The following is a 144179-nucleotide window of genomic DNA, read 5'->3' on the forward strand; positions in this document are numbered from 1 at the left end:
CACGATACCGTAATCTGATATAGGATGCAAAAGAAGGCATTAAACCAACAGTGGTGTGGTGCACCATTAATTCAACAACAAACCACTACAACCGATAAGATTAAGAAATTAACGAAACACCGATCAACACTAATAACATCAATCATCCAATGCAAAATACAACACAACCACCACAAATATATTACAATGAAAGTTAACTTGACAAAACCGACCCATGGACATACAGGGCCGGCTAGACAGCAATCACACCACATTACATATTACATTACCCCCGATACAACACAAACACAAACAAATACAATACACAACCCCACCATCCTTATTGAACAACACTAATTAAAGAAGCCAAATCCACCAACAAAGGAAATCACTCCTTATTGCTTCTCTTAACACCCTTGACAACACGTTTGGCAAGTGGAGTGACAACACCATATCCTTCATCGAGAAAGCATCAAACTCCTCACCAAATTCCTCCTAACACTTTTGAGTGAACGTTTTTTCCGTGAAGCCTCAACACTGTGCACACCATCGTGATCAACACGCTTAAAATCATCACCCAAATGAACGGGGCCACCACCAAGACCAGGGGGTGCAACTCGATGCAACAGACACAAAGAACAATTGAGAAGAAATCACACACCCACCAAACAATAAGCACAAGTAAAAAAAGACATATCTCAGCAAAGACAACCGCATCATACTACATCATAGGAACAACAACCTCAACTTCGGCAAAGCATCATGCTTAAACTCGACATGACTTAATCCAGAGACGGAGTCTCGGGCAACAACGTTGGCAAAGAACAACATCACATTGCGTCTCCTCAACAACCTCAACGTCTTCACCCAAATCACCAACACCATCAACATCGGCCAACCCATCCTAACCGGACAGAGAGTGAATCCGAGACTATTAAAATCCAATCATGGAGAATGCCAACACAAAAAAAAAAAAACAAGCCGGAAGGAAAATCTAGCACCTAGCACACACAACAAAATACACACATACAAACCTTCTCGGGTGGGCAATCCTCCACAGCCTTTGCAAATTCGTAAATAATTTCGGGATCAACGCAAACCCTTTTAACCCTAAATGATCCATCATACACCACACTAACAGATGCATTCCTCTCGACCCTAAACAACATACTCTTGCCCTTTAGCTTTGCCATTTCATTGGATAGAATCCACCATTCTCACTGGTAGACACTCAATATAATCAAAAGAATCATCGTAAAAACATCAAATAGACCAGCACACAACATAAAAAAAGCCAAAAACAATCCACTTCAAATACCTTCGTCTGTACACCAATGCACTACACTCCACACCAAGAAGGACCGCATGTCACCATCAAACATAACAAACACGGCGTCACCGGTTCCATCCGCCACAATAACCTTAGCCTTATACCTATCACATTACACACCAACAGATAAAATTCAACAAAACATAAATGTCGCTACAAACACGTGGATAAAGAGACATCACACCTTGGCACCATATGGAAAACATGCTTCACACATCCTTTGCAGTAGTATGCACCGAATCGTCGTAACCCCCTATGACACCTACAGTCGGATACCACCAATCCTCCCCTTCGACCAAACCTTCAATGGTCGCAAAAACAACAAAAGTCCCATCATCCTCAAGCTCATGAAGACCGGATATTGTTTTCCTTGGATACGAGCCGCAAGAAATCCTCCCGGAAAGAAGGCCTAATACGCGGACCAAGCGCAGCACGGGAGCGGATGACTCCACACCATGTAGAGCAACACTACAACCAAGAACAAAGTGATCAAAGGTAAAAACAAAAAAATACAAAAAAAAAGGAATGGGAGGCTTAAAACTCTTTCAAACAAGGAAACCATGTCTTTGTTTCACAAAGAATAATATAGGAAATAATTGCTTTCATTGCCGCAAGTTCTAACATAGAATGCATCACCAAATAAGATGCTTAACTATAAAAATGGAAACTAAATCAATTGAGATGCAAGTGGCTGCCAACAAATATTGTTTTATTTTATGACAAATATACCTCTAGAAATAACCAATGCTAATATTAAAACATAACAATAATATAACAATTTCATACAACCGATGCTATGAAATTAGTCACGTCTTATACTATTTCAACATACCCCTCCCCGAATCTCACAAACTCTTCCATAGGAGGATTAAGCCAAATCTTGGTAGTATTCATCACATTACGGATTGACACCCTATCGCAATTAAAAACATTAAAAAACACAATGATTATTGCAAATGCAAAATTACACAACCTATCCAAATCACACAACAGACAAACCTCGAAAATCTTAATCTTGGCAACCGAACAACAACCACAGCAACCCCTCAACGGACTTTTCCATCATCTTCCGAAGGGATTCAACATAACTACCAAACAAAGCACACTCAACCTTACCGCCGCATAAAACAAAAACAAAACGACCAAAAAAATACCTTAACTAAATATCAAAGGTGAATGGAACAAACCCAAAAAAATCATCACATGGAGCAAAGAGATAACCTATCATCAGCTAGCTCAAAAACAATCATCTTGGTCACCTTGCCATCCCTAACATACTCTCGCTCCGCATATTCCAATCATAAAACCAATAACATCTACACGACGTACAACCGCATTCACAAAGGATTCAAAACAATACCACAAAAAAAAATCATCACTCACCAACCAAATAATCATGATCGACAGATTGAGCACAAACATCACCGATCTTGGTAATTGATGACCCATACCGCGGGATCATTGAACTCTCACCCCTCTCAACCTTTGTCTTCATCCGGAAGATCAGCTTATAAGGATGAACCTGTGGTACGGTATGAACCGTATCCCGGAGCAACAAAAGTATGACATCCTATAAACTCCCCCTCGGCAAGCTTCTTCGGGAACACATACAAGAACAAGCTTCCTAACTATGGCGTGAATCTTGGCACCCTAGAACAACAAACCATACAGTTTATGAGTTAAATTGCAAATCGGGAATGAAAGCAACACACCAATTCAAACAACCAACAAAACATCGAACTCGACCAATCAATATAAACAAAATACCTTTTGATCGATCAACACCATCTCCAGGAGTTAGTCTCGTCAGCTTCAAAAACGATGGAACCTCCCACATCCCGAGGACACGCACCTTGATCCTCCAGTCTCTACCGGAACAATGTCGGCGAGACAATCCAAACCCTTCTCCATCTCGGTAATGCGAGAATCCCTAATCCCACAATCCCACAATGAATACAAACCCGCATTCGAAAAAATTCAAACTCAAAGCAAATTCAAACTCAAAGCAAAACAGAAAAACAACCGGAGATGTGGTGGAAAGCCTTCGCAAACACGCGTATATATAACAACCAAGGGATGGGGGCAAAACGGGTACATGAACAAAATCAAAAACACTAAGAGACAAAATCCAAGCAAAGATATCAAAAAATATTTGTATACGGACCCATATACGACAACAAAATGGTGCCAACATCACGTACAAACAAAATAATTTGAATCTTCCAAAGGGTGAAGACAAAAAACAACATGAATCCAAACAAACCCTCGTACATTCTCTGCACAAACCACAAGTCAAAGCCCTAAATTGTCGGAGAATGAGACAAATTAGGAATAAGGGAACACGACAAAATCCGGCCAAGAAATCAAAGAATTTGAATCTTCGAAAGGGTGAGGACAAAAAAATACGAATGATGCCAAACCCTCGTACATTCTCTCGCACGAACCACATTCAACCCCCGAATTGTCACAAATTGAGACAAATTGAGACAAATTCGGGATCCAGGAACACGACAAATTCGGCCAAGAAATTGGAGGAAAAAACATTACCACTAAGAATGGAGATGAACAGCTAGCAGAGAGACTATCTTCTCTTGTAAGGGTTATTGATTCTGTGATTATGCTTCTTTTTACTATTTTTTTTTTTTTTTTGCTTTTTCTTTTCACTTTTTTCTTCTTTCTAGAAGTACAGTAAAAGTAGGAAATAGAAGTTGATGAAGGACCCACCACAAAAACATAGTTGCAGTTATTACCTCTATTCTGTTAGAGAAATGATATTTTGACAACCACTTTTTCGACAACTTTTCGACAACTTTCTCTCTCATATTCACATGTTGTTATCCTCTCTCTTCCTTTTTCTCTTTCCATTGTTTTTGACCAATAAGAAGTGAGAAAACCAAGGTTGTCAACAAAGTTGTCATTAAATAGATGTCAAAATATCATTACTCATTCTGTTAAGGTGAATTAGGATCTGTCTTTTGATAATTTTGTTCATAGTTTTAGGTTAATCTTGTTCATATTTTTTAGGGTAATTTTGTTATGTTGGTATTTTTCGTCTCTTCATAACTCTAATAAAGGAAATTATGCGGTCAATCCAATGTTCAAATTTTAGTTCGGTTGTGATTGTAATTTGTGACATGTAAATGCCAAAATAATATAGTAGATCTTGAATGAAAATACCAAGTTGTTGTTTTTTACTATTTTATTTTAATTTATATGATGAGGTCAATTTTCATGACGTATTGACACAGAAAACTGTTGTTTGCTTGCTGTTAACTTTAATGAAGTGAATTGTAAAGATAGAGAATCATGTCAATTGGGTTAGAAGTAGGGGTTAAATTGTCAATTTACAACATGGTATGTGCTTTTTCTTCCTTGAGACATTAATACCTTCTGAATTTTGAAGCTGTAATGTGAACATGGCCATGTGCAAAGGGGGAGTTACCTTTTTCAATGGGTAAACCGTGTATGAACCCAGCTAGATAGTTAAATGAAGAATAGACATTGACCTAACCTCACAAACGTTACTCAACCCAACTCATACTTTAGGCTATATTTATATTTAGGATCAACCTAAGTTATCCATTTTCTCCCCTAATTTGTAAGAGGGATTGTCTACCAAACACACAAATTGTGACCCAATTCAGCCCCCCTCACCAAAACCCTCAATGAGAAACCTAATTAGGCCAATTTTGAACCTCAATTAAACTCCAATTTGATTCTTTTTTAAGTGGATAGGTAAATTGGTTATTGAAATTGTGAGTCGGTCAAAATAGCTTCTAAATTTTACGAATTCGCAAGTACATTCATAAAACTATAACGTAGTTGATAAAATGGTCTCTCGGTTAGCTTATGTCGTAGGAGACTATGACATGTCATTAATTGAACACGTGATCTTTCATCGAAATATCTCATCAATGTCAAATCACCAAAAAAATTAAATTGCATATATTTAGTTAAGCATAAATTTAATATGCAACTTAGTTCCAAGTATGCGACAACAACGTTGTTCTCTCGAATAGAATAAGCTAATTGATGTTCATTTTGACTGAAATGTTACAATTTAAAAATGTAATATTCTTAAAATTTAGAAACTATTTTTCTGATTCACAAAATACTGATGATTAACTTGTATATTCACTCTCTTTTTTCATAAGCGCTCTCCACCGGTTTCCCATGTTGTGGGAAAACACTCTCTTCGACTTGACCCAATTCACTCTTTTTTCATAAGCACTCTCCCTTGGTCTCCCATGTCGTGGGAGTTTACTCTCTTCGACTTGACTCAATATTAGTTTGATATTCTCTCCTTTTTTTATTAAAAATAAAGGAAAATATTGATAAAATAAAAAATATTGTATCATATCCTCTTTGTTTTGATCTTCGAAATCATCTAGAGTAGGGCACTTAACCAATGGATGTTGTCTTCAAAAAGACTACAAACATAGGCAACTGAAAAATTTGTTGGGTAATCTGGGTCGTGTTATAGTGGAACAGAATCTTTATATCAGCCAATTTGTCCCATTAGGCCAATTTGTCCAAACCCTTGCCTCTATGTGAAAGCAAAATTAGGAGTAGCAGCGTGTGGGGCTCTTACCCTATGTGTGCCTCCCATATTTTTTGTATACTAGTATTCAATTCAAGTTTATTAGTATAGCATTATGTTATTCAGTGTTGGTGGCGTGAAAGCAGTTGCATGTTCCAAAGAGTCGGTTACCCAACCAACACATCTTGAGTGTTTGACTAATTATCTCAACCAATGAGAAACCAAAGAGACTTGAAATGGTACCACCATGTTTACATCCCCTTCGTCACTCAACATGCTTGCCCAATTATTGGACTATACATACCCATGTGAAGTCTCAGGGTACAAGTTAGACTTTGAACCAATCAAATTCACCCCAAGGGAGGGTGTGATAAAATACTCCATCCGTCCCTTAACGTAACCCCCTTACTTTTTAAATTGGATGCTTAGATATAGGGACGGAGGGAAAGACTACTTAAAAGATAAATTATGAGACAAAATTTTAATTTACTCAGTCAAGTTCATTTTTTTAAATTATTCTTATTTACTTGTTATTTTTAAAATTCAATACAACATCGATTATTATTTTGTATATAATACTCTTAGTTATTTATTGTATTTATTGAAGTGAAGAAAATAATTTGATTAAGATAATAAATTATTAATGATTTTAAATAAAATAAATAAATAAATATTTTTATCAAAAGTAACATTATTTTTTTAGTATATGAAAAAACAACTAGTAACAAGAAACGAAGGGATTTCTCCATGTAATTCGAAGAGTCATCATGGAGTTTGGTTTTCCTACATTTATTTCGTTTGTTGTCTATCTATAAGAGAGATAGACACAAGAAATATATTATTTTCATTTAGTTGATTCCGTTAGTAGATTTCATTAAACTATCGCATGTTTCTATCCTATTTACAAATAATAAATGGAACAAAGTAAATCGAGCAGAGTCGAACTTGTCCCTTAATCTGTAGCAGATGTAGATGATATATTTTTCAATCATTCATTCACACAGAATAGAAAATGTAGGCAAAACCATGTGATTTGTGAGATAAACTACTCCCTCCGTCTCTTAATATTAGTCGTTTAAGGTTTATGCACGATTATTAAGGAAATGATTATTTGTGTTGATTTTGATGGTAAAATTAGTATCATTTACTAAAACACCCTTATTAATTGTAGTTAGTGGAGTAGTTAAGTTGGATGAAATTCAATAAATAAGGGTATAATAATGGAAAAACATAATAAATGCCGTATCGATATTCTAAATTGACAATTATTTTGAGAAAAATAAAAACGGTAAAGACACAATTATTGTGAGACAGAGGGAGTATTTTCGAATTGTAATTTGGCTATTCAAATTAGCGAAAAGATTCCAATGTTGCATTATTACTCCCTCCGGTCATATATATAAGCAAAAAAGTACTTTTTTAGGTTCATGAATACATAATGTATTTGGTCTATATATAGTCCAAATATATTAAAAGTATTGAATGAATCTAAAAGACTTTTCTTATATATTGACCTAGGAGTATACAAGACTATTGATTAAATTCTTGCATTGTCAGGGATCTTTTGATTAGATAATACGGTCGGGAAAATCACTGCAATTATGGAAGTCTCTCAATTTAATTTGTAGTTTTAATTAATTTTCTTAAACCAGATAAGATTAAAAAATAAAACCCGTACGTTATCCATGTTACGTATACTTGGGAATAAAAGTTGATAATGAATGGCCAATATTGAAATCATATGCTTGAAAAGAACCAAAATCTTCAAGTTAAAGTATTGATTGGCAAGGATATGATCTGCTGCCACATTTTCCTCTCAAACTTTATTCTTGTCGTGTATTTGTAACAAAAACATAGTTACTTTCAATCAACACATAGCTATACACGAATTGACATTCAACCTGTCTGTGATTCCTTATCTGATGATCACTATATATTGAAGCAAGCATATTTTTAGTCCAAGAACCTGGTCCGAGTTTTCCAAGCAAATCAATCAATATGTGAATACAATTTAAAAAAAAAGAAATAACAACACTTTGTTGTACTTGTAGTGGGGTTGGGGTCCGTGGACCGCGTGGATATAGTTTTTTAAAATCCTAGGAGCTATGAAGCAACACTGGTCACTGCTATAATTTGACAGCTAGATTTGGAAGAAATACCTTCAACATGAAGGTTTTATTTTTTATAATTCTATAACTATAAAAAATAGTATTTTCATGAACATTTGACAACCGGTTTGGTTCCCATCCTAAAAACTAAAGCTCAAATGGTGAAGATGTTCAAACATATTTATACACTTGACAAACTTTAGAACTTTAGCAATGTGAGACCAGGAACAAATTACAAACAACTTTAAATCCAACTTCAACACCTTTCTTAAGAAGAAATAGTGTTTGTTGTGTTCTTAATCAAACTAACTTTATGACCTTAAATTTCATATTAGTCCATTGATCAAAGCTCTATTGCTAATCAGGGTGGAAAATGTCGACACACACCCCATTTCCAACGGCAACTACAGAGTAAAATAAATTTTCTAAGATGACATATTCAAATCTCACCTATGCATATTGGGTTCACTTTCCCCATGACGGGAAGCACTTCAGTGCCATGGTGTCATTGTGCCATTGCCCCATTCAGATTTTGACACGTGGCAATGCTAATTAAAATAATAAAAAAAACAGAAAAGGCAAGTTTAAATGAAATAAAAAAAAACTGCCGGTTTTCTTCAACCCCAAAGGTCCTTCATTCATTCATTATTTCAACCCCGAAGCTAAGACGCAAACAAACTATGTTGCTTGCCGGAATTTTGTTCATTGTTGGCCTTGTCTTAAGTGCCTCGGCGAAGGAAACTTATCCTCCTCATTTTTGGCGAGAATCTTACTTGGTTGTGGAGTTGGTTTTGCCAATCGGGTCCTTATATATACAAAAATATATATTCCATATTTTCATCGTAAAATTAGACATGCATTGTCACATTAAAAATTTAATGTTGCCGATTCTAAATCAATTGCAATTGTGACAAAACGAGTTGTGCCGGTTTTCTATACGAAATAGCACCAACAAGAATACGTGGAGCACTTAACATTATGTTTCAAATTGAATATTACCATGGGAATTTTCATAGCAAACCTTGTCAATCGGTTTACATCAAAGCAAGTTAAATTTGATTAATAATATTCGTAATAACCCGGATTCAAAAATGAATGAAGGACCTATTTACATCAAAGCAAGTTAAATCGGTTTTCTTCAACCCCAAAGGTCCTATTTACATCACCATAACAACAAACCCAAAAGAAAAAGAAGTGATAATAAGTGATATTTCCATCTCCGGCGAAACAAAACGAGTCACGAATACTTCATGCAACCCGAAAGAAAAACCCCCAAATCGAATCCGGCAACGAATCGAAACAAAACCCGGTTACGTCTCGGAATCGTCGAACTTGAATCCACCAACGAACTCGGAGATATGCTTGTGTTGACGTTGTGGCGGATATGTCATTTTAGATTACTCGATCGGTGTTTATGCTTGCTTTTTTAGGCCGTTTATGAAGGCTTTAGAGGTGGATCGGGGTGTAAATGTGCGGATCGGAGAGCAATTTTCTCTTGAGCGTTTATGGCGGTTGGGTTTTTGAGCAATTTTCTTCTTGTTCTTGTTGAATTTGTGAAAGAGAAGAAGGAAGTTAGAAGTAAAAATGTGTCGGCGAAAAAAGGGCTGTAAGAGGGAAGAAGAAATGGAAAATTTGGAGGAAGAGAAGATGTTACGAACAAGGGCTCACATTTTTTTTTATTATTTTAATTAGCATTGCCAGTGTCGAAATCTGAATGGGGCAATGGCACAATGGCACCATGGTACTATGGCACCGAAGTGCTTCCCTATGACTTCATCGGGAAGCACTTCGGTGCCATAGTACCATGGTGCCATTGTGCCATTGCCCCATCTCGGATTTTGACACGTGGCAATGCTAATTAAAATAATAAAAAAAAACGAGCCCTTGTTCGTAACATCTTCTCTTCCCTCCAAATTTTCCATTTCTTCTCCCCTCTTACAGAGCCCTTTTTCGGCGACACATTTTTACTTCTAACTTCCTTCTTCTCTTTCACAAATTCAACAAGAACAGAAGAAAATTGCTCAAAAACCCAACCGCCATAAACGCAACCAAGAGAAAATTGCTCTCCGATCCGCACATTTACACCCCGATCCACCTCTAAAGCCTTCATAAACGGCCTAAAAACGCAAGCATAAACACCGATCGAGTAATCTAAAATGACATATCCGCCACAACGTCAACACAAGCATATCTCCGAGTTCGTTGGTGGATTCAAGTTCGACGATTCCGAGACGTAACCGGGTTTTGTTTCGATTCGTTGGATTCGATTTGGGGTTTTTCTTTCCGGGTTGCATGAAGTATTCGTGACTCCGTTTTGTTTCGCCGGAGATGGAAATATCACTTATTATCACTTCTTTTTCTTTTGGGTTTGTTGTTATGGTGATGTAAATAGGACCTTTGGGGTTGAAGAAAACCGATTTAACTTGCTTTGATGTAAATAGGTCCTTCATTCATTTTTGAATCCGGGTTATTACGAATATTATTAATCAAATTTAACTTGCTTTGATGTAAACCAAGGTTGACAAGGTTTGCTATGAAAATTCCCATGGTAATATTCAAATTTGAAACATAATGTTAAGTGCTCCACGTATTCTTGTTGGTGCTATTTCGTATAGAAAACTGCACAACCTGTTTTGTCACAATTGCAACCTGATTTAGAATCGGCAACATTAAATTTTTAATGTGACAATGCATGTCTAATTTTCTCGATGAAAATATGGAATATATATTTTTGTATATATAAGGACCCGATTGGCAAAACCAACTCCACAACCAAGTAAGATTCTGCCAAAAATGAGGAGGATAAGTTTCCTGAGGCACTTAAGACAAGTGCCAACAATGAACAAAATTCCAGCAAGTAACATAGTTTGTTTGCGTCCTAGCTTTCTGGGTTGAAATAATGAATGAATGAAGGACCATTGGGGTTGAAGAAAACCGGCGGTTTTTTTTATTTCATTTAAACTTGCCTTTTCTATTTTTTTATTATTTTAATTAGCATTGCCACATGTCAAAATCTGAATGGAGCAATGGCACAATGACACCATGGCACTATGACACTGAAGTGCTTCCCGACTTCATCAACTTTATGTATTTGTTTTTGGGTAATATTATTGAACGAAAAGGAAGTTTCTAGGAAATTAACTTGGTTCTTTTCATGTGGACCACACACTACATACGTGCTTCTCCACCTTGTCAAAAAGATCCCATGCTTTTTGGCCTAAAGAGTAAACGTGGGCTCTTAACCAGCCATTTTAGGGAGAGGATCCTCTCCATAGCTTTTGTCCCATGAGATCTCAACCCCATATTTTCCTCAGTAATCAATCAGTTTTAATAATTAAAAATAAATTAATGGTGTGGATGTACACTGGACATACTCCAGTGAAAACTTCACAGGAGAGAATCCATGCCCGCCATTTTATAATAATAAATAAAGACTCACCAATAATTCTTTCTCCTTTTACGTCATTCTTATCTATGATTAAGGCTGTATATTATATTATTGTATTATTATCTGCTAAATAATAAATTGTTTTCATTTGATTAAGAATTATTAATACTAATTAATTATTCCCATTGTTTGTTTATTAGTAGAAAGCAACAAAAGACGACGTTCCAAGTTGTGAAATGGGTGACAGAGAGTGCCCAGCCCTTACTATACAAGGCAAGCAGAATTGTTATTTACCATGTTCTACTTAAGTAGCAGGTACCATGAGTAGATGGTAAACAAGGGTGGCTTGAGGTGAGATAAGGTTTAAAATTATTACTCCTATATTTTATTTGGATAAGAGGTTTAAAATTAATTTGGAATATGCTTGCACTTTAACGTAATTCATTTTTTTACTCAATTAGATGCCATTCATATTAATACAAAAAAAAAAAGATGCCATTCATATTAATTAATTAGTTCGTTTGATATGCTTTTATTATATATATAGTTGCTAACCATGACCTGTCATTTTAAATTTGCAATATGCAATTACAAATAGTTCAGAATTTATACTATTAGGGTGCGTTTGATGGTCGGGATAGGGAGACGGGATATGATACATTAATCATATCCTCGCTTAAATCTAATGTTTGATGCACCAAAGGGATAGGATAAAATAAACCATTTTCCTATCCTATCCCGACTTTCCTTTGTAATTTCTATCCCGAGTATAGGTGAGTTAGAAATTATCCCGATGGGATTAGAAGATCATTCATTATTTATTATCCCGATATTCTGCCATTTTTAAAATATTGTCATTTTTAAAATAATGATAGCAGGTTTTTTCTATTATAATTAATAACATTCCATTTTTATAATATTTAATTAATTATAAGAGCAATTTTTCTTTTAATTATAATGATATCATGTTTGTTAACATGTGCGCATCAAACACATGATAGGATTAATGTTTATCATGTCCTTATCAAATCCTATTTCTATCCAAATTTTATATCATATCTTGCCTCTATCCTATCCCGACCATCAAACGGTGTCATTATTGTTGAGACACTCACACACAACAGAATGATATTAGAGTATTTTTTATGACAAATATTTTTTTACAAATAAGTCACTTGTTATAGGACGGAGAAAGTAGCACTAATTAATTTGTTAATGCTTGCTTGGTTAGAAGCTAAAAGAAAAAATAATTGAATAATATGATTAAATTTTTTTTCATTTATTTTTCTTCATTTTATGTGAATGTGTTTAAACATTTTTTATTTGTAAATCCTTAAATAATACTTGCTCATGAGTACGAGTGTTGCTCCTTACCCACCTCAAACTAGTAGATGATTGAGGTGGGTTTTCCACAACGGTATTGGCAAATGGGAGCCGCTGATTTACTAAGCAATAATAAAGTTCAACTTGTTGAGTTTTGATTGCAAAATGGTCCACATGATAGTTGCTCAATTTACTGTTAACATGGGTGTTCCGATAACTCTGCCACAACACTAATTAAAAATAGATTGAACTTCCTCCGAAATGAAATATAAGTAAACATGATAGTTGAAAGGTCAATGTATGTGGTTAAACATTTAGTCACATACATCAATTTTTTAACTATTATTTTTACTTAGATTTCATTCCGAACGAAAGTATAAGTAAAGTTTGCTTATGCAACCGGTAGATGTTGTAACATATGCTACTTTTACACTTTGTTGAATTCAAGCTGCATTCAAGAAAGTTTAATTATTCTTTAGGTTGTGTTAACAAATGTCTTAAGAACATTGATTAAGGAATTCATAAAATTAAATTTCAATTTGAAAATACAAAACAAACATTTGTTTCTTTCAAAAATAAATTGTTAAACTAATAAATAGACATTTTTATATACAATTTTTTTTATTGCATAAACAATACCATATAAACATTTTTAAAAAAAATATGTTAGCATTTTTCTTATTTTAAAATTGTATATTAGAACAACAATCAAAAACCTACTTATATTTATAAGAAAAAATAAATAACATGACTGATTTCTTTTTCAAACAAAAAAAAACAAGACTGATTTCTTATCCACCTTTATTAGCTTTTCCTACAACACTTTGAATTATATAATTTGGATCGGTGTGGAGGGTGGTAAAAGAAATGGCAAGAAATCAAAGATGAGATTCTAATCCCAAAAGGCCCAATCCAGTTCATTTTTTGAAGAGGCCCGTTTTACCCTTCTTGCCGTTGTATCATCACAAACCAGCTGAATTCGCCTCACCCACAACTCCACTTCCCGGAAAACGCCGCCGGATTTCGTCGTCGTAGAAACGAACACCGCCAGAAACAGCATCCACAGGTTTTCCTTTCTTCAAAATTCTCCTTTTCATTCAATTTAATTCTTTTCTATTCATATGAAATGTGATTTGCGATGTAATATGATTAATGAGGATATATGTATTTATATTTATACAATTGATTGTTGATTTTACTTGTTCAGAAATCATGAAGGTGCGTTCATCTGTGAAGAAAATGTGTGAGTATTGTAGGACCATTAAGCGTAAAGGACGAGTTTATATCATGTGTACTGCTAACCCTAAGCATAAACAAAGACAAGGCATGTCAACTTTTGCATATGAAGCTCCGTCGCATCAGCCGTATGTTTTCTTTCTTTTATTGTTTTATGCTGCTTGTGGTTTTGATTAATTGTAGATTCTTTCTAAGAATGTAGTTTAGATTCAAGCCGATAGGTTCTAAATATGAAGCATCATCGATACAGACACGACACAATAATAATTTGAGAAAGTTGAAGTTATTGAATGTAATCGCATGTGTCGGTGTCATGTCGGCACCTGACTTCGATATGAAGTGTTGGTCGTACAAAGTTCTATTGTTTGTTTGAGTCCACCAAATTCCATTTGCCATGTGTACACACTTGTGTGAATGTTATTGGATTTATTTTGAAAAAGTAGAAGATTAGTTAATGATAGTAGATAAACTAGCCCTGGTGGTAATTGAATAATCTTGTAGTCTATAGCTTATAATCGATAAGTCAGTTGATTGAATTTGAAGTGTTTGGTGAATTAGTTGTTGAACTGGTTTTTAAATATCGGTGGATTCTAGGGCGAGGGCTCTATTAAGTCCCTCACCCGTGTACCACTTAAATTGGCCGTTAGATGAAAAAAGTATACATGATATCTTTAGTCACAAACCACACATGATTATGCCTTTTCTCTCCCCCTTTACAATACCACTCACTCTCTCTGCGGCTGCACTTTTTTCTTTCACTTGACACAATCTACACTTTTTGTCTCTTAATATAATCTTTTGTGCCTCTTTCACCGTATTCCTCCCCTATTAAAAATGTCGGAAACAACCATAATAAAGGTTAGCAGGGCTTTTGATTGTCTTAGCACCACCAACATAATTCATTGTATCCATGGTCACAAAACTTCACATCAAAATCAGTTTCAGACTGAATTTCTCAAAATTCATTGTACCCATAACAAAATTTTAAAACTTTGACAAGATATATTCAAAAAGAAGAAGCCTACAAGACGGACGAGTAATGGAAGATAAGAGTGGTAAAACGAAATTTATTGAATCCAAGTCTTCAATCAACATTTTTTCATCTTTCTAAAAGTCAATGTCATAACTGAGAATCATATAAAATTAGAATTTCAAGGAAAACAAAATGAAAGAAAAAGGATTAAATTTTTGTGATTTGAGAGAAGATGGTGAGTTGGAATCGGTGGTGGTGGTTTGGAGCGTGAGAGAAATGGAGAGAGAAAAGGCATAATCCAGTGTGATTTGTGACTAAAGATATCATATACAGTTACACTTTTTTCATCTAACGGCCAATTTAAATGGTCCACGGGTGAGGGACTTAATAGAGCCCTCACCCTAGAATCCACCATAAAATAACATAAAAATATGTTTATATACATTTTATCATGGGGCAGAGTATTAGTGTAGAAGTTATCATGGGCAGCATGGTGTACACTGTCCACCATTCGAGGTGGTTTATGCCTTTATGGTAGTGCTTCACCTTCCCTATCTAAGCACATATCTAGGGAAGTTTTGGTGGATGCTGTTGTGCAAGACCTAATTGAAATGCATGGAGTGTTGCAATAACTTAAACATCATTTGGCAAATGCGTAAGAGCATATGAATCATTAGACTACAGACAGGTAAGGGTCAGTGCGAGGGCAGGTTGACCGCAAATTGGCAGCATGGTATTATGGGCCTTAATAAGTTATCAAATAATAGATTCTGTTACTTTCAATTTACAGATTCTAGAGCAGTCTTGTACTCACCCTATATCTCTCATCTAAAGAAAAGAAGGATGTGGCGTACGAGGAGGTGGAAGCACACTTACCTACTGACTCGCACCCGTTAGCTAGACTGTTGACTGCCAGATATATTCGCAGACATGGTTTTCTGGTAGACCAGATTCTGGCTCAGTGGAATTGCTGGCTAGGTTACATTGGATGATGAGAAGTTAATGCAGGGGCAGTTTCCCCATTTCGGCTTTGACAACAAGGTGGATCTTGCAGACGAAAGTAATGTTAGCTATGGGAGTGGCGGGTCCAGAAATATTTGTTACCGGGGGCAATAAAATATACAATTTTATGCACGAAACCCCCCAAAATAATCTTAATATGTAGGAGTAGGATAATATTTTCTTTTGAAAATATGATATATTTTTTGTTTCAGCGTGTTTATTGTTAAAAAAGTGATAAAAATTAGTACTAATTTATTTTATTTTAACTCGTACATAACTGTCCACGTTTGTTTTCTTAAAAACTCTTTTCATATGAGAAACTACTATTTTTTATAGGAACAAAAAACAACATATTAGACATTTTTAAGCAATTTTTTTCCCTTTTGGGGGCTAGAGGTCCCTTGATGATATACATGAATCCGCTCCTGGCTATGGCCAGCAGTCATGAGGGGAGATCTTGATGGGGTATACAAGTAGGAAGAAGTAGTGGGAAGTGGCTCAGCTAGTTAATACAGTCCAGGGCGTTTCACGAACAACAATTATTTTAGTGAATAGGATACTGTTGTTGTTTAAGTACTTAGGAGATTTTTAAAAGGTAAACTATAACGTACCCAAGAAATAACTTGTTGGGTGCATGCAGTCATATACCCAAATTACTTGGCCTAAGTTAAACGGTATAGCTGATAAACACTGTCCAAGTAACAATTAAGCCAACCGTATAAAGTAGAACCTAAAGTTATGAGTAATTATTACGAGGTCCCAAGAACAATTTCACAAAATTTGTAAAGACTTTTGCTATTCTCCTCAAGTTTAAGCTGTATAGTCTTTGAAGTTGATGTTTGAGTTTGACCAACGTTCGAAAGTGACAAAACCAGTTTCTTTTAAGTGTTTTCAAGCATGGTATACCAGTTTGTTTTAGTGTTTGAGGCAGAGGAAGATTTTTATTGAGTTCATTGGTATTGCTTATTATTTAAAGCTTTGAGGTAAATGAATTTGTATCTTTAGATTGTTCTAATATTGAAATCTAAGATATCTACAACTTTAGATTGTTCTAACCTTGATATTTAAGATTCTTATCTACAACCCAAAAAAATCTGCTGATTTTCAGCTTATATTGAGATTTTCATAGGGAGTTTAAAGCTTTAGGCATGGTTGCAGCTGTGTGTCTTATTGTTTCTTTTATTCAACTGTCACTAGGAGTCTTGACTTGTGGGATTCTGTCTGTCTTCGGTAAAATGTATGATGTCGGAATGGGTATAAATGTTTTTGAAGCAATTGTGTTTTATCACGGTTTCCATTCATTTCCACTTTCCAGTCCTACCTTCTCTTTTAATCATGCCTTCAGTCGTGGTCTTTCCGTACGTTCCTCCCCTTTCTTATCTAACTCATTTTCTTGCAACCTATAATAAAAAACATAAGAACTGAAATGAAATTTTGAAAAGAAAAAATACACTGAGGAGAGGTGTTATTTACCTTTGAAAGTCAAAAACATACACATAGGAGAGAAACTATACGAAGAAAAGAAACGGTGAAATGAAGTAGAAGAAGAGATAGTAGAAGGAATACAAAGAGTCACTTTGGGCATTTTGTAACCTTAATTTGACAGGGAGACATCTGCAAATTGAAAGCCAAGTGTATATTTTACAAAATATAAGTTCTTCTGATGACATAGTGAGACACAAGTGGTTGTTTGTTATTCATCCAACTAATTGGGTACTCATGTCCAACAAGTATAATGGGCACCCTAGAGCTCACCTTGTTAGAATTCATTAGGGTGTAGCCGTCATAGCAGCAAGGTAGTAAAATTAGGATATAAAAAGGAATAAAAGAGAGAACAAAGAGGCCTCGTGACAGTAAATTAGAATTCATTAGGGTGTAGCTGGCAAAGCAGCAAGGTAGTAAAATTAGGATATAAAAAGGAATAAGGGAGAAAACAAAGAGGCATCAGGACAGTAATAAAGAAAAACTGTTTTTTGTTGACAAAATGGTAGGGAAATGAAAAACTGTTCTTCAGCGAGATAAGGAGATTCTCCTTTGGAAGGTCGTGGACCTTTTCTCACGAATGGATAATATCCTTCTTTATAACATTTTCTTGGGTTCATAACATATTCAAGTATTTTTTGAAAAAATGCTACTATAAGCTAATGAAAATGAGATAAATTTGTTGATTAAAAGCTTCGACTTTGGTCAAACAAGCTTATAAACTATTCAAAGACTCTATAAGCTAGTGGATGAGACTTGCCAACGTCATAGTTGATTGGCGTCAATTTTCTTCTACTTGGCTCATTTACACTAGATTTTTTTTGACATGTTACGTTAATGACTTGTGAATATCCAAATGATGCTCTACTCGTTTCTGTTTCATGCACTCTTAATGCGCACTGAATTCTAGTTATGTGGTTGCTAAATTTTTAAAATCAATTCAGGTCTGTGGAGATAAGTTCAAGTTGTGCTGCGCAGGAGATTAAGCCAATCCATACTTCACGAACAGGTCTGGCTTCTATAATTCCTCAAAGGCACAGCTTGTCTATGTTGTATGGATGGAGAGTTGGCCTGGCCTCTATTCTGTCTAAGAAGTAGGGAAGTAATTATCAAAGAATAAATATGAAGATATTGTTAGTCAATCATACTGGATTTGGGCCTCTAGCTCTCTCTCTTCGTTGTATTTGTTAATGAAGTTATCTCCTTATACTTGTTTTGTTTTGCGCCGTATTTGATATGCCTCACTCTTGGCTTTTGTTTCTTCGTCAATATGGTCAACAGAAGGTACTATCGTTGCATTATGTTTCAATGTTCACTGGATCAGTGGGGCACAATTAATAGGTGCCCACCTCCATTAAACCTTATAACTCGTGCTAATGATGAGAATTATTTGCAATATATTGTTATCTGTATATCTCGCTTTTCTGTGCTCTCGGATGCATCACTCTCAGTCACGTGTGGCACTGTGTGTTTTAGTCATAGTGATCTGATTTGTATGATATGGATAGATATGGGTTGTGAAGCTGTAAAATACAGAAACAGAGACTTGTTGGTAGGACTTTTCCTAACATGAATTGTGTGACCTGGAGAATGGAAGAAAATCTGTTATTCCTGTAATACCAACTCCTTTAAAATCATGACCCTTAACATGAGTTGCGTCTTTGGATTTTTTAAATAAATTAATTTTCATTTAAAGTTTTTTTATTTAGCTATATCAATTTAAAGATAATCATATTTTTGGAAATTGGGTACTGCACGATGATTGAAAGATAGAAATACACAAAAACTTACCAAATTTTAGTTGAGAATGACGACGTAGATCAAACTTAAGGCAGAATTTGAGTTCAAATCCCGACATTTATTTTGACGTTTCTATCAATTGAGTTAAGCTCAAAGGTTGACAAAATATCATTTTTAGTACTCAACTAAAGTTCCAAAGACAATGATCAATATTCAACCTATATATAATAATTCGTGAATTATTATGAAAGTCCACTTACTAAATATGTTGATTCAGGAGACAGTTGGCAATGTTATGATCTTAGGTATTTGACAGACTAAGAACCAATAAAGAGAATATTAATTATTGGCATTAGCATTGCAATGTTTTTTTTTTTTTTTTTTTTTTTTTTTTTTTTTTATGAAAATCGATTGGGCAGCAAAACCTCCCTAACTTGCTTCTTTATTATTTTATTTTTGGTAGATAAGCCTTACTTTATGTAACAAAAGTCCCCTAAAAAAAAACTTTATGTCACAAAGGCAGTAAAACAAAAAACTTCTACGTTAAAAAAGTAAAGGTTATCCCCTCAAAAAAAAAAAAAAAAGATTATAATAGTTTTGTTTGGATACAAGTGTACATTTTGTTTCACTTACAAATGAGTCAATATTGATTATAGATATGTAGAATTAACTTGACATGCTTAATTTCTCTATAGTAAAATTAGTTTTGTTTTTAGAATTGATTCAATTTAAAGTTAAAAATTCAGCTTCTGATTCTATAATTAATTTTACACTAAAATTTATTGTTCAACTAACTCTTACATGAATGTATCCAAAGTCCAAACATAAATCAATATATTTTCAACTTAATAATATCCAATTTTATCTTTTAATTAATATTATTTTCACCATTCACAAGTAAATATTTGTCACTTTATCTTTTTAAAAAAGTCAACATTTTCCACTTTATATTTAAGTTAACAATGAATACAACAATAACCAAAGTAATTTATACTAAAACTTATAAATGAAGATTACAATAAGAGACATAAATACTATCCGAATCAGGTAAAACCGCAAGGGATAACACACATCTCGTTAAGGTAAAGATATATTTTACCATTTTATTCAAGTGTTCTTTGATATATAGATATACTTTAAAATTATTTTTCTTTTGATAATGTGGAAAAAATATTAATAATAATAATTTTTTTTATGAAGATATTAATAATCAATAAGATTAATAGAAAAGAGTCTTGTGAGAATAGTTGATAGGACAACGCATTATTATATGTAGGGGTCGGGGTTCGAACGCCGAATACTCCACTTATTCACGCGAATTCTAATACTTAATTAAAAGTAATGACAAAAAAAAAAAAAAATTAATAGAAAAGAAGAAAGTGTTTTGTTTGAGGGAATGAGGGAGCGTTAGTTAAACGACAGATAGTGACAGTAGTGCAGCAGCAGACACGTTAATATCCAAGCAAGCGAGCAAGTACCCGCACCCACAACACAACCGTGTGTCTTTCATTCGCTCGCTCTCTCGCTCCGAAGAAACTTCTTGTTTGCACCTTCCTTCTATAATCTATATGTATGTGGTTCTGTTGATAGCAAATTAACAATAGATAGATGGTGATGATGATTACTGCTTGGATCACTGACCTCTTCGCTTGCATGGGGTGAGTCACTCTCACTCACTCCCTCCCTATTCCCCCTTCTTCTTTATTTTATTATTATTATTATTATTATTATTTTCTATTGCTATATACTACTCACATAGCCATAGGATTGGGTTCTGTTTCCAATCATTTTGCTTCATTCAATTCAATTCAATTCAATTATTCACTTTCCACTTCTGCCTAAATGGTTGGTTGTTTCTCTTGTTTGTGCCAATTCAATAACCTAACATTTTAGGCCCTCATTTTTATCCATCATCTTTCAATTCTTTGTATTGTATCAGAAAAGGGCTTTCAGGATCAAAATTAGGTTTTTACTGTTTACTATTCAAACCAAACCAAACCAATTTGGTGTGTGATAAACAAACTCACCAATCGAGTGTCTGACACTGAATTTTCATCCTTTTGGATGCATTTGTGGGGAGTTCCCTTGTGGTTTTTTATTGATATGCTTTCTCTTCTATTTTCGGTGTGCCAGTCTCACCAATGTTGAAGAGCTAATTTTCAACAAAATGACTTATGAAGAAACCTGCATTTATTGATATGCTTTATCAATAAGAAATGAACCAAAATTCCTTAGTTACAAGTTGGCTCAATAAGAAACCTGCATTTATAAACTCTTTTGCTTCTCGGTAAATGAAGGTCCTGTTTGGACAAATGGCTTAATTTGTAGCTTATAGCATAAGTGTTTATCACATATGTATAAGATATTTCTATAAGAAAAGATGTAATAAAATTCAATTGTTTTCGTATAAGCTACAAGTTGTTTTCATAAACTGTCTTGAAGAGCTTATGAAAAATAAGGTGAAAACAACTTATGAACATAGGTTTCCCAAGCAGTCTCATAAGTGCTTATGCCAGTAGATAAGTTCAAATAAGTCAATCCAAACAGGCCTAAATTAGGGTGTGAAGATAAGAAAATGCTTTTATTTATTAGGAGGTATTGAACATTGGATGCACTTATATAGTTGTTATGAGCGGTTCAAGAATTAGTGGATAAGATGTTTTTTTTTTGGCTTAATTGCAGTTTTGGTCGCCCTATTTTCACCATTTTGAAGAATTGGTCCCCCTATTTTAAAATTCGACAATTTTGGTCCCTCCATCATATGTTTGAACTATAAAAATGTGATGTGATAAATTTTAAATGTCGTGGAATATGATCTAAAGATGGAAAAAGATCAACATTGATGAAATTGTAACAAAATTCCTTTGAAAACTTCATTTAAAACATATCATATCACAATATTTTAAACTAAATATTTGGTAGAGGAACCAAAATTGTCGAATTTTAAAATAGGGGGACCAATTTCGCAATATGATGAAAATAGGGGGACCAAAACTACCATTAAGAAGAAAGAAAAAGCGAGAAAATGATGGTGTTGGGCCAAAAGTCAAATAAGCTTTTAAATAGCTACAAAAGCAGAAATTCTGCTATTAAAGTGAAGCGAGGAACTGGTGCTTATATTTTAACGGTGTTAAAGAGCCTAGCAGCAAATTTCACACACTAAGTGTGAAGAAGAGGGTTATTGTTGATTTTAACCCATGCCCCACTTATCAAATGTTCCCGCAGCCTTTTACCATCCGAGTTGCATTTAGGGGACAAAAACTGGTGCTTCTCCTAGGAAATAAGCGAAAAATTAAAAAAAAGTTTATTATTGCCAATGAATAATGATGTTTTACACAATAGCCTTTTTAAGGAAACAATTCTGGAAAAATAAATCACAGAACGGGCGACATGGGCTTGAAGACTTTTTACACTGGTCTTTGTTTTGTTGTTATTTAACTTGTTTTATAACAGTGCAGTGGTTGTTTTGGATGCTGTGTGAAACCTACACCAATTATTGCTGTCGATGAGCCGGCCAAAGGACTAAGAATTCAGGGGCAGACAATGAGAAAACCAACCACATCAGATGGATTCTGGAGTTCAAGCCCTTGTGATCTGGACAACAGCACCATTCAATCTCAACGAAGTATATCGTCTGTCAGTACATTAAATCAAATTCTATATCAAAGCAATGGAGCTTCTACGCCAGGCACCGATCCTGAATTTGTAAACCAAGGCAAGTCCTATTTCGGTTTTTGTTTTCTTCCTACTAATCAATTTTGGAATGCTGATCTATATTTTTAGCAGAACACGTGAGGCTTTTATTTTTGTGTATAACAAACCTTTAGAACTAAGATAGGGAGGGGGAAACTTAACAAGTGTGGGATCAGACCCCATCCCATCAGGTCGAGTCATGTCAACAAAGTTTTCTCCACAAAGCTGTTGCCACTTGACACATGGCATGGCATATGCTATTTTTTGCTTGTTTTGTTTTTGTTTACTACTTGGATACATGACTCTAAACATTTTATTATAGTTTACCTGTAGATTATTCCCTATGGTGTCGAATATAAGCAACAAAACAAAAAAATTGATGTTCTTGAATATAAGCAAATGTAAACTACTTCTATCTTATTCAATGCTACTATTCCTGTATTACCCTTCAATTAATGTGATTTTTTTTTATTTTTCTCATGGAACAAGTTCACATGAAGGGTAGTTTAGTAATTACAATTGCATTCTTCATAACTTTGAGGGAAATAAATGACTCCGACTAATTTTCTTAAAGGGTGTATTTTTTTTTGTTGGTTATATATAAGACTAAAGGGAGTCTCTAGTAAGGAGAGTAAATCAGATTGAGAGTAGTCAGATCACTTGAGGAGGCAGAGTAAGACCTAGAAAAATTATAGAAGAAACTATTAAGAAAGGTCTAGAGATTAACGAGTTGGATAGAGATATAATATATGATAGAACATTATGGCATTGTTTGATCTATGTAACTGTCCCCATTTAGTGGGATAAGGTCCGGTTGTTATTGTTAACTTGTTGTACTTGTATACTGTTGTACACTTTTTTGTGAAATTCACTTTCTTTGCTTTTAAGGAAAAATAAAGGTTAAGGTTAATATCTATCACATATATTCTGTTCTTCATTGCAGGTCTTCTTCTTTGGAATGAAAGCAGGCTTCAGTGGGTTGGACGTGGCTTATCCGAGAAACAAAACCAACAAAAACAAGAATCCCGACTAAAGTATGTTAACTGCATTACATTTGGCTCAATTAATTAAATATTACTCTTTATCCAACTGTAAATATAAATAGGGGCTTGATTTACAAACCTCATTCTACAACCATATCGAAGATATATCCTGATTCACCACTCAACTGCACATGAAAACTGCGCTTTTAGCTCATATTTTGATGTTCTATATTTCATTTTGTTTTTCTTTTTTCCTTTTGTGCCTTTGCAATTTTGTCATGGTTGAAAGCGCAAGACATATGTTTAAGCTCTCAAAGCTCTTAGTTTTTTCAAATTAAAGTATTTTATTGATATGTGTTCTGTTTATTTGGCTTGATGCTAGCTCATCTCGACTGTTTGTGCTTTCCTGTCTTTCTGAGTTTCTTAAAGGGTGTGAATGGCTTATCAATCATTGTGTTTGTTGTAGTCGGAATGCAACTTATGAAAGTTTGCTTGGGACTAGACAACCTTTCCCGAAATCCGTACCTTTATCTGTAAGTGTCTCGTGTATATTTATTATATATAGTTAGATCCTTGCTGGGACTGTTGAGGTGATAATGCAAAATTACTAATTGGCAATCTGTTTTTCAATAAATAGGAAATGGTTGAATTCCTAGTGGATGTTTGGGAGCGTGAAGGAATGTATGGTTGAGACTTGACAGGTTAAAATGCTGAAGCTGTATTTTAAGTTAGTTAATACTTCAAATGCTGTATTTAACTCATGAAAGGCTTTAATTTATAGTCTTGCTGAGAAGATTAAAAGATCAAACACAAGTTTGTTCTTCCATTGTAATTTGAATCGCTAAGGCAATCCTTTTGTTTTTGCCCTCCTGTAAATGACTGTATACCGTTTTCCAAACTAAAACCAGCATTGCTGGATGCAGAAGTTGTTACTGTCACCTGTAATTATGCATTTACATGAGTCAGGCTCTTGTTTGCTGCCATGCCCCTTCTGTCATTTCTCCAGCCCTTTCCATGGTGATTGAGGTAACATTGTAATAAGATGTCTCTATTCTTTAATCCTTATGAATATGATTTTAGAAGTATTACACAGTGCTTAGATTTAACAGTTGCATATTTTTTTTTTATCAGTTTATCTATACTACTTTTCTTATTGGAAAAATTGGCTTCGTACCATATTGCTTGCATGCATAATTCTTTATTACTCCATCCGTTTCAAAATGAGTGTCGTTTTAGGTGTTTACACACATATTAAGAAATGCAATGATTAAGAGAAAGAAAATGGTTATTTTACCAAATTATCCTTATTAACTATTGGTTAGTTTTAAAAGTAATACTTTGAAAGTAGTGTGCGGAATATTAATTGGAGGGTACAATTGAAAAGAAAAAGTTATTATTGCATTGGAAACTGAAAGCGACACTCATTTTGAAACAATTTTTTTTGCTAAAGCGACACTCATTTTGAAACGGAGAGAGTAGTTAGTACTTGTTAGTATGCGCATGCACTAATCAACTTTTTTGAGGGATTATGGTTTGCAAGAACATAAACAAAAACTATATTTGTATGGCTTACGAATTTGCTAGCTTTGTCTTGGTTATTGATTGAACACGCCAGTATGTTGGCATCAATTTCATAAATTTTCTGGAATTTTCAAATAAAACTTTTTTAGCGAAGACAAAGCTAGTTCATTTCATTCAATAATAATGGGTAAAAACATGACGGTACATACATGCTAGGATGGGGGTAACGAAGCTCTAACTATACTATGAGCAATCTTATCTGCTTGCTCCTTACAAAACGCTCAGAAAAGTTGAAAAGGTGCTTACGGCATAAAACAATATCATGAGTTCATTATGAGGGGTAGTGTTGGAATTCAAATCACCAGTTCGTTACGAGGGGTAGTTTTAGAATTCAAATAAACATGCTATATAAGGATTACAACATAAAACAATATACAAGTTCATTATCTTTCAAAAAATAATAATATACGGAGTTCATTATGAAGGGTGCTGTTAGAATTCAAATAAACATGCTATATAATAATAATATAAGGCACAATAATCAATTGAGTCAACGGTACACGTTGATCAATTGATGAATGTACCATAGAAATCTTCAATTTATACAAAAAAATATATAGTCATTTGACAGCATTTTTACTTTAAAAATAAAATACAAAGACTTACATATCCTCGGATTATGGTAGTGGTGAGCGGCAACAAAATGGAAATATCGGTTTGAAATAATCTTCTAAAGTTAATTTGATGATGACTCGGATTTAATTATATATTCTGCACATTTTGATTAAACAATTGCATAATTATCACTTCTTCAAAAAAAAAATTGCATAATTATCACATAAGAAATAGTAAGACTTTGCATGTCATGGGGTCCATCAATTTATTTGCATGTCCGTGGAGAACAAGTTATAGACCATTTACATCCCCTCAAAAAAGACCATTTAAATTTCCCAAGTAGGATGTATCTTTAGACCATTCCTCAAGATTTGTGGAAGAGATGCCATACTGCGTGAGAAAAATATGCTCAAGGAGAGTCTAGAACTAGAAGTTTCCCAAAATTGATAAATCTTTTGCAATCACAATTTTCTAAGATTGACCGGTTTCGTGACTCAACCCTTAATGTATCTTTGGTTTTGCGTTGTTGAAATTTTTGGTAAATTGATTTTATGAAATTGATAATGAGTTAGATATAAAATGATTTACGTAAAAATAAGTTAAACAATGAATTTAATGTTAAACCCTTAAAAAAATGATGTTGAAATTAATTATATTGGAAAGTAACTAAACATGTCGTAATCAATTTTAACCTCTTTAAAAATGAAACCAAACATACACTTACATTATGTATTCGCCTTGAAGATTCACAACACAATTCAAGAAATCAAGCTCGCCAAATGAATCTTGATAAAACCCTATTTTTTTTCTTTTTTGAACAAAAAAACCAAAATTATTTTGTAATGGTCGTCAACACAGTTCGATCAACGCATTTTTCGTATCAACTTTTAAACAACTGTGAGGGATGATATTGCATATTATTCTCTTTATATTATTTCTATTGCTAAAAACAATTGGCAACTTCTTTAAAAAAAAAAAAAAATTGGCAACTAGGAACAATGGATCTTGCCTAGAAGCTAATCCCATGCAAGAAAAGTTAGACTGATATTTTCCCATTTCAACTAAACAAAGCCAAAACAAATTCCTTTCAAAAAAAAAAACCAACAAAAAATTAATTTGCTAATGATCGCGTAACTCAAATTCGGTTATGTTTTGGACAGAGCTTAGACCCAACTCTCAATGACCTTCACTACGAAGGGCACAAATACTCGATGGCGGATCTCTTCACGGACCGGCGGGGGCCACGACATCCCTTAGGTTTTCTTTATATATCATACTCCCTCCGTCCCTTAATGTAACCACCCATTTGATTTTATTTTTGTCCCTAAATGTAACCCCCTTTTCAAATTACTAGATGCATTTATTACTTTTTTCCTAAACATACCCCTAATTAATACTACTAATTTGTCTTGAAATATGAATAGTCAAATTTAATACACATACAAACAAAGGACAATTTGGTAATATTAATACACAAAACGTACACATTAATTACACCGACAACTTTTCTTAAGAAATGTGAAAAATGCAAAGGGGGGTTACATTAAGGGACGGAGGGAGTATTAGATTTATGATATCAATTAGATTTGGGGCTGTTGCGGTGGAAAGGGGTACCATAAATTGCCAAACGCGCGGGTTCAACACTTCCATGCATAGTTTTAAAACCCGGCTCGGACCGGCCGGTCCGACCGGTTGGACCGTAAACCGGTGGTGTAACCGGTTGTAAACCGGTGGTGTAACCGGTTCAAGCTGTTTATCGATCGGCCGTGCAATTGAACCGGTTAAAACCGGCTCCGAGCTCGGTAAAAACCGGTGACTCGGCCGGTTTTTCCGAGTCAATCCGGTTTAGTAATTTTTTCTTCAATTTCTGTCGTAATTAGGTTATTAAGCGCGTTGTATTTTCTTCAATTTCTGTCGTAATTAGGTTATTAAGCGCGTTGTAATTAGGTTATTAAGCGCGGATTAATGCTAATTAATGTTCGATTTAATACATTTAATATACATTTAATGCCGATTAATGCTTACAATTTGGACTTTTGTAGAAAAATCATCTGAAATATGAAAAAGTTGGGGACAATAGGAATCGAACCGTGGACATTAAAATGATGGTTGGAAGCTTAACCACTCGCAACAACTTCTAATATTTGTTACAAATTGAAATATATTATATATGTAAATATATTACATTTAAATTTTATAAGAGGAATCTTTCAAAAAAAAAAATTATAAGAGGAAAGAACACATCATTTTTTTTCTTTTAAAAAGAGCACATTATTGTTAAATATATTATTTACACAATAATAATAATAATTTACACATCATATTTTTTTAGAAAATCTACATATTATATTAATATTAATATATTTCATGTCAACAAAATATAGTTGTACAAATATTAATATACATTTTTTTGAAGACATTATTAATATACATATTACATGTCAGTTTTTTTTAGTTTTTAAGTGAACGAGTCACCGATTAAATCCGATTTAATCCGGTTAAATAGCTATATAAATTTAATCTCAAGACCGAGTTATCTAACCGAGTTATCCGAGTTGATCCGGTTCAGTCATGCGGTTCGACCAATGACTCGGTGGTTCGACCATTGACCCGGTCACCCGGTACCCTGCCGAGTCGATGACCGAGCCGAGTTTTAAAACTATGTTTCCATGTCTTCTTTTTACATATTTATCTTCTACTTTTACATATTGTATTCAAAAAAACATTTTTAAGGGTATTCGAACCCACATTCTCTTGCCGCTTTCGAACAATTTATACCACTAGGACGGTTATTAATTATTGTTACTTCTAGAAACCATTTAATATATATTTCATAGAAGTTTGACACTCCCAACAAATTAACTCAAGATCCGCCACCGCAAATACTCTTCTTACTTATCAAATTTCTCTTTTCTCAATCATCATTGTCCTTGTCCCAAAGACAATTAATTAAGTGGCAGTTAGGTGTCATTTGACACTTTTAAGATCGGTTAAACTGATTTAAAAAGTGATTGAATTGTTCTAAAAGACGTCGTACGACTCTTAATGGACGTTGGAGAGTTGAGCCGCGGTTAAGCGTCGCTAGAGTAAGTTTAGGAGAAAAAATCCAAGAAGTGAAAAGAGAAATTTCCTAAAACCACACATCCAAGCATTATCCGTTAGCAATCACTCACCATATAACTAAGATTGGACGAAGATTGTCGATCACCGTGAGTAGCACTCAAAGACCTCAACGAGTTTTCACCCCAATTCTCCCGAAACCCTACCTATAAAAGAGTGTAAGTACTATGAGGAAAGTAAACATTCTCTTGTATTAATTATTTCGCCCATCTTATGTAAGATATGACTTGAGTGTAACGCCCGTCTTAATTATTTACTTAACTTAATGAGGATTTATATATTTATTTATATATATATTTATATGATTTAAGAATTTAAATAGTTTGCATGATTTATAGATAAATTATGTGATTTTCTAGAATGACGTGAAGTATATTGATGTTGTGAAGTTGTTATGTTGGTGTGACTTATTTTATTATTAAATAAAATAAGATATGAGAAATAAAATAAAAATATTAAAGATTGGGCTGCGTGGTGAGATGAGCAATTAGTAGTGAGAAGAGTAAAAAGGAGAAATAAATAGACGTACATAAGTTAGGAATAGTAGTACGTACGTTTTTGGAGAAAAGTCGAAAGAGAGAAGAACCAAAGGAGGGCTGCGATTCTCGCTATTATCGTGTAAGGGTGAGACTAATTTTCAATATTATTAAGGGTGCAATTCGTAGAATGAATTTAACATGATTAGGTTAAGTTTTGGTGAGAATTGGGAATTAGGGTTAAGATCGATTTTGATGATTGAACCATGAAAAGATGTTAGAATGATGCAAAATTAGTGTACAGACCTTAGATATTGCCTAGGATGATAATTAGATGCTAATTGGATGAAAGAAACATGAGAATAGGTGAAAAGTTGAGATTTTTAGGTTTCGGCCGTACCGACATTCATCGCTCGCACCTGCGAGCAAGAACACTCGCAATTGCGAGCTAGGAGCCATCGCTCGCCATTGCGAACAAAACAACTCGCAACCGCGAGTACCCAAACACTCGCCATTGCGAGCGGGATAGCTCGCCATTGCGAGCAGGACCTTAGGAATCCCGAGAATGTGCGCTTTGCTCGCCATTGCGAGCAAAGTTACTCGCCACTCTGCGAGTTAGGCCGTTAGTTGCCCAAAATTGTCCCGATGCGATCCTTTCGCACGTGTAGTCTTGAGATGACGTTAGAAGTAAGTTAGAGAGCTGTTTAGGATGTTTTCATAAGCTCCAGTGTCCGTTATGGTGACCGAAATTAGAGGTGTTGCTTTGCATGAATGCTATAATGATGTTTTATGATATTTTATATTGATGTAATTAATTCTTTATGTGAATGATAACACATTCAAGCGTTGTTAATTGTTGTATGTTGTCGTCGTTTTCTCGTTGACGACCGTTAGTGTCTTGAGGTCGCATGAGTCGGTCTATGTTGTTGGAATTTTAAGAAGTTGTCCATGATTATGAGTCGTATGAGTTGTACACGTCGTTGTCTAAGTTGTTGGAAGTTGAGTTCATTGCATACTCATTAAAGTTGGGGGCTTTAGGCCCGGCAGCCTTTGTGCTCATTAAAGTTGGGGGCTTTAGGCCCGGCAGCCTTTGTGCTCATTAAAGTTGGGGGCTTTAGGCCCGGCAGCCTTTGTGCTCATTAAAGTTTGGGGCTTTAGGCCGGCAGCCTTTGTGCTCACACGTTGAAGAGCCTATTATGCTCATTTTGTTGTTGATTGGTACCACATGCATTTGCATATCAAGAGGTTCATGATGTTTAAGTTGTCGAGATGTTGTCGAGTTGATAGAGTTGCATGGTCAAAGATGAGTCGTGTTATTAAGTTGTTGTTGAGTCGATAGAGTTGCATGGTTAAGGTTGAGTTGTGCCGTCAAGTTGAGTGTTAAGTTGATTATGATTTGTGATGAAAAATTATGCTAATTGTTAATTGTTGATATGTTATTAATGTTTAAGTTGTTAAATGCATTTTATTGGATTATATTCTTAATGTATTGATTATGAAATCTCACCCCTTCGCGTATATGTTGCCTCGACCGTGGGTAATGTGCAGGTAATAAAGATTAGAGGCGTTCGTGTGTGGACTCCTCGGTTGGTGTCTAGGTGCTCGATACGTAACGGGATGGGGGCTTGCTTTTACTTCTATTCCTTACGTGTCTCTTTTATGAACTAATTTATGAGATTTTCCAATGAGGCTCGCGTGCCAAGACTTTAAAATGTTGAACTATTTTCCGCCGCAATAGTTTAAGATATTTCATGATGTTGAATTTGAAGGATAATCATTATTATCCATTTTATGATTTAAATGAAGTATGTGACATTCCGTTGTGATCAAAATACTCGATTTTAAATGAAATTTTTATGTTGGGAAAACGGGGTGTTACAATTGGTATCGTAGCAGATCGGTCCGTCCGGCCAAGTAGTGAGTCGAGTTGTGTCTTTAGGAGTTGGAATACCACTATTATGATATTCTAAATGTTGTGTGTTGTGCAGAGAAGAGACACTGAGGCTGCGAATCTTATTTGCTATAAGAGGACTAGAATGGCCGGAAGAAATGATGCCGCGATTGCCGCCGCTTTGGAAGCCGTAGCCCAAGCCGTAGGACAACATCCAAATGCCGGTGCCGGTGTGAATGCCGATGTGAGAATGTTGGAGACCTTTCGAGAAATCATCCTCCTACCTTCAAAGGAAGGTACGACCCCGATGGAGCACGGACGTGGCTCAAGGAGGTTGAGAGAATTTTCGAGTTATGCAATGTACCGATGATCGAAGGTGCGTTTTGGAACGCATATGCTTGGCCGAGGATGCCGATGACCGGTGGGTGAGCCTCCAACCTACCCTAGAGCGGGATGATGCGCTATTACTTGGCCGTGTTTAAGAGAGTTCCTCAACGTATATTTTCCCGAGGATGTTCGCGGAAGAAAAGAGATCGAGTTCCTTGAGCCGAAGCAAGGAAACATGCTCGGTGACAGAGTATGCAAGCAAAGTTTGTGGAGCCGGATCAGCTCTATCCACACTACACCGGGGACAATGCCGAGTTCTCTAAGTGTATCAAGTTCGAGAATGGTTTGCGTGCCGATATTAAGCGAGCCATTGGTTACCAACAGATCCGTGACTTTTCTCGCTTTGGTGAGCAGATGCGTAATCTATGAAGATGACAAGAAAGCTCATTATAAGATTATGAGTGAGAAGAGGGGTAAGGGCCAACAAAGTCGCCCAAAGCCTTACGGTGCTCCCGCCGACAAAGGAAAAGGAAGAGCTAATGATGAGAGGAGGTCAAATAAGAAGGATGCCGGTGCCGAGGTTGTTTGTTACACTTGTGGCGAGAAAGGCCATAAGAGTAATGCTTGCACTAAGGATATTAAACGGTGCTTTCATTGTGGCGATAAAGGACATACACTTGCAGAGTGTAAGCATGCGGACATTGTGTGTTTTAACCGCAAAGAAGAGGGTCATATTGGGTCTCGGTGTACGAATCCGAAGAAGACTCGTACTAGAGGGAAAGTGTTTGCTTTGACCGGTACTCGACCGAAAATGAGGATCGTTTGATCGTAGGTACTTGTTATATTAACAATACTCCTTTAGTTGCTATTATTGATACCGGTGCTACACATTGTTTTGTTGCTTTTGATTGTGCTTCTAAGTTGGGTCTTGCCGTGTCCGATATGAGTGGAGAAATGGTCGTCGAAACTCCAACAAGGGTTCGGTGACTACTTCTCTTGTTTGTTTACGCCGTCCTTTGTCTATGTTTGATCGTGATTTTGAGATTGATTTAGTTTGTCCGCCTCGAGTGGAATGGATGTAATTCTTGGTATGAACCGGTTAGAGTACAACCATGTTCTTATTAATTGTTTTAGTAAGTCGGTGCGTTTCTCTTCGCCGAAGAGGAAAGTGGAGCAGAATTTTTGTCTACTAAGCACCGAAGCAATTAGAACGCGATGGGATCTTGATGTTTTCCTTGATGGCATCCTTATCTTTGGAGAATCAAGCAGTTGATTGATAAGTTGCAGTGGTGTGTGATTTTCCCGAAGTTTTCCCGATGAAATCCCCGATGTACCACCGAGAGAGAAGTTGAATTTTCTATTGACCTTGTTCCGGAACGAAGCCCGTGTCTATGACACCTTATCGTATGTCGGCTTCGAGTTGGCCGAGTTGAAGAAACAGTTGGAGGAATTGCTAGATAAGAAGTTCATTAGACCGAGTGTTTCACCTTGGGGAGCGCCGGTATTGTTGGTTAAGAAGAAAGATGGAAGTATGAGGTTGTGCATTGATTATCGACAACCGAATAAAGTAACTATAAAGAATAGATATCCACTTCCTAGAATTGATGATTTGATGGACCATGGTGGGTGCACGTGTGTTCAAGAAGATCGATTTAAGGTCGGGTTATCATCGGATTAAAGTAAAAGATGAAGACATGCGTAAGACGGCCTTTAGGACGCGATATGGTCATTATGAATATAAGGTGATGCCTTTTGGTGTGAGTAATGCGCCCGGCGTGTTTATGGAGTATATGAATCGCATTTTCCATGCATTTTTGGATCGCTTTGTGGTTGTGTTCATCGATGATATTTTGATTTACTCTAAGACAGAAGAAGAACATGCGGAACATTTGAAAATCGTTTTGCAAGTGCCTGAAAGAGAAGAAGTTGTATGCTAAATTGTCTAAGTGTGAATTCTCGGTTGAACGAGGTAAGTTTTCCGGGCCATGTTATTTACGGTAGTGGTATTGCGGTCGATCCATCTAAAGTTGAAGCAAGATCACAATGGGAGACTCCTAAGTCGATTCTGAGAGATTAGAAGCTTTTTGGGTTTGGCAGATACTATCGAAGATTTATAGAAGGATTTTCTAAGTTGGCGTATATTTATATTCGAGACATTGTGAAGCCGCATGGTGTTCCTTCGAGCATTGTGTCGGATAGAGACCCACGATTTACTTCTAGATTTTGGAAGAGTTTGCAAGAGGCTTTAGGCTCTAAGTTGAGATTGAGTTCGGCTTATCATCCTCGGACGGATGGTCGGTCGGAAAGAACAATTCGAGTCACTCGAAGACTTGTTGAGAGTTTGTGTACTTCGAGCAAGGTGGGACTTGGGATAGTCATCTCCCGTTAATAGAGTTCACATATAATAACAGCTATCATTCAAGTATTGGGATGGCACCTTTCGAGGCTTTGTATGGCTCGGAAGTGTAGGACTCCGTTGTGTTGGTTTGAAACAGTGAAAGTGTAGTTTTAGGACCGTAAATTGTTCAAATAGACTGCGAGAAAGTGAAAATGATTCAAGAAAAGATGAAAGCGTCGCAGTCGACAAAAGAGTTACCATGATAAGCGTAGGAAAGACATTGAGTTTCAAGAAGGGGACCACGTGTTCTTGAGAGTTACTCCGATGACCGGTGTTGGTCGTGCATTGAAGTCTAAGAAGTTGACTCGAAGTTTATTGGTCCTTATCGGATATCCGAGAGAATTGGCACGGTGGCTTATAGAGTTGGCTTACCACCGCATTTATCAAATTTGCATGATGTGTTTCATGTGTCGCAGCTTGAGGAAGTATGTCCCAAACCCGTCCCATGTGATTCAGAGTGATGATGTGCAAGTTAGAGACAACCTTACGGTGGAGACTTTACCTTTGAGGATCGATGATCGCAAAATGAAGACGTTGAGAGGCAAAGAAATACCTCTAGTGAGAGTTGTTTGGAGCGGCACTACCGGTGAAAGCTTGACGTGGGAGCCGGAGAGTAAGATGATGGAGTCTTACCCCGAGTTGTTTGCTTGAGGTAAATTTTCGAGGACGAAAATTCTATAAGTTGGGGAGAGTTGTAACGCCCGTCTTAATTATTTACTTAACTTAATGAGGATTTATATATTTATTTATATATATATATATTTATATGATTTAAGAATTTAAATAGTTTGCATGATTTATAGATAAATTATGTGATTTTCTAGAATGACGTGAAGTATATTGATGTTGTGAAGTTGTTATGTTGGTGTGACTTATTTTATTATTAAATAAAATAAGATATGAGAAATAAAATAAAAATATTAAAGATTGGGCTGCGTGGTGAGATGAGCAATTAGTAGTGAGAAGAGTAAAAAGGAGAAATAAATAGACGGACATAAGTTAGGAATAGTAGTACGTACGTTTTTGGAGAAAAGTCGTAAAGAGAGAAGAACCAAAGGAGGGCTGCGATTCTCGCTATTATCGTGGTAAGGGTGAGACTAATTTTCAATATTATTAAGGGTGCAATTCGTAGAATGAATTTAACATGATTAGGTTAAGTTTTGGTGAGAATTGGGAATTAGGGTTAAGATCGATTTTGATGATTGAACCATGAAAAGATGTTAGAATGATGCAAAATTAGTGTACGGACCTTAGATATTGCCTAGGATGATAATTAGATGCTAATTGGATGAAAGAAACATGAGAATAGGTGAAAAGTTGAGATTTTTAGGTTTCGGCCGTATCGACATTCATCGCTCGCACTCGCGAGCAAGAACACTCGCAATTGCGAGCTAGGAGCCATCGCTCGCCATTGCGAACAAAACAACTCGCAACTGCGAGTACCCAAACACTCGCCATTGCGAGCGGGATAGCTCGCCATTGCGAGCAGGACCTTAGGAATCCCGTAATGTGCGCTTTGCTCGCCATTGCGAGCAAAGTTACTCGCCACCGCGAGTTAGGTGTTAGTTGCCCAAAATTGTCCCGATGCGATCCTTTCGCACGTGTAGTCTTGAGATGACCTTAGAAGTAAGTTAGAGAGTCGTTTAGGATGTTTTCATAAGCTCCGAAGTCGGTTATGGTGACCGAAATTAGAGGTGTTGCTTTGCATGAATGCTATAATGATGTTTTATGATATTTTATATTGATGTAATTAATTCTTTATGTGAATGTTAACACATTCAAGCGTTGTTAATTGTTGTATGTTGCCGTCTGTTTTCCGTCGACGACCGTTAGTGTCTTGAGGTCGCATGAGTCGGTCTATGTTGTTGGAATTTTAAGAAGTTGTCCATGATTATGAGTCGTATGAGTTGTACACGTCGTTGTCTAAGTTGTTGGAAGTTGAGTTCATTGCATACTCATTAAAGTTGGGGGCTTTAGGCCCGGCAGCCTTTGTGCTCATTAAAGTTGGGGGCTTTAGGCCCGGCAGCCTTTGTGCTCATTAAAGTTGGGGGCTTTAGGCCCGGCAGCCTTTGTGCTCACACGTTGAAGAGCCTATTATGCTCATTTTGTTGTTGATTGGTACCACATGCATTTGCATATCAAGAGGTTCATGATGTTTAAGTTGTCGAGATGTTGTCGAGTTGATAGAGTTGCATGGTCAAAGATGAGTCGTGTTATTAAGTTGTTGTTGAGTCGATAGAGTTGCATGGTTAAGGTTGAGTTGTGCCGTCAAGTTGAGTGTTAAGTTGATTATGATTTGTGATGAAAAATTATGCTAATTGTTAATTGTTGATATGTTATTAATGTTTAAGTTGTTAAATGCATTTTATTGGATTATATTCTTAATGTATTGATTATGAAATCTCACCCCTTCGCGTATATGTTGCCTCGACCGTGGGTAATGTGCATGTAATAAAGATTAGAGGCGTTCGTGTGTGGACTCCTCGGTTGGTGTCTAGGTGCTCGATACGTAACGGGATGGGGGCTTGCTTTTACTTCTATTCCTTACGTGTCTCTTTTATGAACTAATTTATGAGATTTTCCAATGAGGCCTGCGTGCCAAGACTTTAAAATGTTGAACTATTTTCCGCCGCAATAGTTTAAGATATTTCATGATGTTGAATTTGAAGGATAATCATTATTATCCATTTTATGATTTAAATGAAGTATGTGACATTCCGTTGTGATCAAAATACTCGATTTTAAATGAAATTTTTATGTTGGGAAAACGGGGTGTTACATTGAGCGTTAAAGTGTTTACAAGTACAAGACATCTACTAAAACACACTACCAATTTCACCACACATCACCAACTTCATTGTCGTCCTTGGTCACCTCAGATTAGGTTCAAAAGAAACTTTGGGTTCAATTTGAGATGCTCATAACTGTCTGATTTTTCACATTATTTTCTTTTAATTGCTGCTATTGCAATAAAAAATAAGTCACATATACAATGTTTGAAACGGTCAAGGTTAGGAATTAATTATTAGAATAGAATTTTTTTTCATCATCCAAATTTGAACATGAGTCATTTAATTTCTTCAACCTCTTACCAGGTACACAAATATAATATGTATGAGAGACGCTTATCGTGTGCCGTGTGCGACAAAATGGAAGAAGAAAATATTAACGAAAAAAATGGAAGAAGAGAAGCTTTATCACATGCAAGAAAAAATTGCGTTAGAGAACGATATGACACCTAACGAGTAATGAGATGAGAGACTAATCCCAATAACCAGACTTTAATTTTGACATATATTATACTATAAAATTGGCATACCATCACTTCATTATATATGGTTAAAAATATAGATATCATCAGAGTTAAACACGAGAGTTATCAATCCACTGAAAAAATTAGAGTTAACATTTAACCTAATGTCGTGACAATGATTGTACCATAGTGTTTTTTTAATTAATAGGTTAAAATAAAATAAAAATATTGAAAAATATTAATCATATGCATTTCTTTTACAAAATTATAATGTCACTATAATTTTATTGAAGCTACAAAGTGTAGTTTTTACTGTCAAATTCTATGCCCTTTAAAAAAAACTGCAAAATTTAATGTGATACAAAATAAACACTTTGGACTAGTTAAAAAAGTTTTTTCGCAAATAAAAATAAATAAAATTCATCTTTCACTTTCTCTCTCCCCACCCACTTTGGTGCACCCTCTGTTTTTTCTTTTTTCTGTTGTTGCTACAAATAGATTTCCTCCGCACGATTGTGTAGACTAATCTCTCGAATCTTATGAAACTTAAATGGATAACTCTCTTTAAAAATTTTAACACAACTTCTAAACAAAGCCTAATTCTAAATGAATATTAGTATCTCAAATAACTAATTAATTAGTGTCTCTTCTAGGGATAAATTGTATTCGCATAACAAAGCCAGTGACAAGGTTAAGGGTCTAGCATCGTTTCCTTGTTGGAAAAGGATTATCTCACGAGGCATGAGAGTCATGTGTAATCTAAATCATTGATTTGGTAGGAGGGAAAAAAGAAATGAGATAATTTAAAATTAAAAAAGGGGATAAAATGGTTTAAAGGTAGAGAAACATGAGTGAACAAAACTTGAGAGAATCACCTTCCAAAGAAATCCCAATGAGGAATTATATCTTAGTCAAAAAATAAGAAACTATATCCAGAAAGAGATTTTTTTGTTTTGAAGAATCCAAAAAGAATATATATCCAATTAGGAAAAGATTTGGAAAACTGATATTGTATCATTGTATACAGATCAAACGTGATCCTTGGACAAACATTCTGAAAAGGGTTACACGCCCCAAATTTACAATTAAGCTCGTGTGGCTTCTCCAAAATTTAATTGTAATATATTTCTATAAATATCTTTTTATAGTTCATGTCGTGGCCTAGTTGCTGCTGGTTACAGCTTAATTACATGCAAGAACTCTTGAGTGGCTTTATCTTTGATTGTCTTTTTTTCTTCAATATCTTGAATTGTTTTACTAAACCAAATATAATTAATTAAATTAAAATGCAGAAAGAATAGAAGTTGTGGCAAGTGGGAACGTGGCAAGTTGGTTCAATCAATGTGGGAGGTCCAATGTTTCTAGTCTTTTAACCACTACTGCAATCAGAGAGCCATTTGGGAGTTATATATGCCATATATATCTATATTGATATGGCTTCCATGGTTCATGTTCTCCATCCTATACTAATTATGTATATAGTTATATCTTCATTTCTTCAGAAAGATATTTGTCTATTGATTTAAGAAAAACCAATCATGCACAATATTGGTGAAAGGATACTGACTATAGGTATGACATATGGCACTAGTCATTAAAAACGTACGGGAAATAAGTAAAAATAACGTGTAGGGTTTCTAAATAAAAGTAAAATTATAATTTTTTTAATCCTCCGATTACTATAGTAAAATTTAATCAATAGTTGTAAAGTAAAAATATACTCTTACATAGGAAATGCATTTCTATAAAAATTAAATTAAATTAATTTAAATCTAATAATACGTTAAAGACTTAAAGGCTTATTATACGAGATTTGAACTTTATTCGTCGAAATTATAATGTCAAACTCTTACTACACTAACATTTCATGGATGTAAACATTATTAAAAAAAAACATTTCATGGATGTAACAAAAAAAAAAACACTTCATGGATGGTCCAAGTTATATATCTTATCTGTGCATAACTCTTCAAAGTGTTACTAGAGTACAAATGAATAATAAATATTTAAAAAGTATTTTAAAAAGTATATAAGCATAACTTCATGGATAGTTTTATTCACTAATTTCTCTTATAATATTTAAAAAGCATATAAGTTTTTTTTTACTTCCCTCAAAAAAGTTTTTTTTACTTATTTGTTATTTCAATTGTTTTTTGAATAAAAAATGATTTAGAAACTCCAAAGAATTGGTCTAGTCAAAAAGAGATACGTCCTCTGCTCTTGAAAGATTCAAATTTCTTCCCTGCTAGTACATTTAAAAATTAATAAATAAATATAAATAAATACATTTGTAAGTGTTTTTTAAACTCTAACTTCTTAAAATTTGTAAGTGTTTTTAAAACTCTAACTTCTTAAAAAAAAAAAAAAAGGTTCTTTTCAAGTTGTTTTCAATTTGCTTTTTATATTCCTTCCCTCGTGTTGAGTTTGGGTAAGAAAATATTTGCAACTTCAAATTAAAGAGTCTCACAAATAAATCATTTTCCCAAAAATAGAAGGAGTTCATCTCATCCTCCTAGTTGCGTAATGATTCTGGTACCAATTAAAAATGTAAAAGCTCTAACTTATGCAATGTATCATATCATCCCCTTGGTGGAACGTGTCATCCATTTATTATTGATTTATGCAAGTTTAACCTACTATCTTGATTTTCCATCCAAAAAACAATCTACTATCTTGATTATACATTTGATCTAACCAACAGAGTTGATCTAGATAGGTCGGTTGGACCTACCATTTTTTGTAACTTAGTACAAATTCATACATTTTTGTCAATAGATTGTTTATGGATTTTTATTATAAATACCATGAATATATGTATTAATTCAGCAATTAAAAATATTATATATTCATATGATATGATCCAAATAAGATCGAAAAAAATATGGCCAAGCTTGGCAACGCAAGCTTATGACCTAAGTAGAGACATTAAGATGTTGGAAGGTCTTTGACGTGTGCCAAAAAATAATCTAAAAAATATAAGCTAAACCAGTCCCTTTATAAATCATCAAAATTTAAATTAATATCCAATTGCCAAAGTTGGCAGCACCTAGTAGTAGTACAAGACTACAAGTGTGCAACCAAATTATTAATTAAAAATCTACAATTGTTCCAACCATCAACCAGCTAATAGTAAAGTTGCATAGCTAGGATAGGAAATGCCAGAACGTTACATGCAAAAATGAAAAGCTTAAACCAAAATAGATCCATTGATTTTAACCCAAAGTTTTGATATTCTTTTCGTCTTAAAATGTTACACACTGTTTTGAATCCTTTTAAACAAGTCACTATTGGTCCCTTTCATTGGGCCATTTAATTTTGCATGGACCCTACATAATTTTGCATGTTACGGCTGAGAAACAAATTCATTGAACAAACTTGTCCAAAAGAGGTGAGTACTGAGTACCATCAAACTTCATTTCGTACATGCATTTACCAATTTGAATATGTGTCACTATGCATATTTTTCTTTTTTTCCAAGTCAACAGAGATACTATGCAAATTGTCTCACCATTTCCCAGCAGACTCACGTAAGGAAGAAGTTTCATTCTGACCTTAATTCCCTACTTGACTTTGTTTGCATGACAAATTTGAAAATTTTATTGAAGACACAAGTTGATTATCACATGCACCTAAAATCAAAAGAAAGAATTACCTATGAATTCACCATTCTTATTTCATGAAATTGTATGAGTAGGAGAAACGAGTTCATAAAACTAAAAAAAATTTAAAATATCCTTGCACTTTTAACAACCTTTTTTACCTTATAAAATGGTCATTTGTTACGAATTAAAAAAATTGTAATATTCAATAATTAATTTAGATATAAACAGGAAATAAATTGGAGCTATACTCCCTTAAAAAAAATTGGCTATATTTTTATTTGTTTACAAAATAAAAAAATCACTTTTAAGAAACAAACATTTATTGAAAATGATGTTTAAAAGAAGTTACAACAGCTTCTGCTACAACAACTTCTTTTTTATAAAATTTATAACAAACAGCTGAAATTTTTTAAAAGTTTAAAAAAAAAACAGTAACAAATTACAGACCCTAATATCATAAATAAAATGAATATCAAATTTGTTAATTTCACAAATCAAATTTTTTCATTTGACAATTTCTTGTAAGAAATGATGGAAATTTCATCGATCACGCCTTATTTTTTGATTGGACCGTCCCGTTTTTTCTTTAAAAACCAATTAATTTTTAAAAAAAATAAGAAAGTTGAAGAATAGATTAAAACAACATTAAATTACATTTTTTTTTGGTAAATAAAGATAAATTTCACTAACCAAAACAGTTATTACAAACTACATGGAAACGAGAAACCAAAAAATAAAGAGAATCGAACACCACTTTCAACGAGATGAACAACTAAATGTCTTACAAACTTAAAATCAAGTACTTCAGTTTCTTAGATTGCAATCCTCTAATGTAAACAATTGCTTGATGCAAATTCTGAAATCGTCTACCATTTCTCTCCTTTGAAATCAAATATCGAGTGACCCTCAACCATTATGCCGTTTGATGCATGTCATTGTTCCTGTGGTACTATCTCTAAACACATTGCATTATTAATTACGAGTTGCTAGTGTGATACTTATGTCACTCTATTGCAAAATCATAATACTCACAATTGAAGAAGAGATGAGAATGAGTTCCATTCTCCTTTTTACACAAAATACACAATTGGTCACGGTGTATACGAACTTTGTTCAATCTAGCATGTATAGATAACCAATTAACAAGCACACATTTTGGAGGAGCTGGTTATCACAAATCGTTTTCCTCTAACTAACTTATAAAATATTTATTTTAGTTTAATTTATTTTATGTGTTATAAGATTTGAATTTGAAAATAAGATTAGATTATTAAGAAGAAATTTATAATAGAAAAATATCCAACTAACAGAAAGTTAGTTAGCTTTCTGATTTACTATCATTTTGGAGTAGATTTAGATTTAGATTTAAATTTAAATTTAAAAAGAATTGAGTTGTGAAATATAATTTTGTTCAAAATAAAGTCTACCCAAAAAGTTGTTAACTTTGAATGTCGAAGTCGACTTTATTTAATGGTAGAGATGTTTTTTGGATAGTTTCATTGCATACAACGTTCCATTTAATGACAATTAATAACAAATTTTACCAGGGCAAAAATAAATGGACCGAAAATCATAAGCACTAGTTTTAAAAATGACATTTTATCTTAATTTAATTTAGAATTACAGTTCAAATTTGACCACTACAATATTATAGAACATTTCATTTTTATTTTATCAAGTAGTATAGTGACTAAATTCATATAGTTTTAAAAATGACATTTTATCTTAATTTAATTTAGAATTACAGTTCAAATTTGACCACTACAATATTATAGAACATTTCATTTTTATTTTATCAAGTAGTATAGTGACTAAATTCATACATTTTAAACATGAAAAAAATAGCGAATCGAGTAGATTCGAACATGACCCGAGTAAATAATGTTTTTGGTAGCTGGTGTAAGTTTTAAAACTAGAGGGGGTGTTAGTGTCATTTTAATAAACCTTAAGGGATGTGGATGTAATTTTCCCTAGTTAAAAACGTTTAATGAGAATTTATTTATTTTTTGACAAAAAATGTTTAATGAGAATTAATAGTAGGTTATATTAGGGCCAAAATAAATGGACAAAAAACCAAACTAGAATTACAATTAAAATTTTAGAACATTTCATATTTTATAAGTGACAGCTAATGACAGTTAATAGTGAAAAATAAATAATGAAATTGATAATAAATTACATTAAGGCATAAATGGAGAAAAAACCAAACAAGAATACAATTAAAATCTGACAACTAAAATAATTTTTGTATGACCACTACAGTTTTTTATATTATTGTACTGTATTTTTATTAATAACAACTTTTATTTGATAATATTATTATTAATGACAACTAATGACAGTTTTTTTGACAACTAATGACAGTTAACGGTTTAAAAAAAAGGATTAATATTAATAATATGTTATATTAGGGCAAAAATAAATGGTTGAAAAATCAAAATTAATAAAGTAAACTTTCAAAAAAAAAAATTAATAAAGTAAAGTCCATAAAAAGCTAAACAAAAATATTGAATACCCCCAACCAAATACCAATGTTGTTGAATAGATGAATCGGTGTCATTCTTTCTTTTCTATGTTCATGTACCGGTCAATATCAAAGTACAAATATGGTTAACCTCCTTGTAAGGCAAGGTTATTCAACAACCTCCTCAACGGCCCAATTTCATAAAAAAGGTAAAAAATCAAAATTAATTAAAATATTAAAGACCCAAAACAATTGAAGACATAAAAAGAAATATAAAGAGTGGTTTTGGTTTTTTGTGAAAGTGGTATTTGCTGAGGTGGTTGGACTAAGAAAGAAAGAAAGTGAATGTGTTACATTAAAAAAATCGATTTTAAGGAAGTATACATTGCATTCTGAAATCTTGCAGTGTAACATTGTACTTATTCTGTGGACTGACACCTAAGATTTTTTTTCTATTTCCAACATATAAAAACCGCTTTGTTTGTTACATGACAATATTTTCAATTTACATGACATATTCATACATTTTCTCAACACAGAAACTAAATTAAAGCTTCTTCCTTTTTTGCATTTTTTTGCTCCTTAAGGAGTTTTTTTGGCATCAATGCTCTTGACCCTTTTCTCTGTTATATACCTCTCTTTCTTGTTCATTATTCTTGTCTCTTCTCTTTGTGATATTCAGCTTATACTTGGTGTAGTAGAATTCTGTTTCTTGTGCTCATGCCTGGCCGTGTCAATCAGAGTGGTAACTTTACTTCTCTTTTTCTATTTCAATTGTCTTTTATGTTTTACTCTTGCTCTCTTTTTTTCTGCATGTATTGTTTGTTTGATTCCTCAATTTTTAAGTTTTCTAGTTTATGGTTTTAATTGATCCTAGGATTATAGCATAACATAACAAGAGTGTTTTTTTCTTTGTTTCTTTATATCATTATATGGATGTTATATATCTTGTGGCATGTTGTTGCAATAAGGGTCCTTAGTAAGAATAACAAAGAAAATATTGGATCTAGTACTAGTTGTGATTTCTTTAAGAACAAAGAAGTTAATTTTTTTTTTTTTTTTTGGTTTGAAAAAAGAACCCTTTTTATTTTCTTTGGTGGAATGGAATGAAATGAACATGCATGTGCTAGATTGCAAGTGATAGATATTATGTTGTGTGCGATGTACAAGATAGATAGTGAATTTTGTTTCTAGGGTATCTTATTGTAATGATAAGTTGTAATTGGAACAATCATGTGTGTGTGTGTGTGACTGATTTAGATTGTGTGAATGACTTTTTCAGGTAATGATGAATTGCATCCTGGGGGTAGGGTGTACACTATTAGTTCCAATGTTGATGTGCACTGCTCTCCTACGAAGCGAACTAGAATCAGTGCCCCATTTACCTTTGGAGCTCTTCAGCGAGCTCTTGAGCACGGGCAAGATCTTAAGCCTACCATTGAGATCCTTCCGGACGAATGTCTCTTTGAGATATTCAGACGGCTTCCAAGTGGCAAAGAGAGAAGCTCAGGTGCCTGTGTATCAAAAAGGTGGCTTATGCTTATGAGCAGTATCTGCAAAGATGACATTGAATCTGATGTAGAAACAATCTCTTCAGATGAGAGTGATGAAGATGCTGAAGGTGATGGCTACCTTACAAGGCGTTTGGAAGGGAGGAAAGCCACTGATGTAAGGCTTGCTGCTATTGCTGTTGGGACTGGTTGCCGTGGTGGACTTGGAAAGCTATCTATTAGAGGAAACAACTCGACTCGAGGTGTTACAGACCGCGGTCTCTCAGCAGTTGCTCATGGTTGCCCTTCTCTCAGATCACTTTCACTGTGGAATGTGTCTTCTATTGGTGATAAGGGTCTTTGTGAGATTGCAAAAGGATGTCATATGTTGGAGACGCTCGACTTAAGCCATTCTTCGTCGATCACCAACAAGGGTTTGATTGCAATAGCAGAAGGTTGCCCTAACTTGACAACCTTAAACATTGAATCATGCTCTATGATTGGAAATGAGGGTCTGCAAGCTGTTGCAAAGTTATGTCCCAAGTTACATTCAATCTGTATCAAGGATTGTCCTCTTGTTGGAGATCATGGTGTGTCTTGTTTGCTATATTCGGCTTCCAACTTGTCAAAGGTAAAGCTTCAGATTTTGAATATCACTGATTTTTCTCTGGCTGTTATTGGCCATTATGGAAAGGCAGTAACGAATCTGGTTCTAAGTGGTCTTAAAAATGTAAGCGAAAGAGGGTTTTGCGTCATGGGAGTTGCTCAAGGTCTACAGAAATTGATGTCACTAACTATTACTTCCTGCCAAGGGGTAACCGATGCGAGCATCGAAGCCATGGGTAAAGGTTTCCCACACCTGAAGCAGATGTGCCTTCGCAGATGTAGCTTTGTATCCGACATTGGACTGGCAGCATTTGCCAAATGCACAAGATCTCTCCAGAGCTTGCAGTTGGAAGAGTGTAACAGATTCACCCAATGTGGGATTTTCTATGCCCTTTCAAACATCAAAACGAAATTGAAATCATTTACACTTGTGAAGTGTATGGGAATTAAAGACATTGATGTGGAAGTATCTATGCTTTCACCTTGCAAGTCTCTTCGATCTTTAACCATTCAAAACTGTCCTGGTTTCGGCAGTGCTAGCATGGCTGTGGTTGGGAAATTGTGTCCCCAACTTCAGCATGTTGATCTGACTGGACTTTGCGGCATAACTGACGCTGGCCTTCTCCCTCTTTTGGAGAATTGTGAGGCTGGACTTGTCAAGGTGAACCTTGCAGGTTGCTGGAACTTGACAGATTACATAGTTTCCAAGTTGGCCAGGCTACATGGTGGAACTCTCGAAATACTAAACCTCGATGGATGCCAGAATATTACTGATGCAAGTTTGGCTGCAGTTGCAGACGACTGCTTCCTGTTGAATGATCTAGATGTCTCAAAGTGTGCAATCACTGATGCAGGCATAGCCGTTCTCTCTCGTGCTGATCATCTTAGTATGCGAGTGCTCTCTATGTCTGACTGTTCAGGTATATCGAACAAGTGTGTGCCTTTCCTGGTGAAATTAGGCCAGGCGTTGTCGGGCTTGAATATTAAAAATTGCAATACAATTGACAGCAATGCAATTGAGTTTCTCGTGGAGAATTTATGGAGATGTGATATTCTGGCCTAATCGCGATGGAACTGCTGAATAAGGAAATGCTAATGGATTACTTTTATCAAGTTATTAATAATGAAGCAGCAGATGGTAACATTCAGCATACTTGTTTTTGGCTGATATGACTATCAAGTGTGGATTTGCGGCGCGGTTTGTTGACTCGGTTGTTTTCCAAGGAGTTTTGGTTTGTTTCCTTACTAGCCCTTTTTTGCAAGCATTTTTAATACATAAATGCTTGTTTTTTACAACCCCTTTTGGCTATAGTTCCATGAGAATGCAGTTACTGAGTCTTGGTTGATGGTATCCACTCTAGATCGCACATTGCCTGGGTTTTACTTTGTATCACTGGAATGTTATATTCTGTTTGTTGCAGGTTTATTTTCATGTATTTTTTCATTTTTTTTCAATTGTAATAACAATCAAGCGTGTTAAAACGCATAAATTCTGAATAAAGAGTTAGCTTATTTTCATTATGTTTCTCTGTTATTTTGTAATTAAATTTTAATAAGGCTTGGTAATGTCATGCTCAAGGGCTTCGTTTGGCCTGCCCCAACAACCTATCTTTTGGGTTGTTTTCTTTTAAATCAAGTCTTTGTTCTTGTAGGTTTCTCTTGCTTATGAACTGTACTATTTTGTTCCGTAATCATGTTATTGGTGCGAAGTATCCACCGACTTTGGTCAATGGTTAATCTCCCCTCTCTACCATGGCTAACTACCTTAAGTAGAATATCCCCTCTCAACCATATTTTTTGATCTTATGAATGGTACTCTGCAGACTACTTCGGCTATTCTATGATGATGGACCTTGAATGGTTTTCAATTAGCCATATTTCGCAATAGTTCCTTTCGTAAAATTATATTTCTTTTAAGGTAGAAAATTAAAAAAAATTATTGAATGAATCACCATTTTAGCTCTTGAAATTATTGGGGTATATAATTTGGTCTTCTACTCCTTGAAATGAAAAGCTGTCAATCAATTCAATCTATGTGTTATCTAATAGGTGTATCTAGCTGATTATTTTGATAAATCAGTAGTATTTTTAGTATGTCATGGTTTCATATATTGAATGCATCTACATCACATGTTGAACAGTTTTTGTTTTTAATCAATATATACAAGTTAACTTCACTTGATTTTGTTTTGTAGGATATAAAGCCCCGATTTTAAGTTATGATGATGATTACCAATTCTCATGTTTTCAATATGAAATTTTGATACTAAACGCTCTCCCTCTGGTCTTAAATATGAACAAAAGTCAAAAATGTATTTGGCCAAATTTAAACCGAATATAGGTTGACTTTTGCTTATATTTAAAACAATACGAAGTAATTATTTACCCTACCTAGAGAAGTGGAAGTGTAATATATGTTGTGATATAACATGGTGAATTTTTGGTACGCCTACCTTTTTTCGCTTACAAAAGAATTGGCTGTTTTATTCCCTTGGTTTACATTTATGTTTGTGAAGGATGTTTGCGGACAAGGTTGGAGCAACTGGGTATTATGTGGTGGTTCCTGACTTCTTCAACTGTGATCCCTATGATCCTGAGAATGTTGACAGACCTATACTTGTTTGGAGTAAAGAGTAAAGACCATCAACCAGTTAGTACTATTATAATGATAGTTCTTGCTTCAATTTTTTATATGGAACTTCGATAATTCTGATCTTAGATTATGATTAAGAGTTATTGTGTAAAGTTATTGTGCCTTCCGCTCGGTTTGGATTTGTAGATTGAATATCATGGATTGTTTGTCTGTAAATATTCATACATAATTTTCTGATACTTGCATGTATCATATTTATAGGAGCAAGGTTTTGAAATTTCACAACCTATAATTGAAGCCTTAAAATGTAAAGGTGTTTCTACTATTGGAGCTGCTGGATTTTGTTGGGGTCACTTATTTGGTTTTCTTACCTATAAAGCAGTTAAAATACACAACTAACTTATATTATAAACTCAAAGAAAGTATTATGTTTTATTCTGTCTATCAGCTAAGACTATGTGTGAATTTGGAAAATCAAAACTCATTCAAGCTACTGTGTTAGCACATCCATCATTAGTTGAACTTCTATTGTTCTCTATTTGCGAGATACATACATTAGAAATGCTTGTACTTTTGTATTTTGATGACTAATGTCATTGATTGAATTCTCTAATAGAAGACTAAATTGATTGACTGACTCAACATTAATTGACGGTCTTCAATGTCTAATGCTACTAGATTGATTTAGAAGACCAAATTGTTTGATGTAATCTTTCAAGTATTTTGATGAATGACTCTAAATTTGTTTCCAAAAATTATGTAACACAAATTAAAGCTGTATCGTATAATGCATGTTGAATTGGTGATTTGTCATGTCTATTTTCATCGCCTGGTGTTGAATTAAATTGTCCATGTTACGATCTAGTGTTGGATTTTGAGGACGTTTTATGTGGATGTTTGAGTTCGATCTCATGTTTTCCACCTTTCTATCTCTTGGAGTGTGTGTGACCACTAGCCCCCACGCGGATTTTGACTCTAGTTTCACCTTTCTATCTCATATATATAAACTTAATTGCACTTTTAACCTCTTAGTTTCTCAATTGTATTTTTGAACCCCCTAACCCCCACGCGGATTTTGACTAAATTACTAGCTTGACATTTTTATTTAACGAAAATTGATAATGCGAATCAAAAAGAAGGTAAGCTAGAGGGTTAAAATCGCTCAATTGAAACTAAGAGATTCAAATTTGCACAATTGAGAAATCAAAGGGGCCAAAATGACAATTAAAACCAAGCAGGTTCCAAATCACATAATTGAAAAACTAGGGTCAAAAATGTCACCAAGCATAAAAATATCATGGTGTTGAAGTGAGGTGAATGAACTCACCTTCATTCATGAATGATAATGGTACTATGAGAACATGAGCATTGACTTTACCTACCCCACGTCACAGCCACTCTTCAATGATGAGAAATGCATCATCATTCATCACAGCCCCATTCATGTTCTTGGTGACCAAGTTCATAGATGCTCATGTCAGTGTTGGAACTTGGGGTAGTTGCCCCCATACTCCACAAAGGAAAATTTGTTTCATTGTTTACAAAAATAAAAGGACAAAGGTACACAAGTAGTAATGTGTGTAAAGTATAGAGAAATTCTCAAGGATGGAGGATCAAAATAGCATAAAAAAATTAGGGTTAATTATGTTTTTGGTCCCTACAAAATTGCGACCTTGTAAGTTTAGTCCTTACTTAATTTTAATAGCATTTTTAATCCCTACAAAAAAAATTTACTTATAATTTTAGTCCCTGCTAAAATAAATTTTGTTTAATTATCCTTAAACTCTTAAATTTTTTAACGATTCTTTTTATACAAGTTTAGAACACTATGAAAGGTTCATTTACTAAAATCTATAATTTTTTAACATGAAATAAATTAAATATAAAAATTTTAAAACGACAAAAGTTTAAGATATAAGTAACAAAGATATGGACGTAGAAATCAAATTTTTGCGATATTTTTTTCGGAGGACCTTTTAATAACGTTCTTAACACGCCGTAAAAAATTGTTGAAAAACTTAAGAGTTTAAGCATAAATTAAACAAATTTGGATTGAGTAAGGACTAATATTGAGTGCAGAAATTTTTTGTAGGGATTAAAAATGCTATTAAAATTAAGTAAGGACTAAACTTACAAGGTCGCAATTTTGTAGGGACCAAAAACATAATTAACCCAAAAATTATTGCACAACAGTTTTTACTTTTTTCTGTGCAAGATATGCAAGTGTTAAGAAAATGAGGAGTGTTATTTGAACAACCAATTTGGTGACAACTTATTTGACAACCATATTTTACAAAGAAAAAAGTGGTATTGACACGAAAACCATAGCAATATAGAGATAAAGTAAGTAATGTGAGTATGAGAGAGAAAATTGTTGCAAAAGTTGTCACTAAATGGATGCTTGAATATCATTTCTCTAAGAAAATCTGTCTGTTGAAAAAAAGGATATTTATTGCATTGTAAACTGTTCATAATATATTTTCCCCGAGTGACCATTTTGTCCTGCTTAAGCAAGCAAAATGTGGGACCTGATGCTCTCACATCAGACTTTTTAGATCACAACAATCGCAATGGACTCTCTGCATTGTATTGAACTATACCGTTGCTTGTACCATACCATATCGGGGCTACCCTATTCAATTAGCTTTGCACAGGTGTGACTCTAAAATATATTCCTCGTAGATTTCTGTTTCTGTGTTTTCGATTCAATCATGATAAAATGTTTGTAGTGATGACATTCAGATTATATAGTCTGAACATTTCAATCCCAATTCGGACTATAAAATTGAAACTTTGTCTTTACAGAAAAAAGGCAAATTTTATGAAATTGTTTGCAATGTCTCATATATGGGTACTCCTATTGATCCCTGCTAATTAGACATGAGATTACACCTTCAATTGTGGATTGTATTGATGTGAAGTCAAACGTTGCACCTCCAGTTGCGTATCCTTAAACTTTATAGATCCTTAAACTCCATGTAGTGTGAATCTACCTTCACTGACTGCAATACAATGCTGCCTTAACAGACATTTCTGCACCAAACATTTTGGCAAGAGCCATCATTAATATTGAGACCTGTCAATGACTCAAGACTGTCAAAGCATGGATTATCAATTGCTGTTTTGGCATATATTCTCTCAGCAGGATTGTACTTGAGCATTTTCTGCAGGTACTTAAGTGCATAAAATTACAACCACAGTTCGGCGGAAAGAAAAGAATAGACACACATTATTGAACATGGTGAAAGTGAAGGTGGCATGTTGTATTATTTGAAGTATTGTGGTATATACACAATCCAATCATAATTTCCTATCACTACATGAAAGTAACCTCAGTTCAGATAATTACCGAGACTAAGATATACTGATATGCTACAATGTACCAATAGTGATTATCATCTTGTGAACGGACACTGATTAAGCAAGGAAAAGTAACATTGAAGTACAAAGAATTAGCCGAACACTCTTATCACATAAGTCATAACCATATATCACCTTCTGATTAAAATGCAATTTTTATGGCCAAATTCTGAATTAGTAGGTTCTTCTCAATGCAGAACTAACACTCATACAAATAATCAATTATGGTCTCTAATTTCACTTTTGCAAATAACAATTGCTAAAGCGGCATATAAACTTAGAAACAGAACAACATATCTGTGAATTTTAAACTGGCAGATGAAATTGAACAACATATCCAACAAATGCGTAACTTTAAACTCACTTATCCTCAAATTATTGCGAAAAAAAGTAATTACTATCGGTTAAATGAAATCAAATGTGGAAGGCAAAAGTGAATGAAAAAAGAAAAACAAATTCTGGAACTTGCTTCAACTTCCTGTGCAAGACTGAGATCAACAGAGAAAGGAAAAAAAACCAGTGAAGTCCAGCATAAAAGGATTCTTGTGAGAATAGAAAATTTTGAACTCAAGAAATTTGCAAAGTACACACTGTATAAGTTGCTTCTTTCAAAGGTGTACATGTTCATCTTTTTACCATGATAGTAGATAGGCTAACTCAAGAAATCTACAAACTTTTTATAAAAGTAGGTCAACAAATTTAGAAATAACACCATATAATATCATACCCTGCAACAGTCTAAAGCCAAAGGAAACCCCAAATTTCATAATGTATAAAGCTTATACTTGCCATATCTATTGTCGTCCCAGAAGAATTTAACCTAAACAGCAATCTAGTGCTATAAAACTGCTGAGACAATGAGATCCGAGAAAAGGGTTGAATCCATACAAAATATGTTTTATGTGCAGTCTTACTTAGCATTAGTAGCAGGTTAATTCAATGACTCAAGCCAATGATAGGAACTTCAATCATTATGCCACATTCCTCACTTCCACAGAACAATTTTACATATATTACAATTGCACAATCACATTACCAAATTTTTCATAGCAATGGCAGCAACTCCAACGCCAAATTTCTCATATCTCATAGCTTTTGTAAGATACATGGTTTTTTTATTTGTTATTTTAAATTTTATACAATTATTTAGAGTAGAAGTTAGTCACTCTTCATATAGTTTATCATGTGTTATACTTCCACCACCCTCCATGATTTTTTCTGGTTCACTCCCTACTGCTATCCTAACCATAAATGGAGTTTTAATAAATATTTTTCTTTTAGATTCTTAGATACTCTAGAGTTACGCTGAAGTACAGACTAATTCAATTTTTTTGTTGTCAAATAGCCTAGTGGCTACATTTTCACCCTTAAGGTGAATAAGTGGGGAATCCGAGGTTCGAAACCCGGCCCCTGCATATTTCAATGCATTGTCCCTACCAACTAAGCAATGCTCATGGGGACGTACTAATTCAAATTTAAGTTCATTTTAAAACAATTAACTATAAAAATATGATATGACATTAAATAATAAAATGTTGGGTATTATATGCTCAGCATACCTTAGCGAGATTGAGATTGAACACAATTGGTCCCCCAAAAATCAAAATCCTGGCTACGCCCATGGAGGGTGGTAAGGCTGTCATGTTGAGTGAGAAGGTCCATTTGCTGTCATTTGAGGAGACAGTGGGTGTTGTTGCCCTGAGATTGGAGGTGGATATCTAGGGGGAAAGCGGTTGTTATCTGCTCCAGCCATTCGAGTATCAAAGTGCGGTGGGAAATTTTGTGCTGCCATTTGAACCGGAAATCTAGAAGGTTCGTTATGTGCTCCTGGCACCCGAGAAGGCGGTGTTTGGTATCGTTGATGTGCTGCCATTTGAGAAGGAAACTCATAAGGCGGGTTGTGTATTCCACCCATTCGAGTATCAAAGTGTGGTGGGGAATTTTGTGCTGCTACTTGAGCTGGAAACCCAGAAGGTTGGTTATGCGTTCCTACAACTTGAGAAGGCCGTGTTTGGTATCGGTATTGCTGAGGTGCTACAATACGAGATGGAAACTCAGAAGGTGGGTTGTGCACTCCAGCCATCTGAGCAGAAGGCAGTGGTGGGCGCTGTTGCGGATGCCCATAAGTTGGGTTATGTGTTCTATCCAATTGAGAAGGGGACCTTGCCGGTGGTGGACGGTATGCAGGTCTTGGACGGGAATTGTATCCAATTCGGTTCGTATCTAGCAGCCTCTCAATCTCCTCACCTTTCCCAGCATTTTTGAAAACCTCAGTCACATATTCACGCAAGGCAAGAGTGACCCCTACACCATACCTCATAACCTCGTCCAACAACTCTTGACTCTTATCCAACAAACCTTCAGCACACAGTCCCTTGATCACAACCTCATAGCAAGTGGAATCAGGCTTGGGATCTTGTCCTCCCATTTTGCTCAAAATACGAGCACACTCATTAACTTTGCCATTCTTAATCAATTCATCAAAAACCCTATTGCCAAAGGTAGCAGTCACCCTCAAACCACAATCCACCATCTTGTTAAATATCCTCAAAGCATCATCAATGTTACCCACTTTCAAATAACCATCTATCATAGCAGTGTGAGTAGGCACATCCGCACTCAAATGCTTGGAGCAGTACTCTTCAAACAATGTGTCAGCTTCCGACATCATCCCAATCTCACAAAACCTAGAGATAATATTACGATACCCGGCAACATCCATTATAAAAGGCTTAGAATTTATCTTGGTACCAACCTTCCTAAAAGTATCAAGGGCTTCATCAAACTTACCATGCTTAAAGCACTCATTAACCATGATATTAAAAGTATCGGAATTAACAGCTTGAAAATTTGGAGGAGTGTGATTATCCAACATCTGATCAAACAATTTGGAAGCCTCCTTTTGCTTATCATGCTTAAGCAAAACCTCCAACAAAACATTACAAGTGGCAGGAGTCATCCTAAACCCACGATCCATCAAAGACATATACGAATCCATGGCTTCCTTATCTCTTCCCTGCTTAAAAAACCATTCCATATAAGTAGCATTCACAACACCATCATAAACAATACAGCGATTCTTAAGCTCATCAAAAAGCTCATTAGCCTTATCTAAATTACCAAGTTCAAGAAAACCCGATATCATATTATTATAAACCATTGAATCAGCACCATGATTTTTAGCCAACATCTCACGCAACAAATCAACAGCTTCATCAATGCGACCAACACTGATCAAACCTTTGGTGAGATGACGATAAGTTACTGATGAAGGACCAAAAGGAGCATGCGAGATGATGTGGCGATAAACCTCGAGAGCCACATCGACACGGCCTTCATCACAGTGAGTATTGATAACATTGTTGTAAGAAACGATATTCGGAACAAGGTTAGATTGGTTGAAGAAGAAATGAAAAAGTGCAATAGCTTCGTTATACCTCTTAGCCCGATACATAGCAGCGATGATGGCGTTGCAAGTGAAAACCGTCGGGCGAGTCGATGAGAACACCGAGTGACGAGCGGCGGCCGAGGCGGCGTCTAGGTCACCGGCGCGAATTAGGGATTGGACACGGTTGTGAAGACTCAATCGAGGTCCGACCAGCGACGATGTGGAGTCAGGGAGGCGAGGAGCGTTAGGGTCGCGAGGCTGGTGTTGAGGAGGAGGAGGACGGATTGCGTTCAAGGGAGGCTCGATGCGAAGACGGCGTTTACGACGGCGTCGCTCTGCCGCTGCTTCTTCGGCGGAGGAGAATGCGAAGGAGCGGGTGGTGATGGAGATGGGAGAGACGGTTGTGGGACGGCGGAGAGAGCGGAGGAGAAGGCGGCAGAGTGACATGATTGTGAAAATGAATGAATTGAGAACCAATTCAAATTCAGTTCTCTTGCTTCTTCTATTGTTTCTAAGGTGGCATTTAGAATGTGAAAGTGAAGTTTTTTCCACCTTTTTAGCCATTCATATATTATTATTAAAGGTTAAATATGTTTTTGGCCCCTATAAATACGCTCAACTTTTTCGTTTTAATTCCTCTAAAATTTTTTCTTCAACTTTTAGTCCCTATAAAATTTTCAATCTTCACTTTTGGTCCCTCTTTTAAAGTAAACTCATATGTAGAATTCATATTTTTTAATAAAATTTTCCGTAAAAATTCAAAATATTATAAGAATCACTCCAAAAAATTCAGAATTTTTTAACAAAACATGAATTTAATATGAATTTTTATATTTTTTACGGTTAAAAATTCATATTTAATTTGTGTTTTGTTAAAAAATTCTAAATTTTTTTGGGAATTTTTTTTAGAATATTTTACACATTTCTGCATAATTTCATTAAAAAAATACAAAAAAATAAATTAAAAATAGGGACCAAAAGTAGTGATTGAAAATTTTATAGGGACTAAAAGTCGAAGGAATATTTTAGAGGGACTAAAACGGAAAGTTGACATATTTATAGGGACTAAAAACATATTTAACCCTTATTATTATTATTATTACTAGTTTGAAAATATTTTGCTAGTTTTTTTTTATAGATTTTACATAATATTTAAAATACATGTTAAATTGTATGAGGTGATTTTTTATTCAATTGTTTTCATTCATTTAAATTATTTTATCATTCTAGGTTTAAGGATAAAGAGGTAATCACGCCGACAACTAAAGTTGAACATAGCAAGCAAGTTAACTCTTTATCAAATAAGTCAACCTTCATTGACTATTTTTATAACATTATTTAAACTATTTTATTATTTTAATGACATCTTTTGATCTTATTTGCCAAAAAAAATATTCTTTTTATATTTGAGTGCAATAAAATGAAATGGGTTCTATTTAAACATAAGTTTTTTTCATAAAAAAATTATATCAAAACATTCTTATTCACAGTTAGAAATGAAGATCTTTGATCCAAAAACTAATGTGATATACATGCAAAGGAATCTATTAAAAAAAACACCTAACTTTAATAACCAAAATCAATTTAAATTGGGAACACAACATGTGTTAAAGAAATGAAAAACTTATGTTTCATCGCAAAACTAACTTAAAAATAAATTAAAAAACTAATTCCATCTTTAAAAGATGCAGCCCGTGAAGAGAAATGATACATATTTGATGGTAAATTATCTTTACCAATCATGTAAATTTAGTGTGATACACTTTGTCTATCCCGAAATTGCAAAATGTTCGCATAAATTGAAGATAGACAAGGTATGAAATTACCATGAGTTCCACTAATTATTTTACCATGAGTTCCACTAAATTTACGCTTTGTCTATCTTGAAATTACCATGAGTTCCACTAATTATTTTACATCACTGTATGAAGAGAGAATCCTTGCATAGGTGATGGTAAAGACCCTATTAGTTGATGAAGAGACCCTATTAGTTGATGGTAAAGACCCTATTAGTTGATGAAGAGAGAGTCCATGTATAAATGATGGTAACTAATAATAGGTACCAATTTATTCTTCGTCTAATAGAATTTTTAATAGGTTGAAGTCTTCATTGGTAAAAGATTCTGCATTGAAGTGCTTTAAAAGTTGTTATATGATACTAGTTCTGTTCATAATATCTTTTCCTTGAGTGACCATATTGTCCTGCTTAAGCAAGCAAAATGCGGGACCTGAAGCTCTCTCACAGGTGGAATTTTCAGATCATGACAACCACAATAGACTCTCTGCAATCTGCATTGTATTGAACTACAAGTTCTTTTTACATTACAAAATAATAATAGAAATCTAATACAAGATTGTGTTACTCATGATTAAGAATATATTTTGGAAAGAGTGTTAATTAGTATTTGAACAATGAAAAGATTTCACATTCTTCATATCTTATAACGTGCATTAAAACTTTTTAAATTGCCATTGTAGATTTGATGGTGGTGGTTATAATGAATTGAATACCAATGTACAATAAAGGAATCGGTGTCTCCATGTTCATGTACCGGTCAATATCAAAGTACAAATATGGTCAACCACCTTGTAAGGCAAGGTTCTTCAACCTCCTCAACGGCCCAATTTCATAAAAAGGCAAAAAAATAAAAAGATTTCAAGAATAAAAATTAATTAAATATTAAAGACCAAAAACTATTGAAGACAGAAAAAGAAAATAGTGGTTTTGGTTTTTGTGAAAGTGGTATTGCTGAGTTGGTTGGAATGGTTGGACTAAGAGAGGATTCATTGCATTCTGAAATCCTGCAGTGTAGCATTGCACACCTATTCTGTGTTTTTTTTCTTTCCATGAACGACACCTAATATTGTTTTTCCAATTTCCAATATGTAAAACCACTTTTTTTGTTTCACGACAACATTTTCAATTTACATTACATTAGATAAACATACATTCCCCGAATACAGAAACTAATTTAAAGATTCTTCCTTTTTTGCATTTTTTGCGCCTTGGGGAGTTTTTGACTACTAATGCTCTTGACTCTTTTCTCTGTTATATACCTCTTTGTGTTGTGTATTCTTCTTGTGCTTTCCCTTTGTGATTTTCAGCTTATACTTGGTGTAGAATACTGTTTCTTGTGTTCATGCTTGGTCGTGTCAATCAGAGTAGTAAGTTTACTTCATCTCTTTTTCATTCTATTTCATTTGCCTTTAATGTTTCACACTCTTGCTTTGTGTTTCTTGTGATTAATTGCTCCTTTTTTTCTTGCATGTATTGTTTGATTCTTCAAGTCTTAAGTTTTCAAGTTTGTGGTTTTAATTGATCATAGGATTATAACTAAACATAACATAGTGTTTTTTTCTTTTCTTTCTTTCTATGGATATTATATACTATCTTGTTGCATGCTTAGAAAAAAACACTTTATCTTCTAACTTGTTGCAATAAGGATGCTCAATAAGAATAACAAAGAAATGACTGGATCTGGTACTAATTGTGATTTCTTTATGAACAAAAACGTTACTTTTTTTTTTATTGTAAAAAAGAACACTTTTCATTTTCTTTGGTGGAATGAAATGAACATGCATGATACTTGTGCTAGATTGCAAGTGATAGGTGTTGTGTGTGATATATGATAGAGAGTGAATTTTGTTAAGGGGTATCTTATTATAATGATAATAATAACTTCGAACAATCATGTGTGGATGTGGCTGATTTAGAGTTTGTGAATGGATTTCCAGTGGTGGTGAACTGTATCCTGCGGGTTCTATGGATACCAGGTAGGGTTAACACTATTAGTGGTGTCCATCGCTCTCGTACGAAACGACCTCGAATCGGTGTCCCATTTAGCTTTGGAGCTCTTAAGCATGAGCAAGATTGTAAGCCTAGTATCGAGATCCTTCCGGATGAATGTCTCTTTGAGATATTCAGACGGCTTCCAAGTGGCAAAGAGAGAAGCTCAGTGCTTGTGTGTCAAAAAGATGGCTTATGCTTATCGGCAGCATTTGCAAAGATGACATTGAATCTCGGTGTAAAAACAATCTCTTCGATGAGAGTGATAAAGATGCCTTGAAGGTGATGGCTACCTTACAAGGCGTTTGCAAGGTAAAAAAGCCACCGATGTAAGGCTTGCCGCTATTGCTGTTGGGACCGGGTTGTCGTGATGGACTTGGAAAGCCGTTCTATCGAGGAAACAACAAGGTTCGAGGTGTCACGGACCGTGGTCTCTCGGCCAGTTGCGCATGGTTGCCCTTCTCTCGGATCACTTTCATTGTGGAATGTGTCTTCCATTGGTGATAAAGGTCCGTCCGAGATTGCAAAAGGATGTCATATGTTGGAGACGCTAGATTTTTGCCATTCTTCTTCGATCACCAACAAGAGTTTGATTGCAATAGCCGAAGGTTGCCCTAACTTGACAACCTTAAACATTGAATCATGTTCTATGATTGGAAATGAGGGTTTACAAGCCGTTGCAAAGTTATGTCCCAAGTTACATTCAATCTCTATCATGGGTTGTCCTCTTGTTGGAGATCCCGGCGTGTGTAGTTTGTTATCATCGGCTTCCGACTTGTCAAGAGTAAAGCTTCATAATTTGAATATTACCGATATTTCTCTCGTCGTTATTGGCTATTGTGGAAAGGCGATAACAAACTGGCTCTAAGTGGTCTTCGAAATGTAAACGAAAGAGGGTTTTGGGTCATGGGGGTTGCCGAAGGTCTACAACCGGTGTCACTTACCGTTACTTCCCGCCACGGGGTAACCGATACGAGCATTGAAGCCATGGGTAGAGGTTTCCCAAACATGAAGCAGATGTACCTTCGTAAGTGTTGCTTTGTATCCGACCATGGATTGGTAGCATTTGGCGTATCCGCAATCTCTCTCGAGAACTTGCGAGTTGGAAGAGTGTAACGCATTCACCCATTGTGGGATTTTGTATGCCCTTTCAATCATCAAAACAAAGTTGAAATCACTTACACTTGTGAAGTGTATGGGAATTCAAGACATAGCAAAGGGAAGTATCTATGCTTTCACCTTGTAGATATCTTCAATCCGTGACCATTCGAAACCGTCCCGGTTTCCTGGCAAAGGTTAGCTTGGCCGTGATCGGGAAATTGTGTCCCCAACTTCGCCGTGTCGATCCGACCGGACTTTGCGACATAACGTACGCCGGCCTTCTCCCTCTTTTGGAGAATTATGAGGCTGGACTTGTCAAGGTGAACCTTACAAGTTGATGGAAGTTGACGGATAATATAGTTTCCGAGTGGGCCAGGGCTACATAGTGGAACTCTCGAAATACTAAATCTTAATGGATGCCGAATATTACCGATGCAAGTTTGGTTGTAGTTGCAGACGACCGCCTCCCGCCGAATGATCTAGACATCTCAAAGTGTGCAATCACTAATGCGGGGATAGCGCTTCTCGCTCGTGCCGATCATCTTAGTTTGCGAGTGCTCTCTATGTCCGGCTGTTCGGTATATCGAACAAGTGTGTGCCTTTCCCGATGAAATTAGGCCGTACGTTGTTGGGATTGAATATTAAAAAGCAATGCAATTGGTAACAACACAATTGAATTTCTCGTGGAGAATTTATGGAGATGCCATATTACGGCTTAATCGCGATAGAACCGGTGAATCAAGGAAATGATAATGGATTACTTTTATCAAGTTATTAATAATGAAGTAGCGGGCGGTAACATTCGGCATACTTGTTTTGTCAAGTGTGAATTTGCGGCGCGGTTTGTTGACTCGGTTGTTTTCCATGGAGCTTTAGTTTGTTCCTTCACTAGCCCTTTTATTGCAAACATTTGCAATACACAAATGCTTGTTTATTACAACCCCTTTTGGCTATAAGAAATGATATTTTGACAACCACTTTTTCGACAACTTTAGGACAACTTTCTCTCTCATACTCACATGATGTTGTTATCCTCTCTCTTCCTTTTTTCTCTCCATTGTTTTTGACCAATAAGAAGTGAGAAAAACAAGGTTGTCAACAAAGTTGTCATTAAATGGATGTCAAAATATCATTACTTTTGCTTATGTCAAGTCATTGTATTTTTAGGTTTCTCTTGCTTATGTTCTTGCTTATGAATTGTATTACATTTTTGGTAATCATGTTATTGGTGCGAAGTGAACACCAATTTTGTCGATGATTAATTTCTGCTTCTGAGAATGTCATTGAGTGGTTATTATATGATGATGATGATAATAATAATAATGATAATTTAATTAAAAAAAGTAATAATGATAATGATGATAATAACAATAATAGTAATAATACAATTAGTTTGTAAAAAAAGTAATAATACAATTAGTTGTTAAATCTATTTAATTGTTTTTTCTGTCTCTTATTATGGAATCATATAATTTGTGGATACCGGTAGTTGCTTTGCTAGAACTTACCTTATTACTTTGTAAAATAAAAAGGGAAATCATCTAATAGATATGATCATGAATTATACATTGCAAAATTGATATATTTTTGTGACTTTGTTTGTTGTATTCCTCCGGAAAACATTATAGTATGCCTGATGGAATGTCAATTTGTCATATTTAGGAGTAGTTATTTCAAATACCATTTATATTTTTCTTAAAGGTAAAAAATACTCTCTCTCCCCCGTTCCTAATTATAAGATCATTTACACAACAATGTTTGTCCCTAAATATAAGTCTCGTTTACAAATTTCTAGACATATTTATTATTATTTTTCCAACTATACCTTTTATTAATACTACTAATTACATTCCAATATAAAAAATCAACATTGAATGTTTTTATACATGCATGACACAATTTAGTAATAATAGTTACACACTTTTCGTACAAATTTATTATTCACAATAACTTTTAAATACCATAATTTTGGTAAAAAAAACTCCTATATTAAAAGACGGATACCGGATACAGTACAAAAGTATGTGAATCACTATTTTAGTCTTTGAAATTATTGGGTCGGATGAATTAGTCCTTGAGATTAAAATTGTCAATCAATTTAATCCATCTCTTATCTAATAGGGTGTGACAGATGTTCAATTGACAGAATATTTGGTGAATGCTCAATATATTGAAGTCTCTAGAAATTTATTTGACTTTTATTGGTCTTTGGTTACAAGATAGACACATTAAAACAATTGTGCAATAAAATTGATTGACTACCTAAAATTTATTGACCGTCTTCAATGTAAAATATTACTAATTGATTTAGAAGATTAAATTACTATCTATCTATCTATCTATATATTTTTGAATTTGAAGCTTGAGCTATTCTTATGCAAGAGTTGTGATGATGTGGCATGTCTATATGAACTTCAATTCGTCATTCTCTATTGAAACCTTGCTACCCTCTCTTAACTATCACCCTTATTCACTATTATTTATTTTCAACTAAAACCCATTGCAATTCTTTTGACTTATGCATAAATATATATGTATTTTTTAAAACGGCTATGCATGTTATAAGTATATTACTTTTTCTGTTGTTGTTACGATACTATATATTATCTATTAGTTAATACATGTAATATTTTATTAAGCATAGATAATTCATTTTTTATTCATTTTTTAAGGACATATTTTTATTCATTGTTGCAACAAATCATTTTAGCTAAATAATATAATTCAAAATAAGCAATCCACATGATGTAAATAATATATGAGTTAATAAAATAATCGCTTACAATTTTTCTTAATTTGTATTGTCATATTATTTGTAAAAAGAAAAAAAATTATCACTTCAACCTTTAAACTACAATTTGATTCATATTCCTTAACTTATATTCCTTAAATTCATTCATTGATTGTATTATTACTTAGTTATAATTTTTATTGATAATAATTGTCATTGTTTTTTTTCTATTCATATTCATAGTCATTGTGTGTATAAATATGTGGTGAGATTTTGTGAACTTTTTATCTTACCCTCCATCCCAACAAAAGGATTGTCATATGAAATTAGGAAAAATGGAGCAGGAAGAAAGGGCTGAATTGTGGAGTTTTGGATCATCATCTTTCCCAAGTAATTGTTGAATGATACTCTTCAATTTTGTATGATAGTTTTTGTTTCTCTTTCCTATTCTTCACATATGTTTTGACTATTTATTTGTTTGTGGCAGGTCATGAAGACTCGTATTACTATATCATATAGATTTGTTAAATATTTCAACTTCTATTTTTTATATATATAATGTTTATTAGTCTATGTTTTATTGATATAATTTGCTTTTTAGAAGAATTATTGAAGAGTTAAATTGAAACATGCTCAAAACTATGCTTGAGTTAACCTTAAGTTTGGATTGTGAACTTTTTATCTTACCCTCCATCCCAACAAAAGGAGTGTCATATGAAATTAGGAAAAATGGAGTAGGAAGAAAGGGCTGAATTGTGGAGTTTTGGATTATCATCTTTTCCAAATAATTGTTGAATGATACTCCTCAATTTTGTATGATAGTTTTTGTTTCTCTTTCCTATTCTTCACATATGTTTTGACTATTTATTGATTTTTGTGGCAGGTCATGGAGACTCAAGTTACTACATCCTATAGATTTGTCAAATATTTCAACTTCTATTTTTTATTGATATAATGTTTATTAGTCTATGTTTTATTGATATAATTTGCTCTTTAGAAGAATTATTGAAGAGTTGAATTGAAACACGCTCTAAACTATGCTTGAGTTAACCTTAAGTTTGGATCGTTCTTACGTGACACCTCTAAGAAACATCATCATCCTTTCTTGACAAATTTCCTCCTTTTATATTCTAATTCTTTTAAATTTATGAGTTAATATAACCTCCATTATATGAATTTAATAATAAAGGCACTAATAAAAAATATTGTAATAAAAATAGAACACAAATAAAATTTTATTAAAATTTACAAAAAAAACATTTAGTGTCTATTTTTTTACCCGCATTCGTTTTAGACAAATCTAAATTATAGTATTTCGTTAAATATAAATAGAGAAGCTTTCCACTTTATATCAAACATTGCCGGCGTCTATCTATCTAATCTAATTTATAAATCTAAACTTGAGTTATCAATAGAGAAGCATTGTGTCTATGTGGCTTTTCTAAAATTGAGTGATTCATAAAATATCTAATTAATGTCAATATATTTAAAGGCAAATTTTATGGTACACCCAAAAATTTGGGTGTATTGGTACACAAAATCAATAAATTAATCGTTAAATGTGTTATTTTTTGAAGAGAAAAATTGTTTTCTATCACCTATAATTATAATAATTAAATCTTATTTACCAAAAACGTCGAAGATATAAAATTTAATTTTTCTGAATTTTTTGTACTCCTAATAGAGAATTTTGATTATTTTTTACAATAAAATATAAAAAAAATTAGTATGATTTTTATAAACAATGAAATGATGTTTTTTTCTTATAAAATGGCATTTTCTAAAATACAAATATCAACAAATAGCTCTTTATTCCATAAAAATAATAGTTAATTTAAATATTTTTGAAGTAGGAGTACCGGTACACCTTAATTTACGGGTGTACCGTAGGAGTTCCCATATTTAAAACTCATTGATGGGCCACTCCTTATTCACCAACTTCTTTTCATCAGTTACTATAAACCATCCATTAACATTTTTCTAACGTGAAACCCTTCATTGGTTTGAATTCAATGCATGATGATAAAGACATTTTCTTAAAACTAATCAATTATATTTTTTTTATGGATTGCTGCCCTGTTAATTTTATTTATTTATTATGCTTATGGTTGGTCATATTCATAACAGTCATTAATTATGATAATTTTTGTTTTTGATTTATTTAAATTTTGATTGATAATCGTAATTGTCTGTTATGCTATTATAAAGAGGACTAATTCACTAATTTATGAATCTCTCTCCATATAGCTTACTGTATGGCATACCTGCCTGCTAAAAAAAATCACATCTTTTCTTCATTTATAATTGGTGACAATTAAAGTTATCAACCAAATAAAGGTATCAGCTAAACATCGCAAAAGCGGATATTCATGTGCAGATGCAGGTATCGTGCTGATGTGATACTTCTAGCATAGCTTCTTACTCTATGTTAAAACCAAATGATTCTTATGGTATGAACATGCTTATGTCGCTCTTGAAAAACTTCTTTCCCACTCTTATTTCCACCCTCTCTTTTTCTTGATTTTTTAATTAATAAATGCCTTGCAACAATAAAGTTACTCAACTTTTTATATTATATCCTCTATAAAAAAAAACTTTGCATCATATATATATATATATATATATATATATATATATATATATATATATATATATATAATTTGACACTTACAATTTTTTTATGTGGTGCAAGCAGAGTTACATTTTCTATGAACATATATTTGTTCTCTATTCACTCACACTTTTTAGTTTTTATCTTGCAATAACTTTATGACAATTCATTGAGAAAGAAGACTTCCAACATTATTTTCTTCGGATGTAATTCCCACATGTTTTCATTGTAGTATTAATATCAAGCATGTGAATCGTGGAAAAAAAGGATTAGGATCGGCGCCGCTTCGCAATTGTGATGCATCATATATGAGATTTTGATCAATGCACTCAACTTTTATTATAAAACCCATTGCAAATGTTAGGTTTTGTTCTTCAATGCTTTCTCAAAGCAACTATTGGACGATATCTTTTCAATTTTGAAAAATAGTTTATTTCCTCTCTTTTTACTCTTCATCTATTGATCGATTATTCATTGATTTCAATGACATAATAGAATATCAAATTACTCTTAGACTGCCAAATATTTTAGCCCTTTTTTTATTGATATAATCCGTATAAGTTTTATGTTTCTCTAACTTTCTTTTTTTTTTTTATATCTATATAAAGGTCTCATTCGTACTTATTATTGTCCTAGCTGATGTAGAGATTGTGCTTAAAACATATTTCATATGTATTTTATTTTCTATATTCACTTGACGAGGATATAAGTTTAAATATATATTTATAGTAGTTTTATTAATCAAAGAATAATTCAAAAGATCTACCAAATTTATTTTTTCCAATAAATTAAAAAAAAATTGAAGAAGCTAAGAAGAAATTTTTTTTTGAAGAAGCTAAGAAGCTAAATTAGTCCACCTAAATTGACACCGAAGAGAATCGAACCTGAGACCTCAATCCCGGATCCCAAGCCAATACCACTAGGCCAACCCAAGTGGGTTAAATTTAAAAAAAAATTAATTTGATTACAAAGGCAAGAATTTTCCGTTTGACAATATAAACCGTAAATCAATATTACTAAAAACAAAAAATAAAATGAAACAATATGTTAATTTGATTCTTTGATTTTTATTGAAATGTTACTAAAAAGCATTCATTTAAGTTAGTGTATTGGGTTGAACATGTATCTATGATCTTTAAAGCATATTAATATTGGAATGTCTCTTTGGAATTTTGAAAGCTTGAATGTTTTTTTAAAATAGAACCGTGTTGATATGTCACAAAAAAAAAGTCTCACTCTCTTTTATATACTATAATTTTAAGTTAGAATTGTGCAACTCTTAGAAAAACTTTCCACTCTTATTTTATCTAATAATCACCGATATTAATTTAATTAAGCATAAGTTAGAAAAAAATATCACCCTTTATTATTCCATAATGTCTATATATGATTAAATAAACCTGAAAATGTAAACATTAATTGGAAAAAAAATAGACAAACAAAATTATGAATTGAGCAATGTGACAAGAAGGTAAATCAAACCGTTGGCTAAAATAATTTGGACCAATAAAAGTTAGAATAAAATTTCAGAAATAGAGATTTGATAGGAAAGTTTAAAATAAGTTAATTTATCACCGTAAGGATAATCTTTTAAATGAATATAGGAGTCTTTAAATAAGAAATAGGAACGTAAAAGTAAATAGTTAGGTCATGTTGCGTAATTTCAAAGAACATGGTCAAAAGATGAAAAAGACATATCCTAACTTGAACTTATTGCAACATTTGTTATGAATAATATTCACATCAAGTATGAATGACTCTAACTCTAATAGAAAAAAAATGTGAGATTCCAAGATAAAAATAAAAAAATAAAAAAACAAGTAACATATTATTACACTACTACGATATCATAAATGAATTTTCTTATATGATTGCATTAAGATAAGCTATGATACATGTCCTTAAACTTATTAAATATTATAGGGTCCGCCAAAAACTATATTATTTATCCATATAATATTTACACGAATCTACGATATAAATCAATATAAATTCTTCAAGTTTTAAACAATACTCCTATTTAAGTATAAATTAAGATTAAAAAAATCATATCACTAATATTATAAATCAATAAAAAAATATATGATTATACCTATCACAACTTTTATTTTCTTAAATACAAACTATAATCTAACCCGTGCAACGCACGGGTTCTATACCTAGTAACCTTTAAAGTATTTTGATGAATGGCTCGATTTTATTTATAAGAATGAATGACTCAAAATTTGATTCCATAAGCTATGGGACACAATGGATACCTCTCCCACTTCCATTGTCATTCGAGCAAAGGACACTCAACAAATCGAGTTGCATGCAATGAACAAAATCTTTAACACACAACTCAAATAATATCCATACTTGTAGCAAACCTCTACCAGACATGATCAAATGTAATATGAGCGTATCATCTTTCAACAATAATTCTATCTTGGGGAATAGTATGTGTTTTAGAGACTCCAACGAGGCTTTTTCTACTTGATAAATCAGATTATTTCCACTTCTTTGTCGCCATTCTAGAAGCCGAAACCATGGACTTACTAGAAGCTTTCAAAGTGTCTATATCAAACAGAATGCATGTTGTCTTGTTTGAAACAAATTGTAAATATTTATGTAATGCTCTTGCCAACACAGATGCTCCTCTAAATAAGTTTGGTGATCTTGTATCTCAATATAGATGTATCTTACTTAGTGTAACCAACTTGAACTTTGTAATGTCATGTTTGGAAGACGGTCTAATAAAGTTGCTATATTATTAGGATCTTGTTATCTCATGGTAGCCCCATATTTTTATATTCGTTGATTTTAAATTAAATGAGTAAACTTTATCTTTGCTAAAAAAAAGTTGGTGCAATCCATTTTATTAGTTAGTTGAATATGAGATGATACTCAAGCTATACGTTTGCCACATCATCTTGGTTCTACTCACCTTTGGAAATTACCCAAAAATACCCTCATGCCCAATTATATCCCTCCGAGCCTCCGTCCGATGGGGCAGCATCTCTTGCTCACTGCTGATCACTTTCATTCCTTCACACACACTCTCTTCAAGCTGTCCCTGCATGTGCCGATGATTACAGCTACCAACTCTTTGTCATTATGCAGGTAATACAATTTTTTTTGAATCCTTTTGGTTTTGTGGTTTCAATTTTGGTTATTGTTTGTTTCGTCTATTGTTAATACTTCAATCCTAACAATGAATTTGATTCTAACACTTTCCATAATATATATTACAAATTATGAAGCCCAATTGATGTTCCAAGTCAGCTGCCAATGGTGGAAGGAGAAAGGGAATAGAACATAAAGAGGGATGCAAACTTTCCTCATATGAAAACTGATTTTTACATGTTTATAATTATAATAATATGTTGATTCAATTTATTGCTCCTTCTTTTTTCACCGTTGATATGTACGTTGTAAATGAAGCTTTTCTGTGCTCTCTTGAAATATTGAATTTGTTCTGTTTGATTATATACTAAACTATATTTACCTTTTTTTTTTTTTTTTTAAATAATAATGTCATACATTTCAGTAATAAAATGATAACTATTTTGTTCCTACAAACTTATCAAAAGAAAAAAAAATTCCTACAAAAAGGTATCAAAAACTCATTTTCTAACAAGCAGTTTTGGTATGTATCACACTACGAACTTGGCTTGGGACCTTGGAGTATGCTGCTCCTCCTCAAGTTCGATAGTATTACAATTTAATAAAATTTTAAGAAATATTTATTCGCCCCGCGACTCAATTAAAAAGCTGTATCATAAAACGCATGCTGAGTTGGTGATGGCATACAAATTATGGAAACATTTAGTCTTGTCTATTTTCTTCACCATCTCATGTCTTGAGGTGTACTCGTAGTTACGATCTAATGTTGATTGTGAGGATGTTTTATGCAGATGTCTGAGTTCGATCTATGCTTTCCACCTTTCTCCCTCCCGGAGTGTGTGGCCACTAGACCATTCTTCTATAAAAAGAAATCATGGTTTTGAAGTGAGGTGAATGAACTCAACTTCATTCATGAATTATAATAGTAGAATGAGATATGCAATTGATTCTTCTCTGAGAAAATCTGTCTGTTGAAAAAAAGGATTATGTAAATTGTATGTATAAGAGTTGTTATCTGATTCTTTTCTCACATTGGACTTTTCAGATCACAATGGACTCTCTCTGCTATCTGCATTGTATTGATCTACTGCTATTTCTTAAACTCCTATTCAGTTAGCTATGCCTTTTGACATGTGGCTCAACATTGACATCTCACAAGTTCTTTTTTCATTACAAAATAATAATAGAAATCTAATAAAATGTGTTACTCATGATTAGGACTATATTTTGGAAAGAGTATTAATCAGTATTTGATCAATGAAAAGATTTCACATTCTTCATATCTTATAATGTGCATTAAAACTTTTTAAATTGCCATTGTAATTGTAGATTTGATAGTGGTGGTTATAATGAATTGAATACCAATGTACAATTGAGGAATCGGTGGCTCAATGTTCATGTACCGGTCAATATCAAGTACAAATATGGTTAACCACTTTGTAAGGCAAGGTTCTTCAACCTCAACGGCTCTATTTCATAAAAAGGAAGAAAATAAAAAGATTTAGAATAATAAATTAGTTAAATATTAAAGATCAAAAACTATTGAAGACAGAAAAAGAAATTAGAGAGTGGTTTTGTGTTCCTGGTATTGGTTTTTGTGAAAGTGGTATTTGCTGAGGTGGTTGGTTTGGTTGGACTAAGAAAGGATTCATTGCATTCCAAAATCCTGCAGCATAGCATTGCACCTATTCTGTGTTTTTTTTCCTTTCCATGAATGACACCTAATATATATTTTCCAATTTCCAATAAATAAAACCACTTTCTTTTGTTTCACGACAACATTTTCAATTTACATGACATAGAAATATATTCCCCCAATACAGAAACTGATTTAAAGCTTCTTCCTTTTTTTGCGTTTTTTCTTCTTAGGGAGTTTTTGACAACTAATGCTCTTGACCTTTTACTCTGTTATATACCTCTTTGTGCTGTGTATTCTTCTTGTGCATTCCCTTTGTGATTTTCAGCTTTTACTTGGAGTAGTATACTGTTTCTTGTGCTCATGCCTGGTCATGTCAATGAGAGTAGTAAGTTTACTTCATCCCTTTTTCATTTGCCTTTAATGTTTCACTCTTGCTTTGTGTTTCTTGTGATTAATTGCTCTTTTTTTTTCTTTCCTGCATGTATGGTTGTTTGATTCTTCAATTCTTAAGTTTTCAAGTTTGTGGTTTTAATTGATCATAGGATTATAACTTTTACATAACACAGTGTTTTTTTTTTCTTCTCTCTTTCTATGGATGTTGTATATCTTGTGGCATGCTTAGAAAAAACACTTTATCTTGTAACTTGTTGCAATAAGGATCCTTAGTAAGAATAACAAAGAAAAGATTGGATCTAGTACTAATTGTGATTTCTTTATGGACAAAGAAGTTACTTTGCAAAAAAGAACATTTTTCATTTTCTTTGGTGGAATGAAATGAACATGCATGATGTTTGTGCTAGATTGCAAGTGATAGGTGTTGTGTTGTGTGTGATATGTGAGATTTTTTGTTTTTGAAAACTCGGTATCCATCCCAAGAACCGACTAATCCGGGGAACAATCCCACCGTCCAGTAGCAGGGCCGCAATTAAATTCGGAGCAAATCTCCATATGGACATGAAATGAACATGTATGATGCATGTGCTAGACTGCAAGTGATAGGTGTTGTGTGTGATATATGAGTTAGATAGTGAATTTTGTTTAAGGGGTATCTTATTATGATATGATAATAATAACTTGGAACAATCATGTGTGCATGTGGCTGATTTAGATATTGTGAATGGATTTTCCAGGTGATGTTGAACTGCATTCTGGGGGTTCTATGGATACCGGGAGTAGGGTGTACACTATTAGTGATGTGCACTGTTCTACAAAGCGACCTCGAATCAGTGTCTCATTTAGCTTTGGAGCTCTTGAGCATGAGCAAGATCTTAAGCCTAGCATCGAGATCCTTTCGGATGAATGTCTCTTTGAGATATTCAGACGACTTCCAAGTGGCAAAGAGAGAAGCTCAGGTGCCTGTGTATCAAAAAGGTGGCTTATGCTTATGAGCAGTATTTGCAAAGATGACATTGAATCTGATGTAGAAACAATCTCTTCAGATGAGAGTGATGAAGATGCTGAAGGTGATGGCTACCTTACAAGGCGTTTGGAAGGGAGGAAAGCCACTGATGTAAGGCTTGCTGCTATTGCTGTTGGGACTGGTTGCCGTGGTGGACTTGGAAAGCTATCCATCAGAGGAAACAACTTGACTCGAGGTGTTACAGACCGCGGTCTCTCAGCAGTTGCTCGTGGTTGCCCTTCTCTCAGGTCACTTTCACTGTGGAATGTGTCTTCCATTGGTGATAAGGGTCTGTGTGAGATTGCAAAAGGATGTCATATGTTGGAGACACTAGACTTGTGCCATTCTTCGTCGGTCACCAACAAGGGTTTGATTGCAATAGCTGAAGGTTGCCCTAACTTGACAACCTTAAACATTGAATCATGTTCTATGATTGGAAATGAGGGTTTACAAGCTGTTGCAAAGTTATGTCCTAAGTTACATTCAATCTCTATCATGGGTTGTCCTCTTGTTGGAGATCCTGGCGTGTGTAGTTTGTTATCATCGGCTTCCGACTTGTCAAGGGTAAAGCTTCATAATTTGAATATTACCGATATTTCTCTGGCTGTTATTGGCCATTGTGGAAAAGTGATATCGAATCTGGCTCTAAGTGGTCTTCGAAATGTAAACGAAAGAGGGTTTTGGGTCATGGGGTTTGGTGAAGGTCTACAGAAACTGGTGGCACTTACCATTACTTCCTGCGAAGGGGTAACTGATAAGAGCATCGAAGCCATGGGTAGAGGTTTCCCAAACCTGAAGCAGATGTGCCTTCGTAGGTGTTGCGTTGTATCCGACGATGGATTGGTAGCATTTGCCAGATCTGCAATATCTCTCGAGACCTTGCAGTTGGAAGAGTGTAACAGATTCACCCAATGTGGGATTTTCGATGCCCTTTCTATCATCAAAACGAAGTTGAAATCACTTACACTTGTGAAGTGTTTGGGAATTCAAGAGATTGATGTAGAAGCATCTATGCTTTCACCTTGCAGGTATCTCCGATCTGTAACCATTCGAAACTGCCCTGGTTTCGGCAGTGCTAGCTTGGCTGTGATCGGGAAATTGTGTCCCCAACTTCAGCATGTTGATCTGACTGGACTTTGCCGCATAACAGAAGCTGGCCTTCTCCCTCTTTTGGAGAATTGTGAAGCTGGACTTGTCAAGGTGAACCTTAAAGGTTGCTGCAACTTGACAGACAACATAGTTTCTGAGTTGGCCAGGCTACATGGTGGAACTCTCGAAATACTAAATCTCGATGGATGCCAGAATATTACTGATGCAAGTTTGGTTGCAGTTGCAGACAACTGCCTCCTGCTGAATGATCTAGACGTCTCAAAGTGTGCAATCACCGATGCAGGCATAGCCGTTCTCGCTCGTGCTGATCATCTTAGTTTGCATGTGCTCTCTATGTCTGACTGTTCTGGTATATCGAACAAGTGTGTGCCTTTCCTTATGAAATTAGGCCAGGCATTGTTGGGATTGAATATTAAATATTGCAATGCAATTGGCAGCAACGCAATTGAGTTTCTCATGGAGAATTTATGGAGATGTGATATTCTGGCCTAATCGCGATAGAACTGCTGAATAAGGAAATGATAATTGATTACTTTTATTAAGTTATTAATAATGAAGCAGCAGGTGGTAAAATTCAGTATGCTTATCTTGGCTGATGTGACAATCAAGTGTGGATTCGCTGTGTGATTTGTGGACTCGGTTGTTTTCCAAAGAGCTTTTGTTTGTTCCGTCACTAGCCCTATTTTTGCAAACATTTTCAATGCACAAATGCTTGTTTATTACAATCCCTTTTGGCTATAGTTTCATGAGAATTCTGTTACTGAGTCTTGGTTGATTGTATCCACTCTAGATCGCACATTGCTTGGGTTTTACTTTGTATCACTGGAATGTTATTCTGTTTGTTTTAAGTTTATTTAATTTATTTTTTCATTTTATGTTTTAATTGTATAAGAATCTAGCGTGTTAAAACACCTCAATTCTGAATAAAGGGTTAGCTTATTTTGCTTATGTTTTCTCAGTCTTGTTTTGTTTTTTGTAGGTTTTTATTGTTTATGAGTTGTATTATGTTGTTCTGTAACTATGTTATTAGTAGGAAGGGGAAATACTTCAGTGACTTAGCTTAGGTGCTATTGGTGCCATTGGGGAAATCCTGGCCGTTGATGTATGTGGATGTGTGTGGGAATGTGTGTGTGATGTGTGTGTGTGGGGTGGAGATGTAATGGTATGGTGACATTGGTGCCATTAATGGCACCAAAGTGGTTCCCGGAAGGGAAGTATCTTATCAATGACCGCTAACCACCTTCAGCAGAGTCTCCCTCTCCCAACCACATTTTTTCTATCTTATGAATCGTACTCTGCAGATTACTTTGGTTATTCTATGATATGATTTGTGTATGCAGTGAAGGTAGTTGCTAGTATCTATCTACCTACCTTATGACTTGGTAGGAAAAACTCGTTTAGATTGTACATTGCAAATTGATATATTTCTGTGACTTAGTTGTACTCCTCTGGAAAACATTATATAGTAGACTGTTGATGTACCTGTAATGGTTGTCAATTTGTCATATTTCACAATAGTTCCTTCCAATAAAATTTGTATTTCTTTTAAAGTAAAAAATACAAAATTTATTGAAGGAATCACCATTATGGCTCTTGAAATTATTGGGGTAGATAATTTGGTCTACTGAATTTATGAAATGACAAATTAGTCTACGAATTAGTCCTTGAAATTAAAAGCTGTCAATCAATTCAATCTATGTCTTATGTATTCAGTGAATGCTCATTGGAATCTGTCTCTAGAAATTTATTTGGACTTCTGTTAATCTCTGTGGTATAGATACATTAGAATTATTTGAATGAACTGATAGATCATAGATGTCATAGATTAGTTTATCAATTATGTATTTTGGTGATAGACTAAAAATTATTTGACGGTCTTCAATGTCAAATACTATTAGATTGATTTAGAAGGCTAAATTGCCTGATCTAAACTTTCAAGTATTTTGATGATTGACTCTAAATTTGTTTCCAAATGTTATATGTAATATAAATTAGAAAGTTGTGTCATATGATGCATGGTGAGTAGGTGATGGCATAGAAGTATGGGAACAATTTGTCATGTCTATTTTCTTCAACATCTCATGGTGTTGAAGTGTCTCGAAGTTATAGTCTGGTGGTTGGTTGTTTGATGCCGATGTTTGAATTCGATGTTAGGTTTTCACATTTTCTTCTTCCAGAGTGGGTGTGAGTGTGGCCGCCAGGCCACTCATCCATAAAACTTAAATTTTTATGCATATTAGACTTCTATCATCGGAATCCTAAAACCACTTAGCATTGATGAGGAGTCCAACATGCATACAAATTTAAGTTTGTAAGTGACATGAAACTTGTGTTTAAGGTTCCGTGTGACTTGACATCAACGGACAAAACACAGTAATTTAAACATCAACACCTCTAACATGATTACTTGACAGAGGAAGCATTGTGACTAATGTTAGACAACTTTGTGGAACAATTTGATACGTATTTCGTAAATTTGGAATCTCAAATTGTCGGACACTATTTCTCCGGTCAAATATAAGAAAAGATTCCTTTTTAGGTTCATTGAATAGTTAATGTATCTAGTCTACATTGTAAAGCAAATACATTAATTATTCAATGAACCTAAAAAGGAATCTTCTCTTATATTTGAGACCGGAGGGAGTACAATTTTAGGACCTAAAATAGTAGTTTACTCAAAAAAAATCATGATGTTGAAGTGAGGTGAATGAACTCCCCTTCATTCATGAATAATAATAGTACTATGAGTAAATGAGCATTGACTTTGCCTACCCCACGTCACAGCCACTCTTTCAATGATGAGAAAGGCATCATCATTCATCACAGACACAGACCCATTCATGTTCTTGGTGACCAAGGTCATGGATGCTCATGTCAGTGTTGGAACTTGGGGTAGTTGCCCATACTCCACAATGGAAATTTTGTTTCAGAGTTTACAAAAATAAAAAGGACAAAGGTACAGAAGCAATAATGTAAGTATAGAGAAATGCTTAAGCAAAGGAGAGCAAAACACCATAAGAAAATCATTGTACCAACACTTTTTACTTTTTTGCTGTAAGATCTATTATAGCAAGATATGCAAGTGATTCTTCTCTGAGAAAATCTGTCTGTTGAAAAAAAGGATATTTATTGTATTGTTATATGATAATACTAGAACTGTTCATAATATCTTTTCCTTTGAGTGACCATTTTGTCCTGCTTTAGCAAGCAAAATGTGGGACCTGATGCTCTCACATTGGACTCTCCAGATCACAACTACCACTATGGGTACCCCTGGTACCCTCTTCAATTATCTTTGTCTTTTGACATGTGTCTCAACACTGACATCTGACAAGTTCTTTTTTCATTACAAATAATAGAAATCTAATAAAAGATTGTGCTATTCATGATTAGGAGTATATTCTTTGGAAAGAATGTTAATTAGTACTATTTGATTAATGAAAAGATTTAGCATTCTTCATATCTTATAATATGCATTTAAGTTTTTAAATTGTGATTATGGATTTGTGGTTGCAGATTTGAGATTATTGCTCTCCACCCAAGACGTTTTGCTCGCACCCCGCAAGCCTACCAAAATACCCTTGCGCAAGTTAACTTGCGCAAGTGTTAATTTCGCGCAAGTTAACTAACGCCGCGTGAGTTAACATGCGCAAGCTGTTAGTTAACTCACGTGGCGTGTTGTCTTAAGCATGCGGACCACCTCATTTCCTCATTTCTCATCTAGAATCTCAAAAATCTCTCTCAAATCACCCAACTCCAAAATTCCTTCAAGTTCAAATCAAACAACACTCCAATAACAAATAAGTTCTCATGATCAAACACCATTAACCTTTTAAGTTTGCATGTTAGATTTGTTCTCTTAAATTAGAAATTTTTTAGATTTATAGTTTGTTTAAATTTTGGTGTTTTTGGAAGGAAATCATACAATGTTAGGATGTAAATGACTTGTGTTGCTTAAAATGTTTAGATGTTTGCATGTTTATGTTGATTTTGTATAGAAATTTTTTAGAATTAGGGTTTGTTTAAATTTTGATTTTTTTTGCAAAATATGATACAATGTTACATGCAAATGAGTAATATACATGCAAATGAGTAATATTGCTTAATTATTTAGATGTTTGCATGTTTATGTTGTAGTTATCATTTTTAGGGTTTATGTATAATATGCACACCAAGTGTTTGATTAAATGTTTGAATGAGTTTTTCATTGATTATTTTTAATTTCTATGTGTGTAGATTTGAAGCAATGGCCGGGTGGATCGACGTTCATGCAAAATTCAACGGCGGAGAAACTCGAGAGGTTGAAGGTTCGGTGCCTTGATGTAACGTTAAGAGATCTCAAGGATCAACCGAATGAATTCTACCAAGGAGTCAACCCCACGTACACAAGGAGGGTGCAAAATATTCCGTATAAACGTCCAAAGCTCGACGAGGGGAGCGTATCATTCACTTGGATGGAGTTAAAGAACGACGAACACGTGACGAGCATGTTTTGGGAGCACACCAAGTTCCGGTGGATCGATATGCGGGTGACGTTGCCGAGATCAACCGAAGATATCATCAACGGCTTGATTCCGCCGTAAGATCGTCATTAGTTAGGGTAAGGTGCATTCAAACTACAACATTTGTCTCACCTCCGAAATGGGGTGATTCAAACTTGCCAAACGGCGAGGACTCAGCATTTCGCTCCGCGTTCATGTTTTTCCTTTGAAAAGATTAAATTTTTGTTAGGCTTGCTTAGATGATGGTATTAAGTGTCAAGGAATGGACCTCATTTCGTTGGCACTTCGAATACCATCATATAAATCAAGCCCGACAAAAATTTATTCTTTTCAAAGGAAAGCATGAATGCGGAGCGAAATGCTTGAGTCCCGTTGTTTGGCAAGTTTGAATTTACCCCATTTCGTAGGTAAGACAATTGTTGTAGTTGGAATGCACATTCCAACTACAGCAATTGTCTTCCTTTGGATGGGGTCATTCAAACTAGTTAAATGGCAGACACCAACATTCGTCGGGAGTGTTTTTGTTCCATTCTAAATGTTAATTTCTTGTTGGCTTCATTTAAATGATGGTATCGAAGTGTCAAGGTCTGGACCTCATTCCGTTGGCACTTAGATACTATCATTTTAAACCAAGACCAACAAAAATTTAACATTTGGAATGGAATAAAAGCACTTACGGACGAATGCCGGAGTCCCGTTGTTTAGCTAGTTTGAATTGACCCCATTCAAAGGTAAGATAATTGTTGTAGTTGGAATGTACATTTTCGAATGTAATGTAATGATAGTTGACGTACATCTCTTTTACGTAATGTAATGTAATGATACCACAATGTAATGTAACGTAGATGAAATTATATCTAAACAAAATTGTCTAAGAATTAATGTTGTGTACTTATCGAATTTATTTATTCAAAATCGAATTTATTTATTCAAAACGCCAATGCAAATATTTATTTGAATTGACGCTGTCGCAATATTTATTTGAATTCACGTTGTCGCAATATTTATTTGAATTCACGCTATCGCAATATTTGTTCGAATTTTATTGAAATTTATTTTATTGACTTTATTCTTCTAATTTATTTTAGGGTTAATTATGTTTCTAGTCCCTATAAAATAGCGACCTTGTAAGTTTAGTCCCTACTTAATTTTAATAGCATTTTTAGTCCCTATAAAAAAAATTTACTTATAATTTTAGTCCCCGCTAAAACAAAGATTGATTAATTATCCTTAAACTCTTAAATTTTTGAATGATTTTTTTGAGACAAGATTAGAACACTATGAAAGGTTCGTTTACTAAAATTTAGAATTTTCTCGACATGAAATTAATTAAATATGAATTTTTTAAAACGAAAAAAGTTAAAGATAAAAAGTAATAAAATCTGGATGTAGAAATCAAATTTTGCGATAATTTTTTGCGGACGAACTTTTAGTAATGTTCTAAACATGTCTGCAAAAAATTGTTCAAAAATTTAAGAGTTTAAGCATAAATTAAACAAATTTGAATTGAGTAGGGACTAATACTCGGTGCGTAAAAACAAAATTAGGGACTAAAAATGCTATTAAAATTAAGTAGGGACTAAACTTACAAGGTCGCTATTTTATAGAGACTAGAAACATAATTAACCCTTTATTTTATTGAATTCACGCTATCGCAATTTTATTGACTTTATTATAAAAAATATATTGCGTTAATTAAGTCACATTGCGTGACTTAACTCACGCATCATATAAGCTCACGTTATAAGCACGCGCAAGTTAACTTGCGTAAATTGGCCGGTTCTAAAACCGAGGCACAAACGTTTCTTGGTATCGGAGCGTGCCGGTCCGTCCGGCCAAGTAGATGAGTCGTTGTGTCGTGTCGTCATGTTTTCTAGTTAGTAGTTATGTTTTATTATGTGGTCATGTTTAACCGACTAACTTTGATGTGATTTTGTGTTTTGTTTGAAGAAGCAATAAATAAATTTATTTTTTCTTGTGCTTTGAATTTCGAGGACGAAATTCTTTTAAGTTGGGGAGAGTTGTAACGCCCTCCTTTTATTTATATATTTTTATTAAGTTAGAATCTATTTATGTGATTTATTTTAAATATGTGAGGTGTTGGTATTTTATTAAGTGGCATTATTCTATTTTTTTATTAGAATATGATAATTATTAGTGTAAGTAGAATTGGAGGTTAGAATAGAAAGAAGAATAAGTTATTGGGCCTAAATAGATTTAGGAAGAGTGGTTAGTATTATAAATAAGGAAGTTTAGGTTAGAAAGAGTTTTTTTACGTTAAACCGCTTTTTGGAGAAAGAGGAGAACTTAGAGAGAGAACCCTAGGAACGAAGAACGCCGCTTTTGATTTCGAAAAACAAAGTAAGGGTGATTAAGTCTCCTGTAGATTATTAGATTGCATCTAACATGTTTTAAGATGAGTTTGTGAGATTATGATTGAAATTGGTTAGCACACTTGTTGTTTTGGAATCGATACGTGAATTTCGAATTAATCTCTTATGAATGATAGTTCAGCCCTACGATTTTGATTCATGATGATTAGCAATTGAAATATTACTGATATTGAATATAAAGTAACTGTGAAGGCTTTTTTTTTTGATCGTCCCAACATGTTCCTAGAGAATACATACAGATAGCCATTAATTGTAATTTAAAAGTAATTGAATGCAACACTATTAAAATTATTTGAATTACTATCATTGGAGAAATAAAACTAGCGAAACATGTCTAGCTACTGGCCGTAGGTCTTATGATTTCAGTTTATATGACATTCTTTTCTTATAATACTCCCTCCGTCCCTTAATGTAACCACCCATTTGATTTTATTTTTGTCCCTAAATGTAACCCCCTTTTCAAATTACTAGATGCATTTATTACTTTTTTCCTAAACATAGCCCTAATTAATACTACTAACTTGTCTTCAAATATGAATAGTCAAATTTAATACATATACAAACAAAGGACAATTTGGTAATATTAATACACAAAACAGACACATTAATTACACCGACAACTTTTCTTAAGAAATGTGAAAAATGCAAAGGGGGGTTACATTAAGGGACGGAGGGAGTAATTTAAAGAGAGATAAGTACATTACTGTTATAGCTATATTCATACTAAGAGTTATATTAATTGAATGAATCATTAAATAGCCACTAGCCTTAAAACCTTTTGGTTCAAGTTTTCCCTCTTTGTGCTTAGGTAGATCAATGTTAAGATGAAGTCCTTGAAAATCTCTAGTTATAGAAGGAAAAGTGAATTGCTATAATATAGATTAAAGGTTATAGTCCACCTTACATGTTACAAGCTACACGTGTGTATGAATATATCCTTTTAAGATTTTAGTACTTTATCCTTAACCTAAATCATAGTCATCAAAATTGTACTTTAACCTTAAGAGCTTATAAATATCTTTACTTGTGCTAAAATCAGTTTTGTGATTATATATTTAGTATAGGACTATAGTTTTCGGTGCATTTATATGTCCCTTCTATAGGTATTAATATGTTAAATTGAATGAATTTTTCTGTGTCTTGAGAAAATGTTTCGTCCATGTACACCTTTAGTGTCTTTATAATTATTTAATGAAAGTAAAATAATAATGATACGGTGTATATTATTATGTTTAATTTTAAAGATGTCTAATTGATGTGTTATTTAACGATGTGTAATTTACGTGCTATTTAACGATGTTGTGTTTGATGATGATGTTATTTAAAGATGTGTTATATAAAGATGTGTTACTATTTAAAGATCGTGTAGTTTTAAGATGAACTTGGAGTAGGGAATGAAGGATGTCTAGATTATTAGAAGCTGTCCAGAAGCCTAAGTTAAGATGACTAAAATTGTTAATGATGTGAGATTGCTATATATGCACTATATGTGTTATCTATAATGCTTATGTTGATGCGATGCTTAAGACGTTGTTGTTTATCATTTGATACCGTTATGTTATGATGCCGATATGATGTGACTTTATAAGTACCGCATATGTTGTCGTTGATCTTATTTAAGTTGTAAGTATCGGTCTAAGTTGCAAGAATTTAAGAAGTTGTCCATGATTATGGAGTTGTATAAGATGTTCACGTTGTGTCTAAGTTGTAGGAAGATTGAGTCCATTGCATACTCATTAAAGTTGGGGGCTTTAGGCCCGGCAGCCTTGTGCTCATTAAAGTTGGGGGCTTTAGGCTCGGCAGCCTTGTGCTCATTAAAGTTGGGGGGTTTTAGGCCCGACAGCCTTGTGCTCAAACTACGTTGGGGGCTTTAAGCCCGGCAGCTTTATGCTCACACGTTGAAGAGCCTAATTACGCTCATTTATGTTGTTGATTGGTACCACATGCACTTGCATATCAAGATGATTTAAGATGATTTTAAGAAGTTGAAGTTGCATAGTCGAGTAGAGTTGTTAAGAGGTTAAGATGTCGAATTGTTAAGAGGTTAAGATGTCGAGTTGTCAAGAGGTTAAGATGTCAAGTTGTTAAGATTGATTTATAAGTTGAATACGAAGTTGATGTTGATGATTGATTATGAAGTTGACCATGAATTGATTATGAAGTTGTTATGATAATGCTATGTTTGATAATGCTATGATGTTTATGATTAATATTTGACGATATGTGATGATGTTTGTGATTAATATATGTGATGATGTTTATGATTAGTAAGCGATGTTATATGATGATGTTTATGTCTATGATTAAGATGATATAAGATGAAGTATATGACTAATGTAGGAGATTAATGATGCTAGTTAATGAAGTTTAAGATATGTTAATGATATTTAAGTTGTTAAATGTAATTTATGATTTATAAGCTTAATATTATTGTTTGAGAAATCTCACCCCTTCGCTTGAAAATGTTGCTCTTCGTATGGGTAACTTGCGGGTAATCAAGATTAGCCGCGGTCGTGGGTGACTATCTCTCACCGTGTCCTTAGGTGCTCGATACGTAACGTGATGGGGATTTTAATACTATTTTATGTTCCTTTACGTATTGCTTTTGAAGTTTAAGAATTATTTTTGAACTAAGATTTATGAGACTTTTATGATGAGGCTCGCATGCCAAAGACTATTTTAGATGATGAATAATTCCGCGCAAAGTATTAATTAATTGTTGATTGAATTTTGAAGGATAAATATTAATTTATTCTATGTATGATTTTTAGAAATGTGACATTCCGTTTTGTGATGAAAAACTCGATAATTGTTATGAAATTTTTACGTTGGGAAAACGGGGTGTTACGTAACGGCCGGTGGGCCCCTCGCAAGGCAAGGCACCGCACCCCCGCACTTGCGTTACTCACAAGCTTAATCACTAGCCCCCTCACCATACTAGTGTTTTTGCCTCCGTGGGAATCGAACCTAGTACACGGGGATAAGTACTATGCATTCCCACTACCAATTGAGCTAAGCTCAATTGGTAGTGGGAATGCATTGAAGTAGTACTTATCCCTGTGTACTAGGTTCGATTCCCACGGGAGGCAAAAACACTAGTATGGTGAGGGGGCTAGTGATTAAGCTCGTGAGTAACAAGCAGCGTGTGGGGCAAAGTGCCTTGCCTTGCGAGGGGCCCATCCGGTAAGCCGTGCGTGACTTAAGTCACGCACGTTATAAGCATTGCGCAAGTTAACTTGCGTAAATTGGCCGGTTCTAAAAACTGAGGCACAAACGTTTCTTGGATGGTAGTCAATGGTCTTCAATGGTTTTTGCACGTTTTCCTTCACATTTGACCACGTTTTTTGACTCATTAATTGCTATATACCTCATACCCCCTATAAAAACCCTCACATGCTTCCTCTTTTCCTCACATTTTATCATCCCACTCTTTCTCTTCTTCTTGCTCTGCTTCTTTGTTTCTTATTAGTTTCTAGGGTGGTTATACCGCTTTAGGTATATACCGGTGGCTTCGGGGGAAGTAGTGGTCGGTCCGGTCGGGAAAAGGGCATCTTGATGTCGTTTTCCCCAACAGATCGATCACTATTTCCCCGGTGAGCTATTTGGCATATACCGAAGAGGGTATCAAATAAGTTTTGACCTCAAGAGGGCATTAAAAAAAGTTAAAAATCAACCTTATTTGCGCGACTTAACTCGCGTAGTGCGTGACTTAAGTCACGCATAAATACAACGTACGTTAGTTAAGTCACGCTACGTGACTTAACTTGCGCAAGGGTATTTTTGGTACGCTTGCGGGGTGCAAGCAAAACGTGCCGGGTGGAGAGCGAAATTCCGCATTTGATAGTGGTGGTTATTGTGATTGCGACCGTTGCTACTTGCTATGCATATTGCACAATAAAACATTGCACTTTGTGGCATAATTATTTTTTATTTGTGTAAGTATTTTAATTTATTATTTACCATAAAATAATGCAGTTCTCATTTACCCTCTAAAATCTTTATTTGCACATTCTCTCGTGTTTCAACTCGTTTGCTATGTCCAAAGCGAAACTACCGTGATTTTTACAAAGCTACAAATTAGTAGCATTGGCCGGACACGCGTTGATGGGCTTAGTTGTCGCAAAACACACATTGGCTTAAAAACATTGTGCATAAGCGATGATCCGATAGGGTATCATTTAAAAAGCATTCAAAACTTTTGATGAAGACTATAATCGCTACTTTTAAGTAGAACTTTGGTGTCCTTCACCTTCTTATGACTGAAATAGTAACATGATCGGTGTTGATTAAAAGAAAATACTTGTTTTATTTTATTTTCTATCGAACCGACGTTGATTTGATCACCCGTTTCAATCGTGATGATGAGTAATACCATGAGCTCTCTCACTCATAAGGAGCACCGCAATCATTGTTAGAATTTCAAACAATTTTCAAGGATCAGTCAATTGTATCCGCGCGAGACATTCCCACATTAGCGATTGTCTTCTTTACTATTATAAAGATAAAGATAAAGATGTATTCTCTTGGAATGAGAGATTTGAATCTATGCTCTAGCTTGTATGAAGGTGTTTAAGAATATATGTGAATGAGTTTATTGATGTCTCTTATATAAAAAATTGCAAAATCTTATCCATTTGATTTGAATATATGTGTATAAAACAACTGATAAAATAATAAGTGAAAATGATAGCTTACCAGGTGTATATTACTCCCTCCGTTCCGAATAACCGACCCATTTTCTAAAAAAAAGTGTCCCTAAAACTCGACTCATTTCAATTTTCAATACAACTTTCATCATTCCCAATACAATATAACACTAAATAATACTACTTTTATCATTCCCAATACAATATATTCCACTTTCCCCTTTATTTATACACTTTTCTTAATCTGTGAAAAACCAAAGTAGGTCAATTATACGGGACGGAGGTAGTAACATATCCAATATTACACATGATTAAATTTAAATTAAACTTTGTTTTGATGCATCAGTTGACTCTATCAAAAAGAAAATGCTTTTATTTTTTTACCACTGCTTTTAATTTTATTTGTTTAAAAGGAAGTTACTTTAATATATTTAAGGAGTATGTATTTATCAATGAGATAGATAAAATAAAATAAAAACATGGGGAACATGTTTGAGTTACAGAAACAGTGTGAAGATAACATGAGTTATGAATGCTTTCGATAACTAACAAAATTGATCAGCATTTCAGCAGATTCTGTGGAGTGGTGTCTTCTCTAGTTTGCAGTAATCTTGACATGATTATGATTATTATGTATAGTACACAAAAAACATTGAAACGACACTACTTGTCCAATCCCTGCCTCATTCATTCATTATATTATATTTCTCTGTCAAAGCTGTGCATGTTTTCACCTAACTTCAGAAAATTATAATATCATCCACAAAAATTAAATTTGATCTCTTTGGACCGTTTTGGCTTTTTATGTACCATTGAATATTGATAAAGATACAAGAAATTAAACTTAGTATAGTTATTAGTATTGAAAAATGAATATCAATTATCATTTATCAATAATTCAACATCTATAACATTTGAGGGACTAAAATCCCTTTCATTACAATTTCAAACACCAAAATGTTTATTTACTCATCTCTGAGCATGTTCCTAAAATGGTTTTGTTGGAAATAGCATACTAGCAACAAGAATTAAAGTCAAAATGTATGTTTGGTTCTTCAATAAACATTAATGTATGATTACATATTCGGAAGAGGAGTTGAACAATATAAATTTAAGTATAAAAATTATGTTCGAGTCAAAAACTATAAATTCTTACTTCAAGGTAAAATCATTTGTAAAGAAAAAACAATTCTACTAAAAACCATGTCAAAATCAATTATATATCTCTAAAATCAATTTTAATACCTCCAATTGAAACCAATACACAAACTAATGGATGATAATGGAAATCTTTGTCCACTAGCAAAATGAACTACCAAAATCATTGGAACAGTGACAAGTATGCTGTATAGGATGCCAAATTAGTATATTTATTCAATACAGTGGCTCTTTTGGATAGTAAATACTGATTGAAATGACTTGATTTGTATACATGAATTTGTTTATTTGTACTTTTGTAATAGTGTAGAGGCAAATGAACACTGTATACATGTAGTATTTAATAGTACTTCTAGAATTAAATTATTATTGAGTACTGGTGCTGAGAGCCATTGGGAAAATGACCAAAAACTCACACACATCCACTCCTTGTATGATGACAAAAGAAAGAGGGTGCAAGTACTTTCAATAATTTCAAAAGTTAGCATAGGGTAGTCAATTCAGCCAGCAAAAGATGAAAGGAAACTGTGATGACTTCAGTCATTCACCCTGAAAACCTCAACTCTGTGAGCTTACCTAGCTTCTATTTCTCTTAAAAAAATATTCAAAAAACGCCAAATTAATTCTTCTAGGTTCTAGCTATTTGGTTCCCTTAAAACTTGATGAGATGCATTGAGCATTTTATTGTATCAATGATCAAAAGCATCCCTACTACTATTGCATATAGCCATTCCTTCCTTTCTCTTTCTCCCAAAACTTCTTCTCATTTCTTTCTATTTCTTTCTCTTTTTTACACTCATGGATTCACCAAAAATATACCACAGCAGACTAAAAACTTCAGTTACTCTGATTCTCATAATTTTTCTTACTTTATTTGCTTCTAATTTAGGTACACATATCAATGTTCATATACTTTTTTTTTTTCTGTCAAATAGAACATTCTATTGAGTACTCTAATTATGCTTATACCGTTTTATATCTCTTGGTCTAACTTATGTTCTTGTTTATTGCTTTTCATTGAACAGAAGGGTCACAAAATTTGAAGAAATATCATAGAAGTAAGGGTCTTATAAATCAAAAGAAATCAGTATTGGGATCAAGACCTCCAAGGTGTGTTAACAAATGCTTGAATTGCAGACCTTGCATGGCTACTTTAGTTATTTCTCCTCATCACAAAGATGGTCAAATTCACAAAGCAAAAATAACAGCTGAAAAAGATGAGGGATACTATCTTATGTCATGGAAATGCAAGTGTGGTAACAAGTTCTTTCAACCTTGAAAGTTGTTATATAGCTATAAACTTTTGGGTAGATATTGTGCCCAAGATATAGTGGCATTGGCATTCCTATGTATATAGTTTAAAAGATTAAGCAATTCTTAGTGTACCTTGTTTGTAGTAATAGTATGAAATGGAACCAAATATAACAACTATGTCTTTTCCAAATAGCAGTTAATTCCAAACAAATTTAACTAGAAATTTATTTGTTTGCTTTTAGTTCAAATTTGGTGGAGTGGCAAACATTGGTTGGAGGGGCTTATTGGGTTAGTTAAAGTGAAATAGTAGTTTGTTGTTGCTGTTGTTATTTGGAGGAGCTCTGTGGTTTATTTCTTATAGCAGCAACACAAAACAAGGTTGGCCATCACACTTATAAAAACAAGATCTAGATATCTATAATTATCTCAAATTTTATTTGTAGTCCCTATAGTTATCTTGAATTTTATTTTGTTTTTACGTCAACCTTTTAGTCCCTGCAAATTACTAAACATGTTATTAAGTCCTTTTTAGAGACTAAAAAATATGTAATTTATGAGTTATACTGAATTTTATTGTCTTTATGTCAACTTTTTAGTTCCTGCAAATTACTAAACTACACAAGTTCTTATTAGAGACTAAAAATATGTAGTTTTGTAATTTATAGGAATTGAAAAGTAGTTAAAGAGATTAGAAACAAAAAACGACAAAATCATTGAAACTTTCTGAGATAACTTCAGAGAATCTCAAAATGTAACTTCTGATGGTTATGTATAAGGGCTTTTTGGAACTTTGGAGGGCCTGTGAGCAATGTGGGAGGTCTAAAGAGCAATTTCAATGATCAATGGCATCTCGGTTCTACACGGAGGGAGAACTCGATTTCCAATTTTAACGTAGACGCTCCTGTTGGGAGGACACAAAAGCTAAAGGGGACCAATAGCCCTAATTACAATGATTTGCCAACAAAAATGTATCAAACTTAAATCTTACAAAACATAAGTTTAAACAATTTTGATCCCTAAATAACCCACTTGGGTTGGCTCTGTTGGTGTTGACTTGAGAGCTTGGAGTGTGATCCTCTCAAAGTCTCGCATTCGATTCTCCTCGGTGTCAATTTCGGCGGGCAAATTTGGCTTCTTCAAAAAATATCTTGACCCCTAAATTAAAAACCATTGCATTAGAGCTTGACCCCCACTAAGCACCCCACGATATCCACATTTTAAACATTTTGAACTCACCATGAGACTACTTTTCAAGTTTGTAGCAATAGCAGTATGTCCGATTTATCTCACCAAATTATTTTCTTAACTCTATTAACACCGAATTGGTACAATTTATTGTTTCTAATTATACTTTATACAGTATCCGCCTGAACCAAAATTTCAATTTATTTTGTAAACAATTGGTTCGCTATAGGATGCATTGCAATCACACGTGTTTCCTTTCCTTCACCGAAGTAATTTGACAGCGACACCCATTCCCGTATACATTGTTTCATAAAGTGCACGTTGCATTATGATGATAGCTAGAAAGCATGCCAGTTCCAATTAACCTGGGGAGAAGCTGCAGCTTTCAATGGTCTTTTATTTAGATTTGCACCATACACTCAGGAATTGAATCAGAATGTCATTTGTCGAAGCAAACCAGAATCTGGGCTAGTCTCTGCCGGTCTCCAAATAATGCTCTCTAGTTTCGCACAGAGGTTCTTGTAAAACTGCAAGGGCACAAATAGATGTGGTTACTGTCAATTGATACGCATGCACTTACAAATACGTATGTTCTTATAAGCACACAACATTTCAGAATCCGGTAACTGGAAACTAACATGTTAGACAGGAATCACATGACAATCAAACTTGTATATGATATAGCTAAGTTCTTGGTATCAAATATGCACACAAAAAATCAGTGGCTTTGAGGTAATATAATAGCTATTGTTTTGTTGAGATTTTTTTATGGACCTGTAATGAGACTATCAAACGGAAAATAATATTGTATCACTCTTTGACACACTAATTGAAAATAAACTTCGACGTCGCATGATATTCCCAAGTTCCTCAAATCTCAAGGTAGCAAAGTCAAGTGCAATTCAATCATATAAAATTTGTAAAAAGAAAGCACAACAAAGAATACAAGATAGAAATAAAATATTAGAAAACAAGAAAATAAAGAATTATCAGAATATATAAATATTCCCCTTCTAAATTCCAGCTCTGTTGACCACGACCATCAAACTGACATGAACGTTGAAACATATTCAATCTACAGATGCTGTGAATCATGTGATTAACCCGCGACCAAAATTCTATCCATATGCAGTATGACTAAAATAGCTAAATAAACTATGTTCCTATAATAATTGGTTTTTAGTGTAAAGAGCAAATTAGCAGTCTTAAATGAGTTTTTCCCTCTTCTACCAAAGTCCTAAATAATTAGAATAGAAATATTGATAAGAAAAACACTGCATGTTTGTGTCCACGATTACAAATGCTCCTTTTTCCTGTTAGGATATGTTATTTCCATTTAGTGATGACTATAGCATAGCTTGAAAGTATTTTCGTTTTGAGATGTCAAGATGCAGATATATGTAAAATCAGCTAACCTTGTGATACTCCAGAGTATCCCCAGCTGCCTTTCGAACATCCACCATGAAAAGGGATGGTGCGACTTCAAACACCTTTTGTCAAGATAAAATAATGATTTTAATTAGGGCCTCATACAGAAGGAAAAACAAATTCATATTACAAATAATATATACAACAAAAGCAGAAACGAAAACAAATTACCTCCAAGACCACTGCAAATTGTCCAACTTTATTTGAAGAAACTCTTTCAATCCTCATCTTCCAGGACATTATTTTTAAAGAACCAATGGAAAAAAATGAAAGTCAGTCAGTATTATTACCATACATTTCCATTGGGATCAATATGAAGAATCTCTACGCAGTCTAAAAGATCAAACCAGCCAACAATCATGCATATGAACAACCTCCTTAAAGGCCAAAGTGTAATTAGGATACTATTTCTCATTTCAGATGTAAGTTGACTAATATGGCAAAACAGACAAGGGAGAGTAATTAAACTACAGCTAAAATGGAACTTTGCATTGACAACTGATGACAAAAGGATTCATCACAAAATTAGTTTCTTTGAATTATGTGGAGAGTAGAGAGTTCCTCTTCAGTCTCAATACCAGTTACGATCAGCTCAAGCATCTTCGGCCTAAGCATAACCCCACCTTTATTGTGTAAAGTATGTATTACAGATTGATACCTTGTAATTGCGAGAATGGACCTTAAGACCCATTGATTCTGCAACAGCTTCAATAGATGAAATTATAACTGTTGCTGGTTTACGTGAAACAAAACGAGTCTGTCGTTTTACATAATCCTGTTCAAACAGCAAAAGAATATCATTAGGGGGAATGCAATGCAACAGACGGCATTGAAAAAGCAGAACGTGAACCAAGTTCCAAGAAAGCTAAATAGTATCATATATAATGAATTATGTTCATGTGACATTAATAAGGCTGAATCCTAACCTAGGCAGGTGGAAGTACCAGAAGTTACATATCAGCCAGAGACAAAAAAAAGGGACCATGATATTGTAGTGCAAGAAAATGGAATGGATACAATACCTGATGCCTGTCAAATAGTGGTGAAAGATTCAACCCTTGTGACAAGGTTATCATCTCAAATGCATTCATTATCAAAGGACCTCCCTTGGCAATTTCTGACCGTTCAGAAACATATTGGTCCTGTAAGACAGTGAATATTGTGAGTCTATCTCGTATCAGAAAATGAGACACATGCTAACTGTGTCTAACAAGTGCAACATTTAAATTGCTAAAAATGAGAATCAATGGAGCACAACTGGGTGAATGCCAACCGAAATCTTATAGGTGTTCTCTTTAATACATACTGAGTACTACCCTCTTGACATGCACTCATGTATGCCTACTGGCACGTTACATTTTAGAAGATTAAATGATGTTCTTGCAATTTTTTATTCAAACTTCTTATCCACATAAAGAAAAATAAATCCACGACGTAATTGATTTTCCTTCGAACTCTTAAATGATTGTATAAATGGCATATAAAGTTGCTGAAGTGTTTTGATAACTAGCCTAATGCCTGCATTATGAAGTGAAAAAAAATAGTTTTGAAAAATTCGACATATTTTATCTGAATGTCAATTGGACCTCCAATCAAAGTATATAACAGAAAGAGAAAAAGGGATAAGGGCATAATGGAGAAGGGCAATTCTGTTACAGATGAAATGAAGGAGCTAACAGAATGGACAAATGTCAAGAAGGAATTGGGGTGAAGATACATAGAAAAGAGAATGTTAATATAAAGAGGGAGAGTAGTGAAGAAGGTAGACAAACACGGAGGTATTTCGTAGGCTGAACAAGGAGCACTACTCCGTTTTATTCTCTTTTTAGTTCTCAAACATTGTATCACTTTGTTACCGAGATTCATCCTCTGGTTGGAAGGAATTATTTCCATTTTTCACTAGTTAAAGTCCATTTCTGGTTCCTATTGATGTAACTGACTATGAGGGCTATTCCATTCCCCTATAGTATGGATGTTCTTTGAATAATCAGAATGCAGCAATATGTTCAAGCATAACCAGAGGCAGATATTTTCATTTTACTGTATATTTCTGTAAATAATCCAATCACTAATCACAATCATATAATATTAATTTGAGCATGTCTTATTATTCTTTGGCAGAAATTTAAAACCTAATTCAACCATGTATTATATATTGTTTTTCTCCAGTCATCCAGTATCAAAACAATATCAAGGCTTTCATGAGATTTTTCTTCGCATATGTCCACATTATTTACATGTAATTCCCATATATTTTGTATACATGCATTGTATTTGCAGCAAACCTTCTCATCTGTGAATGGATATGTAAGAAAGGACAAACACATAGGTTTGCAAAAACAAGTTTTGTCTGTATAAATAGTCAAAAGAACTAAGAAAAAAGCAGACCTCAATATCATCAAAAACAGCCTTAACGTCATCCAAATTCACTTGCTCATCTTCCCTGAGTTTGACAGGAGAATAGTTTTTCCGGAACCATGGATCTTTCCTTATTTCTTCAATTTTTACCCGCTGCATTTATATAATTATATCATAATTAATTATGATGAATAGTATATTGAATTTACAAGTTTTGCAGCTATCAGTAGAATTTCACAGATAAGTGAAAATCTTGATTTAAACATGGTACTTAAATGGACAGGAAATGATATACAAAGGCCAAAGCATATGTTATGTTATACATAAATATATGTATAAGAAAAAGCAATTATTTATCAGAAAAAATCATGTTTGCTTAAACATTAAAAATACATGAAGACTGAAATGGATCATAATTTGCATCCTTAAATAAGACCAAAATTTATGCTTATCTATTTTTTTAATATTTATAATTTTCATGTTCCCTAGATAGGAAAAGATGTAAAGAAAAATAATTAAATTGAAAGGGATTGGTTATTCCTGTTCAAAGTACATTGCATATACTTTCATTTACATATGTAGTAGGAACACAAGGACTTAATAATAATGATGACAACGACGATGACGATGATGATGTGTCAAGGTTGTCAACGAGAAATGCAATTCATACCATAATGAATGCATGTATGATTAGAATCTATAATAAATGGTGACAAATGAATCAATCTACTTACTGTTTTAGGGTTAGAGTCCAAAATTTTATGTATAAATGTCTTTGCGCCAGCAGAAAACCAGACTGGGCAAACAAATTCTGCAGCACTGATCTACAAGTACAAATGACAATAAGAGAAGTCAACAGCAAAAATCAAGAGCAAAAGTTAACAGCTGGCTATTAAGCAGCAGCACATTCCTCAAATGAACATTCAGAACACTAGGAAAAGGTACCTCCTAATGGTATCTAATAAGAAATATAGGAGGATCAATCAAGTTTTCACTATTTCAAAGCTCTAATAAATGAGCATGAACATAAGAACAGAATATCTTATCCATTCATAGTATACAATTCAGCACCTAAGGAACTACTATGGATGATACAAAAGATTAAAGTCACTAGACCTTTTCTTCATTTTGGAAGTTTACAGTCACTAATGGTACTCTGTTGGCTTAGCAACTCAATTGTATTTGTATATTTATTTATAAAGGAAGTTGCCATGAATATTTTAATTACTAGATGAGTGTTAACATCCTTGTTTCTTAAAAAAAAAATTAGAGGTAATTTTTTTTTATGATGAGGATTGGTTCAGGATTTAAAATGCAAATAAAGAAGAGAAGTAAAAATGGTTATGATGCCATGCATTGTAGATTAACTGAGAATTACAACAGAGTTTTGTTCTACTAGTTTTCTTTCATTTATAGTACATAAATTACTGGCATTTTCCTTCTTTCTAGCTATTTTAGGTCTCTACTTCAAGATTATTAGGAAAAGGCAAAAATTACCCTTCTGAACAACGTCGGAAGGTCTGCCTCCTCAAAAGGAAGATATCCAGCCATTAGAACATATAGAATGATTCCACATGACCATACATCAGCTGCTGCACCATCATAACCTTGATTGCTGAGCACCTGCGAGATATTATTTTAAGAAGAAACTTGAGCACGTACAAATCATATGTTTGCATCATACAATCAACAGAAAAATCAATTGTATATTAACTCATTAGTACATTTCTTAGAAGAAACATGCAACTTGTCACACAGACAAAATTGCTACCTTAAGCGACTATCTTGCCTTGTGCTTACAAAATTGAATATATCAATGTCTTGAGATGAGAAAATTACAATAATCATAATCTCAAATGATAAATGTATAAATAACGAACTGAGCTGAAGATGACTCTCACTGGAAGTGATCTATGTCTTATTTTACACTGCTTCAGAGATTGACCAGTGTCCTTCGTTTATCTCTTTTAACATTTCAAATTCAAATTTATTTCAATTATGTACATCCTCCTTTTCATAATATCGCACTCGTAGTCCATTCCATTTCAGGTTCTAGCTAAGCTCAGAAAAAACTGTACAACACACAGGACATCAATAGTATTGATCTATTTCATCCCCAATTATTTGTCCATGACTAAAATTGATGCGGAGAATTATGTTACTGTTAATCTGAGCCCAGTGACCAAGCATCCAGAGGAATATGAGCAAAAGATTAATGCAGTAAATAAGAATGGCATTAGAATTGTGTATAATCGATTTTACCTCAGGGGCAACATAATTTGGGGTCCCACATGTGGTGTGAAGAAGCTCATCACCCTATAAGAGAGAGGTGGAGAGAAAAAGGAAGACATTAGTTCTGCAGCCTCAGCTATCTTCAACAATCAATACTTTCAGACAAATGAACAGCTACATGCCAGTGGGATAAAACCAATATATTACTTTTCTAGAATTAAATTATTCTTTGTCACCTTTTATAAGTAGAGTAGATTCTAACCTGCTTAGTCAATGCACTCAATCCAAAGTCAGAAACCTTCAAATTTCCGAAAGCATCAAGAAGAAGGTTTTCAGGCTATTAAAGGAAAGAAAAAAAATTATCAAGATAAAAACTTAACAAGGTTAAAATAATTACAGCAAAAACATTATAAACACCATATATGGTATGCTGTCTTTCACCTTCAAGTCTCTATGGTACACGCCCTTTTTATGACAATGAGCAACAGCGTCTATAAGTTGTTGAAAGTAGCGCCTAGATTCATTTTCAGAAAGCTTTACCTGCTGAACCTACAGATCCAGAATAGGTGTAATAGTGAACATAAATATCTGCCTTGTCAATGCTTACTAGTTCCAAAGGTCAGAGTTGGGAACTATCGAAGTGTAAGAAGAATTGACCTCTATCTATCTCGTGATGTATAAGCATGAAAATTCTTACAATTTTATCATATAATTCCCCTCCCATTACAAACTCCAGAATTATGTAGATCTTGGTCTGACTGGCCAAAACCTAAAATTTGTAAGCAATGTGAGAAATACAATTTGGAAAGAAATAAAGACGACGAAACTCCTGATGCATGGAGATATCTATGCATACCTCATGCAATCTGACTATATTGGGGTGCCTGACAATCTTCATAATGGATATCTCTCTTTTGATCTGTAACATGATTCAACTTTCAAGTTAGAAAAGCTAATAGCAAAAAGGTGGTAAGAATTATGGTAGGTATTCAGTATAACAAACTACATCATTATTCTGCATAAATGCAGAGCCAGGCACATAGAGATAGAAACAGAACTTTGACTTCAAATGCAACATAAGATCCACTAACAGGCAACATCATCACGAAATGCGTTTTTTTATTGTACTGGATGAAAAGAATCATAAGTATTGAAAAGTCACGGGTTAAAAATCCTGCAAACAGCCTCTTGTGTAAAAAAAGGGTAAAGCTGCGTACAATACACCAAAAATAGTGAGACCCCTTCCCGCACCCTGTGTATGTAGGAGCTTTGTGCACCAGGCTGCCCTTTTTTTAAGAATCATAAGTATTGTAGAACAATTACACACTAGCATAACAACAACACACTAGAATCGCTGTGCATTGATTTATAATAACTTTGTAGAAGCATTAATAATCCACTCAAGATAAATAACCAGAATCAGTGAAATAGAATTTCATTTTAAATTATATTTTGAACCTGTAAGGAGTACGCAATGGAAATAGAGAACAGAAAGAACAATTTTATTCACTGATTGACTAAAAATCAAAAGGGACAAAGAGAAAGATCTTTCCTCCAAATATTTTCGCTTCACAAGGGTATTTTCCCTACTCCGAGGGTAAGGATCACCCCCCACTTATAGGAACAACTATATTGGCCAGGGAGAGACATCTACAAGAGGCCCAATAACATATCTAGTATAGGCCAATACCACAGTGTTGTCGATGGCAGATGGCAGACCGCGGTGGAGAGCAAAAATTCCAACATACCGGCTGGCATATGGTGCCACCATATCCAAGCATGGCACTGTGGCGCCGCCTCCGCCGTCCTTCACAAAGTTGTCCATGGCAGAAAGCCAAAAACCTGCCACCGATATCCGCCATGGCCAATATTTGACAACACTATTACCATCTAAGAATTTGGGTTGAGTTAGACTTAGCCCGAAAAGCTAGCTCACGGGGTGACACAGTTTACCCCCACTTTTTTATTTTTAAACCAGTTTAGCCCCACTTATAAGTTATAACCACTTTGGTCATATCACTAGTAAATGTGGGATCTCTAACACCTATTTGGCGCTATTTCTCTTGAAATATAATTCCTTGAGAGATCCCCCTACCCTTATTATCCCCTTGTTATTAATCTAATCAATCTTCTCAAACTAACCAACTATTTTGTTTTTTCTCCATTTTTCGAAGAAAATACCTTTGTATCCTACACCTAACAGAACCCCAATTGCACTTTCATTTTCTTGCAGTTTTTTTACCTTAACCGAAATGACATGTAATTTCATCATTTAGCTTCTTTGCTCTTTCCTTATAATGATTCTCAAACAAACAATTATGTTTAACAGAATGAGCATTCCTGCAATCGTAGGAACATTATTTCATAGCAAAAGTGATTGAATACATGGTGAAGAGTTGAGTAACTATCCAATCATCCAATCAGCTATGGAGGGTGGTTTCAGCACACAGGTAAACCAATGATGACTAGTCAAAACACCAGGAAATTTCCGAACCAAAACATAAAGATAATTAAGAAATACAACACTTAAAATTGAATCAAAGATTTCCTTGATAGTTTTGGAAAGGAAAAAAGAGTTGAACCTGTTCAACCATTCTGTGTTTGAGAATGGTAGTTTTAGCCATGACTTTAATCGCGACACTTTCCCCTGTCTCGGTGTGTTTTGCAAATTTGACCTTAGCGAATGTACCTTCACCAATTGTTCTACCAACTTCATACTTTCCAATCTTTCTCCTCACTTTCTTCATTATTTTGACCAATTCGCAGTTCAAAGAAAGTTGAAATGACCTAGAAACACAAATTGAGTTGCGAATTTTCAACAGAAATTGTTGAGGTGAGTTTCTGCTACCTCCGAACTATATGAAGAAGAATATTCTGGAACGCGATCCTTGAAAAGAAAAGTAGAGGTTCTGGTGTTTGATGAAGAAGAGAGCAGAGAAAAAAGAAGAGGATCGGAGAAAGACTTGAGATGAGAATGGAAATGGAAGATTTTAGAAAAACTGAAAGTGAAGCTTCAGAGGTTGAATTGAATAGAATTGAATTGAAGTGAACCTTCAACAACAAACAACAAGAGACACAAGAGTACAGAAAGAACAACCGTAGAAATAGATGCACAGTATTTCTACAGCGTAACAACTTAGACACTTTCTTCTGTTTGAATCAAGGCTTATTTTTGAAAGAGAAATGATATTTTGACAACCACTTTTTGACAACTTTTGACTACTTTCTCTCTCATACTCATGATGTTGTTATTCTCTCTCTTCCTTTTTCTCTCTCCATTGTTTTTGGCCAATAAGAAGTGAGAAAAACAAGGTTGTCAACAAAGTTGTCGTCAAATGGATGTCAAAATATCATTACTCTTTTAGAAATAAATAAGTTATCATGTTAATTTACAAGTTCATGTTATAGAGTTGGTATCTTTATAAATCGTTTTTTATAAACTACATTTATTTTCTTTTTTGGTGGTGTCCAGAAGTTCGAATCCCGGACCTTTGCATATATTATGCATCGTCCTTACTAACCGAAATTTAAGCTTCACGAGGACTATAAACTACATTTATAAACACCGAATAATACATAAAAGTTTATTTTATTTACCTAAGTTTTTTTTTTTTTGGGAAATTTACTTAAGTTGTTTTGTATAAGCTTAATCCAAACGGAGTCAATTGAGTTGGGGCTTATAGACAATTAAATACATTTTTTAGGAAATTAAATACATTTTTTAGTTTTTTTTAGGGAAAATAAAATACATTTTTAGTTGGTGTGTGTTGTTTAATATCATATGTATATTGTCCGCTATAAAAATCATATTTATATATTTTAGATATATTAATATTTTTTATGTACAAATTTTATTGTTTATTGGCTAGTATTTTTAATAAGCCTTCATAGAAGTACAATATTTTGGGTGGGATGGGGTGGGGTGCTGGTGAATGATAATGAATACGAAAGCAATAGTGTCATATTTGTACATTCTAACATTTTGGAGACCAATGGATAACGTTGAATACGAAAGCAATAGTGTCGTATTTGTACCTACGTTTTTATATTTATTGGATTAATTTATGAGAGTAAACAAATTTTTTTTTTTTTTAGGAAGAGTACACAAAGTAGTGTTGGCAGCATGCCAGATTGTTGCCAAACTCCTCAATGTGTTTCTATAAGTGCAATGTTGACATTAAAAGTGTAATTGTATGATCAAGGTGAGCATTAGGAAACAGAACTTTCCCAATATCTATTGAAATGGTAAAACCATTTTGGAGTCCACGTATACTCCATCCATATATAGCAACAACCAGTTCTTGGAAAAATTTACCAAATTAAAGTAGATGATGCAATGCAACTAATATTCTATATTTTATATCTATTTACACAATTAATCACCTTAGAGTTGTATACCCTACTGGATAAGTTTCTTGTGCATCATAAAAGCAGCTGAAATTAAGTACCAATATGGAAAACAAAGCTTGGCCACTTTATATTGGTTTAGAATCACTAAGCTAAGTTGATTACAAATTCAAGCTAGAAGGAATAGCATTATGAAATTATGTATGACCCTTCAAAAAGTGATTTCTTTTAATGCAAATGCCTGAACCTGAAGTATGGACTGTTATTCTTGCTGGCTCTTGAATATGTTTCAGAGCGAGCATCTGGAATTGCTTCAACAGCACAATGAGCATGAATGATTCACAGGCACGGATCTAGTGTGGGGGCAATGGGGTCAGCGGCCACTTGCCTCCACACGCGTATCGTATTTTTAACCTAAATTTAAATATATACCTAGTTTCCATCTTTATATAATATTATTGTCTTTACGTACTCTATTTATTACATATAAAACTAAAAAGGATCCTAACGAGTGTTCTAAAAGCACTAGTTAATAAATCGAAATAAATAGTTTTTTATAAAAAGTTGTTATAATTATTATATCAATACAAATAATGCTTATTTTTAAGATAAAATTTTCTTTTATGAAATCTTTAACCAATTATCTCATAGCATATCGTTAGCGAGACCATACAACTATTATTATAATATAAACTATTCTTATATTTGTTGAAAAACGTTGTAACCGACGCTACGTTGGTGGTGAAAAAATAATTAATTATGGATATATTATTTATACCCTGCTAGAAATGGACAAATATTTTTAAAAAAATCAACATTTTAGGGTAATTATAAATATAACTTGTATAATTTTCTCACGCTTACGCGTTTATAAATTTTTTATGATATAACTTGATCCCACTTATTAAAATTTTTGGATCCGTCACTAATGATTCATCAAAATTTGTGTAAGAAATAACATAACACAAGAACACATGACATAACGCACCAAAAACTATAGTAGATATAACATTTTTAAGCCGAATGGAGTTAAACGTGCAAATTGCAACAAACTAACACAAACCAGTAACATGGGGGCTTTTGACTTTTTTTGGTGATGGTCGGGGTTCGAACCCGAACCATGCATATTTTATGCATTGTTCGTATCAACCGAGATTAAGCTCACGAGGACGAGGGCTTTTGACTTTAAAAATATATTAACAACTCAAATAATATTAGCAAATTCCTCTTAAAAATATATATAGTTGCAAATTAAAACGTGTTTGTTTATGTTATTGGTAAACGAGTTGCAAAATTGTTTCAAATAGTAAATGAGTTACAAAATTGTTTAAAATTGTTTGTTAGGTTGTTGTGCCAAAGTGAGTACTAATATAAGTGTCGCATTTAGTAGTTGGAAGAATAAGGAGTTTCCCCTCCCTCTCGGTCGTTGAAAGATTAGACGATCGTTATTGTAGTAAAACAAGGGTCGGTCAATTCTCTCTTAAGTCTATTGAAAAGTATATGTGTATTAATACATTAGACCGAGTCGAAGCTCAACAGTAGCCGGACAATGAGGCACCGAACTTAGGTTTCATGTTTATAGCGCCAATAACCACAAGGAACGATGAGTAAAGAGACGCGTTTTGAAAAAGGTTGAGCACATTGGACCCTATCAACGGATCATACCGTGAAGTCGAAAGTTGTTAGCCGAACGTGGGATACCACGAACCCCTCAACTAAGGAAAACTAACGTACTATATACACAAATATCCGAGCAAGGCTAAACACTATATATTGTGTCAATTGACCAATATGAATACTTTTTCCTATAAATACTCATTATGTACATTGTATTTAGTCCACATCAATCAAACACAATATATATTTACGCTATTTTATCCTTTTACTTTTCTCGCATTTATCTTTATTTTCATGTATTTCTTAGTCTAGTAGTAAAAAAACCAAAACAATCATACTTAACGCTCTACATGAGCAGTTAAGGAACCCACAATTGAGGAATAAAGTTCTTTCCTCAGTTATTTGTTGAAGAAAGGGAATCACAATTGAGGACTATCGCCGATACCTCGATAAATCTCTAGTTCAACAACAAATTTTGTCATACATTAGAGATGATTATTAATATTTTCATTAGTATTTATCACGAGTTAAAGAATAAGTTGTAACATAATTAAAGGTTTATTGCATTTTGAAAATTTGAAAGAGACCTTGTATAAAGGGACAAGAAATAAAAATAGAAAAGTTGTAATTATTTGTTTTTTTCTATTATTACTTTTTTCCTTTCCCTTTAATTAAAAAAATATCAAATTGGATTGGTTAAAAACACCCATATGCTAAATGGACCTAATGCTACACTAACACCATCCATTTATTGGCACATCAACATCCTTCACTAACGATTGGATAACACCTTTATAGACGAACCAATAATGCATAATTTGTAAAGATATAACTAAATTTTCAAAAATAAAAAAACAAAAGGACAAAAATGGCTAATTAAAAATTATTGAGATATTGTTGCCAAAAGAAATTAATTAAGATCAAGTACTGCTAAACATTTTTTTTAGGAAGCTAAACATTTTTTTTAGATTAACTCCCTCAAAAAAATATTTTTAGATTAACCTTAATGCGATGTATAATGTTATTTTAAGAATCAATCAATCAATATAGTGTGTATATATATATATATATATATATATATATATATATATATATATATATATATATATATATATGAGTCGGGGATCCGTTGACACCGTGTGTCAACGAATTCGTTGACACCAAATCTCAACCCGCCATTTAAATTTGATCAAAGGCTTATAATTCCCAATTAATGGCCTCGAAATTGCCAAATTTGTTGGTGTATTGAATCTCACTCTCTATTTTCATTTTCGCCAATTTATTAATTATATATTATTCGGTAAAATCTTGTTTCGCTCATCGATTTCGGATTACACGGTTAATCCTCATGATTTTTGTTAGCAATAGAATTGGCTGCTAACTCAATTAGATCTAAAGGGTTGTCAATTTTATTAAAGTATAACTTTAATTTGACTGATATTATACATCCATAGATCATGTTTATATGCACTTGGCTTTTAGTGAGAGTATTTAACTATGCCATGATGATTGAAATACCAAAAATCAATTCTCACTCTTAAAATCCCACCAATGGAAGCAAACCAATCAAGAAGATACCCCTGTATTCACAAACTGGGAATGAAGATGATGAAAAGCTTTCTTGCGTGATGATTTAGAACATTAATTTTAGTAATAAAAGCAGACCTATTTTAAGTTAATTTTGATTAGTAATTAAAAACAATAAAGTATGCGATTGGTTACTTGCTACTCTAGTGGGTTATTATAGAACATTAATCTTAGCCTTTGATTATAGATCATAGACGGTTGAGATTTGGTGTCAACGAATTCGTTAACATCTGGTGTCAACGGATCCCGACTCAACAATAGTATATATATAAAGTAAGGTTTTTATGCCACATGTCACTTCCACATTCATTCTCAATATTTTTATTATTTTTTCTATTTTATTTAACATAAATATCTCAACAAACTTTTGATTTTATGCACTCGGTTTTTTATCTCAACAAACTACACATCAATCAATCAATCAATAGTATATATATAAAGTAAGGTTTTTTATGCCACATGTCACTTCCACATTCATTCTCAATATTTTTATTATTTTTTCTATTTTATTTAACATAAATATCTCAACAAACTTTTGATTTTATGCGCTCGGTATTTTTTATCTCAACAAACTACACATCAATCAATCAATCAATAGTATATATATAAAGTAAGGTTTTTTATGCCACGTGTCACTTCCACATTCATTCTCAACATTTTTATTATTTTTTCTATTTTTAAAAACCAATATTTTATTTAACAAAAATCGGGTTTTCGGGTTACTTGATCGGATTGCTCCGAAACATCCCTAGAAAATCAGAAAAAAATTCAAGGACCATGACTCCCTTAGAAGGGACTTCTTACGGGACTCCGCCCCTCAAAATCCAAAATTCCATCGTTTGGACCCATTTTTCATTTTTATTAATTTTTCATATTCTCGAAAAATCCGAAAAATTTCCATTAGTTTTATTTGATTTTTAGAATTTTTTGGTACTATTTTTTATATTTTTATGATTTTATTTGACAGGTTTTTAGCATTTTTTACTTAGTTTTTTGTTGTTTTTAAAAGGAAAACTCAAAACTATTGAAATGTGAGAGAGTCGATGGGCCGATTATACATAAGAATTGTCCGTATTATAAAATCCGAAATAGTAAACATGAATCCAAATTTTAAAATCCGGAATGCACAAGAGCATTTTTAGAAATTTTACAGGGCGCGGGAGAAGGCAATAGGGGGGAAAGTAATAGTCCATGTTTAAAGGACCCAAAACTATTACCACTTGGACTAATTCATTATTGATTTTGTTACACTTTTTATTCTTGCATTGGACATTCATCTCATCATTTATATTTATTTTTAATTTTTTTTGAAATATTTATATTTATTTTTATGATATTATTATAATTGTAAATTTAAATAAATTCAATCTAATATCTTGACACGTGTATTCGTGCACACAAACTTATAAAACTTATTTAATATCTAACCCGGGCAACGCCGGTTTCTAAACTAGTATCAATAGTATATATATAAAGTAAGGTTTTTTATGCCACATGTCAGTTCCACATTCATTCTCAATATTTTTATTATTTTTTCTATTTTATTTAACATAAATATCTCAACAAACTTTTGATCTTATGCACTCGGTATTTTTATCTCAACAAACTACACATCAATCAATCAATAGTATATATATAAAGTAAGGTTTTTTATGCCACATGTCACTTCAACATTCATTCTCAATATTTTTATTATTTTTTCTATTTTATTTAACATAAATATCTCAACAAACTACACATCAATCAATCAATAGTATATATATAAAGTAAGGTTTTTTATGCCACATGTCACTTCCACATTCATTCTCAATATTTTTATTATTTTTTCTATTTTATTTAACATAAATATCTCAACAAACTACACACATCAATCAATCAATAGTATATATATAAAGTAAGGTTTTTTATGCCACATGTCACTTCCACATTCATTCTCAATATTTTTATTATTTTTTCTATTTTATTTAACATAAATATCTCAACAAACTTTTGATCTTATGCACTCAGTATTTTTTTATCTCAACAAACTACACATCAATCAATCAATAGTATATGTATAAAGTAAGGTTTTTTATGCCACATGTCACTTCCACATTCATTCTCAATATTTTTATTATTTTTTCTATTTTATTTAACATAAATATCTCAACAAACTACACATCAATCAATAGTATATATATAAAGTAAGGTTTTTTATGCCACATGTCACTTCCACATTCATTCTCAATATTTTTATTATTTTTTCTATTTTATTTAACATAAATATCTCAACAAACTTTTGATCTTATGCACTCAGTATTTTTTATCTCAACAAACTACACATCAATCAATCAATAGTATATATATAAAGTAAGGTTTTTTATGCCACATGTCAGTTCCACATTCATTCTCAATATTTTTATTATTTTTTCTATTTTATTTAACATAAATATCTCAACAAACTTTTGATCTTATGCACTCGGTATTTTTTATCTCAACAAACTACACATCAATCAATCAATAGTATATATATAAAGTAAGGTTTTTTATGCCACATGTCAGTTCCACATTCATTCTCAATATTTTTATTATTTTTTCTATTTTATTTAACATAAATATCTCAACAAACTTTTGATCTTATGCACTCGTATTTTTTATCTCAACAAACTACACATCAATCAATCAATAGTATATGTATAAAGTAAGGTTTTTTATGCCACATGTCACTTCCACATTCATTCTCAATATTTTTATTATTTTTTCTATTTTATTTAACATAAATATCTCAACAAACTTTTGATCTTATGCACTCGGTATTTTTTATCTCAACAAACTACACATCAATCAATCAATAGTATATATATAAAGTAAGGTTTTTTATGCCACATGTCGGTTCCACATTCATTCTCAATATTTTTATTCTTTTTTCTATTTTATTTAACATAAATATCTCAACAAACTTTTGATCTTATGCACTCGGTATTTTTATCTCAACAAACTACACATCAATCAATCAATAGTATATATATAAAGTAAGGTTTTTTATGCCACATGTCACTTCCACATTCATTCTCAATATTTTTATTATTTTTTCTATTTTATTTAACATAAATATCTCAACAAACTTTTGATCTTATGCACTCGGTATTTTTTATCTCAACAAACTACACATCAATCAATCAATAGTATATATATAAAGTAAGGTTTTTTATGCCACATGTCAGTTCCACATTCATTCTCAATATTTTTATTATTTTTTCTATTTTATTTAACATAAATATCTCAACAAACTTTTGATCTTATGCACTCGCATTTTTTATCTCAACAAACTACACATCAATCAATCAATAGTATATATATAAAGTAAGGTTTTTTATGCCACATGTCACTTCAACATTCATTCTCAATATTTTTATTATTTTTTCTATTTTATTTAACATAAATATCTCAACTATCTCAACAAACTACACATCAATCAATCAATAGTATATATATAAAGTAAGGTTTTTTATGCCACATGTCACTTCCACATTCATTCTCAATATTTTTATTATTTTTTCTATTTTATTTAACATAAATATCTCTATCTCAACAAACTACACATCAATCAATCAATAGTATATATATAAAGTAAGGTTTTTTATGCCACATGTCACTTCCACATTCATTCTCAATATTTTTATTATTTTTTCTATTTTATTTAACATAAATATCTCAACAAACTTTTGATCTTATGCACTCGGTATTTTTTATCTCAACAAACTACACATCAATCAATCAATAGTATACGTATAAAGTAAGGTTTTTTATGCCACATGTCACTTCCACATTCATTCTCAATATTTTTATTATTTTTTCTATTTTATTTAACATAAATATCTCAACAAACTACACATCAATCAATAGTATATATATAAAGTAAGGTTTTTTATGCCACATGTCGGTTCCACATTCATTCTCAATATTTTTATTATTTTTTCTATTTTATTTAACATAAATATCTCAACAAACTTTTGATCTTATGCACTCGGTATTTTTTAGCTCAACAAACTACACATCAATCAATCAATAGTATATATATAAAGTAAGGTTTTTTATGCCACATGTCACTTCCACATTCATTCTCAATATTTTTATTATTTTTTCTATTTTATTTAACATAAATATCTCAACAAACTTTTGATCTTATGCACTCGGTATTTTTTATCTCAACAAACTACACATCAATCAATCAATAGTATATATATATAAAGTAAGGTTTTTTATGCCACATGTCAGTTCCAAATTCATTCTCAATATTTTTATTATTTTTTTCTATTTTATTTAACATAAATATCTCAACAAACTTTTGATCTTATGCACTCGCATTTTTTATCTCAACAAACTACACATCAATCAATCAATAGTATATATATAAAGTAAGGTTTTTTATGCCACATGTCACTTCAACATTCATTCTCAATATTTTTATTATTTTTTCTATTTTATTTAACATAAATATCTCAACAAACTTTTGATCTTATGCACTCGGTATTTTTTATCTCAACAAACTACACATCAATCAATCAATAGTATATATATAAAGTAAGGTTTTTTATGCCACATGTCAGTTCCACATTCATTCTCAATATTTTTATTATTTTTTCTATTTTATTTAACATAAATATCTCAACAAACTTTGATCTTATGCACTCGGTATTTTTTATCTCAACAAACTACACATCAATCAATCAATAGTATATATATAAAGTAAGGTTTTTTTATGCCACATGTCACTTCAACATTCATTCTCAATATTTTTATTATTTTTTCTATTTTATTTAACATAAATATCTCAACATATCTCAACAAACTACACATCAATCAATCAATAGTATATATATAAAGTAAGGTTTTTTATCCCACGTATGTCAGTTCCACATTCATTCTCAATATTTTTATTATTTTTTCTATTTTATTTAACATAAATATTATCTCAACAAACTACGCATCAATCAATCAATAGTATATATATAAAGTAAGGTTTTTTTATGCCACATGTCACTTCCACATTCATTCTCAATATTTTTATTATTTTTTCTATTTTATTTAACATAAATATCTCAACAAACTACACATCAATCAATAGTATATATATAAAGTAAGGTTTTTTATGCCACATGTCAGTTCCACATTCATTCTCAATATTTTTATTATTTTTTCTATTTTATTTAACATAAATATCTCAACAAACTTTTGATCTTATGCACTCGGTATTTTTTATCTCAACAAACTACACATCAATCAATCAATAGTATATATATATAAAGTAAGGTTTTTTATGCCACATGTCACTTCCACATTCATTCTCAATATTTTTATTATTTTTCTATTTTATTTAACATAAATATCTCAACAAACTTTTGATCTTATGCACTCGGTATTTTTTATCTCAACAAACTACACATCAATCAATCAATAGTATATATATAAAGTAAGGTTTTTTATGCCACATGTCGGTTCCACATTCATTCTCAATATTTTTATTATTTTTTCTATTTTATTTAACATAAATATCTCAACAAACTTTTGATCTTATGCACTCAGTATTTTTTATCTCAACAAACTACACATCAATCAATCAATAGTATATATATAAAGTAAGGTTTTTTTATGCCACATGTCACTTCAACATTCATTCTCAATATTTTTATTATTTTTTTCTATTTTATTTAACATAAATATCTCAACAAACTTTTGATCTTATGCACTCGGTATTTTTTATCTCAACAAACTACACATCAATCAATCAATAGTATATATATAAAGTAAGGTTTTTTATGCCACATGTCGGTTCCACATTCATTCTCAATATTTTTATTATTTTTTCTATTTTATTTAACATAAATATCTCAACATATCTCAACAAACTACGCATCAATCAATCAATAGTATATATATAAAGTAAGGTTTTTTATGCCACATGTCACTTCCACATTCATTCTCAATATTTTTATTATTTTTTTCTATTTTATTTAACATAAATATCTCAACAAACTACACATCAATCAATCAATAGTATATATATAAAGTAAGGTTTTTTATGCCACATGTCGGTTCCACATTCATTCTCAATATTTTTATTATTTTTTCTATTTTATTTAACATAAATATCTCAACAAACTACGCATCAATCAATCAATAGTATATATATAAAGTAAGGTTTTTTATGCCACATGTCACTTCCACATTCATTCTCAATATTTTTATTATTTTTTCTATTTTATTTAACATAAATATCTCAACAAACTTTTGATCTTATGCACTCGGTATTTTTTATCTCAACAAACTACACATCAATCAATCAATAGTATATGTATAAAGTAAGGTTTTTTATGCCACATGTCACTTCCACATTCATTCTCAATATTTTTATTATTTTTTCTATTTTATTTAACATAAATATCTCAACAAACTACACATCAATCAATAGTATATATATAAAGTAAGGTTTTTTATGCCACATGTCAGTTCCACATTCATTCTCAATATTTTTATTATTTTTTCTATTTTATTTAACATAAATATCTCAACAAACTTTTGATCTTATGCACTCGGTATTTTTTATCTCAACAAACTACACATCAATCAATCAATAGTATATATATATAAAGTAAGGTTTTTTATGCCACGTATGTCGGTTCCACATTCATTCTCAATATTTTTATTATTTTTTCTATTTTATTTAACATAAATATCTCAACAAACTTTTGATCTTATGCACTCGGTATTTTTTATCTCAACAAACTACACATCAATCAATCAATAGTATATATATAAAGTAAGGTTTTTTATGCCACATGTCGGTTCCACATTCATTCTCAATATTTTTATTATTTTTTCTATTTTATTTAACATAAATATCTCAACAAACTTTTGATCTTATGCACTCAGTATTTTTTATCTCAACAAACTACACATCAATCAATCAATAGTATATATATAAAGTAAGGTTTTTTATGCCACATGTCACTTCCACATTCATTCTCAATATTTTTATTATTTTTTTCTATTTTATTTAACATAAATATCTCAACAAACTACACATCAATCAATCAATAGTATATATATAAAGTAAGGTTTTTTATGCCACATGTCGGTTCCACATTCATTCTCAATATTTTTATTATTTTTTCTATTTTATTTAACATAAATATCTCAATATCTCAACAAACTACGCATCAATCAATCAATAGTATATATATAAAGTAAGGTTTTTTATGCCACATGTCACTTCCACATTCATTCTCAATATTTTTATTATTTTTTCTATTTTATTTAACATAAATATCTCAACTATCTCAACAAACTACACATCAATCAATCAATAGTATATATATAAAGTAAGGTTTTTTATGCCACATGTCGGTTCCACATTCATTCTCAATATTTTTATTATTTTTTCTATTTTATTTAACATAAATATCTCAACAAACTTTTGATCTTATGCACTCAGTATTTTTTATCTCAACAAACTACACATCAATCAATCAATAGTATATATATAAAGTAAGGTTTTTTATGCCACATGTCGGTTCCACATTCATTCTCAATATTTTTATTATTTTTTCTATTTTATTTAACATAAATATCTCAACAAACTTTTGATCTTATGCACTCTCGGTATTTTTATCTCAACAAACTACACATCAATCAATCAATAGTATATATATAAAGTAAGGTTTTTTATGCCACATGTCACTTCCACATTCATTCTCAATATTTTTATTATTTTTTCTATTTTATTTAACATAAATATCTCAACAAACTACACATCAATCAATCAATAGTATATATAAAGTAAGGTTTTTTATGCCACATGTCAGTTCCACATTCATTCTCAATATTTTTATTATTTTTTCTATTTTATTTAACATAAATATCTCAACAAACTTTTGATCTTATGCACTCGTATTTTTATCTCAACAAACTACACATCAATCAATCAATAGTATATATATAAAGTAAGGTTTTTTATGCCACATGTCGGTTCCACATTCATTCTCAATATTTTTATTATTTTTTCTATTTTATTTAACATAAATATCTCAACAAACTTTTGATCTTATGCACTCAGTATTTTTTATCTCAACAAACTACACATCAATCAATCAATAGTATATATATAAAGTAAGGTTTTTTATGCCACATGTCGGTTCCACATTCATTCTCAATATTTTTATTATTTTTTCTATTTTATTTAACATAAATATCTCAACAAACTTTTGATCTTATGCACTCGGTATTTTTTATCTCAACAAACTACACATCAATCAATCAATAGTATATATATAAAGTAAGGTTTTTTATGCCACATGTCACTTCAACATTCATTCTCAATATTTTTATTATTTTTTCTATTTTATTTAACATAAATATCTCAACAAACTACACATCAATCAATCAATAGTATATATATAAAGTAAGGTTTTTTATGCCACATGTCACTTCCACATTCATTCTCAATATTTTTATTATTTTTTCTATTTTATTTAACATAAATATTATCTCAACAAACTACACATCAATCAATCAATAGTATATATATAAAGTAAGGTTTTTTATGCCACATGTCGTTCCACATTCATTCTCAATATTTATTATTTTTTCTATTTTATTTAACATAAATATCTCAACAAACTTTTGATCTTATGCACTCGCATATTTTTATCTCAACAAACTACACATCAATCAATCAATAGTATACGTATAAAGTAAGGTTTTTTATGCCACATGTCACTTCCACATTCATTCTCAATATTTTTATTATTTTTTCTATTTTATTTAACATAAATATCTCAACAAACTACACATCAATCAATAGTATATATATAAAGTAAGGTTTTTTATGCCACATGTCGGTTCCACATTCATTCTCAATATTTTTATTATTTTTTCTATTTTATTTAACATAAATATCTCAACAAACTTTTGATCTTATGCACTCGGTATTTTTTAGCTCAACAAACTACACATCAATCAATCAATAGTATATATATAAAGTAAGGTTTTTTATGCCACATGTCGGTTCCACATTCATTCTCAATATTTTTATTATTTTTTCTATTTTATTTAACATAAATATCTCAACAAACTTTTGATCTTATGCACTCAGTATTTTTTATCTCAACAAACTACACATCAATCAATCAATAGTATATATATATAAAGTAAGGTTTTTTATGCCACATGTCAGTTCCAAATTCATTCTCAATATTTTTATTATTTTTTCTATTTTATTTAACATAAATATCTCAACAAACTTTTGATCTTATGCACTCGGTATTTTTTATCTCAACAAACTACACATCAATCAATCAATAGTATATATATAAAGTAAGGTTTTTTATGCCACATGTCACTTCAACATTCATTCTCAATATTTTTATTATTTTTTCTATTTTATTTAACATAAATATCTCAACAAACTTTTGATCTTATGCACTCGGTATTTTTTATCTCAACAAACTACACATCAATCAATCAATAGTATATATATAAAGTAAGGTTTTTTATGCCACATGTCAGTTCCACATTCATTCTCAATATTTTTATTATTTTTTCTATTTTATTTAACATAAATATCTCAACAAACTTTTGATCTTATGCACTCGGCATTTTTTATCTCAACAAACTACACATCAATCAATCAATAGTATATATATAAAGTAAGGTTTTTTTATGCCACATGTCACTTCAACATTCATTCTCAATATTTTTATTATTTTTTCTATTTTATTTAACATAAATATCTCAACAAACTACACATCAATCAATCAATAGTATATATATAAAGTAAGGTTTTTTATCCCACATGTCAGTTCCACATTCATTCTCAATATTTTTATTATTTTTTCTATTTTATTTAACATAAATATCTCAACAAACTACGCATCAATCAATCAATAGTATATATATAAAGTAAGGTTTTTTATGCCACATGTCACTTCCACATTCATTCTCAATATTTTTATTATTTTTTCTATTTTATTTAACATAAATATCTCAACAAACTACACATCAATCAATAGTATATATATAAAGTAAGGTTTTTTATGCCACATGTCAGTTCCACATTCATTCTCAATATTTTTATTATTTTTTCTATTTTATTTAACATAAATATCTCAACAAACTTTTGATCTTATGCACTCGGTATTTTTTATCTCAACAAACTACACATCAATCAATCAATAGTATATATATAAAGTAAGGTTTTTTATGCCACATGTCACTTCAACATTCATTCTCAATATTTTTATTATTTTTTTCTATTTTATTTAACATAAATATCTCAACAAACTACACATCAATCAATCAATAGTATATATATAAAGTAAGGTTTTTATGCCACATGTCACTTCCACATTCATTCTCAATATTTTTATTATTTTTTCTATTTTATTTAACATAAATATCTCAACAAACTTTTGATCTTATGCACTCGGTATTTTTTATCTCAACAAACTACACATCAATCAATCAATAGTATATGTATAAAGTAAGGTTTTTTATGCCACATGTCACTTCCACATTCATTCTCAATATTTTTATTATTTTTTCTATTTTATTTAACATAAATATCTCAAATCTCAACAAACTACACATCAATCAATAGTATATATATAAAGTAAGGTTTTTTATGCCACATGTCGCTTCCACATTCATTCTCAATATTTTTATTATTTTTTCTATTTTATTTAACATAAATATCTCAACAAACTTTTGATCTTATGCACTCGGTATTTTTTATCTCAACAAACTACACATCAATCAATCAATAGTATATATATAAAGTAAGGTTTTTTATGCCACATGTCGGTTCCACATTCATTCTCAATATTTTTATTATTTTTTCTATTTTATTTAACATAAATATCTCAACAAACTTTTGATCTTATGCACTCAGTATTTTTTATCTCAACAAACTACACATCAATCAATCAATAGTATATATATAAAGTAAGGTTTTTTATGCCACATGTCGGTTCCACATTCATTCTCAATATTTTTATTATTTTTTCTATTTTATTTAACATAAATATCTCAACAAACTTTTGATCTTATGCACTCGGTATTTTTTATCTCAACAAACTACACATCAATCAATCAATAGTATATATATAAAGTAAGGTTTTTTATGCCACATGTCACTTCAACATTCATTCTCAATATTTTTATTATTTTTTCTATTTTATTTAACATAAATATCTCACAAACTACACATCAATCAATCAATAGTATATATATAAAGTAAGGTTTTTTATGCCACATGTCACTTCCACATTCATTCTCAATATTTTTATTATTTTTTCTATTTTATTTAACATAAATATCTCAACAAACTACACATCAATCAATCAATAGTATATATATAAAGTAAGGTTTTTTATGCCACATGTCGGTTCCACATTCATTCTCAATATTTTTATTATTTTTTCTATTTTATTTAACATAAATATCTCAACAAACTTTTGATCTTATGCACTCGGTATTTTTTATCTCAACAAACTACACATCAATCAATCAATAGTATATATATAAAGTAAGGTTTTTTATGCCACATGTCACTTCCACATTCATTCTCAATATTTTTTATTATTTTTTCTATTTTATTTAACATAAATATCTCAACAAACTACACATCAATCAATAGTATATATATAAAGTAAGGTTTTTTATGCCACATGTCAGTTCCACATTCATTCTCAATATTTTTATTATTTTTTCTATTTTATTTAACATAAATATCTCAACAAACTTTTGATCTTATGCACTCGGTATTTTTTAGCTCAACAAACTACACATCAATCAATCAATAGTATATATATAAAGTAAGGTTTTTTATGCCACATGTCAGTTCCACATTCATTCTCAATATTTTTATTATTTTTTCTATTTTATTTAACATAAATATCTCAACAAACTTTTGATCTTATGCACTCGGTATTTTTTATCTCAACAAACTACACATCAATCAATCAATAGTATATATATATAAAGTAAGGTTTTTTATGCCACATGTCGGTTCCAAATTCATTCTCAATATTTTTATTATTTTTTCTATTTTATTTAACATAAATATCTCAACAAACTTTTGATCTTATGCACTCGCATTTTTTATCTCAACAAACTACACATCGATCAATAGTATATATATAAAGTAAGGTTTTTTATGCCACATGTCACTTCAACATTCATTCTCAATATTTTTATTATTTTTTCTATTTTATTTAACATAAATATCTCAACAAACTTTTGATCTTATGCACTCGGTATTTTTTATCTCAACAAACTACACATCAATCAATCAATAGTATATATATAAAGTAAGGTTTTTTATGCCACATGTCAGTTCCACATTCATTCTCAATATTTTTATTATTTTTTCTATTTTATTTAACATAAATATCTCAACAAACTTTTGATCTTATGCACTCGGTATTTTTATCTCAACAAACTACACATCAATCAATCAATAGTATATATATAAAGTAAGGTTTTTTTATGCCACATGTCACTTCAACATTCATTCTCAATATTTTTATTATTTTTTCTATTTTATTTAACATAAATATCTCAACAAACTACACATCAATCAATCAATAGTATATATATAAAGTAAGGTTTTTTATCCCACATGTCGGTTCCACATTCATTCTCAATATTTTTATTATTTTTTCTATTTTATTTAACATAAATATCTCAACAAACTACGCATCAATCAATCAATAGTATATATATAAAGTAAGGTTTTTTATGCCACATGTCACTTCCACATTCATTCTCAATATTTTTATTATTTTTTCTATTTTATTTAACATAAATATCTCAACAAACTACACATCAATCAATAGTATATATATAAAGTAAGGTTTTTTATGCCACATGTCGGTTCCACATTCATTCTCAATATTTTTATTATTTTTTCTATTTTATTTAACATAAATATCTCAACAAACTTTTGATCTTATGCACTCAGTATTTTTTATCTCAACAAACTACACATCAATCAATCAATAGTATATATATAAAGTAAGGTTTTTATGCCACATGTCGGTTCCACATTCATTCTCAATATTTTTATTATTTTTTCTATTTTATTTAACATAAATATCTCAACAAACTTTTGATCTTATGCACTCGCATTTTTTTATCTCAACAAACTACACATCAATCAATCAATAGTATATATATAAAGTAAGGTTTTTTATGCCACATGTCAGTTCCACATTCATTCTCAATATTTTTATTATTTTTTCTATTTTATTTAACATAAATATCTCAACAAACTTTTGATCTTATGCACTCGCATTTTTTATCTCAACAAACTACACATCAATCAATCAATAGTATATATATAAAGTAAGGTTTTTTTATGCCACATGTCACTTCAACATTCATTCTCAATATTTTTATTATTTTTTTCTATTTTATTTAACATAAATATCTCAACAAACTACACATCAATCAATCAATAGTATATATATAAAGTAAGGTTTTTTATGCCACATGTCGGTTCCACATTCATTCTCAATATTTTTATTATTTTTTCTATTTTATTTAACATAAATATCTCAACAAACTACGCATCAATCAATCAATAGTATATATATAAAGTAAGGTTTTTTATGCCACATGTCACTTCCACATTCATTCTCAATATTTTTATTATTTTTAAAAACCAATATTTTATTTAACAAAAATCGGGTTTTCGGGCTACTTGATCGGATTGCTCCGAAACATCCCCGAGAAAATTGGAAAAAATTCAAGGACCATGACTCCCATAGAAGGGACTTCTTACGGGACTCCGCCCCTCAAAATCCAAAATTCCATCGTTTAGACCCATTTTTCATTTTTATTAATTTTTCATATTCTCATAAAAATGCGAAAAAATTTCCATTAGTTTTATTTGATTTTTAGAATTTTTTGATACTATTTTATATTTTTATGATTTTATTTGACAGGTTTTTAGCATTTTTTACTTAGTTTTTTTTGTTGTTTTTAAAAGGAAAACTCAAAACTCGTTGAAATGTGAGAGAGTCCGATGACCGATTATACATAAGAATTGTCCGGATTATAAAATCCGAAATAGTAAACATGAATCCGAATTTTAAAATCCGGAATGCACAAGGGCATTTTTAGAAATTTTACAGGGCGCGGGAGAAGGCAATAGGGTGGGAAAGTAATAGTCCATGTTTAAAGGACCCAAAACTATTACCACTTGGACTAATTCATTATTGATTTTGTTACACTTTTTATTCTTGCATTGGACATTCATCTCATCATTTATATTTATTTTTAATTTTTTTTGAAATATTTATATTTATTTTTATGATATTATTATAATTGTAAATTTAAATAAATTCAATCTAATATATTGACACGTGTATTCGTGGACACAAACTTATAAAACTTATTTAATATCTAACCCGGCAACGCCGGGTCTCTAAACTAGTATATATAAAGTAAAGTTTTTTATGCCACGTGTCACTTCCACCTTCATTCTCAATATTTTTATTATTTTTTCTATTTTTAAAAATCAATATTTTATTTAACATAAACATCTCAACAAGCTTTTGATCTTATGCACTCGGTATTTTTTTTAAATTTTTTATTGAATTTCTAATATGTTATGTAGTAGAAATATCTCAACAAACGACACATCAATCAATCAATCAATAGTATATATATAAAGTAAGGTTTTTTATGGCACGTGTCACTTCCACATTCATTCTCAATATTTTTATAGGGACTAAAAACTTAATTAACCCTATTTTATTTAACATAAATATCTCAACAACATTTTGATCTTATCCACTCAATATTTTCTTTAAATTTTTATTGAATTTCTAATATTTTATGTAGCGAAATATCTCAACAACTCGCACATAATACCTTGACAAAGTTTACATATACGATCTTATTTTATGATTAAAAGACTCCAATTTGTTTATTTGTTTTTAGGAAAAGAAGCTTCAATTAGTTATTACTAATCTTTTAGCACTATATCATTCAATTGGTTTTTATGTTTGAAGGAAAAAAAGGTTCGATTAGTTTTTTTTTGATAAAAAAAGGTTCGATTGGTTATTATGTTATCTTTTAGCAACATATTCTAATGCAAATATTAACTATAAATAAATAAATTTTCGTTAATCACATATTTACATATTTTGAGCACAAGTATAATCCCCGAACCTTCTTTTCAGCTAACATTTTTCCTTCTTCAGGTTTGCCAAACACCAATTTTATTATTTCTCATTACATATACTTTGATATATATATATATTTCATCCACTTTCTTCCCTTTCAATCGATTTTTCTCTCTCATATGCATAGGCCACGAAACAAACCCATGACCACATGTTTAAAGGACCCAAAACTCTTACCACTTGGACTAATTCATTATTGATTTTGTTACACTTTTTATTCTTGCATTGGACATTCATCTCATCATTTATATTTATTTTTATGATATTATTATAATTGTAAATTTAAATAAATTCAATCTAATATAATGACACGTGTATTCGTGCACACAAACTTATAAAACTTATTTAATATCTAACCCGGGCAACGCCGGGTCTCTAAACTAGTATATATATAAAGTAAGGTTTTTTTATGCCACATGTCACTTCCACGTTTATTCGCAATATTATTATTATTTTACTATTTTTTAAAACTAATATTTAATTTGGCATAAATATCTCAACAAACTTTTGATCTTATCTATTAAATATTTTACTTAACTTTTTCATTGAATTCATAATATTTTATGTAACAAAAATATCTCAACAAATTGCATACGATAGCCTTCATTCCTATCCATTAAATATTTCATTTTTTTTAGGAAAATGAGCTTTAATTAGTTACCATGTAATCTTTCAACATCATATTATTCAATTAGTTTTTCTTTAACAAAAAAAAAACTTTGGTTAATTATTATATTATCTTTTAACAACATATTCTAATAAAAATGTTAACTATAAATAAAGGAGTTTTTTGATTAAAAAAATAAAATTAAAGGAATTTTTGTTAATCACATATTAACATATTTTGAGAATAATCCGAAACACAAACCTTCTTTTGATCTAACCTTTTTTCTTCTTCGGGTTTGGCAAACACCGTTCTTTTGTTATTTCTTTTACTTAAATTTTGATTTTTATATTATATACATCAACCACATTCTAGTGCTACTTTTTAATATAATATGTTTTTGTCTTTTTGTTATTTTTATTTTTGAAGACAACTTTTCAAATGACATCTTAAATATTTCTAAGGGTCCTTGCTAACCTGCCCCGGGCACCGGTTAAGCATACCATAAAAATGAATTATTACCATAAAATGAAACTGTTTTGGACTTTATTATAAATTAATTACATAATTTCAATGCATTAACTACTATATAATTTCCTTTTAATATCTTTAACCCGTGCCCCGGGGGCACCGGTTAACACTTCCCTATTTCTAATGATGTTTACACACATACTTACAATAACTTCTTTCAATTTTAATTCCTAACTAACCAATAAATTTCATCACTCTGATTTTTATTTTTATTTTCTAAAAATTATGGCTACAAATATTGACCTCATTGATATCATAACCATCTATAATAAATACAAAATATTGGAATTCAAGATTAGGATCGTTTGAATATAGAAAATGTCAAACTCCAAAGATCTAGACCATATTGATTTATTCGATATGGTTTTCATGGATAAAAAAGTATGCATTAGTTCTTTTTCTTTGTTAACTTTTACAAACTAACATGATTTTACATTATTTAAAATTATTTTAAATGATAATTAATCTTTCCAAATTTTATTTCTTATGTTTTATTATTGTTTTTAGAACATTTATATGTTTAGTTATTCACAATTTTTGTTGACATTTGTTGTTTTTAATATTCTACGGACGCAAACTTCAATGCATTGTGTGGAGTGACAAAATGTCAAAATATCAATTTATGCTTTGGTTGAGAAAATGTGTTATGAGATAACAAATATCTCGCTTCTAAGAATAACCGTAAGTTTAATCCAACTTGCCATAACTATAGACTATTTTTTTTTAAGATATGACTATAAACTTTTTTTTTAAGGAGTCAATTTTTTTTATATCTATTGCCTGTTTACTGTTATAGTTTTTTTATTGCATTGGATATCAACTTCACCTTTCATATTTTTTAAAGATATTATTGGAGTATTAAGCGCAAAGGGAGAACTTACAAACTACAAAAGCGGTGTCCAACCAACCAATTACACGCAAAGGAGGGGAGAAACTCACGTGCACACTATCGAAAGAATATGCAAATCAACTTATTGACTTTATGTTTGAAAATTCAGATGTACCCATTATGTTGATATTGCAATTGTTGGCTAAGTTTAAATTGTATAGAGGTATTTTTCATAAGAAATTCTTACATGTTTCAAATTAAAGTTTACTTTGTATATTAAAAATTGTTTGCAAATGCTTATTTTTTTTTTTTTTTTATATTTTGGACTTTTAGAAGAAAAAAATGGGAGTATCAAACAAACCCTATAATAATTCAAAACTAATAATAACGACGTTGTTCCATAAGTTCAATAACTCCAAACTAGGTATTCACAAATTACTAATCAAACAAAAATCATTAATTAGGAGATCCAGTTATATATTATTTCATGTAACACAACAATTGTATAATTTTATTAATTTAATAATTAATATGGATTTATGTGAGCCCGAAAACTTAAAAAAAGTTAATTTTATTCTATATGTGTTAATATTTTTACTAAATTCAGTTAATTTTATCTATATGTGCATCTATAAATTTACGAGTATTTATAATATGGTATATTTTATTATATTTGTGTGTATTTATTAAGATGTTCATTCTATACCAATCCGTGATAAATTTTATTTGCGGATATCATACAAATAATTTTTTATCTTATTTGAATATGTCTAACCCGGGCAACGCCGGATAAATACACTATTTATTTATACAATCGACTAATCACAAATCATCATTCAAGTAATTTTTTAGGGTTGTCTATTTGGTTAGAATTTAGATGCAAACAAATACTATTTTAAATCATTTAAATTTGATGCAATTTTCAAGAAAGGGGGAGGACGGAATCAAAACTCATCTTAATTCGCTATTCGCTTCCTTTTAGATTGAATCATTTAAAACTTCTTCCCTCACCTTTGATTTATCTTAAAACTTCTTCCCTCCCTTTTGATTTATCCCTCCTCTTTGATTTAAATGTATTTTAACTAAAATTTACTTGTTTGCCTCTTCTATTTTCTTTTGAACCAACAACTATACTTCTTTTTCTCCCTCTCCATTAAAATCTATTCACTCTCCTCTTTTTACCTAAACCAAGTAGACTCAAAAGTATATATGATTAAAATAAAAAATTTGTATTGATAATATTTAATCTTAATCATATACTCCATTCGTTTTAAAATGAATGTCGTTTAAGGTTTTTACACACATATTAAGAAATGCATTAATTAAAAGAAAGAGAGATGTTATTTTACCAAATTATCCTAATCAACTATTGGTTTGTGTTTCATTGAAGAAAAAAATAATACTTTGGAAGTAATGTATATAGTATTAATTAAATGGTACAATTGAAAATAAAAAGTTATTATTACATTGGAAACTAAAAGTGACATTTATTTTGAAGCAATTTTTTTGCTAAAACGACACTCATTTTGAAACGGATGGAGTACAATTTTGAATCGGTTACTACGAGTCTATCTCCCTTCCTAAAATGATAGGATCAAAATTGCACTTGTAAATGTACGTAATCTATGTTTACCTATTTATCTCAAAATTCAAATTTTAAAGTAAAAGTTATAAGTGCACAATTTTCAATTAAACAATGTCTTAATGACATTTGTTAGCATTTTACTTTAAATAAATACACCAATTAAGTTTAAGTAAAGTATCTAAATTGAGTTCTCGTAACTTACATAAATTGGAAGGGTCATGTTACCTTGAATCTCAAGGACATGAGTTAAGAATACAAGTTATCATTTTCCAAACTCTGGACTCACTTATTTACGTAAAATGAACCAAAAAAACTCACTAATACTTGGGTGACATTGTATTTGGTGACATTAACCAACTACAATGTCACAAGTATAAAAAAACAAAAAATCTTGTGAAAAAGAAATAAGAAATTCTTGTAATATTGTGGTTGAATAATATCATCAATCACAATGTCACCCAAATGTTATCGGTTATTATGAAATGGGATATACACCCTCAGGTCATAAATACAAGCAAAAATTCACTTTTTAGATTCATTCGATAAATGATGTATGTGGTCTATTTAATAGTCACATACATCATTTATTGAATGAACCTAAAAATGAATTTTGCTTATATTTATACCTAGGATGGGATATTTTGGAAGAAAAAAGAAACCAACGGCCTAGAACATGGAATCCCCTGCCAGTGTCCGGCGCACAGAAACAGAGTAATACTGCTTGCTGATATCAGATCATGAATTCATATTAATTGTTAACGAAATGACATAAATACCCTCAAAGGGACCCAAGAGAATCTCCACGGGCGGTCCTAAGCAAAAACCTATAAACATTTGTCCAAACCCATTTGAATGTGACCTCAACGATTTACAGCCTCAGCCGTCACCCTTAAAAAAATCTATCTACACTCTCTCTCCTCTTCAACAACCAGCTCTTGATTTTTTATGATTTTTTTCTATCACGCGGGAAATGAAAGCGAATCCGTTCATCTCCACCGTCCATATCCATCCAACGGCTTCAAATCTCATACATGGGTCCCATTTCACGTGAAACGCTCATGATTGGAGCCAAAAAAAATCAACGGCCAAGATCAATTCATATCTTCTTATATAAAACTCTGTTGCCATTTTAGTTCTTCTCTAACCTAAACCTCTGTGAGTGAGTCCCAAAAATCTCAGATCAAAACCAGATTCATCACCATAACCAAATTTACAACAATGCTTCTAAGAAGTTCTTCAACACCGGTGATGAATCCATGGATTCCACACACGAATTCAAAGGATTCATCTCCTGAACCTGAATTCCTTCACCGAATTCCGAAATCCAGATCTGTTACACTCTCTGCTTCATCGTCTACGTCGAGTTCACGGTCACCAATTTCCGGTTCAGTGAGCAAAATGACTCGTGCACTGTCAGAAACCGATCTCTCATCGCAGTTGAATCGGAAGCCTCTCCACCGTCGTCAATTCGATGAAGATGAAGAAGAGAGCAGAGCCGGAACTTTCGGTGCTCGTTCCAGAACGGCGTCGTTTAGTTCCGCGCTTTGTTCTTTAACCGAGTTGGAAGAAAGCCAGAGTGAAGTCGATGCTAGAGACGGTGGTTCGATGAGTGTTTTGGTTGAAGAAGGAGGTGGTGGTGGATTTGACAAAAACAACGGTGGAGTTTCAAGATTCGGTGATTCAAATCACGGAAATGATAGCACCGATTTGTATTACCGTACAATGATTGAAGCAAATCCTGGAAATCCACTTTTTCTTGGCAATTACGCAAAGTACTTGAAAGAGGTACTTAGAACTTCAAAGTTTGTTTATCTCTTAATTACTATTTTAGGATATTGATTAGTAGTTGTTAATTTATGTTGATTTGGTTAATTGGAATGATTACAGGTTCGTAAGGACTATGTGAAAGCAGAAGAGTATTGTGGAAGAGCAATTTTGGCTAATCCAAACGATGGCAACGTTCTATCACTTTACGCAGATTTGATATGGGAGTGTCATAAGGATGCTCCTCGTGCTGAGACATATTTTGATCAAGCAGTTAAAGCAGCTCCTGATGACTGGTAATAGTTCATTTCAAGCAAAGTTGCTAAAATTCCATTATATTTGGATTGAATTTTTGTTATATTAGTCTGGTTCTGTGAATAATAATGAATTAATGAAATGATTCTTTTGTTCTTGTTACAGTTATGTTCTAGCATCATATGCACATTTTCTTTGGGATGCTGATGAAGAAGATGAAGCAGAAGAAGAAGAAGATGAAAAATCTTTTGGTTTCTTTAACGGAGCTGCTCCATCACATCCACCACAGTTAGCTGCTGCTTCCTAAGTGCATGTTTGATATTATGATGAACTTGCCGAAATCACATTGAGCTACTAAACGTGTAACTTTTGCATATCTTGGCTTGATTTCGACAAACCACCGTGATACCGAGCTCTAAATTGCTAACTTTGTTAATTGTAATTATTATGATCTTAATTAACCTTTTGTATTAAATTTTTGGCCGATGAAAGTAGCTGTAATAATGGTCTTTGTTCGTCTTATCATCAATCAATGTTGAATCGTATATACAGGAATAAAAGATGGGGGATTTTACTTTTGATTGAATTGAATTGTCAAACTCAAACCTCTATCTTCTAGTAGCATGCTTGTGTATAGCTGTATTATGCTTGGAATAAAAGATACTTGGTGTGTTTGGATTGAAAACGGAATTGAAAGGAAAATAAGTTGAAAGTGGAATGATTTTCTTAGGTGTTTTGTAAGGGTGGAAATTGAAGGAAAGCAAGGTAGAACTTTCTTGCCAAAAGAAAGTGGGGGGAAAGAAGGACGTATTTTTTTATTGACATAGACACCAAAATCAAGGTGTAAAAATGCCGAAAGTTGCGATAAATATAGTGAAGTTGACAATGATAACAAAAAGGCGGTGGATGAAGCTAGTACCAAAACTTTTGACATGTTATATCAATCCTTAGATATCAACGAGGGACAAAAATCTATGTATAGACTTATTAAGGGGAGGGGAAGAATGACAACAGGCTTGAATCAAGTGAAATATATTAAAGATGAAGATAAAATTTTGGGTTCATGAAAAAGATACATGAGATAGATGGAACAGTTATTTTTGTAAATTATTCAGCGAATGATATAAGTTCTTATTAGATTCTAATATGTTGGAGATTAGAGAAAAGAACTTATGTTATACCTTCTATCATATGAGTCAAGAACAAGAGATAGTTGGGGTATGAAACTGTATCATATGAGTCAAGAACAAGAGATAGTTGGGGTATGAAACTGTAAATTATTCAGTGAATGATATAAGTTCTTATTAGATTCTAATAGGTTGGAGATTAGAGAGAAGAACTTATATATTATACCTTCTATCATGTGAGTCAAGAACAAGAGATAGTTGGGGTATGAAAAAGTTTTTGAAGATTGAAACATTGATTGGCTCAAAGCTTTATTAACGATATTACGAGGTCGAACGGAATATTGAACGAGTGGAAAAAAAGTTCAAATAATAAGAACAAGTTTTTTTTTTGAGCAAATAATAATAACAAGGTTGATCTATAATATTATGTAAATGATAGATAGATAGATTAAACGTATGGGCTACACAATGAAGTTATAAGAAAGAGTGATCGAGCTTAGACTAAGAAAATAAACTTCAATTATCGATAATCAATTTTATGGGCTATACAATGAAGTTATAAGAAAGAGTGACTGAGCTTAGAGTAAGAAAATAAACTTTAGTTATTGATAATCAATTGATTTTATGTTAGGAAGGTCGATCATGAAAGCAAATCTACCTTAATACGTGTGATGAAACAACATCAAATGATAAAAAAGACTTACCCTAATTTTTTTTCAATTAGTGTGAAGACGTGGAGTGAAGCCACACAATATTTTCTCGAACACTAAGGTTAAATCCTTATCCTTTTACATTATTTTTAGATGTTGTTACAAAACACATTTAAAAGTCAACAACAAAATGCATGTTTATTACTAATGATATAAGTCTATTTAAAAAGTCGAGTGATATATCGAATGAGGCATTAGAGACAAGGATTTAAAACTAACTAGACTTTTGACCCGTGCGACGCACGAGTCTTGTCGACTATAATAGAAACCAATGAATAATCTTTATCCCGTAAGATCATGAGTCGGTCAATAAACGCAAATTAGAATATTAGAGATACAATATTACGATCAAATTTGTATTACTATGTCCTTCAATGACACTTGAATCTTATCAAATTTTACATTTTAGTTTTGAACAACTAATCAATTAAAGAATGTTATTTTATATTATCACAATATATTATTGGGGCATTATCTTCTCATTTTTTTAAATTATAAAGAAAAAGATAAAAAGAATACAATATTATATTGTTGCACGGGTCAATTTTATTTATTACTTTTATAGTTAAACATAAAAAATTGACTTGTAATAATTGTTTTAAATTTCTACTAACATGAAAAATAAGTCACTTCAATTAATAGAATTTCTAAATTACACGTACAACTCTAAAAAGAATAATTACACTTTGATATTTACTAGAAGTAATAATATATTTTTCCAACCAAATACATATCATATCCAACCAAATAGAAGATATCTTATACAATGGATTAATTATTTTGAAGATGTGTGCTTGGTTGAAGAGCTATGTATTTTCCAAGAGGTATAGCAATAGATGTAATTTAAAGCAATTCATGGTTCCTAACAAATTTGTTTGAATTTCAAATTGAAGAAGTGTTGGAAGGAAATAGTACATAATTAGGGTTAACACTTAGCAATTAATGTGAATCATTTGGAGGGAATTTTCTAGATTTAGTTGTTGCAAAAATTAGAGTAGCCGAGTTTGCATGGAAATTAGGGTATTAATTGTTTGTAAACATATTAAATAAGTGTACAACAACTTGTCAAAAAAAATCTACGAAACAATAGATATATATATATATATATATATATATATATATATATATATATATATATATATAAACGTTGACACAACGGGATATGAATGAAAAACTCATCGGTGAGGAGAAATATTAGGGATTGCCGCATTTTAGAGGGAATTTGTTAGATTAAATTGGTGCGCCGCATTTTAGATGAAATTTGTTAGGTGAAATTCTTGCTAACCTAATGCAACATTTTAGAGAGAAATTAGTAGGTTAAGTTGCTGCAGATAGGCATGGCAACAAAACTCATACCCGTTGTTACCCACCCGAACCAAACCCAATTTGACGGGTTTTTCCCGTTTTGACTGGGTTTTAGGTTTCCCGATTTCAAAACACGGGTATGGGATGGGTAACGGGTATACATGTATCCACCCCAAACCCATACCCAAACCCGTCCCTAATGCAAAAAATTACTTTATGTTGATATGCAAATGTTATTTTGTTTGATAATTGTCGTGTTATAAAAACTATCATTGATATTTAAAGGAGCAACTAAATCAACCGGTCTAACAAATGTTAAAGTGAACATATTGCTTTGGATAATGCATTACAACATTTCTCTAGGGGTTGCAAAAAAACTTCTATTCTTTATCAAAAAAATTAGTTTGATGCGGGGACGGGGATGGGGCGGGGATACCCGAACTGTAAGGGATGGGGATGAGGTTCAATTTCTCATCTCCGTTGGATATGGGTAGGGTAACGGGTAAGTATATGAGAATCGGGTATGAGGACGGGGAATGTAAAACCCGTCCCCATCCCGCCTCATTACCATGCCTCGGGGCCGTCTTAAACAATTTAGAGACCCCGTTATAATTTTAAGATATTGGCCCCCAAAAAGAAGCACACAAAAAATTGATGGTCTAAAAAAAATTGGGGTACACTATATAGGGAAAAATATATACATATGAAGAAAAAAAAAGATTAAATTTATTAAAAAGGAGTATGGGGCTTGAACCCAGGTGAGGGAAGCAAAAATTCACGGAGACAACCACTAAACTATGGAACTTTCTATGTAATGTACACACAACATTGAACATATATAAAGTAGTTTTAATGGCCTTCCATACATAAAAAATAAAAAATTTGGGCCCCCAAAATCGAGGCGGTGTCATAGCCCCGCCTCGACGGCTATAGGCGGCCCTGCCATGCCTAGCTGCAAGACCAAATAAAATTAATAAATAAGATGCTTCCACCTGGATAACAACAAGACAAAGTATATAAAATAATGGTGAAATTTAGAGATCATATTATACCACTACCGCAAGTCACACGATATCTTCCGTTTTAAGTTTCTAACCCTTTTTATTACTAACCTTGCTATTAATTTTTTGACAGATGAAAACAACTGTATTAATGGTTTTTGTTGCCCTTATGGTCAAATGCTGTAACGTGTATACAGGAATAAAACTTTCTCTTTTTTTCTTGACCCAAAAAAAAAAAACTTTATCCTTTTCTTTTTGATTGAATTGTCAAATCTCTATCTTCTTCTAGTAGCATATGCTTGTTTATTTTATTTTTTTGACGGGTAGTAGCATGCTTGATGTGTAGAGCTGTATTATGCTTGGATAGGAGTAGTGATATACATTACTTGTAGTTGTAGTCTTGCATAATTTTTGAGTTATTGTATTCACACGTGTATATATTAGATGATGGATTTTGATTTTTTTTTTGTCAGCTGGCATAACGTAGGGACAAATCAAAATTCGAACGTGTATTAGGTGTGGTCGCATGAAATGATATACTATACCGTTTTTTTAAGTGCATATACCGTCTTTTATTATATAAATCTTTAATAAAAATGCATGGTATTAAAAAAGTTGTTAACATAATCTATTTTCTTATTTTATTTTAAGACATTGCATGTAATATGTTATATGTTTGTAATTTTTTTTATTCATAATGCGTGTTTATTTTATATATTTACCACTATAATTATTAATATCATAAATGATAGAAAATGAATTTACATTTTTAAATAATAAATTGAATAGGAGAAAATTTGTAAAAAATTATTAATGTATATAAAATTTTATAAAATGTCTTGTATTAGAGAACAAAGAAAAAGTGAAAATGAATTTTATAAAAATGATACACATCATTATTATAAACAAAACAATCACTTTTTATATAAAATAATGAATATGGTTAATATAATAGGCCAAATACATCACTTATTAAATGAATTTAGAGAGTGAATTTAACTAATGCGAAATTCTCGTTCAAGCGGGACAAATGTTAGACACAATGTACTCGACAATGTGTATAACATACCGATAATAAATAACGAACGAGTAAATAAACTTAAAACAATAAGGGATAACACAAAGATTTGGTAACCAGTTCGGTACAACGTCACCTACTCTCGGAGGCATCCACCTAATAAAGGAAATTCATTATCAATAACTACATGTGTATTTCTATCTAGAACTTCCCCTAAATATGAGAAACCCACTCACTAACCCTAGTGATTGACTCAATCACAATTTAAAAAGGGCGGATTACAACTCCACTAAAACAAACAAACTCTATGCTTTTGATAATTAGTAGCGAGTGGTGTACAAACAAATGAATTACAACTCAACTAAAATAAATCAACTATAAGCCTTTTAATTGATCAATGGCGGCGCTAGAGTGATGTACAAAATAAACACAAATACTCAAATACAAAACCCTAATACTCGGTTTTCTAATCTTGACTTCGTTAGTTGTAGCTAGGATTGAGTCTCCTTATAAAGTTATTCATCTGCATGGGCTTTTTCTTCAACGGGCTAAACACATCAGTTGTCCATAAATATATTTTTGGCACCAATATTCTAGAAGCACACAATATATTTGAAACAAATCTATCTTGGAAATGAATTGAAGTGCACGAAAACTTAAATCGACAATGAATAATCTTCTAGAAACACAACGTAACTTGAGCACAAGAGAACAAACAACGTTTCTAAAAATATGCGAGAAATATAATACACCACCTTGAGCCTAGAAGATGCACTATATTCTAGAACATCTTGTCTCACATCTCCTCATAACATATTGTTTTAACTAAATAAAGCCAATCAATAATAAAAAAACACCACATATTGTATTTGTCCCCCTCAAAAAAAAACTAATGTATTTGTCAACATTGCCTCTTTCGCCTTAGAATTATTTTATGACACTAATCCAACCATTGCGGATTCAACCTTTAATACAGAAGCTTTAAGGCTAACTTTTTTTTTTTGTCATGGAACTAGAGGTCAGAAATTTCCCTTTTAGGGAGAATACGTGGGAGTGTCCGGAGAAAGACTAGCTTTGTTTTTTTAGAGGTAAGACTAGCTTTGTTGAAAAGCATTTTTAGTTTATATAAAAGTAGGTGGTTACCTTAAGTCTTCAAATCTTTTTACTTTTATTTTATATCTCAAATCTTTCGTCGAGACCCAATTTTATTTATTAAAAATGAGATGATATGGAAAAATTGATGATATGGTCATATTTCATTAATTTTTAAAAGAGATGGATTAAAATCATAAAGACTAAAAGTGTAATTATGTACGATAAGTTCTTAAAAGTAATAGTTTTCATGTGTTAAAAGAGGCATATTAGTAACTTGTTATGCAAGTTATCTAAGGAAAAGCTACCAATTGTTGTATTTATACCCTTTATGCTTTAAATGCCTAATTCTACCCAATTTATGCGAAATAACAAGCAAGATTCAAGAAAGAAGCTTTTGAACCAAAGGTAGGACGCTTTCGCGTCCTGCGGTCGCTTAAGCGTCCACAATGTCGAATGCGGCTAAGTGCACGCTTTCGGGACGCTTTTGGAATGCTTGGGACATCTAAAGCGGGGACGCTTTCGCGTCCTCAACACGCTTAAGCGTCCACAATGTCGAATGCGGCTAAGTGCACGCTTTCGGGACGCTTTTGGGATGCTATTCATAATTCAAGTAGGACACTTTCGCGTCCTCGGCACGCGAAAGCGTGCAAGCTCCGAACAAACCGTCTTAGGACGCTTTACGCACGCTTTTAGCACGCGAAAGCGTACTCATTCACTTTTGCTAGAAGATATTTATGCTTGATTACGTGGCGGTTCGCTATTGGTCACTCTTTGGGAGATATTTTGTGAAGGACGCTTAAGCGTCCGAGAGGACGCGAAAGCGTCCAACACGAGTTCGGCCCATTTAAATAGAAGTTTTCCCTCTCTCTAGGACTATTCACTATTCCATTGAAACATTTTATACATTTTTAGAGAGAGGTTAGAGCTATTTCAAAAAGAGAAACACAAAGCAAGTGATTAAGGAGTAGATTCAACCCTAGATTCATTGAGACATCAAGGATCTTGGCATGGAATCTTCATCTTTCCTTCATTCCTTGCATTAGTTTACATGTCTATGTGTAGCTATCACCTTCTTTGTAGTATTGAGGTAACAACCAAGCTATTATGTAATCTTTTGATCTTTTAATATATAAGGTTCTAGCTTAATGATTCAATATTGTTGTTATTCTTGCTTTTAATGCTTTCAAAGAGATTCAAGATGATTTGGACACGAACTCTTCAATCTAGAACTAGAATAACAATCTATCTTATGTTATATCACTCTTGACAAGTTTGTAAACCTTTGATAATTACTTTTAATCAAGATTTTAATGCTTTCGGATACTTAATCGAGCTGGACACGGTCGATTAAGTTATCCGATCGACTTTGTTATCGTTTAAGGAATTTGGACACGAATGTTTAAACGCTAACTTGGAAATAACGATGTCGCTTTGGACACGAAGGATGTTGTAGAAATGATTGTAATAATATTGGTTATAAAGCTAGAGTCTGTTAATCGATCGAGAGATTCTTCTTCATTATGCTTGTTCGTTATCTTATACCGCAAGCGAAATAGTTCGATCTCCTCTCGTTTTTATTTTTATGTCATCTGTGGATATAGTGTCACAAACAAACAATTTATATCCAAACCCTTAATGTGAACTATTGTGAAAATGTTTATGATTAACGTAACTCCCTGTGGAAACGATCCTATATATACTCACGTGTACATAGTTATATGACATGTAGAAAATCTACATCAAAATGGCGCCGTTGCCGGGGAGTAGCGTATTTTATATTATAAGTTTTGAAACAATTTTGTCATGTTAAGTCAATTTTGCACAAAATTCTTTCATGCATATACTTATACACTTATATCATTCATTAATTTTTATGCTAACCACATGGTATAGTCTTGGTAAACTTTGTTTATGCGAGGTACCGTTTCTAAAGAAGACCTTCAATTTGATCCGAAATAGAGAAAACTGCTAGGTTACTTAAGAAGCAAGCAAAGGAAGCTAAGAGATTAGCCGAGCTGGCTCAGCCGGAATCATCTAGTTCTATTCACTCTCCTTCGGGTTCGGTTCGTACACTATCTCCGGGTGGTTCTCTACACACAACTCCACCATCATCACGGGAAAGGGAAACTATTGTAACTATGGCTAATGAAGATGAGAATGCTCTTCCAAGTTGGGTTAGTCCAAGAAGGCTTGCTAACCTTGGTAATCAAAATGCCAAGCAAGTCGAGTTGAAATCGGGGTTGATAAATTTGATAACTCATAATCAATTCACCGGAATGGATCATGAAGACCCTTACAAGCATCTCAAAAATTTCTATGTTACCGCCGGTACTCTTGGTATGAGGGAAGATGAGGAAGAACCAATGTTTTGCAAATTATTTCCTCACTCTTTGATTGGTAAGGCTAAGGAGTGGTACTTAGATCAACCTACTTCTTTGATGAAAGATTGGCTTGAATTGGAGAAAATGTTTCAAGAGAGGTTCTTTCCGGAGGATAGGCATCTTGAAGCTAAAACATCAATCACAACTTTTTCTCAAGGTCAAAGTGAGTCTCTATGTGATGCTTGGGAGCGATACAAATCTTTGCTTAGGAGCTGTCCTAAGCATGGTTATGATAGCCGAGATGCAAATCTACCTATTTCGTCAAGGGCTTCAAGACATGTCCAAGACGATGCTAGATGCAAGTGCCGGAGGATCTATTGCTTTGAAAAGTCCAGCTGATGCTGTCAAAATCATTAACCAAATGGCTCTCAACACTAGAAAATCTTCTCACAACCGGAATCCTAATCAAAGGAAAGCCGGTATCCTTGAACTAGAAGCAAACGATGCGGTTTTGGCCCAAAATAAGCTTCTCACTCAACAAATAGAAGCTATGCAAAAGGAGATGAGAGCTATGCCAAAACAAATTCTCGAATCTCTCGAAGCAAGAAGGAGGAACATCTCGGGTTAATGCTTGTGAGCTTTGCACGGAAATCATCCCACCGGCTTTTGTCCCACACCCGGTTCTTTCGAAGAAGAGGTAAATTATGTGGGAAACCAACAAAGACCTAACCAACCACAACAAGCCGGAACTTCACAACAAGCTCAAAATCCGGGTACTTCCAACTTCCAAGGAAGATATCCGGCCAACCAAAACCAACAAAGACCTTGGAGAACACCTTACAACAATAACTACCAATATCCACAATCAAATTTCTACCAACAACCGTACCCTCAATTCCAACAACCAATCAATAATCAATACCAATTCCCACCACCAAATAACCCCCAACAACCTAACAATTCCCAAAGCACCGAAGAAACCTTGAAGCAATTCATGCAAATGTCCATGGCTAACCGAGAAAAACACCGACGCGTCCATCAAAGGCCTTGAAACGCAAGTTGGTCGGTTAGCACAACAAATGGCTCAAGGTCCTCCGCAAGTGGGAACTTTCACCGCTAACACTCAACCAAATCCTAAGGAGCATCACAAAGCATAGCGATCAAAAGCTATTGCTACAAGGAGTGGTAGAGTAGTAAGTAAAGGGGTAGGTGAAGATATTGTTGATGAAGAGAAGGATGATGAAGTTGTCATTGAGGAGGATAAAGAGAAGTTCGAGGAGGATGTTGTAGAGATAGAGAAGGAAGTGTATATAAAGAATAAAGAAGAATTAGTTGAAAAAGAAAAAAATAAAAAAAGATCTAGTGGAACAAGAGGAGATGGAGAGGAAGAAGAAAGATGTGGGGAAAGATAAAGGGAAGAAACAAGAAGTTGAGAAGCAATTGTTGGCTCAACGCTTACCATATCCACATGCTCCATCGAAGAAAGACAAAGAGCGGCAATACGCAAGGTTTCTTGAACTCTTCAAGAAGTTGCAAATTGATATACCATTCTCGAAGCCTTGGAGCAAATGCTGGTCTATGCGAAATTCATGAAAGATATCCTTTCCAAGAAAAGAAGAGTCAACGATGAAGAGACGATCCAAATTGATGCCAATTGTAGTGCTATTATTCAAAGAACGTTGCCTAAGAAAGAGCAAGATCCAGGAAGAGTCACTCTACCGGTAGCTATTGGCACACCACATGTAGGTAAAACACTACTTGATCTTGGATCAAGCATAAATCTCATGCCTTTGTCCGTTGCCAAAAGAGTTGGTGACCTTTGTATAAAGCGGACTAGGATGATGTTGCAATTGGCCGACAAATCCTTTGCAAAACCACTAGGTATGGCCGAAGATGTTCTTGTAAAAGTGGACAAATTTATTTTTTCGGTGACTTTGTGGTTATGGATGTCGAAGAAGATGAGGATGTGCCTATCTTAATGGGAAGGAATTTCATGCAAACGGCTCGGATGATGATTGATCTTGATGATAATATCATGAAGGTCAAGGTAAATGATGAAGAGGTTACTTTCAACATCCGAGAAGCCTTGAAGTACTCGAAAGACAAGGGTGCATGTTTCAAAATGGATGCAACCGAAGAAGTCATTTTGACTACTCGGAAGCAATTGCACAATAGAACACCCCTTGAGAGTGCTTTGGTGGACGCACTCAATGCTATTGATGAAGACGAAGCAAGAGCCATTGAAGAGTGTTTGAAGGAGCTAGATTCCTTGAAGGAGGTTCTTCCTAATCAAGCCATACTTGAAGATTTGAAAGAAGAATCCAAGGAAGAAGCAAAAGTTGATGACACCAAGGTAGAATTAAATGTTTTACCATCTAATTTGAAATATGTTTTTCTTGAGAAAGATGGTACAAAACCGGTGATCATTAGTAGCTCCTTGTCCATCAATGAAGAAACAAAGTTGGTAGAGGTCCTCAAGGCCAACAAGGAAGCGATAGGGTGGAAATTATCCGACTTGAAAGGGATAAGTCCATCTTATTGTATGCACAAGATTATGATGGAAGAAAACTATAAGCCGGTAGCACAACCACAACGCCGCTTGAATCCAAACATGAAAGAGGTGGTGCGAAAGGAAGTAGTGAAGTTGCTTGAAGCCGGCATGATCTATCCTATCTCGAATAGTGCTTGGGTAAGCCCGGTTCAAGTAGTTCCCAAGAAAGGAGGAATGACGCTGATCACTAATGATAAAGATGAGTTGATCCCAACTAGAACCGTCACCGGATGGAGGATGTGTATAGATTATAGAAGACTCAATCAAGCAACAAGGAAGGATCACTTCTCCTTGCCCTTCATGGATCAAATGCTTGAAAGACTCTCCGGTCAATCCTTTTATTGCTTCCTAGATGGTTACTCCGGTTACAATCAAATCGCCGTGAACCCGGATGATCACGAGAAGACAGATTTCACTTGCCCCTTTGGTATTTTTGCTTATCGAAGAATGCCATTTGGCTTGTGTAATGCACCCGCAACTTTTCAACGGTGTGTTCAAGCAATCTTCTCCAACTTTATTGGTAAATGCATGGAGGTGTTCATGGATGATTTCTCGGTTTTTGGTTCGTCATTTGATATGTGTTTGAATAGCTTGGATACCGTGCTGAAGCGGTGTATTGAAACTAGCTTGGTGCTCGGTGGGAGAAATGTCACTTCATGGTTACCGAGGGTATTGTCCTTGGTCATAAGATTTCTGCTAAGGGTATTGAGGTAGACCAAGCAAAGGTCGATGTTATTGGAAAGCTTCCACCACCGGTGAATGTCAAAGGTGTTCGTAGTTTTCTTGGTCATGCCGGATTTTACCGAGATTCATTAAAGACTTCTCAAAGATAGCAAAGCCTATGAGCAACTTGCTCAACAAAGATAAGTCTTTTATTTTTGATAATGAATGTCTTTTAGCATTTGAAACTTTGAAAGAAAGATTGACCACTTTGCACCAATAATCATTACTCCTAATTGGAATTTAAATTTTGAATTAATGTGTGATGCAAGTGATTATCTTGTTGGTGCGGTCTTGGGTCAACGTAAGGACAAAATTTTTCATGCTATTCACTATGCAAGTAAGGTTTTAAATGAGGCACAAATCAATTATGCCACAACTGAAAAAGAGTTACTTGCAATAGTTTATGCAATGGAGAAATTTCGTTCTTACCTTGTAGGTTCCAAAATTGTTGTTTATATTGACCATGCAGCTATCAAGTATCTCCTTACTAAGTCCGACTCAAAGCCAAGGCTCATCCGTTGGATGTTGTTGCTTCAAGAGTTTGACTTAGAGATCAAAGATAAGAAAGGCACGGAGAATCTTGTAGCTGATCACCTTTCAAGATTGACAAACAATGAGGTAACCAAGAATGAACCGAAAGTTCGTGAAGAATTTCCGGATGAAAGGTTGCTTGCAATCGATGTGAGACCGTGGTTTGCCGACATGGTGAACTACAAAGCAACCGGGTTTATTCCGGAAGATTTTGAATGGCAACAACGCAAGAAGTTCCTCCATGATGCTAACCACTATGTGTGGGATGAGCCTTACTTGTTCAAAATTGGAGCGGACAATCTCTTGCGTAGGTGTGTGGATGATGAAGAGGCAAAGAAGATCCTATGACAATGTCACAATTCACCCTATGGAGGTCACTTCAACGGGGAGAGAACAGCCGCAAAGGTATTTCAATCCGGGTTCTATTGGCCAACTCTATTCAAAGATGCCAATTTACATTGCAAGCATTGTGATGAATGCCAAAGAACCGGATCAATGTCAAAGAGAAATGAGATGCCTCTACAACTCATCCTTGAAGTGGAAGTGTTCGATTGTTGGGGTATAGATTTTGTTGGCCCCTTTCCTTCTTCATATTCCAATGAGTACATCTTGGTCGCCGTTGATTATGTTTCAAAGTGGGTGGAAGCCGTAGCATCGCCTAAAGCCGATAGCAAGACGGTAGTGAAGTTCCTAAAGAAGAATATTTTCACCTGGTTTGGTACATCAAGAGTTCTTATTAGTGATGGAGGGTCACACTTTTGCAATGCACAACTTGCCAAAGCACTGGATCATTATGGAGTCAAGCACAAGGTAGCATCACCGTATCATCCGCAAACAAATGGACAAGCCGAAGTTTCCAACCGAGAGGTCAAACGAATACTTGAGAAGACGGTCTCTACATCTCGAAGGATTGGTCGGCTAAACTTGATGAAGCTTTGTGGGCATATAGGACTGCATACAAGTCTCCTATAGGCCTCACTCCTTTCCAAATGGTCTATGGCAAATCTTGTCACTTACCGGTCGAGCTCGAACATAAAGCATTTTGGGCATTGAAGTTCCTAAACTTTGATCAAGAGAAGGTAGGTGAAAGAAGAAAAGTTCAAATGCATGAGCTTGAAGAATTGAGAAATCGAAGCTTATGAATCTTCAAAGCTCTACAAAGAAAGGACCAAGAAGTATCATGATAAGAAGATCACCAAGAGACTATTCATGCCGGGGCAAATGGTGTTACTTTTCAATTCAAGACTAAGATTGTTTTCGGGCAAATTGAAGTCTAAGTGGTCCGGACCTTTCATGGTTAAAGAGGTCAAACCATATGGAGCTGTTGAACTTGAGGATCCGATCACAAAAGCCAACTGGACCGTTAATGGGCAAAGGCTTAAGCCCTACTTCGGTGGTGAAATTGATCGGAATATGTCGACGATTTCACTAATCGAACCATGATTTCTTCAAAGATAAAGGCGTCGAGCTCATGACGTAAAACAAGCGCTTGCTCGGGAGGCACACCCAGTTTTGTAAGTATTTTTATGTTATGCATTTAGTTTTAGGTCATTTAGCAATCAAAGCAAGAATTGGAAAAAGCAAAATTTTGAGCATCTTGGGGAGGACGCTTTCGTGACGGGAGGTCGCTTAAGCGTCCTACGCGTTGGTTTGAAAAAAAAATAACGTTTTCCAAGGGGATTAACTCCCCTTTATCACAACCAACCACCCCACTTCTCTCATTCACGGTTTCACAAAACCAACACACACCATAACTCTCTTTTTCTCTTCTCTTTCCATAGAAACATAACCCAAAAATCAAACCTTAATCATTTTCAAGTCAAGCACTAGCACATTTCACTTATTCATTCTTCATTTGCTTGCTTCATTCATCATCATTCAACAGGTTTGAATCTTTTCCTTTCTCTGTTTTTATTTTAAAAAATTTTTTCATGTGTAACAATGGTAGAATTGGCTAGGTTAGGGTTAGAAACTTTGTTGTGTTTAGACACTTTGGTAATAAGACTTTAGTGATGAAAAGAACAAGAATCACAACTAATTTCCATGAACATTCAATTTTTGAACTTTTACCCATTTTGGAATCAAATAAGGGTTTGAATGAAATTATAGCCATTGTTGTGATTTTTGCTCATTTCTTGATTACTAATGTGTTGGTAGAGATTAGGGTCAAATTTTTTGATCAATATCTTGGAAAATGTTGGATTGGTTGGATTTTGGGATGAAATTATGCGAGTGCGAGATGGAGGACGCTTTTCATCATTTCTAAGGACGCTTAAGCGTCCAAAAAACGTGCAAATGGCGAGTCTACATGATAGCACGCTTTTGAGGTCGCTTAAGCGTCCCAAAAGCGTCCTACCCCCACGATCATTTAATTTTCTCGTGCTTTTCAAATCTGTTTAACTAGGTTGATTCCATATGTGTTCTAATTGAATTTTATCATATGTATATGGACTTTTCGGTTGTTTTGCGAGATGGCACCTAAAAACAAAACCACCGGCACCAAACGAACTAGAGGTTCCACTTCCGGAACCATTGAGCGTTCCATACCCGTACCACGTATTTTTGACCGAAACAGTACTCTTCCGGAAACATCTCTTGAGGTACAATGAATTGAACAAGGGCACTGGCACGAGAAAACCTTCAACATCAACCCGGCCGGGCAATTATGCCCACATCCTTAACATGATAACATCTAGGAAGTGGGATAAGCTTTTGACACCGAAACCCAAATCAACCCGGACATTGTGCGAGAGTTCTATGCCAATGCTTTGCCTAATTGTGAGAAAACGGATATGGATGCTAGGTTCACATATACTAGTTTTGTAAGGGGTACCAATGTAAGGTTTGGCCAGAGACACCATTAACACATATCTCGGTAATCCCCTAGCGCTTGGCCCACCCAAGGATCCTACTATCCCCACCCTTTGTGCCTATGGAGAGATGGAGAGAGACAAAGATTACGGCTTTAGGCAAATAGCCGAGAGACATACTCTTACCGGGGAAAACTTATAACAAGGGAAAAAAGAGCCGGGAGTATACAACCGCCAATTTTAGGGACATGAAACTTGAAGCCGGTATTATATTCCAATTCTTGGTGCATAATGTCGTGCCCGGGAGTCATGTCACAACCACACCTATGGCTGCCCTACCTTTGCTTTGGCACATTCTTCAAGAAGGGCAAGTAGATGTTGCCTGAATTATTTCGACCGGTTGAAGCATGTAGCCTTGTGTGGTTACATAGGCAAGATCTCTAAGCTATCTTTCCCGGATTCCTTATGGGTCTACCGAAAGACCGGGGTGTAGATATTCCCGAACCCCGAGCTTGAAAAGATTAAAGGAATGGTTGATGATCGATACATTTTCATCCATTCCCAAAGACTAGCCGGACTTTTACCACATGAGACGAGCCGAGCATGCACCGAGGCCAAGAAGAAGAGCATGAGATACCTCGGGAGGAGGAGCATCGGCGGGATTTACCGCATCGGTCTGCTTCTTTTGATTTTGCGGCTTTTCGGTCTTATATGGTTCGGTACGAGCAGCGAGCGGTAGAGAGAGCTCGGAGGCGGGAGCAACGGGACATTCATATGATGGACCAAACAAATTTCTTGTCTTTCGCGACAATCGGGGTATATATCGGCATCTCTTGGATCCGGCGGGTTTCACTCTCACTCCCTGCAGTATTTGGAGTATTGCGGATGGCTGGGGACGAGCCAATTTATCCGGGAGGGGGCGGTGGTGCAGATTTTGGTGGTACTCGGGGTGATGATCATGACATGGATGATGATGATGCGGCAAACTCGACGGCATCAACTTGTATTTTTAGTGATGCTTTGATATTTACGCTTTGACTATTTATGTTTATGTTTTTATGTTGATGTTGGAACAATTTAAATGCTTTTGTACTTATACTTTTTGGGCACGGTTTCGAGTGTTCAACATTTTGGTTTAGTTAAATTTCATTTTGGGTTAAATAACTTAGCTTGTTGTTTGGTTTTTAACTTATTGCTTTGGATGAAAATTTTTGTTTAAACTTGCTTGTGTTTCGTCAAAAGAAAGGTTGCTCATGAACATCAAAGTTTAAGGTGCTCCAAGGAGCCAATTATTGAGCAAAAGCGGGTGAGTGATAATGATATGAATTGTGAGAAAGCGCTAAAGCCAAGGTATTGGTTTCCCGTTGTTCTAGGTGTTACTAAGAAGTTGAAATGTGTACTTTGCACAAAATGTATCTTATTTAATTCTTGTCATAAACATAAATATTTTTGAACCACTTAGTACTTAACCTAAATGTGAGGTAGCTTCAATCTGTTGTATATATGCCGGAGACCGATAATCACCGTCTAACTTGTTTTAGTTATGTTAAATCGATAATTATTTTGATCCTGTTTGAAAGCATGGAAAGGATCAAGGCATTTTTTGAATTGAGAGTAACCTACTTGACCACATAAAGCCTACCCGTGAGAAGAGCGAGTATACGATACCCCAATACGAGCCAAATGAATCAAGTCCTCAAACATGAACTGTCAATATTCATAAGCACAATGCTTGTTGAATTTGCACGAAATTTTTCAAAAATCCAGTTCATGGTTGAATCTTATAGGACTTTGATATTTTTACTTTGTTGAACCCATAACCTTTTTGTACTTTGTCCCTTGCCTTAGGATAGGGGAACATTCAATTAGAGTTTTGTTGTATTCAAGTTGGGGAGAAAAAGGAGGCATTATATGTCAAGTTTGTGGTGAAATTGTTAGAATAACTCGACAACATAGAATCAAAGAAAAAGTTGTACATTTGATTAAGAAAAGAAAAGAAAAGAAAAAGAAGAAAAATAAAGAAAAAAATCAAAAATAGAATAAGTTGTCAAGGTTATTAGTTTGATTGTTAATCACCAAAGGTTGTAATTATTGGTAGGGAAGATATTGGATTTCAAGTTGTGAAACAAAGAATGTTCCTCTTTGATAGGCTTTCGATCAATTGCCCCACATATGACATTTCTTTTGTAGCCTGGCCAAGTTATAACCCTTGAAAGACCTTTTGATCCATATCCATGCTTTTGTGCTTTTTGAGACGATATTTGGATGGACACCTAACTTAATCGGGATGTTAGCATGATTGTTGGATGTGTGTTCATTACCTCACTTATTGTTATCATAGTATTGCATTTACTTTTAAAGAAGTGTGTTAGGTGTGGTTCATAGATAGTTATGTTTATGTTTTGAAGTTTATGATGTATATTTTGTGTTTAGGACTAGTTTCACATTCTTAGTTTGCATCTAGAGTAGCGAGAGGACTTCACGCTTGCCTGTGCGGTCACATTTGAATCATCACTTGCAAATTTTTAATGTTTTGAATTGTTTGGCACTATGCTAGAAAGCTTGTCCAAAGCCTTGTGAGTTTCCTTTTTATTCTTTTGTTTGAGGACAAACAAGAAGCTAAGTTGGGGAGAGTTTGATAAGTTCTTAAAAGTAATAGTTTTCATGTGTTAAAAGAGGCATATTAGTAACTTGTTATGCAAGTTATCTAAGGAAAAGCTACCAATTGTTGTATTTATACCCTTTATGCTTTAAATGCCTAATTCTACCCAATTTATGCGGGAAATAACAAGCAAGATTCAAGAAAGAAGCTTTTGAACCAAAGGTAGGATGCTTTCGCGTCCTGCGGTCGCTTAAGCGTCCACAATGTCGAATGCATCTAAGTGCACGCTTTCGGGACGCTTTTGGAATGCTTGGGACATCTAAAGCGGGACGCTTTCGCGTCCTCGGCACGCTTAAGCGTCCACAATGTCGAATGCAGCTAAGTGCACGCTTTCGGGACGCTTTTGGGATGCTATTCATAATTCAAGTAGGACGCTTTCGCGTCCTCGGCACGCGAAAGCGTGTAAGCTCCGGAACAAACCGTCTTAGGACGCTTTACGCACGCTTTTAGCACGCGAAAGCGTACTCATTCACTTTTGCCGGAAGATATTTATGCGATTAGGTGGCGGTTCGCTATTGGTCAGCCGGGAGATATTTTGTGAAGGACGCTTAAGCGTCCAGAGAACGCGAAAGCGTCCAACACGAGTTCAGCCCCATTTAAATAGAAGTTTTCCCTCTCTCTAGGACTATTCACTATTCCATTGAAACATTTTATACATTTTTAGAGAGAGGTTAGAGCTATTTCAAAGAGAGAAACACAAAGCAAGTGATTAAGGAGTAGATTCAACCTTAGATTCATTGAGACATCAAGGATCTTGGCATGGAATCTTCATCTTTCCTTCATTCCTTGCATTAGTTTACATGTCTATGTGTAGCTATCACCTTCTTTGTAGTATTGAGGTAACAACCAAGCTATTATGTAATCTTTTGATCTTTTAATATATAAGGTTCTAGCTTAATGATTCAATATTGTTGTTATTCTTGCTTTTAATGCTTTCGAAGAGATTCAAGATGATTTGGACACGAACTCTTGAATCTAGAACTAGAATAACAATCTATCTTATGTTATATCACTCTTGATAAGTTTGTAAACCTTTGATAATTACTTTTAATCAAGATTTTAATGCTTTCGGATACTTAATCGAGCTGGACACGGTCGATTAAGTTATCCGATCGACTTTGTTATCGTTTAAGGAATTTGGACACGAATGTTTAAACGCTAACTTGGAAATAACGATGTCGCTTTGGACACGAAGGATGTTGTAGAAATGATTGTAATAATATTGGTTATAAAGCTAGAGTACGTTAATCGATCGAGAGATTGTTGCTGTTATGCTTGTTCGTTATCTTATACCGCAAGCGAAATAGTTCGATCTCCTCTCGTTTTTATTTTTATGTCATCTGTGGATATAGTGTCACAAACAAACAATTTATATCCAAACCCTTAATGTGAACTATTGTGAAAATGCTTATGATTAACGTAACTCCCTGTGGAAACGATCCTATATATACTCACGTGTACATAGTTATATGACATGTAGAAAATCTACATCAATGTCACCCACAAATGTTGAATGTTATGGAAGAGGTTAGATTTTCACAACATGATGAAACAATGTTTGAATCATGGTTGGAAGAAATACTTGTATTTAGATAAAAAAAATTGTTTTTAAAAGATAATAAACTTTCAGACCCATTCGTTTAGGGAAAAAAAATGAAAAGAGAGAATTTTTTATTTTTTTTGAAACAGGAAAGAGAGAAATTATTATTAATTAAGGTAACATTAATATCTATTTTACAGCATTTTCAAATGAGATTTGAAGACCATCCTTTGTTAAGTACCAAAAATAAACACTGTCCATTAACATTACAAGTCAAGCTAAAATCGAGTTCCCACGTCAAGAATAAATTAAGATAGTATTCAAACTTTATTTTTAACAAAGTATTCAAACCCTTTTAAAAAGCTTAATTCTCAATAAATAAAAATTTGATTTGATAAAAAAGGCAACTTTTTAAAAACGTTATAATGATAAAAATTTTAAAAATAATTTCTATGACAAATATTTTTCTATTTTAAAAATATAATTTTTCACAAATACACATTTTTCAAAATCAATAATTCAAATAAAATAAATATAAATTTAAAACATACCTTAAATAATTGTTAGTATATTTTGAAAATGCATTTTTTTTTCACAAATTTTCTAATCAACAACTTTTTATTTAAAAAAACTTAAATCAAAGAAAATATTTTTTTTGTGTGAATTGAATATTCTTTACGTATAAGTGTGGAGGTTAATCCGTCAAACTGAATTTGTTCTCTTGGTATCTAATTAAAAAGAATTATTATCATCTCATTCAAATGTCCTTGGATAAAAATAAGAAAGATAACTTTTCAAAGCAAATTGGAAAACCAAGATTTTTTTTGACCAAAGCAAAATTAACTATCATTTATCAACCATTGTTCAATACAAGAAGGATAAGAATCAAAAATACGGTGACTAGCCCAAGAACAAAGCCGCCCTAGCTAAAGTATGAGCAACCATGTTCGCTTGTCTCCTAACAAACTTCACCTCGAAGTTGGAATGTAAAGATAACCGATAAATAATACTTGAAACAATAGCACGGAAATTCGAATCACCATGGACCGGAGACGATAAAGTCCGCACTAAAGAAGCGAGTCGGACTCGAAAACAACCCGGTCCCATCTGTTTCCATCGGCAAAGTGAATGACATCGAGTAAAGCTGCTTCCTCCCCCTCCAAAACCGTCATATTTTCCCGCCGCCATTTCGTTTGAGCCCGAATAAATTGTCCACGGGAGTCTCTAACACAACACGCAAAAGATGTAAAGCTGGTTACAATCATGGAACGCGGTGATAGGCGTTTGGCAAGTGCACCAAATACTATCAAAGTAGTAAAAATATCGATCCCACGAGGACCGTTTTTAATCTCAATAATTCAACTACGTTGTATTTTAGGATGTATAAAAGTTATTTTGATTTGCCACTAGGCGGTAGATTGGTTTGATTGCATAACGGTAATTGCTGAAAATAAATTGGTTTTCAAGAATAAAGAGAGATGAGTTTAGGTCTTTCGAATCATCGATGTTCCACTTAATTGTTATGCCGCACCTATTCGTATGAATGATCTTCTAATCCCACGATAGTTAACAAAATAGTCCTAATCAATCCCTTGAGTTAGGACCCTCTTCTTAAACTACAGCCCCTAATCCCATAAAATCGATCCCCCAACAATCAAATGGTTCGACTTCGATGATTCCCGATAGGGGCATCTCATTCCTCTTAGAGATGTTACTGTCCTTTGGCATTTGTCACAATGTGCAACAAAGTCGTGGCAATCTTTGAAAAGGGTGGGCCACCGAATCCACTTTGCAAAATTTTCGCCGCGGTTCTTTCTCCACTATGGTGGCCCCTATAAAATTTGAGAAATTTGTGACGGTGCCACATGATACTAAGAGTTTCCTCACCCGCAACACAACGTCTCATCAAACCGTCGGTGCCTAATTTAAACGGATAAGGGTCATCCCACACGTAGTGGTTTGCATCTTTAAAGAACTTTTTCCTCTCGAGGATAGGTCATATCATCGGGAACTATGTTACCGGCCTTAAAGTTCGCAATATCGGCAAACCAAGGCCTTTCTCCAATAGCAAGCGAGTTGTTCATCTGGAAACTCGGCCTCAATGGCCTTCTCTTTCTTTGTCACCTCGTCATTCTCCGGCCTTGAGAGGTGATCGGCTACTACGTTCTCTACTCCCTTTTTGTCACGAATCTCAAGATCAAATTCTTGCAACAAAAGGATCCACCTCAACGGCCAAGGCTTCGAATCCCCTTTGGTCAAGAGATATTTAAGAGCGCATGATCTGTAAAAACAATGACTTTGGAGCCTATTAGATAAGAACGAAACTTCTCCAATGCAAAAATTACCGCAAGCAACTCTTTTCGGTTGTGGAATAGTTAATTTGATTCTCATTTAGAACCTTGCTTGCATAGTAAATTGCATGGAAAAACTTGTTATTGCGTTGGCCTAGGACTGCACCAACAACATAATCACTTGCATCACACATAAGTTCAAATGGTAAATCCCAATCGGGTGCAATGATTATTGGTGCAGTTACCAACTTGTTTTTAATCAAAGAAAAAGCATTCAAACATTCATCATCAAAATTACATTCAGTTTCTTTGACCAAGAGGTTACGAGAGGGGCTTGGAACTTTTTGAAAAATCTTTTATGAAACGCCGATAGAAACCAGCATGCCCCAAGAAACTTCTTACTCCCTTAACATTAATAGGTGGAGGGAGTTTCTCTATAACCTCTATTTTGGCTTGGTCCACCTCTATGCCCTTCGCACTTATTTTATGCCCCAAAACTATACCTTCGGTCACCATAAAGTGACATTTTTCCCGATTTAAAACAAGGTTAGTTTCGGTGCATCGTTTAAGGACATCATTTAGGTGAAACAAGCATTGATCAAAAGACTTACCAAACACGAGAAAA

At 33.2% G+C, this 144179-nt stretch overlaps 7 protein-coding genes, 3 long non-coding RNA genes and 1 pseudogene across 20 annotated transcripts; 8 read left to right on the forward strand and 3 right to left on the reverse strand.

Annotated features, from left to right (window-relative positions):
- Window positions 1–3930: 3930 nt before the first annotated feature.
- LOC146902246 (uncharacterized) lies at window positions 3931–4483 on the reverse strand. The gene is made up of 2 exons (XR_015022799.1): window positions 4253–4483; window positions 3931–4061 (listed from the first exon to the last, which is right to left on the reverse strand). It is a non-coding gene; the product is annotated as an uncharacterized LOC146902246 (long non-coding RNA).
- Window positions 4484–13496: 9013 nt separating this feature from the next.
- Window positions 13497–18773, forward strand: LOC146902247 (Ribosomal protein L36). Its single transcript, XM_085731795.1, has 3 exons — window positions 13497–13734; window positions 13876–14032; window positions 18306–18773. The coding sequence occupies exons 2-3, from the start codon at window positions 13881–13883 to the stop codon at window positions 18457–18459; spliced, it is 306 nt and encodes a 101-aa protein (XP_085587921.1). The 5' UTR covers window positions 13497–13734; window positions 13876–13880; the 3' UTR covers window positions 18460–18773.
- Window positions 14039–16139, forward strand: LOC146902248 (uncharacterized). The gene is made up of 2 exons (XR_015021259.1): window positions 14039–15565; window positions 15668–16139. It is a non-coding gene; the product is annotated as an uncharacterized LOC146902248 (long non-coding RNA).
- A 1810-nt stretch (window positions 18774–20583) lies between the features above and the next one.
- Window positions 20584–24865, forward strand: LOC146902249 (uncharacterized). Of its 3 annotated transcripts, none has more exons than XM_085732998.1 (5): window positions 20584–20759; window positions 22555–22816; window positions 23738–23828; window positions 24160–24310; window positions 24415–24865. In XM_085732998.1, the coding sequence occupies exons 2-5, from the start codon at window positions 22645–22647 to the stop codon at window positions 24466–24468; spliced, it is 468 nt and encodes a 155-aa protein (XP_085589124.1). In that variant the 5' UTR covers window positions 20584–20759; window positions 22555–22644; the 3' UTR covers window positions 24469–24865. The 3 variants fall into 3 exon arrangements, with proteins under 3 accessions (XP_085589124.1, XP_085589122.1, XP_085589123.1); XM_085732996.1 differs by having other exon boundaries at window positions 22560–22816; XM_085732997.1 differs by having other exon boundaries at window positions 22560–22816; window positions 24244–24310.
- Window positions 24866–43940: 19075 nt separating this feature from the next.
- On the forward strand, window positions 43941–47061 carry LOC146902250 (EIN3-binding F-box protein 1-like). The gene is made up of 2 exons (XM_085739093.1): window positions 43941–44189; window positions 44727–47061. The coding sequence occupies exons 1-2, from the start codon at window positions 44165–44167 to the stop codon at window positions 46601–46603; spliced, it is 1902 nt and encodes a 633-aa protein (XP_085595219.1). The 5' UTR covers window positions 43941–44164; the 3' UTR covers window positions 46604–47061.
- A 995-nt stretch (window positions 47062–48056) lies between these two features.
- On the forward strand, window positions 48057–48486 carry LOC146902251 (uncharacterized). Its single transcript, XR_015024107.1, has 2 exons — window positions 48057–48190; window positions 48395–48486. It is a non-coding gene; the product is annotated as an uncharacterized LOC146902251 (long non-coding RNA).
- Window positions 48487–50790: 2304 nt separating this feature from the next.
- On the reverse strand, window positions 50791–55376 carry LOC146902252 (pentatricopeptide repeat-containing protein At1g10270-like). Of its 3 annotated transcripts, none has more exons than XM_085739091.1 (2): window positions 53053–55376; window positions 50791–51166 (listed from the first exon to the last, which is right to left on the reverse strand). In XM_085739091.1, exon 1 carries the CDS (start codon window positions 55326–55328, stop codon window positions 53133–53135), a length of 2196 nt encoding a protein of 731 aa, XP_085595217.1. In that variant the 5' UTR covers window positions 55329–55376; the 3' UTR covers window positions 50791–51166; window positions 53053–53132. The 3 variants fall into 3 exon arrangements, with proteins under 3 accessions (XP_085595217.1, XP_085595218.1, XP_085595216.1); XM_085739092.1 differs by having other exon boundaries at window positions 50791–51209; XM_085739090.1 differs by having other exon boundaries at window positions 50791–51297.
- A 2018-nt stretch (window positions 55377–57394) lies between these two features.
- LOC146902253 (EIN3-binding F-box protein 2 pseudogene) lies at window positions 57395–60488 on the forward strand (annotated as a pseudogene).
- Window positions 60489–68035: 7547 nt separating this feature from the next.
- On the forward strand, window positions 68036–73312 carry LOC146902254 (EIN3-binding F-box protein 1-like). 7 transcript variants are annotated; one of them, XM_085732054.1, is made up of 5 exons: window positions 68036–68213; window positions 68354–69106; window positions 69262–70240; window positions 70986–71207; window positions 71295–73312. In XM_085732054.1, the coding sequence occupies exons 3-5, from the start codon at window positions 70216–70218 to the stop codon at window positions 72854–72856; spliced, it is 1809 nt and encodes a 602-aa protein (XP_085588180.1). In that variant the 5' UTR covers window positions 68036–68213; window positions 68354–69106; window positions 69262–70215; the 3' UTR covers window positions 72857–73312. The 7 variants fall into 7 exon arrangements, with proteins under 7 accessions (XP_085588180.1, XP_085588181.1, XP_085588175.1 ...); XM_085732055.1 differs by having other exon boundaries at window positions 69008–69106; XM_085732049.1 differs by having other exon boundaries at window positions 70986–73312.
- A 14260-nt stretch (window positions 73313–87572) lies between these two features.
- On the reverse strand, window positions 87573–96652 carry LOC146902255 (CBL-interacting serine/threonine-protein kinase 24-like). The gene is made up of 14 exons (XM_085736935.1): window positions 96103–96652; window positions 94377–94439; window positions 94218–94289; window positions 93962–94069; window positions 93783–93857; window positions 93551–93604; window positions 92786–92911; window positions 92023–92112; window positions 91319–91441; window positions 89953–90072; window positions 89589–89705; window positions 89102–89158; window positions 88918–88992; window positions 87573–88029 (listed from the first exon to the last, which is right to left on the reverse strand). The coding sequence occupies exons 1-14, from the start codon at window positions 96265–96267 to the stop codon at window positions 87934–87936; spliced, it is 1341 nt and encodes a 446-aa protein (XP_085593061.1). The 5' UTR covers window positions 96268–96652; the 3' UTR covers window positions 87573–87933.
- Window positions 96653–120992: 24340 nt separating this feature from the next.
- LOC146902256 (Tetratricopeptide repeat (TPR)-like superfamily protein) lies at window positions 120993–122455 on the forward strand. Its single transcript, XM_085736937.1, has 3 exons — window positions 120993–121635; window positions 121738–121910; window positions 122035–122455. Exons 1-3 carry the CDS (start codon window positions 121069–121071, stop codon window positions 122174–122176), a joined length of 882 nt encoding a protein of 293 aa, XP_085593063.1. The 5' UTR covers window positions 120993–121068; the 3' UTR covers window positions 122177–122455.
- The last annotated feature ends 21724 nt before the right edge of the window (window positions 122456–144179 follow it).

Source organism: Medicago sativa, chromosome 8 (assembly GCF_051527215.1).
Source record: "Medicago sativa cultivar Bolivia chromosome 8, Bolivia_mono, whole genome shotgun sequence".
In the NCBI taxonomy this organism is placed as follows: domain Eukaryota; kingdom Viridiplantae; phylum Streptophyta; class Magnoliopsida; order Fabales; family Fabaceae; genus Medicago; species Medicago sativa.

Coding starts and splice junctions, on each gene's coding strand:
- LOC146902255 (XM_085736935.1), bottom strand. CDS start 96,267: ATGAAGAAAGTGAGGAGAAAGATTGGAAAGTATGAAGTTGGTAGAACA. Junction 94,440..96,102: donor AACACAGAATGGTTGAACAG/GTTCAACTCTTT, acceptor ATCATGTTACAG/ATCAAAAGAGAGATATCCAT. Junction 89,159..89,588: donor TCCATTCTCGCAATTACAAG/GTATCAATCTGT, acceptor ATGTCCTGGAAG/ATGAGGATTGAAAGAGTTTC.
- LOC146902249 (XM_085732996.1), top strand. CDS start 20,710: ATGGTGATGATGATTACTGCTTGGATCACTGACCTCTTCGCTTGCATG. Junction 22,817..23,737: donor TCCTGAATTTGTAAACCAAG/GCAAGTCCTATT, acceptor TCTTCATTGCAG/GTCTTCTTCTTTGGAATGAA. Junction 24,311..24,414: donor CGAAATCCGTACCTTTATCT/GTAAGTGTCTCG, acceptor TTCAATAAATAG/GAAATGGTTGAATTCCTAGT.
- LOC146902250 (XM_085739093.1), top strand. CDS start 44,165: ATGCCTGGCCGTGTCAATCAGAGTG. Junction 44,190..44,726: donor TGGCCGTGTCAATCAGAGTG/GTAACTTTACTT, acceptor TGACTTTTTCAG/GTAATGATGAATTGCATCCT.
- LOC146902254 (XM_085732049.1), top strand. CDS start 70,216: ATGCCTGGTCATGTCAATGAGAGTA. Junction 70,241..70,985: donor TGGTCATGTCAATGAGAGTA/GTAAGTTTACTT, acceptor TGGATTTTCCAG/GTGATGTTGAACTGCATTCT.
- LOC146902252 (XM_085739091.1), bottom strand. CDS start 55,328: ATGTCACTCTGCCGCCTTCTCCTCCGCTCTCTCCGCCGTCCCACAACC.
- LOC146902247 (XM_085731795.1), top strand. CDS start 13,881: ATGAAGGTGCGTTCATCTGTGAAGAAAATGTGTGAGTATTGTAGGACC. Junction 14,033..18,305: donor GAAGCTCCGTCGCATCAGCC/GTATGTTTTCTT, acceptor AAATCAATTCAG/GTCTGTGGAGATAAGTTCAA.
- LOC146902256 (XM_085736937.1), top strand. CDS start 121,069: ATGCTTCTAAGAAGTTCTTCAACACCGGTGATGAATCCATGGATTCCA. Junction 121,636..121,737: donor ACGCAAAGTACTTGAAAGAG/GTACTTAGAACT, acceptor GAATGATTACAG/GTTCGTAAGGACTATGTGAA. Junction 121,911..122,034: donor AAAGCAGCTCCTGATGACTG/GTAATAGTTCAT, acceptor TTCTTGTTACAG/TTATGTTCTAGCATCATATG.